The sequence below is a fragment of the Cornus florida genome, unplaced genomic scaffold, assembly GCF_030987335.1.
Source record: "Cornus florida cultivar Cherokee Brave unplaced genomic scaffold, ASM3098733v1 CherokeeBrave_3.0.0_Hap2_Chr10, whole genome shotgun sequence".
Taxonomy (NCBI): domain Eukaryota; kingdom Viridiplantae; phylum Streptophyta; class Magnoliopsida; order Cornales; family Cornaceae; genus Cornus; species Cornus florida.
Genome location: NW_026775580.1, coordinates 87,949,543 through 88,073,408, shown reverse-complemented (window position 1 = coordinate 88,073,408; position 123,866 = coordinate 87,949,543). Strand labels below are relative to the sequence as shown.

General features: G+C 36.3%; 8 protein-coding genes and 1 pseudogene across 13 annotated transcripts; 2 read left to right on the top strand and 7 right to left on the bottom strand.

The window, feature by feature from the left end:
* The first annotated feature begins 4,088 nt into the window (after nucleotides 1–4,088).
* LOC132279831 (triphosphate tunnel metalloenzyme 3) lies at nucleotides 4,089–7,726 on the top strand. Of its 4 annotated transcripts, none has more exons than XM_059781875.1 (2): nucleotides 4,089–4,824; nucleotides 7,440–7,726. In XM_059781875.1, coding segments are annotated over exons 1-2 (603 nt in total). In that variant the 5' UTR covers nucleotides 4,089–4,222; the 3' UTR covers nucleotides 7,441–7,726. The 4 variants fall into 4 exon arrangements, with proteins under 4 accessions (XP_059637858.1, XP_059637859.1, XP_059637860.1 ...); XM_059781876.1 differs by having other exon boundaries at nucleotides 7,401–7,726; XM_059781877.1 differs by lacking the exon at nucleotides 7,440–7,726 and adding an exon at nucleotides 5,845–7,391.
* Nucleotides 7,727–8,689: 963 nt separating this feature from the next.
* Nucleotides 8,690–11,475, bottom strand: LOC132279830 (uncharacterized). Of its 2 annotated transcripts, none has more exons than XM_059781874.1 (3): nucleotides 11,158–11,475; nucleotides 9,379–9,437; nucleotides 8,690–9,285 (listed from the first exon to the last, which is right to left on the bottom strand). In XM_059781874.1, exons 1-3 carry the CDS (start codon nucleotides 11,281–11,283, stop codon nucleotides 8,937–8,939), a joined length of 534 nt encoding a protein of 177 aa, XP_059637857.1. In that variant the 5' UTR covers nucleotides 11,284–11,475; the 3' UTR covers nucleotides 8,690–8,936. The 2 variants fall into 2 exon arrangements, with proteins under 2 accessions (XP_059637857.1, XP_059637856.1); XM_059781873.1 differs by having other exon boundaries at nucleotides 11,155–11,466.
* A 17,680-nt stretch (nucleotides 11,476–29,155) lies between these two features.
* Nucleotides 29,156–51,937, top strand: LOC132279828 (uncharacterized). 2 transcript variants are annotated; one of them, XM_059781871.1, is made up of 16 exons: nucleotides 29,156–29,305; nucleotides 30,705–31,019; nucleotides 31,112–31,240; nucleotides 31,393–31,600; nucleotides 32,548–32,694; nucleotides 33,193–33,267; nucleotides 34,661–34,732; nucleotides 35,622–35,693; nucleotides 36,469–36,540; nucleotides 37,142–37,213; nucleotides 39,653–39,724; nucleotides 40,984–41,055; nucleotides 43,895–44,038; nucleotides 49,926–49,997; nucleotides 50,511–50,657; nucleotides 51,497–51,937. In XM_059781871.1, the coding sequence occupies exons 2-16, from the start codon at nucleotides 30,822–30,824 to the stop codon at nucleotides 51,679–51,681; spliced, it is 1,737 nt and encodes a 578-aa protein (XP_059637854.1). In that variant the 5' UTR covers nucleotides 29,156–29,305; nucleotides 30,705–30,821; the 3' UTR covers nucleotides 51,682–51,937. The 2 variants fall into 2 exon arrangements, with proteins under 2 accessions (XP_059637854.1, XP_059637855.1); XM_059781872.1 differs by having other exon boundaries at nucleotides 29,168–29,305; nucleotides 30,711–31,019.
* Nucleotides 51,938–62,653: 10,716 nt separating this feature from the next.
* Nucleotides 62,654–66,926, bottom strand: LOC132279827 (protein PHOX1-like). The gene is made up of 3 exons (XM_059781870.1): nucleotides 64,154–66,926; nucleotides 63,824–64,060; nucleotides 62,654–63,118 (listed from the first exon to the last, which is right to left on the bottom strand). Exons 1-2 carry the CDS (start codon nucleotides 66,156–66,158, stop codon nucleotides 63,900–63,902), a joined length of 2,166 nt encoding a protein of 721 aa, XP_059637853.1. The 5' UTR covers nucleotides 66,159–66,926; the 3' UTR covers nucleotides 62,654–63,118; nucleotides 63,824–63,899.
* Nucleotides 66,927–69,313: 2,387 nt separating this feature from the next.
* Nucleotides 69,314–76,302, bottom strand: LOC132279826 (uncharacterized). Its single transcript, XM_059781869.1, has 11 exons — nucleotides 75,966–76,302; nucleotides 73,483–73,605; nucleotides 73,236–73,332; nucleotides 72,756–72,791; nucleotides 72,030–72,217; nucleotides 71,809–71,911; nucleotides 71,318–71,499; nucleotides 71,150–71,227; nucleotides 70,573–70,675; nucleotides 70,403–70,496; nucleotides 69,314–69,822 (listed from the first exon to the last, which is right to left on the bottom strand). The coding sequence occupies exons 1-11, from the start codon at nucleotides 76,265–76,267 to the stop codon at nucleotides 69,458–69,460; spliced, it is 1,671 nt and encodes a 556-aa protein (XP_059637852.1). The 5' UTR covers nucleotides 76,268–76,302; the 3' UTR covers nucleotides 69,314–69,457.
* Nucleotides 76,303–87,474: 11,172 nt separating this feature from the next.
* LOC132278083 (receptor-like protein 15) lies at nucleotides 87,475–90,948 on the bottom strand. The gene is made up of 5 exons (XM_059779909.1): nucleotides 90,624–90,948; nucleotides 90,385–90,540; nucleotides 90,221–90,286; nucleotides 89,809–89,895; nucleotides 87,475–89,726 (listed from the first exon to the last, which is right to left on the bottom strand). Exons 1-5 carry the CDS (start codon nucleotides 90,946–90,948, stop codon nucleotides 87,475–87,477), a joined length of 2,886 nt encoding a protein of 961 aa, XP_059635892.1.
* Nucleotides 90,949–92,527: 1,579 nt separating this feature from the next.
* On the bottom strand, nucleotides 92,528–100,553 carry LOC132278082 (cuscuta receptor 1-like; annotated as a pseudogene).
* On the bottom strand, nucleotides 94,869–107,574 carry LOC132279824 (receptor-like protein 14). Its single transcript, XM_059781868.1, has 6 exons — nucleotides 106,956–107,574; nucleotides 106,636–106,791; nucleotides 105,239–105,397; nucleotides 105,053–105,127; nucleotides 104,048–104,199; nucleotides 94,869–95,092 (listed from the first exon to the last, which is right to left on the bottom strand). Exons 1-5 carry the CDS (start codon nucleotides 107,290–107,292, stop codon nucleotides 104,063–104,065), a joined length of 864 nt encoding a protein of 287 aa, XP_059637851.1. The 5' UTR covers nucleotides 107,293–107,574; the 3' UTR covers nucleotides 94,869–95,092; nucleotides 104,048–104,062.
* LOC132278081 (uncharacterized) lies at nucleotides 100,560–101,711 on the bottom strand. Its single transcript, XM_059779908.1, has one exon. It carries the CDS (start codon nucleotides 101,709–101,711, stop codon nucleotides 100,560–100,562), a length of 1,152 nt encoding a protein of 383 aa, XP_059635891.1.
* Nucleotides 107,575–123,866: the final 16,292 nt, after the last annotated feature.

The following is a 123,866-nucleotide window of genomic DNA, read 5'->3' as shown; positions in this document are numbered from 1 at the left end:
TTGCCTTGATAGTGTATCAGTTTTGATCACCTAACTTCGTTTGGTCATAACTTCTTTGTTTCAAACCCAAATAGGGTCATTCTTAAGTCCATCTTCAAGAATTTTGAGTTAGCTTTCCAATGAGACCAACCTCATCCTAAAATTCTATTCATGTTGAGAGTTATGGCTGTTTTAGTGAAACAATGTCGAGATTTATCTTAAACCGTGTAAGGACACATCCAATGACCGTAGAACCTCTTCAAATGTCATGGAACGACTAGAATAATTGTTTTAAACTTTATTTGACTAGTTTGAAGGCAGATTACCTTTACATATTGTAAAATGACCATTTTACTCCTAGTATGTCCTCGGATTCGAGTAAGGACCCGATTAGCGATTTGGACCCCCGGATTCGGGTCGTTACATTGGCGATGATGAATATAGGAGGAAATGGGTCAGGGGCTGAGTTGCAGAACAAGTTATGATCATGGTCCGTTCAGTACAGTGCAATGGAGAGTTAGAAAGACTTAAAGCAATGTTAGAGGAAGACCCGAATGTGTTGGAGAGGACCATTGCCATTGCTCGTGCTTGACTCTCTACATTGTATATAGCTTCTGCAAATGGTCAGATCCAAGTTCTTTTTATGCTTTTGGATCGTAAGTCGGAGGAGCTGGCGGAGAAGAGCAGGTGAAGGAAAAGGCCGAACGACCGGTGGTGGAGGAGACGACAGAAGGGCAATCGGCCGCCTGCGGCCCTGGGATTAATATCTAGCTATCCATTAAACATCTAGAAATGGGACAATATTATCCAAAGCATGGGATTAGGGAATATTAACAATAGTGGTGATAAGCTTAATTACAAACAAGGAACAATAGGAAAGAAAGGCAAATAAAGCAAGAAAGAAGACAAAGTAGTCAGTTCCTCTTTCCACACACTTAAGACACACCAAACTTTGGATACCACTCCAGATTAACCAGTATCGGAGGACTCATAATCAACTCCTTCGTCACCGATTTTCCCTTACCTATCTTTGAAAGGCTTTGTTCTACGTATTTCTCTACAGCGACAGCGTTCTCGCCATCCTTCGCTGTAAATCGATGCTGTGAAGAGGCCGTCACTGTCCTCATCACTGCCGGACTCCTTGCATCGCTGATTCTTACCAACCGTGTCGTACCCAAAATTGGATCACCATCACCACCAAGGACGCCTCCATCAACCCGATCTCACCTCCGACGCCTTCAGAGCATTATGCCGCCGTTACTGCAGTACCGCAGTTTCAAAAGTGGCACCAACCTCACCGTCGTCGTCTGACTCGTGCCACTGCGCATAGATCTAACACGTGCACGCATCACCTTCTTCTTCAGCAATTCCCAATCTTTCTCTTCATTGTGTTGGCATGGCTGCCTCAATTTTGTGGATGAGTTTGAAAATTATCTAAAATGTTAATTTTACATGGGTTAAATGCAAAAACAACCTGATATATAGATTTTGTGCCGAATAAGTTCTTACTTTTTGAAAAAGTCCATCCACAAAATTCAAAAAAGGTGCATAATCGGTCCCTCTGACAACTTTTTACAAAAAATAAATCTTAAAACCTCATTTGACCCTTTTGTTTTCCATTTTGCCCCTCACAATTTGTGCATAAAAGTCCCTCACAATTCGTCTCTCTCTCTCCATTACAAAGTAAAGCTGGCTACAAGAAAAAACTCAAGAAACCCAAATTTCTTGACATCAGTAAGGAAAATCCACTCTTAAAGGAATTTGATTATAGAACTATCCAATACTGGCTCCAGGAATTTCAAGACATTTTCATCAAATATTGGAATGAAATTGTCAACAGTTCTGCATCCTTTGCAGCAAAATCATCATGTGGGATTATCCTTAAGCAAAGTGTGTTGTTTAGGAAAATATCGTTAGGCATTTTGATTGGATATTCTACTAGCATTAATGAAGATGGATGTGAGCTGCTGCTGCATTATGTTGTAACTGGTTCCATACTGTAGTTGACAGAAACTCAGACTGCTGGATTGAACCATCGAAAATGGATTGCTGGAGAGCAGGAAGACTTTGAAAAGTGTAATTATTGGGTAAGCGGGATGATATTCACCTTATACCATGTCAGATACACACACACACACACACACACACACACACACACATATATAAGTATAAAATGGTGCATCCTTATTGTGGTGTATTTAACTAAAGTCAGCCGCAAAAAAGAAGATGATGGCCGTCGCGGAAAGATGGTCATCGAAGAGAATGGCCGTCATAGAGGCCCTCATCGCCGCCGATCCAAGGATGGCCGTCGGTACGTTTGGAGCTCACCTGAATTGGGTCACCCAAAGCTCGCCAGAACTGTGCTCTGTACTCATCACCGGACTGATACAAAGGGAAGCTCGCCGGACTGTACACTGAAATTCTTCACTCGTTTTGGGTTTTCAGTGGTGTTCACCGGAGATAGAACTGAAACACACCAGAAAGGACCTATTCACAATGATCGCCTGAACTGATTGCTAAGCCATGGTCGCCAAAGCTCTGTAATCTCGTCGGAGTTGATCTCTAAAATTTTCTATGTTCCTACCGTCGACCTAACCAAGAAGATGTGTTAAAATTTTGAGGAACAGTTGGCTGAATATGGTTGCTACAGGCTTAAAAGTTTTCATCCAAACACAATTTGAGGTTAAATCGAACTAATGCTAGAAAGAGCTTGCAGAGAAAATCTTTACAGAGAGACAAAAATCCAATTGTCAGTTATTGTTTTCACACACATCAAACCATGATCGGATGATGTTGGGCCTCAATTTTGATTCCTTCCATCTTCCTTATAAAATCCTCACATTTCTTGTTCAATTCCTCTGCACTCAACAACCTAATTCCTTCTCCCTCTTCTTCCATATCATGAAACTCTACTTCATCTTCATCTTCATCTTATGCAGTCAAGAGCCCATTTTCATCACACTTTGCGGTAACCGAAATTCCATTTTCACTTCCATGATCTTCTTCATCTTCCACAATAACAACTTCATTAACCAATGCTTTTGGTTCAGAAAATTCAGGTACTATTGATCGCCGATCTTTGCCGTCATTCTTGATGTGTTTGCCATCAACATCACTACCCAGTTGAGGGTTAGTGATCAGGCCAGAGTTGGTGATCAGAAAAACAAGAATTCCATTGCAGAGGAGGAATATGTAGTTCCTATGAATGGTAAAGGAAACTGTTTGGATGGAAAATGGAGTAACATCATGATTGAAGGAATGGAGAAGGAAAGAAAGTGGTGGGTAGTAAGAAAACAGGAAGGAAAATAGTGAGAGTGAGAGTAGAATTGGGATGGCTTTCTTCAAGAACTGGAATTGGCTGAATTGACTCACAGCCCCAGGCGGAGGCTGAAATGATTTGCCTTAAAACCCATAGATTTGCCCTAATGATATATGGTGTCACGTATATATATATTACAAATTTATTTATATTTCAAAATATGAAAGGGCATATTTGGTTTTAGATTTAATTATATTCAGTTTTAGGTTATTCCAATTTTATACAATTTAAGGTTTATATTATCCTCCTGCCAAACAAACTTCATTTTATACAAATTTGGACAAAAAAGTCATTTTACATGACCGGTATTTATAATCATTAATTTATTCAACTGAAGTGAGGGTATTATTGTCATTTTACACCACCAGGGACCCAATCGCACCAAATTGATAGTATAGGGAAGTTTTTTTACCACAATATGCACTATATCGATAGTAGATGGAAGGTTTTTGTACTTAACCCATTTTACATTGATTGAATTTTTTAATATTATTTAATTCTATTGATAGGAGGGTATTAATGTCTTTTTATAGGGGTTTTATACTTTTTTGCACTATATAATTTATTTTTTATTTTTTATTTTTTATTTTTATTTTTTGCACTTAACACTGCAAAATAAGATGTCGTTTGGACTCCGAGAAAATCTGGAGTGAAATCTCGGAAGAGGGAGAGATGCTGAGGAGAAAACCGAGCAAGATCGAAGTGAAAGTCGAAGACAAGGAAGAACTCGAAGAAGCCCGTGCCCGATTAGCCGCCGCCGCCGCCGCCACCTCCACCTCTGCCACCAGCGGCGCCACCTCTCTCCTCCACCACTTCGACCGCACCGCCAAAGACTCCTCCTCCAAATCCCAACGCATCGGCCTCTCCTCTTAGTCTCCCTAAGTTTATCGTAGTTTAAGCTCCATACCCTAACCCTAGAAATCAATGGAGGTTGAAGTCAAGCTTCGTCTACCAGACTCCGCCTCTCTCCAGAAGCTTCTCTCTCTCCTCTCACCTTTCCACCTCAAGACCCACCGCCAATACAACACCTTCTTCGACGGCGCCGCCTCCGAGCTCTCCTCCCGGCGCGCCGTCCTCCGTCTCCGCTTCTACGACGATGACGCCAAATGCGTAGTCTCTCTCAAAGCCAAGGCCGTGCTTGTCGACGGCGTGAGCAGAGTCGAGGAAGACGAGGAGGAATTGGACCCCCTCATAGGTCGTGAATGCGTGGCGAATCCATCGAGGCTTGGCTCGATCGATTTGAGAGTGTTGAGGAGGGTGAGGGATGAGTTTGGGGTTGTTGATGGAGGGTTTGTGTGTCTGGGTGGGTTTAGGAATGTAAGGGCAGTGCATGAGTGGAATGGGTTGAAGCTGGAGGTGGATGAGACTATGTATGATTTTGGTACTTTGTACGAGATCGAGTGCGAGAGCAACGAGCCGGAAAAGGCCAAGAAGTTGCTTGAGGACTACTTGAAGGAAAATGGGATTGGTTATTCGTACTCTGAAGCTTCAAAATTTGCAATTTTCCGATCCGGGAAGTTGCCATAGTAAGTGATCGATAATTAGCTATATGATCAAATATATATTTAAGTTGATTTCTTGTTTGAATAAGAGTTATTGACCATTACATTGTCTTCTATATTGAGGGTATTTATTTTGATGATTTGTTTTTATTTCCATTATATTTTGTATGGTTTTGTTTAGAATTTTGGTTACAAGTGAAATGGCATTGGACTTGTCTTGAGATTTTACATTAATGCTACTAGTCTTACAAATTACGTGTTAAACTTCCAGCACACCACATTTGCTTTGAAGTTAGGATTGGAAAAGATGATATTTTGGTCAATAGCAGATTGCACATTACTAAAGCTCTGGAAAATGATATTTTGATCAATAGCAGATTGCATATTACTAAAGCTCTGGAAAGGAAACATAATAATTAGATTAGATTGTTGAACTCATGTTACACAAGAAGTATGGGTTGTCTGGTAACCGGACTTGTATTTGAACAGTGTATGTTTAACTTCATATCTTCCCCTAGGTAGTTTCTTCTTCAAAACTGGCTCTTTTCAAGAATTTCAAATGACTGGTAGTAGTCCTCTACTGAAAGAAAGGGTTCTTGTGCACTTCTTGATCTGTCTACAACTATTACCCTATTTTTGCAATATTATGCACACGTCAACCCAGAATTTACATTTTACCCTAACTTGAGGCCCATTGGCAACACGTTTTCATTTATGTTCAGCCTTTTCTAGATGCCAGAATTTACATTTAAATTCCCATTCGATTTTTTGGAGCCTTACGTGTAGCCCATATGATCAACTTCTGTCCATATGAGGTCCTTGTATACTTGCTCCTAGCGTAGCTATACTTGCTTGCATGTTAAAAGCCATAGGCTCATCAATAATTTAGACCCGAACTACCACTATTACTTGTGTACAGTTGCTTCAACTACTGGCTTTATGTCATCAACAATCGGATTTGTTGTCCAAGTTTTTCTATCTTATAAACAGCTCCTTCATCAAGTAGGTTACTCAATTTTTTTTTTTTTTTTTTTTGATAAGTAGGTTACTCAAACTTATTGATAGCAACATGGGATTCAGCTACTTGCTTAGTGCGATTAACATCAGATTTGTTGTCCAAGTATCTTTGTACAATAAACAGCTTTCATCAGGTACATAACTCAAACTTACCAAAAGCGACACGCTGACACCTGCCACCGTTTTGACTCACTTTGGATAATCCAGTCATTCTTCAATTGCTATCGGACCCCTGGTCTTGTTGAATAGGCACTCGGGACGTCCTGCTCACCTCTTAACAATAATTCCAAATCATTTTTGGTGTATAATGTATTCAATATTTTGGAAAATTTGAAGTAGATCAAACGATTCACAGTCTGATTCCACCTATTACTCATGGCTATAAAAATAATCAAATTTGAATTACTGAGATTGGCATAAATCTTGATGCAACTTTATATGTCTCTCTTTCCGATTTCATCATTTTTAAGAGTGTTAAACATATATTGTTGGAATTCTCAACTTGATCAAACAAAACTTAATCCCAAATACTTTATTTTCTCCATTCACCCAATCTAAACCATATTATCTGTCGTATTATATCCATGGGAATCAATGGCAGTGACAATTGATTGGAACACATGATGTTGATGGTTACAAAGATAGTGAAAGGTTGGTGAGGTGGGAGTGCATGGAGGTGGTGGTAATGGTGGTGATGACGGCTCACCTGAGTTGTACGTGACGCAGTTGGAAGCCGTAGAATTGGTGATGGAGTGGCAAGAGCTAGTTGGGTAGGTGCTGATGAAAGTATTGACAATTTAATGGATGTGATAATATTTTTGAAGTTACTGGGGATATACCGGACCATATACGAGGCGCTTTATGTGGAAATGGTGATACGGTGGTAGCTACTAGTGTGCTGGTGGTTCAAAATAGATGATGGTCATTCTGAGTGACTTGTGGTGCGTGCTACAAGTCATCATTCTGGTGGTTCAAGGCCATCAAAGCAGCAGTAAAGGTTGTGCTGGTGATGGTGTGAAAATAGTGCTTGGCCAATATGGGGAAGGGAAAACGATAATAAACTTGAAAAATAGCTTATTATTACCGACTGGTGCCATAATTAATCATAGAGTTAAACAGGGAGAGATTCTACGGGGAAGGGAAAACAATAATAAACTTGACGATAGCTTATTACTACCGACTGATGCCATAATCAATCATAGAGTTAAACAGGGACAGATTCTATTCTTTTTAAATGTTGACAAGAGTCGATGGCACACTTTTTGAAGGGAACAAGCTGTCTATCTACAAGTTGAAGCATTGAAACGTTTACGGCTTTCAAAGAGAGACCTGGTGTGTTGTGTATGTGTGTGCCAAGAGACTGCCTATTCTCCTAATTGTCGGTTAAATGTTCCATGGAATCCTTAAAGGGCTTATTAAAGATAAAACATTTGAATGTTGTCATGAAAGGATCTCAGCTCATTTATTACTGCGCGCGCGCGTGTGTGTGTGAGATTCCATATATTAATTCAGATTTTTAACTCCTACCCCGATGACAAATGTGATTGGGTGACCTGATAAGATTTAATTTTTCAATGTTGTAGGTAAAGGAAAGAATGATGATGATGATATGTTTGTTGTAGGTTGAACTGCTGGATGTTTGATTTCAGCCATTAAGACTTGGAATGGAGGTTGAACTGCTGGATGTTCGATTACAGCTATTCAAGACTTGGAATGGAGAAGATTGTAGTAATAAAGCAAGATTTATCATTGCGATTGCTTCAGCACATGCATCTACAGTTATCAGCAACAAACTCTTTAATGTTTCATCGCTCTTTATCTGAACATAAAAACTAAATATGTCGACTTCGTTATGTTATCACATTTTAATTTTTCTTAATAAACCTCAATTATATGTCGTACTGCTAAATGGTTGAGTTTCTTCTTGCATCTCCGTGTTATATGTCGTACTGCTAATGATAAGGAAAGATTTTTTGATCTGACATGCGATTATTGATACTGGAGCAAACATTATTCCAAATATTATGGTTATAAATATTTCATAATAGAACCTGAATTGAAGGTTTTATGCTCCAGTTTATTCATTGCCCTGTTGGTGTAACAATCCTAAGATGTAAGATCATTACCTTAAAACTGTGCCTTTTTTTCACAAGGAATCTTCAGTTATTAACGTGGAAATCACTAAATCAAAATCTATGTGTATGAAGCATGCAATGCTAAAGTTTGCAGGTAGTTTTAAAGAATGGGTCAATCAATTCATAATGTGCACGTGGTAAAAAAAAATGTTTCTCAGAGTTTGGGTTTTGTTTTCAAGAAAAAATGTTTCTATCACCCCAAAGAGTGAGAGCATGCCGAGAGTAAGAGTAGGTATCTGTTTAAAAGAATTGTGTGATTTAAATAGATCCTCTTTAATAGTTCTTTGAATACCTCCAGAAAAGTGAGGGTATCCGTTCAAAGAATTGTGTGATTTAAATATACTCTCGTTAGTAGTTCTTTGAATACTTCCATAATAATGAGGGTTAAATCCTTAAGTCTCGTAAACAAATAGGAATACACGGCTTGCAACAGAAAACCAATAACAAGAAAAGGAAGTATTTCCATTTATTGACTAAACATAAAATATATATGTGTGTGTGTGCAAATAAATTATTACTGCACGAACAGTCGACCACCACAATGACTCTTCTATATTTTTTTCTTCGAAAATTCAATTAAACACACACATCCACAATATTCACAATATTGATCCTATCATCCCCTTTCAAAAAGAAAAAATTATACCATCTGAACTAATACTTGAATGAAATAGTTGGTCCATTTTTGTTTTCCTTTCTGGAAATTTAGCCACTTTCTGTTACTTTTGACAGCAATGTCCCATGGAAAGTCACATAACATAAAATTCTAAAATACCAATCCATTCTACAAAATGGAACATATAACCATCTGTCACACAACAACAGGCAGAAAAGTTCATTCTGAACAGGGATGGTTAATTTCCTACTTTATGAAGACAGATAAGCTAAACCTTCCCTTTCCTACTACATACTCCTAAACCAACCAAGAACAGGAAAAAAAAATAATTAAAAAAGAAAAAGAAAGTGAATAACCATCGACGACTTTCACTTCCTCTTCTTAGCGGGTGGTTGAACATCCTCCTCTTCGTCTTCCTCCTCATCTTCGTCCTCGTCCTCGTCCTCATCGTCGTCATCCTCGTTGCCATCGTCATCATCGTCATCCTCGTCATCACTGCCACCATTACCATTTGCCTCGGGATCTTCTTCTGGATCCCCTTCATCATCATCCTCCCCACCTTCTCCACCTGAGAAATCATCATCGCCTGCATCATCTTCTGGCTCCTCTACATCATCGTCGTCGTCATCATCTTCATCATCATTATCCGAATCACTACCATCTTCATTTTCAGGGTCGACCACCTGTTTCGTTTTATGTAGTTGATCCATGGGAAACCTGCAAAATGACATTTCATTCGTCTTCTAAGTGAATTTTTTTGTTTAACCAAACCACACAGACGCAAATGACACTAAAAGTAAAACTTATTACCTTTCATCAATTCCAGTAAATTTAGGCAACATGTTGACATCCTTCAGCAGAGATCCTGTCTGAAAAGTTAGCTCATGTTGGTAAAAGAGCTCAAACAATGATAAGTGCTTATAACGAAGCAATCATCAGATGTTACCATTCTCCATCCAATTTTGCCAAAAATATAATAAATATAAACATCACTGCATGAATTGAGTTTCAAGAACAACAAATGTGAAGGTAAACATGCAAAGAAGTAAGGTAGGTTAAACAATTCAAATTCAACTCTACAAAGCCTTAGTCCCTACTACCAAACAGCAGCAGAAAGCTGCAGAAATATTTGGTTTAAAAATTAAAAAATAATTAAAAAATAAAAATAAATAAATAAATAAATAACTAAGGGAAAAAATGGAAGAGGTCTAAGGTTCTATTACAGGTTGCAATGTGTGTTGTACTTTCGGAAGTCTTCAACCACAATTCCCCTTCTTCTCGGATGAAAATTGATTAGTTACAGATCTGTTTGACTTCAGTTTTATTATGGTTGTCGGATGTCTCCTGCCACTTTTTAGGTGGAGGCGCAAGGCTCAAGTCCCAGTTGAGATGCTAATGTGTGCCTATTGTACTTATCAAACATATATCCCAATATATGATGGAAATTTGTATGGGAAGAAGTCAAAATATGAAATCTTATTTTTATTTTTTTGTATATGATACCTTGAAATGTCAAATATGCTGCTAATTTCAAATTACAACATCAAGTCCAAATTTAAAATAATTTTTTTAAAAAAATCAATTTAAGTTTAACCCTGATAGCAATTAATAAGAGCTGCACGAAAAAACAAGAAGCATTTAATAAAAAAAATTGAAATTAAAGATGTGCCGGACAAATTCAAACAGAACTTGAGAGCTCCAGGATGCAAATGCAATATATATTTTTTGTGCTTCCGAATATTTGACACGAGTACCATTAAAAGTTCAAGTATCAAATTCAATTTCCAACATTTAGCCCCTACCATTTTCACAAGTTTTGGTCTATTAGGTCATCAATTCCTGCTTCCTAAAATTCTTATACTCATACAGTATGCACCAAATAGGTCTAAAAAATGACAACTCCGTATCCAAAAACAGGAAATATAAGCAATTTCAAGCTAAAACCAACCAGGAACCAAAATATGTAGGGCCTCCTATGCAGCATAGCAAGTACTGTACCTATCATTCACAATACAAACCAGAATTGTTTTGATAAAGGTGAATGAAGAGATCTAACCCAATATCAGATTACATATGATGTTATTTTCACCAAAAACACAAACCAAAAGCTACTTGAAACCCCAAATTCTCCGATATCCTCTGAGACACGAACAACTTAGACAATCTTCTAAAGTACTAGATAGAATCAATCTGAGAAAGACCTGGGTCTTCTAACCTTGAACAAACCCTAAAGTTAATAGGGAAATACACACACACATTCATTATGAGCCCTAAAGTTAAAATATGGGAACTAGGAGCTGAACACAAAGAGGTATATGCTTACAGGGGAACACAGAAAAACCCTAACTACTTAAGTGAAGTTGGTAAAATCCAAAAATTGAAGCACTTAATGAGAACCACACTCTTAGTCTATAAGTAAACAGCTAAATAAATAAACAAGAGGCAAAACCCTAACTTTACAGAAGGGGTAACACAACAAAGAGTCGATTGTTCAAATAAGCCCTAAAAGCAAAGCAGAGCATAAAAAAGTCCCACATCACAAAAATCACAACTTTGTAACAAAAAAAGGGCAACGAAAGTATATACCACCATGAAAAGGCAAGCAAGAGATCTTTGTGCAGCCAAAACGGTGTCAACCACCACAGCTTCCACAGCAGAGCAAAACATCATCCTCTCCATGGCAACCACATCGGAGCTGAAAATACCCACCTCCATTCCCCAAATTTAAGCTCAAATAGGCTGTAAATAAATAAATGAGAGAGAGAGAGTGAACAAGGAAGAAGGTAAAGCGAACAACACAGAGAGAAGTCGGGAAAGAGACTTCTGGGTTAGGGTTGATTTGGTGTCTGGACGTGTGTGAAAAGAAAGTAATATATCAGGGGGGTTTGTTTGAGAGGTTTTAGGGTTTTGTGGATATGAATTGTAATTTTTACTTTCTTTGGGGTGTAATTCCTAAGGTAACTTTTACTTGACTCTTCGGATCTAGTGTAAGATTACCAACGATTGGATTGTTCAAATTTAAAGATAAGTTGATCGCAAGCCCACGAGCTTCAATAATGCGTCATATACCATCGAAATTACAAGTACGTGTTTTCGGTACGTGTCACATGTCTGTGTCACATGCGGCCCAACAATTGTGTGGTTTTTTTTTTTTTTTTTTTTTTTTTTTAACACAATTTTTGGGTAGGTGTGATTGAAAGCTAATCAATTTTCCTTAATCGACTTTACAAATTCCAAAATAATAGTCCTATTTTGAACCGATATTAAAGCCCAACACTTGAGCCAATCATGGTCAGTAAATTCGCGAATTATACACCAGTTTTTGAAAATACGCTTGTTTGACCTTTAGATTTAAAAAATATGATAAAATATGCAAATTTTATCAAACGTTACATACCAGTCACCATTTAATACGTTATATTCCTTAGTGATGTTCAATTAATTAACTTGGAGTATATATATACACACTTTGATTGTTATAGAACTTTGTAGATATTTTTATATATTTCTTAAAGATATTTTAAATTTTGTTTATAGTGGTAGATATTTAGATTTTTAGTTTATTTTGTTCTGTTTTTGAAAGTTTATATAAAATAATAAGTCATAAATGCATTATATGTTATTCTAATCTATTATAATTTGAAATTTTAATTTTATTAAATTATACTTATGCATTTATTACACACACAGAGGTTATCAAAAAAAAAAAAGAGAGAACAAATTTTTATTTATTTATAGATAAACATAGTTGATTATTTGAATTAGAATTTTTCAATTAACTTGTTATGAATTTATGAGGTCATAGTTAGTGATAAATTATATTTAATTAGTTTATTTCTTCATGTTTATTGTAATAGTGTAAATTTGCATAAAATGAAAATTTATATTATTAATTCTAACATTTTATTTTTTTTAATTATTTGTTACATTTTCTTTTAATGTCTTTACAAGGATATGATACATAAAAAATAAATAATGTGAGTATATATAGCCAAATTTTTAATCCATACAACGCATGATACACATACGTATTCGTGATCGAGTTTTCATGTTTCTATTTTATTCAACCAAATTTTTATAATGTATTTTAAAAAAAAAAAAAAAAAAATCAATTTATACTTGTATGAATCTAAATCCGTTTTTTTTCCCTACAATATTTTACTAACTATGGGGCCGAGAGCATTTCAACTATGGATTGATCCAACCATCGGATCACGGTTGCGACTACACTAGTTCAGTCGTTGAATCACTTAAACTTGTGTAGAACTTGTATGATTCAAGATTTGAGTTTGCACGATCAAAATTGTGCATGGCCTAATGAGTGAGTTGGCAAAGTTTAATATTTGTTCCAATTTATTATATTTCTTAAGGGATTTTAACATTTAATAAATCGTGAATTTAATATGGAGTGCATCGTTTGAAATTTCCAAGTTATCTTATAAACGATGTGTGTGTGTGTGTGTGTGCGCGCGCGTGCGTGTGTTGGTAATTGGTATCATTACATTGTTCTTGATTTCAATGATATTTTTCCTTTATTGTGATAATATATATATAATTACCAACCTAAATGCATCCAATGGAGGATACTTGGGCTCCTCCATTCAGAGCTGTTGTTTCAACTCCTTTATTATTTATTATATACATACACACGATGACGGATTCATAAAATTTGTTCAGAGGGAGCACCGTTAAAGTAGTGAAACATTTTCAAAATTTTATAAAATTTATAGGTTTATAATACAAATAAAAATTAGGGTTAAGTGTAAAAAAAAATTCTATTATATAAGATTTGTGCAAAATTAGTCTTTATTTATTAAAAATGTGCATGTTAGTCCATAAAATTAAAAAAAGATACAAATAAGTCCCTCTAAAACCTAGTCACCTTTTGACAAAAACTAAATATGAAAACTCTATTTTATTCTTTTGATTCTCACTTTACTCCCTCACCCATATCGCCCCCCCCCCCCCCCCCCGCGGGCGCGGCGGGCTCTCTCTCTCTCTCTCTCTGTTTATGATATAATTTCATTTTATGCATCTATTGAATTGATAGGAAAAATATATATATATATTAAAATTATGTCAGGGTAAACACAATGGATAGACCCAGAAATGTTTCACTTCGAAACTACTCTCCTTTTGCATAGCTGGTGTAGAGTGTTAATCTTGTAAGGCTAGGTCATCAAATCAAAATTCTACCAGTAAGACAAGAGTTTTTATCATCTGTCTAAGCGAGTCTGAATTCCATTCAGCAATAAAGAATTGGATAATTGGATAAATAAAGAAGCAAACCTTTTTTGTGTTTTTTTACTGCCACGTAATTCCAACCAGTCAAATTTACACAAGAACAACATCTGAGAGAGAGAGAGAGATTAAGAATGCCATTTCGTAGGTACAAAAAGAGAGTGAAGAAGATTGATTTACAGTGAACAAAAAATAAAAAAAAACCCAAAATATGTATTTCTATGATGAGATATATGAGCTCAAAGGGAGGTCTTAAGCTTGGAGGGACGAAATAGGAGGAGGTGGTGGCATGGGTGATTTTGGGATTTTTTTTTTTTTTTTTTGGATAAATAGTGTTAGAGTGTGTTAGGGGATTATTTGGTTTCGATTTTTATTATATCTAGTTTTAGGTTCCTTGGTTTAACTTATCCCAATTTTATACAAATTGAGGTTTATTTTATTATTGTCTCAAACAAACACAATTTTACACAAATTGGACAAAATGGTCATTTTACATGGTCTGTATTTATAATTATTAATTTATTCAATTGAAGTAAGGGTATTATCGTTATTTTATACCACACAGAGACTTATTTGCACCAAATTGATAGTATAGGGGGTTTTATACCACACAAGGACTTTTTTGCACTATATCAATAGTAGATGGGGATTTTTTGCACTTAACCCTAAAAATTATTTTCATAGGTCGTGTATGTATGTATGTATGTATATCGTAAGAAGCACGGGTATAAAATAGATACGAACACGACGATACGACAAAATTTTTAAAAAAAAATATAACATGAGTATGGTACGGATACATTAAAAAATAATAACATACTCCCTCTGTCCGGAAAAAAATGTCATGCTTTCCTTTTTGGTCAATCCCAAAATACTTGTCACTTTCTTTTTTAAAACAATATATTTTATATCTTTCCATATATGTCCTTGGAGTTTAAAATTTCAAACTTAAATATTCAAAACTTATAAGGGCAAATTAGTAACTCTTCAAGAAGACCAGGCATGTCCCACATGTTCCCTTAAAAATTCCTACTTCCCAAAAGCGACATCTAAACTGAGACAGAGGCAGTATTATATATTAGGGTTAAGTGCACTAAACCCCTCTGAACTTTTTTTTATTTCTCAAAAAAACCCCCCTAAACTATTTTGTTTGTTGCAAAAAATTAAATTCCATTAGTTGGTCATCCAATATTTAACGCCAGGTAGGGACACATGACCCATGTGCACAGGGCAAAATTTGTAATCTCAAATATACCCTTATGACCTCATCCTGCTGAACCGGCTTGTTCCATCCTTTTTCATCAAAGCCTATAACTTCCAATGATTGTAATAGTAACACCCAAAAATGCCAACCCATATCCAGAAAAATTCACCGGCGTCACGGCACTAACCATGAGAATGATTAGGAGATCACCCAAAGATCAATGTTTTAAAGTGATTCAAGACTTAGAAACGAAGATTCGAGTGTCAAAATTTTGATTTCACAAAAGGGTCAGATTTTCGAGAGGGAATGGTGATATTTGGTCGGAGAAACCTATGCCAGGGATAACAAGCTCAGTGATGATGCCAGACTGGCAGCTCACACCGGGCCAGTAGCCTCGCTGAGGATGGGTCAACCATCAACGGCAATGTGGAGAGCGAGAAGCACCGCTTTGTTAGCGACAAGGTCTGATTTTCTGGTGAGAATGAATAGGAGTGAGAAGAGAATGGTAGTGAATAAAATCACCGGCTCTTCATTTTTGAGTGGTTAGTTACTGCTGTTGGGTTTCATAAAACTTTTCTTCTTGTTCGTGTTTGATTTATCAATCATGTCCCTGTTTTGTCCCAATTAAACAAACAATTTTGTTATCAAATTTCTTTCTACTTGTCCGAAGGGTTAGACAAAGTATCATTGTAGAGAGAGAAAAATTGGGAGAAGGAAAAAGTTAAAGAAGCCTGGCTTTTATTGGTTGGACCCAAATATATATATATATATATATTTAGGCTAGGTGTCACTTCTCTATTGGCTATGTAAATTTTATTGCCAAACAAGGGCTAAATAGTAATTTGATTTTCTGTTAACGATTCTTTACGTTAAGTACTTGAATGCAACGAATTAATAGTTTAAGGGATTATTTTTAATTTAGGGGGGTTTATTGCAATCAGCCCATAGTTGAGGGGGGTTTAATGCATTTAATTTTATATATTATTATATATGTAAATAATGTATTTTTTGCCATTTTATCCATATAATCATATATAAGTACACAATAACTTAAAATTTGGAACTACATGTTTGTTATTTTTGTTTTTTAAACTATATATTATTATTTTTAATTGTATTGAATTTTTTTAAAAAAAAATAAATTACGCTATTGTATTCTGAAAATGTCTAAAACGTATTCTTGCCTTGTACATGCTTTGTCCCAACCGTATCCAGCCAGAAAATAAATATTCAATATTCATGAATATACGTGTCCGAGCCGTATTAGCGTATCTGGGAAGTGTTCGAGCCATATTTGTGTATCTGGAAAGTGTCCGAATGCAATGACCCGAACCCAAGGGTTCGAATCGCTAACCGAGTTCTTACCCGAACCCGAGGTCGTCTAAAGGCACTATGGCAAGTTCTAAGGCCGATACATAATGTACGTGTCATCCCAAAACTTATACAAAACAAATGAAATCACAAATATAAAAGATAATAAAACAGTCCATTAACCCATTCAAACCTATAGAGGAACGTCATCCGCCACTTCCTTCCCGTGACCTGAAAAATGTTAAAATGATGGGGTGAGTATAAAACTCAGTAGGAAGCGTCTAAGACATACCTCTTACGACCCCGTAAATCTATATAATGAATAGGATACGAGAGAACGGAATCATATCTCAGGAAAAACAAGCAAAGTAACGATAATAATCAACAAATACATACGCAAGTCGTCTAACCACTAAATATACAATGTATGCCAATTCAATGCCACGCCATACAATGTCGCTTCTCATTTCCGAAACAATACCGTTTCAACTTCCAAACCGTTAGTATAATCCGACCCAAGGCACCTCCAAGGTGTCACAAATGGAGGGTTGACTAACTATCCACGACCGCAAGGCACCTCCAATGCGTCGCATCCAGCCTAGTTAGCTCAACCATACTCCCTCTAGACCACACTAACACCACGGACCACTAGGCGTCTCCTGGGCGTTCGGTTTTCACAAACACTTTAAAAAACGTTTCCCAAAAATAATTTCATTGGTTGCATGAATGTTTCATGCTTCATAATTTACCATAATTTTCACATCATCAAACTTTAACAACATTTTATACTAAAGAAGAATTTTCTCATGAATTCATAGCATACTTTAAGTCAGCAAAATTTCTACAATTACACATATTAAACAAGGACATAATCACAAAAGCATGCTTTCCATATCCAATTAACAAATCATACACACATATATTATTTACACATAACATACATAGAAATACATATCATATATCTAGCATCATAACAATTTCTCAAGAAAAATTTACAATAAATCCCATACATTCCATCTACATCATGATCACATTATTAAGGGAAATCCTAACATTTATTTTCACAATTTCAACATCATTTTTCTTAACAATTAAAAATCACGAGGCATCTAAAATGTCAATACTAAGCATGTATCTTCACCACCAAGTATATAATCATAATCATTGGTTCAATTAACACTTATAATACATCCATTACTTTAATTACATACAACCACAATAACATAGGCAGAATCGCTAAAATCAACCATGCTTGGAATCAAATTAATGGGGAAAAATTCACAAAAGGTCAGAGAAAACATGAATTAGAATACCCATACCTCACTTAGATGCAAAAACCCCCAAATGGGTCCAAAAATTCGAAATCCCTAGAGTGCACCAAATGAGAAATTGCTTATATCAACGTGTAGATCTCGCCTTGCTCTCTGATTTGCCGTAAACGGCACCAAAAAATTCTAACAATTTAGTAATTGTAGAGTGAAGTTTGAGATCAAAAGAAAAAGAAAAAAAGAAAAAGAAGTGAAGGGAAGAGAGAGCTTACGGGGAGAAAGAAGAAATGAGACCAAATTGGTCTCTTAGTCACAAATTAATGTTAGTGATGGGTCTCACCACTAATGAAAAATATTTTTCTTTAATTTTTTTTTCCACCACAAATATATACATATGTAAATAAATTACAAACATTACACCGAATATCCGCTATTACCACAACACCTTCGGATTTCCGTACTTCCTAATATATCATACCATTATCTAAAAAACAAAACCAAATAAAACAATACTACACAAAGGCATAGGACAAACACTAAACAAACCCACCATAATGTAAGATATGGGCATAAAGACTTTGCAACTATAAAAGCATTCCATGTCCTAGCCTAAACTAAGACCCATAATCAATTGGTCATTTTTAATTGCAGGCCACAAATACGGGCTTAAAGCTAGACCAAACGGAACATCAGCCCCAATTAAGATACCCACTATTTCAATCAGGTACTTGACATTTTATTTATCTATAAGCTGTGGGCCCAACATTCTAGAATATACAATCCTTACGTTTTTCCCACGCAAAAAATATATATGTGTGTGTGAGTATGTGTGATAACCCTCGACTCCGAGATATGAGTTGATCAGGCCTAAGCCCAAATCTGAGGGAATATCAAACAATTAAGTAATAAACAGGCATTGAGTATAAAAAGAAAATAAAAATGAATAAATAAGTAGAAAGAAAACTAAATAATAACTCCTTAAATAAATAATTAAATAATCTCCAAATGAAACATAAAAAACCTCCAATATCATTACAACTCGGGAATCTATCTAGTGGACCCCTAATAATAACCCAACTGAAAAAAAAATTTGAACTGAAATCAAATCCAAAATTAAAACATGAAGAAGAGTCCTACGTAGTCGGAAGAGTGAATATATGTCTCTACTCAGCACGAATAATCTCTAAGATTGGAACTATTGAACACCTGAAAAATAATAGTGGATCAGGCCCACGAACAAAAACTACTCTACTACAATCCAAACAGAGACCCATACACGTATACACCCTATTCAACTCAACAATAATTAAGTAGTCCATACATATATATACTCACACTATAGGACACTCACTAAACTATAGGTCTGCCTCAACCTGAATAGAAGGCAACATACAAATCGCACATAAAGTGGGCATGAATATCTAGACCTACTAGGGAACACAAGTGTCTACTATATCTAGTTATCCATTCTAGGCAATATATGTACCATAACCATGATCCTGCGACTCAAGCTCATATCATGGCACATATCCATATGTATATAAAATCCTCCTAGCTAAAACTTTAAAATAAATATCCATTATGTCATCCAATTTATTTGGTGGCCTGACATAAAAATAAGTAGGATTTAACTTTCTAATTAATCCGTTCCCTTACAAATCCGAATAGGTAGGACTTAACCTTTTTAGTTAATTCGTCCCTAAAATGCCACCATCTCATATTGGTGTATTAATCCAAATAGTCCAATAAATGATGCAACAGATAAAGTAATACATCAAGTAATCCAGAAATAATATGATATCCATCATACAAATATGCTTTGCAATTATTTAAGCAAATACAACAATTTAAATAGCATGTAGTTAACTTACAACCCAAGTAATTAACCTACATCTCAGATAAATTATACAAGATTCATAATTATTATTTGATAATTACTTAAGTATTAATTTACATTGTTTAGATAATTAAATTAATCCATTTATCCAATGAAACAACGGGTCAAGTGTAAAAAACATCCCTATAGTATGCATATAGTGCATATTGCACCCCACCCGTGTAAAAAACACCCCTAAACTATGACATTTGTGCAAATAGGTCCTACTTAAAAAAATTGGACTAAAATGCCCTTAGCAACACATTTTATAATATATATATATATATATATATATATATATATATATATATAAAATATTTTGTGAAATGACTAAAATTTCCCTCAATTTATTGTAAATTTACAAATTATATATTTACAGATCCATATATAAATATATATATACACACACACGTCGCCGGGGAATACAGGAGATAACGGGTCTGTGAATGGGAATCGGTGATGCGCGATGTCGGTGAGCAATGGGATCAACGCTCTTCGCCTTCTTTAGCCCCTTTTTGTTAGGAATTGGAATGGGGAAGAAGCATGAAAATCCGGCGATGTCTCCGACGGACAACTGGGTTTTCTGGTGACCTTAGACAATATCACCTATTGTCTTTGAAATGCTTGCTGAACAATTCTGCCATTTTGAGAAAGTCATCAGTTTCTTTCGCATCAAATAGTGTCTTACATCAAAATGAAGAATTCCCTCATTTTTGTGTCATGCAAAGTACAAAGCATCATTAAAAAATACACCCAACATTACTCTCCATGGTTTTTCCCAATCAACGGCCATGTTTCTTCACACCACTACCAAAACATTCTCTGTTTTTGAAACGGCATAACACAAAAATTATAAATTAAAGGACATAGCAATTACGAAACCCATTTGTGCCCCTAAAAGCTCCAAATCAACTCTTGTAATTTTATATAAACCCGCCCCAAATTTCCTTGGAAGATATCAAAACCACCCAAAATGATATCTAAAGAGTTCCCAAAATTAAAAATCAGGCATGAATCCAGTAAGATGAACCACAAATTAAGAATTTCATTTATGAGGAAACATTAATGAGGAATTTCACAAATCCGGCGGTTATGAGGAAGCATTAAAACCTAATTAAAAATTCGGTTAATACCAAGTATAACCATTTATGAGGAATTTCACAAATCGATGCTCGTATAGCTCATGCAACAAAGATATTTTCAAATCAATTCATACTTAAAAATCAATTTGTAAGGTCATCTTAAGTTTGATGTACAGGCTTCATGAAAATCTGGCGGCGTCTCCGGCGGACAACTCAATCGACGTGGCAAGGGAAACCGCCGTTGGAGGTGACTGATTTGTAGCGGCGGAAGGCCATAAGGCGGTGAGGATATGGTGTGATTCCGGCGATGAGGTTGCTCGGCGAGGAACCACGGCTGATCTAAGGTCTGGTTGGTACTATCTGAAGAGCGAGTATGAAGAGCCCAGGCCGGAGTTGGGATCTAGGCATGGGTCGAGGCCGGAGTTGAAGTACCGTTCAGGGAAAGTTAGGGAGAGGTGACAACGATCCGGCGAACTGCACTTCCTGTTAAAGGAAGAGAAAGACAACGTGGAGAAGGTGGCGATTGGTGGTTATGTTCGCGGGAGAGATAGGTTTGTCGCCCATCTGTTAGAGAGAGAAAGAGAGGAGGTTAAAGGACCCGGTTCAAAGAAAAAAAAAAATTTAGGCTGCTGAGTGCTAACAGATATAATCAATATAAACACATATACATACATACATATATATATATATATATATATATATATATAGATATATATATATATATACACAGATACAGTAACTCACCTTCTGACCCACTTCCTTTCCGGCAGTTTTCCCGATCGTCTATAACATTTGTGACCTTGGCATCAAGAAGATTGGTTTGGTTGGGGTATTTTTGGAAGAGTAAAAGGGTAAAATGGATATTATATTAATTGATGGGTGTTTTCGCACAAATTGAAAAGAATAAGGGTGTTTTTTGCACACCTTTTTAAATAGGGAGTAAAAGTGCTATGAAATGTATACTTCGAGGGTGTTTCTTGCACTTACCCCATGAAACAACATATAGGTTATCTAACACCCAAATTAGTCATATCCTTAGCATATATATGTATTTTATGCATTATAGAACTTCCCGAAGTCCATTAAAACCCATTAATATTAATTAAAACAGATTTAAACACATTCTGGACATTAGAAGCCAAAAACCCAAGTTGCAACCCAACCAAGTCGACTCGGTTAAACCGAGTGTACTCGATTGCTAGTTGAGTCGACTCGGTTACCAACCGAGTTGGCTCTGTTCGTCCCGAGGCCCCAACTCAGTCGACTCGGTTTCCAACTGAATCGGCTGGGTTAGCAACTGAGTCGGTTCGGTTCGCCTGGACTTTGTTTTCTTCATTGGTTCAGCTTCTGTAAACCCTAAAAACTCCATTGTTAAAGGTCATAAGCTCCAATCTAAGTCTCATACGTCCATATTAAATTATTTTAAGTGTTTTAACATGCAAAGATTCAACTTAAACAATAGTTCATGCATAAAAAATTTAAGAATAAAGAAATAAAAAACATGTGAATAAGATATGAAAATCCCCTGTTCTAATCTAATTCAAACATGCATAATTAATCAATTATGTTGTTTAAGCCCCTGTAATTTCCTAAGCATGTATAGAAACACAGATCAAAGGGAGAGTGTTAGAGAAGAACTTGCCTCTAAGGTTTTTGGTTCAAAACCTCAAACTCTTTCTTCTCTAATTTTTCGGCGACGTAGCTACCATCAAACCTCTCTCTTGCTTAGTCCTAGCCCACGCACAGAGCCTCTTTTCTTCTCTCCTTGGGTTCGGCCTCAAGCTTCCCTTGGCTGCACCTTCCTTTCTCTCTCTAACCTCTCGGTTTTCTCTCTCTTTTATATAATACGTAATATGCGTATAGCCTTCCACAGACTTTAAGGATTATATATAGGGTTTGCTAATACCCTAATCCTAGTTAGACCCTAAGTCTGCTAAATTAAGGGAAAAGGAAAAAAATAAAAATATACTATTTATTTAATATATACATATTAAATCTATAAACAATGTGATATAAAAAAATGTATATAAACAGTATATATATATATATATATATATATATATATATATATATATATATATATATAATTCTAACTATAGTTAAAATAATATTAATTACTTTTAACAATTAATAAATATACAGCTATATAATTATAACTATAGTTAAAATAATATTAATTACTTTTAACAATTAATAAATATACAGCTATATATATGCATATATACCCATATATATATATATATATACATAACAATTCATGAGTAATATCAGTACCCATTTAATCCTTCTATCAAGTAGTCCATGTGACTCAATTGGACAGTCTATTCCTATTATCCATATCCCTTTAACATAAAATAAAATAACATTTAAACCACTTAATTCCTAGCAAATAATTACAAGCAACCAAATAAGCAATTAAAATAATTAACCAAGTAGATAATTATATATATATATATATATATATATATATATATATATATATTATACCATTAACAAGGAAATGGTAAGGTCATAAGTCATAATAACCCCAAGAAAAAAGGTTGAGGCTCGAGTTCTAATTGATTGCAGGTCCCAACACTTTCTCTCCATGGTCTCTCCATCACTTTCTCTCCAATAGCTCTTCACCCCCCCCCTTCTTTTCTTTTCGCTCCCTTCCATGGGAATGGGGAGGTGACATTTTCCTCGCCACAGATTCAATAAACTCGGTATGTTTTAATAAGTCAATTTCGTGGGTGTTTTTCACGCCTTTTTCCATTTGTTCGTTTCGATCTATCCGTGTTTTGCTTTTATTCGGCTAGATCTTCTTAGTTTGGCTAGATCTGCTCATATGTTGGCTTGTTTCAGGCTAGTATGGGTGGATCTGTTATTTTCGGCTAGATATCTGATCTATACCCTCGACTCAATCCGATCTTTTTCTTATTGATTTGATCTTGTGTGGGTTTATGGGTGGTCTTTCCCCAGTTTGCGGCGCCTTGTGGATAGGGATGGCAATTTACCCTAACCCGGTGGAGAATTGCCTCGCCCCGTTTAAAGCAAGTTTAGAGAACTGTTTATTTAAATGGGGTGGGGATGGGGGTTGGAAAAAAAAAAAAAATTGCTGGATTTGGGACGGGGGTGGGGGAGGGTTACCCCCGCCCCGCAACTGCTCCGATTACATATGGAATTACTCCTATTAGCTCTGCCATGTTATTGTACTTACCAATTTATCATATTATTTATATATATATATATATATATATATATATATAAACCCTACTCATTCCTATCTTCAAAAACTCTACTCATTCCTATCTTCAAAGGCGGGGATGGGGCGGGGGCTGTTATGGGGATTAGGGGTAAAAAAATTATTAGTTATGGAGCAGTTTTGGGGGTGCCAAATTTAAACGGGGATGGGGATGGAGAATAAGAAACCCGCCCCAACCCGCTCCATTGCCATCCCTATTTGTGGATATAGCTTTGGAGGTATTGCCTTGATGATGGCCATGCCTTTGGGTCCATTCAATTGATGCGTTACTCCTTTTGTGGTTTCCGTTGCAGAGTTTTGACTTTCTTTCTCAACAAATTTGGAGCCTATTCAACATTTTCATTGTATTACTTCAAGATTTGTATTCCTTTTTCCTGACCTTTTTGCCTTTGCAATGATAAAAAGCAAAAACAAAAGTCAAGGGAAAAAGTAAATAAAATTCATAACAACCAGCCAACTTCCAATTTTCCCTGCAACAACTTTATATTTCCAAATAGAATTTTTATATTTTCAATTGCCAACTAGACTCTTTTGCATAATTATGAATTTTTAGTGGAGTAGACAAATGGACATGTTTTAATAAAATGGAAATTAGGCTAACACTTAGATCTCTAAGTCCACAAATATTACAAGAAGGGCTTCCATTTGGTCAATAGTTTGAGTTGAAAAAATACGGTTAAGTGCAAAAAACCCTCTCTCTACTTTCGATATAGTGCAAAAAAGTTTCTGTGTGGTATAAAACCCCCATATACTATCAATTTGGTGCAAATACCCCCTGTTCGCATAAAAAGACTATAATACCCTCCTGTCAATAAAATGAGATAATATTAAAAAAAATCAGGCAACGTAAAATTACAATTTTAGATAATTTCCAAACTCAACCACAAAACTAACATCTTTATGACAAGTATACCCTTAAAAATACTCATATGACTTCTAATTTAAGGGTTAATTGAGTCATTTTACTATAATCAATATCCATCTCTCTCTCTGACAATAATCCATGGCTGCACAGACCCATCGGTGAAGCTTACACAGTTCGGCGAGCCCCTAAACAATCACAAAATCCCTTCCACTAAGCTTAAAAGTCTTGCACTAGCTTTCACCGGCAACCTAACCAAGAAGGTCACACCTAAAGGCAACGCTACAAGCGACTTCACCCCATTTCAAGAAACCCAGATCCCTCTTATTTCTTTCTCTTTTTTTTTTTTTTTTCTTTTTCTTCATTCATTTCCCTTTATACATCATATGTGTTATATGTTTTTATTTTTTATGCAAACTTTATATTGAAAAACTCTTCCTGTTGTTTGAGGGTTTACTGAAATTGAAAACTTGTTGTACTATTTTCATCCTATCCCTGGTTCTGTATTATTTGCTGATGCTATTTATGTCATATTATCAATTGGTTAGATTTGGGTATTTCTTCATTTGATTTTAATTTGTTTGCAATCTGAGATGTTTTTTTTTCTTTGATTTCTATTTTTGGCAATTTGAGATATTCTCTCTCTCTCTCTCTCTCTCTCTCTATATATATATATATATATTAATAATAAGATTTTTCTCTTCTCTCATTAATTTTCCTCAAATATGATTTTGCCTACTGATTTTCCTCAATGTATATATATATATATATATATATTTGCACATGCTTAACTGATGCCGGTGGCGGTTGGGGGCTTGGGTTCTCTGCTGATGAATACTCTGTTTCATCGATTTCGATGGCTTGGGTTCTCTGTTGATTAAACCTTTGTTCTAAATCTTCGTTATCCACTGCTTTGTCAATGCCAGCAGTGGTTGGGGGCTTGGGTTCTCTACTACCGATTGATGCTTTGTTATGGGTCTTCACCCTCTACTGTTTCGTCTATGCCAGTAGCGGTTAGGGGATAAGGAGTTGGCCGTTGAGGTGGATGATACCCGATTAAGATCAGGATTGGAGGTTGAGGAGCTCGGCTACTTAGTTTGAGTCCGACTTGGAGATGGCGGTGTTGAAGAGAATGATGAGAGTTATAAGGAGCAAGAGGAGGTGGGTTAACAACGATGGAGTCCATTATTGCTTCTGCTACTGATTGTGATTGGTTTGGTTTTAGAGAGAGAATTGGTGATAAGTTTGGGTGGTGTTGGTGGTGGAGTCCATTGTAGCTCTGCTGGGTTTGGTTTTGTGAGAGAAATGTGAGAATTTTAGAGGGAGAAGAGGGGGTGGGTGAAATGGAAGAAGACAAAATTAAAAAGGTTATTTTTGGCATCTTCGGTGGTTGTGGCGATTTTAGTTATACATTTGTTAAGGTTTTATCTAGAGGGGGGAGATAGAGAATAGGAAATGTGGTGTGGGACTTTTATGCACATTCTGTTAGGGGTAAAATAGGAATAAAAATGTTAAAATGGGGTTTTTATATTTATTTTTTGTAAAAAAATGGCAAGAGGGGTTTATTTGTACTTTTTTTTTAAATTTTATGGATTGAAATGCACATTTTAAAAAAATAGAAACTTATTTGTAGGAATGTGCAAAACCTATATTAAAGAGTTTTTTTTTTGCACTCAACCCAAAAAATTAAGAATAGAACCTTCGACTTATTTGTAGGAATGAATGGATATCTTCTTATCAGCTTCATCATGCATAACAAGAAATACTAGAAGCCCATTTATTAGTATTATTTATTTTTGTAGAGGAAACAAAAACTGCATGATACGGCATAGTTGTACATATAAAATTAATGATGAATATACAAATGACGATTTACCGTTAATAATTTAACCATACACACAACAAATAGGCTTGTCCCTTATTAAAAATAAAATTAAAATAATAAAAACTGATTGTTTTTTCTATATTTATGTCTAAGAGAGAGTCTCATCACATGGGACGTTCTAGTTTTGCAAATGTTTAAATTCTAAAAAGAAAAAAAGATTGCAGTAACAATTTATTTTATGTATTTTTTATGAACAAAAAATATATTAAAACTTAATAAAAATAATTTATTCATCAAATTTTAGCAAGCAATATTACACAATTTTAGCAAGCAATATTAAATGCCTACTCGATAGACATGAGTTTAATCTCAACCTACAACTTTGTCAAATACTGAAAAATAAAAATAAAATATTTTTCGAAACAAGAGTTTTAGAAAAAAATGCATCTTCTGGTTAATAGTGAATTGTGAGAACTACACAATTAAATAACTGACAGAGAATTAAACATTGGAAAGGGACATTAATTATTCACCAAAAAAATTTCATAATCTAAATATGAAATAGTTTTATGGGCTTATTAATGAGTATAATTGGAGTGCATAGGAACGGATACCATACTGTAGGTGAATCTAGGATTATGATCCAACACGACTATATATATCACTCTCAATCAGTATGTTCAATTTTTCAGCCCCACATATTACAACAAATTTCATCTTCCTGAATATTCTGAATCGCTTTCATGCAACCCATTTCATTAGATTTCGACAATTGTCGGTCCCACGTGAATCATGGAGTGCCATATATCACTGTGATTATCACATGCATAGTGCAAACATGAATTAATCTATTTGTAACTTAAGATTTAAAAAATAAAAAAATAAAAAAATTTAAAGAATTACAATTATTCGTGGATCGAGTCTTGAAGTTAAGAACTTTTAGATGTGTTTCTTCCTCCATTAGCATTATCATGCTTTGGTTTGACATAGACATCCCCATTCATTATTTTAAGTACAAGTTGCTCCTTCTTGGTATAACCCTAATTGCAGCTCTCTTTTTATTATTTTTTATTTGGGAATCCCTCTACTTATAATGAGGAGGAGGTAAGAATAAGTAATTATGCGCTGTGTTTACCTGATCGGTTATTATAATGAGGAGGAGGTAAGAATAAAGTAATTAGGCGCTGTGTTTACCTGATCGGTTATTATTTAATGATTTAATTGGTAAAGCACGAGTTTTCGAACAGATACTCTTATTGGTGTCTCATTTCCTTTAATTTGCCAGACAATCATTTTAGTTTAATCGAGGTTGAGTTGAGTTCAATTACCTTACAAAATGATATTTAAACAATCAATGAATCCAACAAGTTAAAGAGACGCAGCCAATCATACTAGCGATTACATGTGGGTCTATTTACTGTTTATGCGTTTCCATTATTTATGTGCGGAGATATAATGAATGGCCCACAGCTGATATACGAATTTTAAATCAATGAAAATGATTTTTAGACTTCACATAAATCTTTTAAACGAATCTCAAATGAAAAATAATACAATTTTTAGATGGATTAGTTCAAATAATTTACTCACTTTGATTAATTATGTATGCAAAATATAGAAAGTGAGGTTCTCTTATCTTGTATTTAGTAAAGATAATCAATTAAAAATGGTACGTCAAACTATTCAAATTATTTACCTTGACACTTTGATCCTAATATCACTACTCATCTAAAATTAAATAATGTGAATAACATTAATTCAATATCATTATAACTTTTGCACATACAAATAATTTATATATTTTAATTTGTAAAAAAAAAAAAAAATCATGAACATAATAATATAAATCTTGTTTGATTGACTTATAGTAAATAATTATTCTTTTACCAATATTGATTTAAAACCTGAGTTGTTTTAATTTATCTAACAAAGTTCAAAAAAGTGTATGCTTTGATGGTTTCGATTTAGAGCTTTTTTTTTTTTTTTTTTTTTTTTTTGTAAGTAAAATATAAGCATATTGTGTTGTGCCAAAGCTTGGAACTTGGGACCCTCTGAAAAGATGTCCAAACACATTACCAAAGCTGTTGATTGAATTTTACCTAAAAAAAAAAAAAGCTGTTGATTGAATTATAACTTTCTTGTTTCGTTTTTATCAAAATCTGTTTAAATAAAACAAGCAAATAATATTTTATAGTTGAAAAATAATAAAAATGTTGATCGAGTTTCAGCTATTAAGATAAATGAAAGAGTCTATTCTTATCCTTTAGAGTCCTTTATTCATTAGAATAGCAACAAAGATAAAATTTTTTATGCAAAATTCATCAAGCGGCTAAATTTTGAAAGAGAAGACCATATTAAAGAAATTAGGTGCAAGTTGTTGGTGAAACCCAACTTCTATTAGGAGGAAGATAAAGGCTTGTTTGGCAAAATAATCCAATCCAAGACGGCGTTTGTTTGTTATATGGTCGCGTGTTATCCAGTACGAAGCATCATTTTCCCGCCGGGCCCAGCTCCGAACCAAACAATGCGAAAAACTCGCCAGATGGGACCCACTCTTCAATGCTCTTTTATCTCATCAAGATATGCCACACATCACTATCTATACACGTGTCGAAGATCGGAACGCTCGGACTTTGGCTCGGTCCACCAGCTGCTGCTTGTGCACTTGTTGCCCCTCTCTATTTTTTCCCCTGCTTTCGTGCCTTTTCAGTTTCAATCCGTGTATCTTTACCCTCTCTCTCTACGTTTCAGTCTAATCATAGAGAGTTTTCCGATCGCTTCTTTGATCACATGGAATAACTGGTCTCACATCTCCTGTTTTTAGGTATATACACACATATTTATATATATGCACATATACACACTTATATAGAGTTTATCACAAGTGATCATCTTCAGCAACAATAATCTCTCTCTATCTCTTCCTTGTTTGGTACTGTTAGTTTATACTTTGAAATTCTAACTCTGTTTCTCAGTACAGTGCTTCGTAGTAATAGAATTTTTGTGTATGTTATATTCGTGTATATATATGTATATGCAAGTGAGAAATTTATGGGGTTGAAGGCTGTATCATGCTTCTGGTGAGATCATTTTCTGGTACTTTGCTATGTGTCTCTGTGATTTTTTTATTTTATTTTATTTTTTTATTTATTTAGTTCTACTGTTTGTAATTAATCTGAGACTCTAAACTAGAGAAATACATGGTTGAAATATATGATGATTGATAGGGTAGTATTTGATCTTCAAGCTAGTTCTAAATATTTTTGTCAAATTTTTGGTATAATAAATTCGGACATATAGTTGAATATAAATGTTGTTTGTATTCTTTGGTTGGTACAATTCAGTCAATTTCCTCAAATATTTGTTTTAATATTTTGATTTGAGTCCTTATATTTTGTCATTCCATAGTCTTTGGTCGGTACAATTCAATTTCCTCTAATATTTGTTTTAATCTTTTCATTTGAGTTGTTATATTACCGCAAAGATGATATAAAGCATATCTTTGCATACCATAACTAGATACATAAAAAGCTACCATCCGCATTGACCTGGCCATATTTCTTATTTTCAAACTTATTAAGAATTGGCGAATTGGCAGTTTAGAAAGTACAATTGCCCTACCATAAGGGCAAAGAGTGTGCTTGGAATTGCCATTGTATAGGAACTTGCAGTTATCTTTTTTGTACCATCTTTTCATCTTCAATTTTGTGCAGTTTCAGATTTACAAGGGAGGATAATGTTGACACCCAAGATTATCCTCCCTTGTAAAGTGACAGCCAATGTTATCCTTCTTTGTAAAAGTACTCATGAATGCTATACCACATTCTTACACAAGGCTATATAATGATATATGTTGGAGGGTGTGTGCGCGCGCGCGTAGGTTCTTTAAAGTGGGGACCCAGTTATAAATGAACAAGTTCCTATCTAATATTTCATTCTGTTGGAATTCATCTAATTGCTACACAAGCCTTAATGATGGGCATATAGATGCTTTTCCAGTGAGTTTGTTCTAATGTTTTGTCGGAGTTCGTGTTACATCACTATTATGACAACTAATGTTTGACAATGCTATCATTGAATCAATCCGTATATTTAGTCAAATAGATGTGATCAATATTACTAATTAGTTTTGTTGAAATTTTGAAACTGCATATTTTTTTGGCATTTGTGTTGAATTAATGAAACATTACAGATTCCTCATAGTGAGATTTCCGTTTTTTAAGTTCTAGGTAGAGGTAGACGTAGAGTACGCGGCTAGATCTCTCCTTATGAAATGGGATACAACACTGTTCTTCGGTGCATTTCATGCTAGCAAGTGAGTACTTTCAAAGTCATTTTCAATGGGTGGGGTTTGTTCAAGGAAGAGAGACCAATTAGGGGATGAAGATGGTGTACGGAGAGGGGTCTCCGGAAGGTATTGCAAAAGTGGAAGTTCAAAATGGCTGGGTGCCTCATTCTCTCGGCCCTGTGTTGAATGTCATCTGGGAGGAGGCAATTGCTCATCCCTTTTGGAGCTTTGCATTTACAAAATATGTGAGGTATTTTCTTTCCTTGGTCTATTTCTTTTTTCTTTATGGCCTTGTGTCTTATCTAATGGTTCCTTTTGTTTTTTTAAAATAATCTGTGACAGGATATTGACAAATATAGTTCATTTTCTATGCTGCCAAGGGATATAAGCCAACAGATATTCAATGAATTGGTGTATTGTCAGCGTCTTAGTGATGTTTCTCTCAAAGCTTTTGGAGGTTGTGCTCTCCAGGTAATTTCCCCTCAATGATTCAAAACCTTTTTTTTTATTAAGTCTACTGATGATATGAAATTTAAATTGTTGATTTGTAGTTGTGTGCTATTATCAGCACTGGTTCTTTGTAGAGCATGCTTATTTTTAAGGTTCTCTTCTTGGATTTTCAGGATATTTGTTTGGGAGATTATCCTGGAGTGGTGGACAGTTGGATGGATGTTATCTCTTCGCAGGGATCTTCTTTACTTTCCGTCGATGTTTCTGGTTCTGATGTTACAGATTCTGGATTGAGCCTACTGAAAGATTGCTCAAATCTCCAAGCATTAGCTTTCAATTGCTGTGACAGGATTTCGGAGTGTGGACTAAAGCACCTTAGTGGTAGTCTACTCGATTTCGCTAAATTCTGCGTTATACTTTTATATCTTTCAATTTAGGTTGGTAGAGATATACTTTTTGTTTTATTGAGTTTTTTCCCTGGTTGCCGACTTCATACAAACTTCTTAATGCACTTTCATGTCCTAAAATTGATATTAACGCATAATAAAGTACTTATTTATTTGTTTGTTATTATTGATGTTATTATTTGTATAGCTAATTAGTTCCTACACTGAGTGACATCCTTGGGCATTTCAATAACACTGATGGTACTACTTGGTCTGCCCAAATCAAATACGAACTATTGACCACAGTCTCAAATAAATAATACTTCACAATAATATGATAGAGAGTAAAGGTACTAAAATAAGGATTTGACCAGATTATGCATCTGTTTTCCAGAATAATGGTCGTTTTGTTGTTTTCGTTATAAATATGATAGAGAGTAAAGGTACCAAAATCTTTCTATGGTCAAGCAGGATGGACAATTGTTAAATGACATGCATTTTTTTTTATTTATAATTATATATCAAAAGAACCATTTTGAACTGGGAAGCGACACCTTTTCTGATACACATCAAGTGTTTGCCAAATGTGAGCTCACTGAGCTGGAACAAATCTCACCAATATTGAGCTGCAGCAGTATTTTGTCTGTAAATTTATGGCAATCCATATCGCCGTGTATGTGCTAGACTGCTAAGCATTGCCATGAGCATATAACTATGTGTATTAATAATGAATGATGACATCATGTTGTTTTATCTTGCTGTTCTGTTGTTTTTGCTACACTAAATAGAAATAGTGGATGCAGTAGAATGAGATATCTCATTTCCATGTTCTTTTCTCTAATTTTTTTCCTATTTTGTTCAAAATCCATTTGGATTCATGAATTTCTGACTAAGAATTCGTTCCTGGATAACATGGGCAATTTTTATTATCTGGTCATTCAGGCCTTTCAAACTTGACATCTTTGAGTTTGAAAAAGAGCAACGCTGTTACTGCTGAAGGAATGCGCGCCTTTTCCAATTTAGTTAATTTGGTAAAGTTGGACCTGGAGAGGTGTTCTGGAATTCATGGTGGATTTGTTCATCTCAAAGGTTCGTTTTGCTCAATTTTCTTTCATTGACTAAAACTTTCTGTCCTCATGTTCAAATGAAAGCTTATACGCTTTTGACCTATTAGATGCAAGCTCTCATATTACTTGGATGTTACCATATGTGGCAGTGACATACTGCCCTTTTTTACTTCTCCAAGACTTATGACTCTTGAAGAATGATCATATCCTTAAATGCTCGTCAGTTTTGTCTCTCCAATTTAAGATGCAATTTTTGTATTTCGTGTTCGTCTTCCATATGTGGAATTTTTATTTATTTATTTATAATTGTTGATGTTCTTGGTGGGGAGAGAGGGTGAATGGAGGAGGGGAACTCACCTCATGGTTGTGAGAGGCTTGAGCTACGGAGCAGACCTATAGTTATCTAAATTTAACTGCCTTCTTTATGGAGCTGCTATGTTAGCTTGCTAGTTTAATGCTAATAGACTATCATGCAATTGATTTTTCTTCTACCTTATACTATATAATTTGCATTTTGTAGGTCTAACAAAGCTAGAGTCTCTTAATATCCGATGTTGTAAGTGTGTTACAGATTCGGACATGAAGTCTCTTGCAGGTAATTCTTCATACTTATGTTTTTTCCTGGATATTGGGATATTATTTACTTATTTTAGAAACAATGAGGTACTTGCAGGACATTTTAATTGGAGTGCCACGAGTCATGCACTCTACCAATCCTGTTTTGTGTCACATCTCATTTTAATTGGAGTGCCACATGTCATTTTAATTTGGCAACTTTATCGATCTTTGGCATGCATTCTAGTAAAGATCTCAGCTAATATAGATACTAAGAGTAGTGACCTTGTCTTGTTTTGTACTTACCATCAAACTAATCTGTCATTCCCCATCAATCTAGTCATTTTTAGTGCCTTGAAAATGATCATAAACAAACTTATGGTCCCCTGTTCTTGGTTGGTGTTACCATTATGTTTTTATGCATGGTTTTATTATTAGTTTTGTCCGTTCTTGTCACTCATCCAGCAGTACATCTTGTTCTAGAGCTCAGATTGTATAAGTGTAAGAAAGCTCACATAAGAATAAGGGCAGCCACTTTGTTAAGAAATTCTTACGATTAGGTCTATACCCAATCTACCCTCGGCACTAATTCATCGGGCTAACACTGGGCAATAGCCTTTATTTTCTTCTTTGACTGTCATTTATTTTATTTTATTGGATGGTGTGGCTTTCATGAGGTTGTCTTATGTTCCATTTCAAATCACATAGCACCTATCAGGGCTTCCCAACTTCATTTGTTACTCATTGAATTTCCATTATGGTATCAATCAAGCTTCAATTTTACTGAACCTTAGTCTAAACCTTAAGCTTGATTTGTCAATTAAAGCTATATTGTGAGAAACTAGCTTACACCATTGGATTTGTTTCTTGTATGTCTGTTCAATTCATCCCTATTCTAGGGGCTCACGTTGATTCAAGCTTATCTCTTTTGGAAATGCTCATATCTCTTTTAATCAAATGCATGTGTTCACTGTCAATCATCCATGTTCTTTTATCATGTTCATTATTCTTATATGATGCTTCTTGTTTCCAAACCTTTCATATCTAGGGATCCTATTATTATTTCACCCTACCCTCTCCTTTATTTTTTCTACACACAAACAAAAACTTCCGTGCTATTCACTTGTGGGTCCCACATCAACCAAGTCTATAAAGATTTGTTGCAATGGTGGTATTTTGTTTGATTGGCTATTGTGTTGGAGTGCGTGCATATGTTGCAGATTTAATCATTACTTGCTCACATATATATGTAGTGGGATTTCAAGGTAACTTATTCTTTTTCAATATTAAAAATGAATATGCTTTTAAGTTGATGCTAGTTGTTGAAGTTTGTATGTAATTATATTTCTTGATCTTTACTTTGATCAACTTAATGGTTCCGATTGTCAGTTTTTGGTAAAAAATCAGGGGATCTCAACTGTCTCATGTTTCAGGGCTCACTAACTTGAAGGAATTACAAATATCCTCCAGCAGCATAACGGATTTTGGAGTGTCTTATTTGAAAGGTATTTCTGAGTTTGTCTATTATGATATGTGAACTATTTATTATGTGATGAATCGATGATTATAAGAACATTAACTACCACACCTATTTTATGTTGCTGTGTGCTAAATAACTTGTTTTAGTTTCTTCAATTGTTCAAAAATGTGACCTCTCTCTCTCTCTCTTACACACGCACGCACGCACGTGCATCTCTAATGTTATTTGAGCGGACGCCTGTGTTTTGAGAGTTAATTACCATGAGAACCGAGTAAGAATTGTATTCTGGTTGAATTTCTTGATGCATGTGAGGTGTTATTTAGAATTGAAAGATATTGCATTTAATTATCCAAAAAGGAAGGATAGCGCATTTGATTGGAGGTTTGCAAAGAAATCATGATATTTGTTGCAGGCAATGAAGTATCTGTATTCCATTTCTTTTCCTGGTTTGTATGATTGCAAATGGCGGTCATATTATCAGTTCTGTTCAATTTGCTGCTTGTCATCTCCTGATATTCCCCATCGATAGTCTGTAGACAACACATCCTTCATTCGTTATTTCTTTTGGTCTGCATGCTTTTAACTTCTTTTTAAATAGTTCTATGGGTCAATTATCGAACAAAGAAAAATGTCATCTATGGGCCCGTCAATTGATGGCTTTGTTACTCTCTAGTTACTGATCATGTTTGATTTTCCTTACCCCCTGGTCTTTTGTTGGATAGATGCCGTACCAAGCCCCCTATTTCTTCCCACCCTTGTAATGCTTTATTCAGACAGATGTCTGTCTTCCTGGCACAATCGAACTATCTTAGCACTTACGGTGTTTTGCATGGTTTTCATACGTGGGTTTTAATGAAAATTTGTAATTTTTCTTTGATGCTGCTGTTGCTGAGTCTACATTTTGTCCATGACAGGTTTGCGCAAGCTTATTTTGTTGAACCTGGAGGGATGCCATGTCACTACTGCATGTTTGGATTCTATTTCAGGTTTGCTTGGCCTTTCTAGTAATGCTGAAATTGCTTGTACGGTTGTACCATAGAATAACCTTGATGGTTCTTTTATAATATCTTGTAGCTGTATTGGAGTCTGTACAATGATTTCTAAAAATTTCTACGTATCTTTACATTATGTAAATTCGAGGTTGGAGGGAAAAAAAATATCATTATTATAGAGAGATTATTGGAAGCTGGAAATAGTATTAAGCTCATTTCCCCTTTTCTGTTGTCAGGAGGCAAAGTTGTTCAGTTATAGACTGTCTGGGCTTTGATTGCATTCTGAAAATTTCAGCTAAATATAAAAACCTTTTTGAAATTTAACAATCTGTAAATATCTTAGATGATCAATAATAAGGGGCTTTTTGGGAACTTTATTTCCTTTAAAAGATTTAGTAAGTTTTGTACGTGATACAGCTGAACATTCACCTACTTCTAGAAGAACCAAATATTAGACGTGTCTTGTACTGGAAGGTTGGAGCTACCAAACTTAAAACAAAAGGACCCAGGTTGGCTTTGCTCATAGTAGCCAGATTTTTGGGTTTCCCAAACAGGCAAATAATGTTTCTCTTTTGGTAAGAAAACCACTTATGAACCCTTAAAAAATATTATTTTAATCTAATTGGCGTCTTTGTGGGTGAGGAATCTAGTTTCTTGGCAGTACTATGAATTTTCACGGGATTAAATTTTAAAATTTGTTCCAGAAGCCTCATTTGCAGGTCTGGTCTGTTTTTCAATTGGTGATATATGTTTGGTTGTGTTTGTGCAGCTCTTGTTGGACTGGCATATTTAAATCTCAACAGATGTGGTCTATCTGATGGTGGATGTGACAAGTTTTCCAGTGAGTAACAGTCAAATGTTATCAACCATGTATAGAGTGAGTTTGGATTAATGGAATTGGAAAGAAAGGAAATGGAGGGAAAGATCATCTCACTTTGGTTTATAAATAAGCAAGGACAGAAAAGGAAAATGAGGGAAAGGTTGACCCCTTAGAAATATATCTGCTTTCCTCCTACAAATGGGAGGAAATGGAAGGAAAAGATTGGTCTTAATGTTCACTCACCTTACCTCTATTTCTTATAATAAGTGGAATCCTATTTTACCATATCTGATCGTTCCTTCCCCCCACCCCAATAATTTTTCATTAACAAGATGAGGGGTTACCACTATCTTTTCATTTCTTTTCCTTCTTTAGTTAACTAAACAAGAAAAGAGATGTGATATTATTCCCTCCTTTCTTTTATTTTCTCTTCCAGCTACTGCCATAATTTCCTTTCCTTTCCTTCATGCTAATCCACACAAATTGTTATGGTCTTCCTATAAGTCATCAAATACATATAAATTATAGACTTGTTCATCAATATATTTTAGTTCTTTATCACCGTCTGCAAGGTAGAATACTTGGTAATCTTGATCTTGCTGCATCACTCATAACTTTGCAGGACTAAAAAATTTGAAGGTGTTGAACTTGGGGTTCAACAATATCACAGATGCATGTTTGGTGCATCTAAAAGGTAATTTCTGACTCTTTTTTTTATATAAACACGCGCGCACACACACACCTGTTTTTCGGGGGGGTGTGTGTGTCTGTATGCATGTATATGGAATGTAATTTTATATATTTAGATTCCATTCTATATTGACCTTTTTTTCTCTCTTCTAAAAGATATTTTAAACAAATGAGTAGACTTCTCATTAGAAATTGTATTTATCAGTACAACTTTTTGAAACTGCAATGTTTATTATAAATAAAGTATAAAGATGCAAGAACTTCCTATCAGCAGATATTGGTAGTTACTAAAAGAGGCCTTCAAATCCATGCCAAGGTTCTAGCCCGAAAAGTGAGATCTTGTTTATATTTCTGTTTAGTGAGCAATCAACTTATTTTTGCTCGGAAATCACTGTTAAAATAATACTGTGCCGAGATTAAGTGCGTATAGGAGTTTTGTGCAGTATTTGACTACCCTGCTCTGTTATCTCAATCTTATTCTTTCTTAGTTGGAGCTTGTAGAACATATGATTGCCTTTTGATGGATCTAAATACGTTTTTGTGATTCATACTTGCATGGTAAGACAAGATTGGTTCATCAAGGAATTTAAACACTTTCACCTGTGAAATCGTTGAAAAAATTTTTTAAAAAAAAAGAAAAGGCAAAAGTATTCTTATGTGAAATTTTAAATTTAAAAAGTTTCTAAGGAGAGTAGTTTTAAAAGCTTTACTGGTTAGTCAAATATGAAGACAGCAGCTGTCATGCAAAATTTATTTTATTTTTGCATTAAGGTTGGTAATCCTTAATATTTATCCCAAAAAAAAAAAACCTTAATTACCTTTTATGTAAAATATATTTGTTCCATTCTTTTTTTATTTCTATTCTACTTTGAAACTTGCAATCAACATCTATTTATTAACCAATGCTTCCTAAAGTCCCCATACTTCGGGAACCCCAAGGGCAAACTTTATCTCATTCTTACCCCTTGAATTTCTTGTCAGTCAAACTACTATTGTTTTTTTTTTTTTTTTTTTTTTTTAATTAAGAAAATATCATTCATTATTTTCCGAGACTTAAGCGAACTGTGATATAACTTCTGGATGTCTTTGGTAAAAGGTATAAATCTTCTAATTTTTAGAGGGTTTTAAATTGTAGGGTAACGTGCAAAAAACCCCCTTGCTATACAAAAAATGTGCAAGAAACACCCCTATTAAATATTTAGTGCATATAAATCCCTATATTATGAACCTTTTGAGCATATTGCCCCCTTATCATTAATTTTGACCAAATTTTTAATAAAAACCCCAAAATGCCCTCGTTGCTGATGTAAGCAAGAAAAAAAAAATTATCCCTCTATCCTTTCATTCTTTCTCTAAACCGTCTCTCTCCACTCTCTCTCTCTCTCTCTACAACAGGGGGTCTCAATAACAATCCCAGTGATCTCCTTGTTGATGATTTGGACTGGTTGAGCTATAGCCTCCTTAGTGGTTGATTGCTCAACATTTTAAGGAGAAATTCCTCGGCCACTCTTGTTGCTTCACAGTAGCAGAGCAGCAGTCCCTTTGACGGACTGCTCATTTTATTTCGTCTCCTTCAACTACTGCATTGCACCCAATCATCCCAATACGACGATGAATTCGTCGTCCTCAAAATTCATGGACGACAACAACAAAAAAAAACTTACAGGAAATTGCAGCGGCAACTTGAGCCACCAAAAAACTTTCTGGAAATTGCTGGAAATTGTGCTCCATGATTGCTGCAAGATTGAATAGAAATTGCGAACCAAGAATCTGCTATTGCGAATGAACAGCAAGAACTGAGGAGCTGCGTTTGCATCGTCCAACGGGATTGTGATGGAGTTGCGGTTGAATGATGATTTTGTAGGAGCAGCAACGATTGAACTTGACTGCCAACAATTTCGTCGAAGTAGTCCTCGAATAAACCGGTGATTGTAGCGGTAACGAAAATTTAATGTGAAATTTTGGTAAATTTATTGTAGAAATTTTGGCCGCGAAGTATTCAACAGACCCATCTCCGGCCAGCACAACATCTGCTACCCAAATTGTTCTGTACACAATCGTGAACATTATGCAATGGATCCTCACCTTAGGTGCTTCGACAATAGATCGACAATTTTCGGCGTGATTGTTTGGGTTTGAGTTGGTGTTCACTGCCAGCGAGCACACCCACGCTGATGATGACAGTGAAGAAGACCAGCGGTTATATATATATATATATATATATATATATATATAAATATATACTGTGTACTGCACACACACACACACACAGTTAGGTGTGTGTATATATATATATATAAATAGTATCTATTTTATATATTTGAAAACAGTAGGGGTTTTTTTCAAACAATAGGGGGGTAATTGCACATTTTGTATATAAAGAGGGGTTTTTTTGCACTTAACCCTAAATTGTAATACAGCTAATGGTTTTGCTACCTTGTAGGTCTAATGAAATTGGAGAGCTTGAACTTGGATTCATGCAAGATTGATGATGAAGGGCTTGCTAATTTGACAGGTTAATAAGATTGTCACAACTTTTTTTTTTTCCTTTTCTTTTTTCTCTATTTCTATTGCAGTTGAAATGTTAGTTTATGCTGGTTAAAGCCTAGTATGGGCTTGCTAATTTGACAGGTTAATATTATCCATTAATGTTTATGATGGGGAGTGACTAGTAACATTGTTCCACAGGATCCCAAAGTTTCATGATTTTGTTTTTGGATCTGACTCCATTGTTATCACAAAGAGGAGAGGAAAAAGGAGAAAGATTAGAATACGCTGGGCATAGATCACGCATCATAATATTCTTGGATGTATTTTTTCATTTTCTTCATCTTAAATTTGTCTTATCTGGATACTCTTTAAAATTAATGCCTATATTGTAGAAAATTGAAGAGCCACACTAGCCATGGTTTGATCTATGGTAAGTAATATATACCAAGTAGGGACAAACAGTCTTTTGTGAAAAATAATCTGACCCTGCTGATAGGATTTGTAATTAGAAGAGGCTTTATTGTTAGAATCAACATGTTCTGTAAACCTGCTGTATATTTGCCAAATATTTGTAGGATAAGAAAAGAAGAGAAAACTTGTGTGTCATTGTAGCCCATCCATCCACAACCTGCTATACAATTCCAAATTCTTAGCAATCAACATGATAAGAGAAAACAAAGGATAATATGGAGTTAAATTGTAGATGCCAGCTACGGATGGGAAATTCGGTGGAGTAAAGTGAAGTTGTTTTGACTGTGTTAATGAACTGCTCATGGAGCCCATACTAGCATATCATCCAGTGTGGATTCCCCATTATTTGAGGAAGGGTTGGACTTAGTATATGCCTAAGTTATGACATAATTTGCACGAAATGGCATTCGACTTGGTATGGTGTCTTGACTAGTTTTTCTGAACTGGCTTTATCTTTTTACCTTTTTGCGGTGAGCAAATTAGCTTTATTTATTTTGATAATTTTAAAGAAAATATTCACTCGTGTATTTGTCATCTTCTGATACAAGATCTATATAAACGCAATGCATGAAACGTGTATTGTGAAGAGGTTTCCAAAGGTGGTCCAAAGATGAAATTAGTTGGTTGATTTACTTTGAGAGATTGAGTTGTAGTTCAGCCATGTAGTTTAAGCAGAACAATGGGTTGTGAAAGCTACCATGATACTCATTTCCCTCTATAGAAATAAGAACTGTTAAATTTTCTGTGATCTTTGTGCTTATCTTTTAGAGTTCTATTTTCTCTGTACTTAAAAGTTTTACTCTCTCTGTACAGGCCTACTGAATTTGAAAATTTTGGTGCTGTCTGATACTGAAGTTGGAAGCAATGGGTTGCGTTATCTCTCTGGTACTTTGTTTAGTTAGCATCTGCTATCTGCATTCCGTGACTGATCTCTGAATACAAAATAAGTTAATTAATGTGATGCACATCCATTTTTCATATAGATTCTCATTTTATTCTTTCCAGATTGTGTATGGCTCAGATAAGTTTTAGTGCTTATCAATCTTCTTTATTGATTGGGGTAGTTTTCTTTATTGCTTGATGTCTAGGCAATCAAATTGTCATCTAACTGACATGTTTTCAGAAGTGAAGCTTGAAATAGGAAGTGCTTGAAGTCAAGAACTAGTATATTTTCGTTTCAATTGTATTTGTTCAAGCCTTTCTTCTTGGCTTTCACTAAATTGGATTTTTGTATATTGAACATAGCAATTTTTAAGCTTATTGATACGACATAACCAGAATAAATCCTCAAGGAGGACATATTCTGCAAATCAATATTGGTTCCTTGAAACCCTTGAGTAAATGCAAATTAAATTTTGCTGGCTCTAATTGCCTATAAATGTGGCCTACTCACACATCGATATAGCTTCTTTGTAACCTTCCATTTGTTGCACATTTATATGCATCATTTAGCTAATAGATCTACATCAAGGGGTTTCTTTGATCTATTGATTGTTTGTAAACACTACTTTCTAGAGACTGAATTCTTTAAACTCTGGATATAAAACATTGCAGATTAATATTATCTAGCATTAGTTTGCTGAATTCTCGTCCCCGGCATTTGCTTTTCGATATCTGGTTTGTTAGCCCTCATAATTTTGTGGTGGGGGAGATGGGTTAAGAGAGGATCTATGAGTCTTTGAATGTACTTTTATAGGTTCTAGCCCTTTCCGTTAATTGCCATCTTATACATATTTTTGTTCCACTGTTTAGGTGAAAGTCTATCCTCTATATATTATGTATTTCGATATGCTCAACAATCCTAAGAGGGTTTAAAAGCTTTCTGTAACTTCTGTGCATTTTAAGAGCAGCCCTTTTTTAAAGACTGAAATTTGACCTAACTTTATGATTTCTGATTTAATTTTAATGGGTTATAAGCTGGAATTAGCGTGATCTTAATTAACTTCCCTTAATTAACCCTACTTCCAGTTTGAACAATATTCTGCATGATCAGCCTAAGATTGTTTTGTTTGAATATGATCAATATTGTATACCGATGGGGGAAAAAGAAAAAGAAAAAGAAGAGAACATGATGAATTTTGGATGCAACACTAAACATATATGGCACTTACATGAACATGCTGATATGTGAAATTTTCATAGTAGGAAAGGGACTTAAAGACAACTATAAGGGGAAATATATCATTTTGATTGTTCTGTTCAAATTTCTATTTTAACAATTGCATAGCATGGAAATGCTCTCTCTATCTGAATATTTTAAAGACAACAATACCCCCACTTTGTAGATATATTTCAGACCTATCTCTGTGCAATAATTTGTTAATCAGATCTTTATTCAATTAAATGTGTTAAATTTAACTACTTTTACTATCTCTCATATTATCTTGATACATTTTTTATCAACTACTGTTTTTTTTACTCAGTCAAGCTACTAACAATAGTGATTAGTGAAAGTATTTTCTCAATTAACTTTTTATTTTAATGAAATCAATTAAAATTACATACAGAAATGTAGGTCACTGTAGAATATTTGTTAAACGAAAATATTCCGAAGCTATAAACATGCACTAATCTTATCTTATGCAATACATACACCATTATAGTAATAATTTTTCAATTATATTCAACAGATTTGCTCTCATTTATGTGATACATTTACTTTATTGACTAATTCTCAAATTCCAATTTAAGGTAATAAAGATAACGGAAGTGATTTTGGGATTTTTTTGGGTTTAGTGTATGATTATTTATTTCCTTTATCTAACAATCCTAGATTAACAGCACCAGAAAATTATTAGGTAAATAAATTATTATGTGGTTGATTTTTAGTATTCTATCATAAAAAGTTACCTACAAATATTATTTTTTTCCCTTAAAGAGAATCTTAAGAGACAGAACTTCTGAAGGGTACCTTGAAAATATAAGTCATTAGAAGGAAACATTTATATTCATGCTTGAATATTAACTTGGCATACAATATACCTGCTTATATATATATATATATATATATATATATATATATATATGAACTTGAGGAGCCTGAAAATCTTTTTTATAGTCAAAGGAGAATTTAAGCACTCTAGATGTCAAAAGTGAACTTCATTTTTAGGTAACTAAACTATCTAATCTTCAGTGAGGTCCTTGTTAACTGTTGTTATAAAAGAGAGTAACATCTTTTGATGTCTATCTTACTATGTTGCTTGCGGCATTGGCTGCGGCATTGGCTTTTAAATCTTTATTATTATTATTATTTACTTTTTCTCTTTGATCCTTAAATTTTTATTCTCTCCCCATGCGCACTCCATGAAAGCTGAGGTCAGAACAATATACTAAGTTAAGCAGTTTGTGGTAGACCTTTTCTTTTAGTCCCTGAAATTTCACCACTATAAAAATAATTTTCTTTTCTGACAACAGAACCAAAAAGAAAGTGACACCAATTGATTTTTGTCGTATTAAATGTTCCATCATGTTTTCCTATTGTCAAGTTACAGTTTTTTTCCAAAGCAGAGAACTTTGATCCAATTATTTAAACTAGTTGCAAGATGAAGCATAAATCAGCATGTTTATTCTCTCTCTCTCTCTCTCTCCGACATGCTTGCTGCATTTCAGTGAAATGAAAAACTATTCCTTTGTTTATATGTCTTTTGATATGTTTGCTTAGGTTTATTTTGTTTAATGCTTGCTGTAAGCTGACTTTTCTTGTTTGCATTTTGTTTTATGTCAGGTTTGAAGAATTTGGAGGATATAAATTTATCATTCACCTTAGTGAGTGACAATAGTTTAAAAAATCTGTCTGGATTGGCACATCTTAAGTCACTTAATTTGGATGCTCGCCAAATTACTGATGCTGGCCTTGCAGCTCTTACAAGTAAGCATTTTGAAGTGTGTTCTCCCTGCAGCGGTGTGCAGGAGTTTTATTTGTTATATATTATTTTAGTATTGGAGCAAATTATTAGTTGAAATAGTTTTGCTTACGATGCAATCATGCTAAATGTTTGTGCTTGATGCTAAAGATAATAGCATTTCCTTTCTTCTGGATTGGGACCAATACTGGAATTAGTGGCTAGAGGATATGAGTATTTAAGAAATCTCTTGCGAATACATGCTATATTGTTTCGAGTCACATGCGTAGTGCTTTATATCTAAGTATCATTGATTTTTCTCAATAAGTTAGTACTACCTTCATCCCAATTCCAAAATAAATATCCCTCTTTCCTTTCTGGACGGCAAAATAACTGCCCCCTTTGACAAAATGTAAAAAGAAATTGTGGCTTTCCGGGATTATCCTTGACTTCTGAAAACATTTGTAAATTAACAAAAATTTCCTTAAAATTTTGGAGGTCAGAGTTTGAAATTTCGAAGGGGGAAAGAGTTGGAGTCCCCACTAGAGACATTTTGGATTGAGGGAATACCTGACATTTTTTTTATCTTGTCATGAAAGTATCTACTATAGCATTATATTCATGTTTTATGTAGCATTCAGAACAGTTGAACGGATTCTTTTTATATATTCCTAGGTATGTTAAATTACTCTCTTAATATTTATATAATATGATAAAACATATTGGGGTGTGCAACTCTTTGGATACCGTTCTATTATCCTCGCAATTTGAATTTTGCTACAAAATGTGTCTTTCCTTCTCTGTTGATCTTCTAAGGTAAAAACCTTCTAATAGCTATGATCCATACCCCTGTATTATACTCATAGAATATATTTATTGTTGAGGGTGAAATTCACACGGTCCGATACGACACCGTTTACCTGCAAGGGAAAGAGGAGAAGATCGATGAACCTCGACGGCACCGGTGTGGTGCCTGCCAAGAGCTCTCTGACGATCAAGTTAAGTCACCGGAGATCTAAAAAGAAAGCTGGGATTCAATAATGGTTTTTTCGTCGTACCTTATTCCCGAGTCGTCGTCTTATTTATCGTCGCTTCCTTTATTTTCGATAAGGGAATTTCATCATCCTCATCCCATGGGACTTATCCCATGGAAATCTTATCCTTGATAAGATTTGTTATCATCCCCATGGAAATCTTATCCTGCATAAGATTTGTCATCATTCTTATCCATAGAAATCGGTACCTCTAATAATAAAATATTATCGTTGATCACTGAAAAGATCTGGCGGCTGGTCAACACTTGGTTGCCTCTATCGTTAGGTCAAGATAAGTTTATTTTTCCCTATCAGTTGCCCCCCATTCCCAAGCTTGCTCGTCTAGCTTTGGGAATGTAAGATTTTTTTTTTTGGCCCCCGGCACTTTTCCCTCGGGAACAGTGCCCGCGGGTAATGTTCATTGAACAGTAGAATATATATATATATATATATATTCCTGCCCTGGGAACAGTACCCGCGGGTACTGTTCATATATACAGTAGAATATATATATATATATATATTCCTGCCCTGGGAACAGTACCCGCGGGTATACAGTAGAATATATATATATATATATATATATTCCTGCCCTGGGAACAGTACCCGCGGGTACTGTTCATATGAACAGTAACTTTTTTTCTCCTGGGTTCTATTTTTGGTACCCTTGGGTACTCTGCCCTGGGTATATATATATATATTCAACTGTATATATGAACAGTACCCGCGGGTACTGTTCCCAGGGCAGGAATATATATATATATATATGAACAGTACCCGCGGGTACTGTTCCCAGGGCAGGAATATATATATATATATATGAACAGTACCCGCGGGTACTGTTCCCAGGGCAGGAATATATATATATATATATATATATATTCCTGCCCTGGGAACAGTACCCGCGGGTACTGTTCATATGAACAGTAACTTTTTTTCTCCTGGGTTCTATTTTTGGTACCCTTGGGTACTCTGCCCTGGGTATATATATATATATTCAACTGTATATATGAACAGTACCCGCGGGTACTGTTCATATGAACAGTAACTTTTTTTCTCCTGGGTTCTATTTTTGGTACCCTTGGGTACTCTGCCCTGGGTACTATTCTTAGTACCCTTGGGTATTTTTAGTACCCTTGGGTAATCTTCCCCTGGGGTGCTCTGCCCCTGGGTACTATTTTTAGTACCCTTGGGTACTCTGCCCCTGGGTATTAGTTTTACTCAGATCGTCACTCCTTTAATTAAGGGAATTGAACTTTACGAGCTTTACTCAGTTCACCCCTCTAGTAAGGGATTTTTATTTACTATCCCTTATTGTAAAGGGCTATTAATTACGGGATTCATTCAGTCCGGGTCCTTGTAATATAAGACACTCATTTACTATCCCTTATAGTACGGGGATACGGATTACGGGATTCATTCAGCCCGGGTCCTTGTAATACATGACACTCATTTACTATCCCTTATAGTACGGGGATACGGAGTATGGGATTCACTCAACCCGGGTCCTTATAATACAGGACACTCATTTACTATCCCTTATAGTACGGGGATACGGATTACGGGATTCACTCAGCCCGGGTCCTTGTAATACAGGACACTCATTTACTATCCCTTATAGTACGGGGATACTGCACGTATAAAGATAATTGACCAAGAGTCAAGGCAACTGAAAAGAATTTTATTAAAGACCATCATTGCCTCAAGGCTTATTAAAAATAAGATAACACGTGAGGGAGCTACCCTCCATTTAAAATGATTAACTAAGATGCCCTCAGTCTTTATTATGAATGACTTGATAAGGCTAATTCCAGCCGTGAGATAATTTCTAGTTGGTATACTCATCTGAGTCCTTCTCATGATATGTGCTATCGTTCTGGCTGAAGAATGATCTCTTATATTTGGTATTATTTTCATTCCTGACGAGAGGGGCTGGCCTCTTCTTATCCTCTCCTTCCTTCCGTGCACTCATGGTGTCTTCAGCGTTGATGTGTTTTTGCGCTTTGATCAACGACTTTATCATGCTGGTGGGAGGTTCTTTTGATAAGGAGAACAAGAATCTGGAGGTTTGGAGTCCTCCTATGAGAGTGGGCAAAGCTACCTTGTCGTCCACCTCTTCTACCTATAACATCTCTGCATTGAATCGGGTGATGTATTCCACAATCGACTCTTCCTTTTGTTGCTCCACGGTAAACAGGTAGGTAGTCGGCCTCCTATGCCTCTGACCTGCAATGAAGTGGCTCACAAACTGCTTACTCAGTTCTTCAAAGGTGTTGATGGTTCTTGGCTTCAGCTTGTTGAACCAAACTCTTACTGACCCCTTAAGTGTAGTGGGAAAAGCTCGGCACATGATTTCGTCCGGCACAGCGTGTAAATGCATAAGAGCTTGAAAAGTTTCCAGGTGATCGAGGGGATCTTTGGTCTCATCGAAGCTTTCGAACGAGGGCATCCTGAACTTGCTAGGTAGTGGACATTTCATAACGGCGGGGCTGAACGGCAAGTTGGTCCTTTGTACTAGGTCATCTACGGCGGCAGGACCTTTCGCTTTCAGAGCCTGCATTACATATTCCATTTTCCTTTCGAGATCCTCGATCTGCAGGTCGAGATAGTTAACTTTCTTTGTCTTTTCCTTAAGACAGAAGGCTGTGCTTTCAGGAGGTTGGGAACTCCGTGGGAGAGATGGGTGGACCACCTCTCTATGTCGGGTTCCCACCTGGCTTTGTTCCACTTCAGTCTCATTTTGGAGGGGATGATTATCTTGCTCTTCAAGATTCCCATTCCCTCCATTTGGATTTGAGAGATCTTGTCGTGGCAAGTTTTGTTGAACCGGTGGAACAAGATGTTGCAGGAGTGCTGCATTTTGCTGGATCAACTGGTCCACACCCTGACTCAGAGTTTGGACCTGCAGTTACAACGCTGCAAGCCGTGTCTGGTCGTTTGGGACGTCCAGGTTTTCACCCGATTCTACCCTTTGACCAGATCTCTATGACGGTGTTCTTTCGGTAACTATACCGAACTGCAAACGTATATACCCAATAGAGTAATTAATTGATTCAAGGGAATCGTCGTTCCCACAGACGGCGCCAATTGTTGAGGGTGAAATTCACACGGTCCGATACGACAACGTTTACCTGCAAGGGAAAGAGGAGAAGATTGATGAACCTTGATGGCACCGGTGTGGTGCCTGCCAAGAGCTCTCCGACGATCAAGTTAGTCACCGGAGGTCTAAAAAGAAAGTAGGGATTTAATAATAGTTTTTTCGTTGTACCTTATTCCCGAGTCGTCGTCCTATTTATCGTCGCTTCCCTTATTCTCGATAAGGGAATTTCATTATCCTCATCCCGTGGGACTTATCTCATGGAAATCTTATCCTTGATAAGATTTGTCATCATCCCCATGGAAATCTTATCCTGCATAAGATTTGTCATCATTCTTATCCATGGAAATCGTTACCTCTAATAATAAAATATTATCGTTGATTACCGAAAAGATCTGGCGGCTGGTCAACACTTGGTTGCCTCTATCGTTAGGTCAAGATAAGTTTATTTTTTCCTATCATTTATTATTAGGGTAATTAAGTCTGCTTAGATGAGGCTTGAATTAACTCTTGTTAAAGACCCAGGTTTTGAGCCACATTTCCACCTAAATTGCCGAACCTGATTTGTTTGGGGATTTTTTATTTTTATTTTTATTTTTATTTTTTTTGTGAGGAATAATGAGATGTAGTTTTTTTTTAATCAAAATAATAAACATAAGAACTTGATGTTGATAGATAATATTTCCATTTATAACTCAGGCCTCATGAAGGGTCCCTCCTTGATGACTCGTGAAGCTCCCTTTTCCTAAAAAGCAATCATATAGAGATAAAGCTATGTTATTGGCAAAATAACAGGGTCCTTTAATCATATATACACGTGTGTGCGTGTGTATATATATGGATTTATATATGTATATTTATGTACATAACTATGTACTTGCATACATACCTACACACATACGTATGTACACCTATGAATATAGAGGTGTAAGTAAGCACATACATGCATAAATAAATGCAGGTGTCCAGGAGTGTTGTCATCATGGCTCTTATTCAAGTTACAGATACTGGTTTTATTTTTTTTATTTTTTTATTTTTTATAAATTCCAAATGAGTTTTCCATAACCAACTCACTAATGAGTCTATTCTCCAAACCGTAAAGAATGAATAGATCCTGCTGTATTAAGACATGGACATTGAAAACATTATACAGCTATGTATTATTGACATGCCAAAAGGTTTAAAGGTGAATTCCATATTAATTTGATAACATGCCAAATTAATTGGCTAGAATATACTTGTCTACCTTTGTCCTAGTGGCTTTGGGTCCTAATTTCCAAGCCCTAGGTCAAGGTTTCGAGACTGGTAGAGAGAAGAAAGGAACTAATTTGATAGAATATAGGATACCCTAACTCCAATTTCTGGTGGCTTTACTGTGTTTACATCATAACATGGACTAATATTTGAGTTTCATGATCTGAAGTGCAATACTGGATGATACATCAACCCAATGTGGCTTGTTGCAGAGGAATTTATTATTGTGAAATAACTAGAATTAGCTGGCATCCTGATTCAAATTTTTTAGTACAGCTCTGTCAATTTACACTGTTAACGTCGAGTAGTTTTTACTCGAGGCTTTGTTGGAAATGAGTTGTGTTGTTTGTTTTCTTCAAGCTTGTTACCACTGTCATAATTTTTATTATGTGGTTTGCTTGTCATTTCAATATTTTATTAGTCACTTTGATTTATTTGATTGCTGGCTGGCACTTGAGTATACGACTATACGTATGGTTTATGGTGGCATGAAAAAAGTCAACAGACTCTGTTGCTTTTCTGATGCAGGCTTGACTGGGTTGACTCATTTGGATCTTTTTGGGGCACGAATATCTGATGCCGGAACAAATTGCTTGCGATGTATGTTCAAAGAACTTTCCTTTGCCCCAAGTTCATGTTGCCAACTTGCGTCATACTTTAAACTTGTGACCATTTGGGTATATTCATAATGTGATGGCATTCTTTCCTAATGAGTTTTATTTTGCTGTTAAATATATGGCATGGGATTGTCTTTTATTTTACTGAAATATTCAAGTACGCATGTCCTCGGTATCTGAGTTGCTGTTAACTATTGGATAAAGATTATCAATCATTTGGTCCAGTCATGATTACAAGTCACCACACATTTTAAGCTTTCTGCCCCGGTAATGATTATTCAAATGCAATTCAAAGGTCTCTTTAACTCATATCTGCATGCTCCCAACCACAACGATATGATTCCTAAATAGGTTTGAATATTTTATTTCTCACTTTTAATGGCTCAAACTCCAGTTATCTGTTATTTGTAGTGGCCCCATATATTATTGCTGTATTTATTCGACTCTTAAAAAACCTTGCATGTTCTTATTATTAATTGTTTCTGTGCTTGATCAGACTTCAAGAACCTCCGTGTTCTAGAAATATGTGGTGGAGGATTAACAGATGCCGCTGTGAAGAATATCAAGGATCTCGGTTCATTGACATTGCTGAACCTGTCACAAAACTTGAACCTAACAGATAAAACCTTGGAATTGATTTCTGGTATCCTTTTCTTCTCTTAATAAAATATGCTCTTCTTTTTTCTAATGCTCGAGTTTACTTGAGACTCAGGATAAGGGTTCTGTTAATCATAATAGGTCTTGATAATTTCATTTACCTGTCTGCTAAAAAAAAATTGGATGCATAGTTGGTTCTTGGGACCACAAAATATATACAATGAAGGATCATTCCCATGCCAAAGTTTAACTTGGCTGGTTCTAATCCACTGTATCTGTACATTTGATATGCCAGTATGGTTGCAGCAGTTTGTAGCTGAATCATTTGTAAATACAAATATGATTATTTAAAACAGGGACTCTCACTAATGCACTAGGATCTCTTAGTTGCCATGTCACCATGGAGAGCCCTTTGTGCTTGTATTGTTGTTCCTAAAATGGATATAAAATACGTTATTGACTTTTCCACTTTGATCATTTCGCTCAACATTTCAATCAATGCCCAAAATATCTAATAGATGTATTGCTATAATATGACTACAAACTGTGTTATATTTATATGACTTCTCAGTTCTGGGTGTGCCATATCTATCACATAGCAACTCCCTTTTGACTCTGATGGAGGAAATCATAACTATGCACATAAATGGTGTGAAATGCAAGTTTTTTTTTTTTTTTTCCATAACATTCATTCTAAAAAGTTGGATAAATGATCATTCAATTTATAACTGCAAATTTGAAGGATAGGCGTGGCCATCTATTGAAGAATTCTCACTCTGCAATTTTGTCTTTATTTAAGTGTGGTCTTGCATCTCATGTTGATGTTGGTTCTTTACTTAATTCTTTAAATCATCGTTATAGAAACTTTGCACTATGAAAATGCAGGGTTGACAGCTTTGGTTTCTCTGAATGTTTCAAATTCTCGTATAACCAACGAGGGGTTGCAGCATCTGAAGCCTTTAAAAAATTTACGTTCGTTAACCTTGGAGTCTTGTGGTGTTACTGCATCTGGAATCAAGAAACTTCAGTCAACTGCTCTTCCTAATCTTGTGAGCTTTCGTCCCGAATAGTTCCAGAGCATTTCTAAAATATTCTGCAAGTTGCCTGCTATCAACATCCGATAGCTTTATGTATAGGTAAAATAAGTAGTATGTACAAAAACGTATTCCCAGAAAATTTGCCATGAAATTGTAAATATGATTGGCTTAAGACGAATCATGTAAATATATGGTCGGCTTCTGGATTTGAAGCTGCCTCTTCTGAACAAAGTTGTATATAGATGCTATGGTTGATATGAAGTTATGAACCATTAATTATATTTTGCAAGGACACGACCTTGGACACTGATACTGGATTCTGTTTCTATAATCTTATATCCAGAGTGAAAATACACACACAGAAACACACAGACGAACCATGCACCACTTCAATTATATAGAATGCAATTACAAAAGGGGGAGAGAAAATTTTGGAAGGAACATAGCTTACAAAAATAAGTTAGGCAGGTAGCTACTATACTGTTTAGAATCTTGTGAATGAAATCTATATTTTGAAAATAAATATAGGGTTAGCGGTTGTTTAATGGTACTTATAATACTTTCTCACTTTTCAAAAGGTATCCGATTTGTGCAGATGCACATATTGTTAAGGCGGTCTAATAGTACTTTCTCACTTTTCAAAAGGTATCCGATCTATGGGGATGCACATATTGTTAAGGCGGTCTAATAGTACCTAGCTGATACTATATTTTTTTTTTTTTTATTTAAAAAATTCGGCATAACTTCCCCGAAATATGGACCTACCGCAATGCAACTGATTTCTGAATTCACGGCAACAGTATATGATCATACATAGTCAAATAACACCAATAATTACTTTAACTAAAATTATCATTCCCATTCATCAACAAGGTTACATACTATCAAATTCCCATCCAAAATACTATCAAATACCTTAGTTACATTACATGACAAAGTTTTGCAATATATATATATATATATATATATACCTTTACACTTTTAGTGCTTTGCAAAAATAATGGGGAATATACAAAAGACACAAAAGTGAGCTTCTAGTATCGCTCAAGCTTGAGGTGGGTTGTCGTCCACCAGTTCTTTTCCAAGACCTGAAAAAAAAAAGTATAAATAGTAGGGTGAGCTATATGCTCAGTAGGTGACACTTAAGACATAAATCTTGTGTCCTTGTGAATTCAAGCAAAGAATAGACCAATGGGAAATAGGGATCATTCAACGTAGGGGATCTTATACAACACACAAGTCATTTCCCAATATAATCAATGCAATGCAATGAATGCAAATGCATGCCAATGTCACTCCCCATTTTCATTCTCGAAACCATCACTTTCAAATGTTAATGTAACCCCCTTTGATAACTCCGCCGCGACGAGAGAAGGATTGGCTACCGTCCCTAGGCCTTTGGTGACTCCGCAGCACCGTCGAGGGGCCTGAATAGCTCAACCACGCTAGGGTACTCTCCCTAGTTCCTTCTAGGCTACATTAACCTCCGGCCCATTGGTAACTCCGCAGCGACCGGGTTTGTCAAAACTATTTCACAAAAACTATCATCTCCCAAATCCCCCATTTTCATTTCAAGACCAATTCTTCCCTTTTCATGCATCCAAATGACATGTGCATGAATGTATAAATGATTACAATATTATGATAAAGGGGAAATTTGGCACAATCTAAATAAACATGCTCTCATACATCATTTCTAGCATATTAACACAAAGTAGACATAAAAATTCAACATTATAACATTTAGAAACTTTCCAATACATCATCACTACACATTCAGGTATATATCATGTTCAACATCCTCAATTAAATCATCAACACATTTAACACAACAAGGTCATCATCTAAACATGTTATTCACATGATACAAGTTATAATCAAAGTAATGAAATTCTCTAGACATAATTTATACATCATGGAAGCAAGTAATTTCTCAAATTAAGCATATTATCACACAATAGGATCATAATTCACAATAGAACAAGAAAGGAGTGGATTAAGATGCCCCTACCTCAAAAGTGAGCCAAACCCTAGAAATGGGTCTCTAGATTTGAACTCCAAAGGGTGCTCAAAATTGGAAATTGGTGGTATGGATGCGTAGAGCTTGACACGAGCTTCGTTTTGCCTCAAATGGCACTCAAATCCGACAAGTATTGAGTGAGTTATCAAGATCCAAAGTTTTGAAATCAAAATGAAAAAGAATAGCAAGAAGCAGTAGGGAGGGAGAGAACTTACGGGAAAAGAAAAAAATGAGAAACCAGAAAAAAAGAAAGTGGTCTCTAACCCATAATAGAGATGGTGGTGGGCCCCGCTCAATTTTTCTTTTCTTTACTCTTTTACTTTTACTTCAATTATACACCACATACACACACACATAATTACACTATACAAATGCTACATAATTCACATCAATTAAAATTTGAAAAATGCACTAGGACCCAATCATAATCCCGCGCGTAGAAGTGAAAAGATGAAAATGCCCTTGCATTAACGAATTTTTGAAAAATTCAAAAATGGCGAAAATCGGAAACACTACAATCTACCCTCCTTAAAGAGATTTCGTCCTCGAAATCTACCATCCTTAAAGAAAGAGGCTTGCAACCACCACTTCCCAAGTATACCTCATAAAACTCCAAGATTATGAACCCATTGACATTATTGTTTTTGACACCAGACGTCACAAGGCAACCACACGCCACTGCCACCAAAACCTTATGTAGGTACCCATATCTCGCCTCATCATAACATAAAACGAACTAGATTCTATGCCTGGCTCAAAACGGACATTAGTCTACTCTACACAGTCATAAAAGGTTCCAAAACCTGAGAATTTAATGGTCACCAGACCATCAAACATGACAACGTCCAACCCAATTCATCCTCTAAGGAACACACTAGACCTAAATAAAGAATCCCGTCATCTCATAATAAATCTCGACTCTAATCTACACATCCCTGACAAACCAAACACTTACTAACTAATACGAAACTACATCGACTACCAATCATACTATACGACAATCATTACACTTATTAACCTCAAGATGACTAAATGATAAATCTCCCAACAATCATAAAATCATAGGTCACCAAAGCAATAAAATGTACTACCTCATATTCTGAACACAAATCTTCAAAACGAGACTCTCAATATTCGGTGATTATGCCGTAAACCCTTTATCAAACACTCAATACTGTCTAACACTTCTCGTTGCCCAAGTTACATCATGGAAGTCCACATTGCCATACTAACACAACGTACAGTACCATACTCTCACTATCACTAATGATGAGAGCTGAAAAGTACACATTTAAACCCCTTAAGCTTGAGTATTCTAGGACCTTTATCTATCTTATTTATCCGTTTTAGTACTTATTTGTGTTTTTACCTATTTCAGGTCAATAATGTTAAAATGGGCTAAAAATGAGTTCTTAAGGCCTTTTTGGAGTCAAACTAAGTCTTAGCGATGATCCGGAGCAAAAAGAGGCTGATTTGGAGCAAAAAGAGGCTGATACTGAAAAGCTAAAAAGTTGGATGGATCGTAGAAAAAGTTGGATCGATCGAAAATAAGTTGGATCGATCAGAAAAGTTGGATCGATCGAAAAATAAGTTGGATCGATCGAATAAGTTGGATCGATCGAACTGGACATGTTGGCAGCAAGCTGTCACTTTTTCCGTGCGCGCCCAAAAGTTCACCTACCAAAAAGTTGCTGGATTAGATATTTTTGGGCATATATTCTAGACTTAGTGACTAAGAAAAAGACCTTCTATATAAAGGGAAGCAACCCATTTGTAAAAAAAGGATTTTTAGCTTTTATCATTTTATTTTCTAGATTGTAATTTTTATTTTCTCTCTCTAGAAAAGTTAGAGATTAGGGTTAGAAGAAAAGAGAGAAGTGGAGGCACATCTCAAGAACACATCTCTAAATCTACTATCTCTCCATCTCTAGAGCTTAAAAAGAAGAAGAAGAAGAAGAGGAAGAAGAAGAAGAGGAAGAAGAAGATGGAGCCATGTTTGGAGCTTGATTCCATGACTACATCCACCTCCTCCATGATTGACTAGATCTACACTTAGGGCTTGGATGAGCCCCAAGTCTTGTGTAATCTAAACCATTGTATTTCTATTTTTGGAGATTTATATATATATTGTTGTGATTAGTGTCCCAGCCTTGTGAATTTCATGAATTTTGGTATATTTCTATGATTTCCATGGTCTAATTCTTCCTATTAATTCTCTAGTTTATTTACATGTCTATGTGTGATTAAATTAGGAATTATGTCTCACATGATTCATATGGGTTAATTCTTCCATTGATTCTCTATTTTAATTACATGTTGTCTTATGTGTGATTATTTGGGGAATTGATCTCTACACTAGTTTTTCTATATTAATTGCATGTCTATGTGTGGTTAATTGAGAATCTAGTGATGGCTAGACATTAGTGCTTAATGGAATGCTCTTGTTATGTTTCTTAATGGTTCATACTTATTCCTTGATGGATTGTGCCTCTCTTTTAGTTTATTTTCATGCTAGTAGTGTAGTGTTAGATGGGGAGACAATTCATGCTTGTTCTTTGATGTTCCATGTTTTTGAATGCAAGAAGCATATGCTCTAATATTGTGGTGTAATGGAATTTTGAGCTTAATGAAGGATTAATGACTTGTTATGATATATTGTATCTTTCACATGTGTTTAGACAATATGTATCTCTCCCAATAGATATATTGTGGCCTCTCACATGATGTTTAGACAATACATGTTTAACTAAGTCATCCTTGTGAATTATTTGGACTATGAGCTTAATGAAAGGTTTAATGACTTGATTTGATATTTTGTTCTCTTCACATGTTGTCTAGACAATATATTCCTCTTCCAATAGATATATTGTAGCCTTTTACATGTTGTTTAGACATTATACAATTGTTGAGTCACCTTTGCTAGTCGAACCAATTTTGTTCACAACAATGTATTCCCCATTAATGGAAAGCAAGTGGTTAATTACACAAGCTTAGTGGTGATTCCAACACCCTAAGTCCTCTATTCTCATCTCTTAAATCCCTATCTCTACTTAGTTTTATTTTTATTGCATTTTAATTAATTCTTTTCTAGAAGTAATCAACCAACCCAACTCTTTTTTGCAATCATTTGGTACGCTAGAGTCGAAGTTGAAATTCCAACACGTATAATCCCTTGGGACGATCCCTACTCACTCTTGCTACGTTAGTAGTGGTGTTGGTAGTGGTTTTTATAAATTTAAATTTGACATAAAAGGCTTTTCTTGAACCACACATTCACTACATTTAGTTTGGCGTTTACAAACGACCTCGTCAACTAACAAGTGAAATCGATTATTGACCTTTGACCCGACATCGTGCTAAGGATGGACTGACTCAGGAGAAATGGTTGGCCATGCCATTCTCATCATCGATCCGACCTCAACACAGATATCATTCCTGTCCTCAGGTCTAAACCTCAAACACAGCCTTATACAATCCACAAAACCACCACGAAACCCACTCTCTAATCAATCTGTCACTTTACATAACCTCGACAACAATATAATCACATACTAGCTCTAAAAACTCTAATCATGCCCCAATTATAACAAGCCAAAGTAACACATCGCCAATATCCTAATCATCAATCAACCTAAAAGTCTTTCAGTCACCTCATATCGTCCACAACACGTAATCAACTTCATAACCTTATTCGATTCAATTCTGACCTCGTCAAAACACCCAATAAAATTATTTCGTGCTGAAATCCTCAAGATAAAGTCAACCATTCACATTATTCCTAAATGAAATCCCTTAATCATTCACTAGCTGTATAACACCCAGGCAATACTAATATTTGTCTTCAAGACACTACTAGAATCAATCCCTTCTGAAAATATTCAAATACATGAGTCATGCCACATCATTTAATTATCCTCAATTGCAATTCATGACACGTTCTCTAATCATCGCCAATAGTACCAATCATCAGAAACATAATCCTCATTCGGCAATCCGTGCCTCACATCGTACTAATTAAACCATTCTCAAAACAAAGATTACAAAACTAAAGGCTATACCTCCCTCCGGGGAAGTAAATAGACCCTTTCAATCAAAACCTCAATCGATGACCTTCAATGAAACAACACCTGCTCACAAATCCGTCCACCCACAAACGCGCACGACCTCTAGACAGAGACAAAACTCATAACAACTAATGTCCTAGTCAAGACTAAAACAAAGGAAAAGGGCTAATGAGCCCCGAGCTCACAAGAGACTACCATTCGCACCTAAATGCACCTGATATCCTGTCACACTCTATTCATCAATCGTCCAACCATGGACATCCACTCTTACTTAAGATGAAACGAACTCCTTATATATAAAGAGAAGGACCAACTAGGAAGCATATACAGAACTACGACTGCAACTCTAGGCGACCTTGCCACAAACAGACCGTCATACACATTTAACATGGAAACCTTGCATACGCTACCCCGCAACACCTATACATGCCAAAACCAACCAGATAAGAGCACCAACGCTCACATCACACAAACACAAGGAACAAGACTCGTGACGTCAGTCACATTAACCCACGACTCGTTAAAGAAAAAAGTGGTTATCTAGCAACACCGTTCTCACTAGCTCAAAAGACTAAACTGTCCACAATCACCTCAACTGACACATAATCCCTAATCACCTATCTAACAACACACTACAACTAACTCACAATCCTTAATCCGTTCCCGGATCATACCTAAAACCATCATGCTCATCAGCACTAAACATCATATCATGACATCCTAACATCTCCACGTTCAAACCTATCAATCCACCAGACCACTAAGCCACCACTAAACGACTTTTCCTCAAACATCCTCAAGACAATACCATTATAACTAAAAAAACAACCATTGCTCTCGATACCCCCCATAACGATCGCTATACATCACTAGAAAAGAATCTCCATACGGCAATATCATGCCGATAAATCCTCAAACAAAATGAGCACAAGATCCAGAATGCTCAACACCCACTTGTCTCCTTAGAATCATCAACAATACAATCATTCACAATGCTTAACCGACTACCTAATCCATTCCTTTTAAAGTAGTCGACATGCCTAATTAAGAAAATTTCGTGTCCTAAGTTCAACATCAATGCCACTACCATCACCATTTCCATTACTCGTTAATCCGAACACTCACTAAAAGAAAATACCAATGAAATACTATAAACAATTATAATTACATACCTTCGTCCACAGGAGGTCCCTCTAGTGACTCTCCAAGCTGAATACCAATCTGTGATACTGAAGGTTGAATCAGTTCTTGCCCTGAATTTACCCCGCCAACTGGAATTCCACTTCTTTTGGGACAATCCTTCTTCCTATGATCAGACTGGCCACACACAAAACAGACTCCAAAACTGGGCCGATCCTAAGGGCACTCTACTCTTAAATGACCTATCTGCTTACACTTATAACAAGCCTTTTTGACCTTACCGGATGTCTCCGGCGGTGAAGCAAAAGTAACTGGAGAATGAGGAGAATCACCCTTTAGCATTTTTCGTACATGACTTTTGGACAACATCTCCACCTCTTTAACCCAATTCCATAAGTCTCCATCTCCTGATCCGTTTCTAATCCCTGTCATCCTTGACTGTGTCACCGACCTCTGAGCTTCTATAACTACTGCACGCACAAAGTTTGTCATAGCCTCAACCAAATTCTTAATCAAAAGATCCCAATCAACAAGCTCATCATGTTCCTCACCATCATCTCCTTCTCTACGTCTCTTTGGAGGCATGATTCTAAAACAGAAAGAAAAAGGATCAAACACAACACAATCATACAACCCTAACTCAAAGCTTTAAACACTCAAACATAATAAGGGCATTTAGCCATGAATTAAGAACCCCGTTTTATGGTCGTGCTCTAAGCACCGCACAAAACACGATAAGAAGATTAAAATAATTGCACCTGAAATAACTCCTTCCACGAGCTAAAACCTACGCTATTAGTTTGACAAGAACCAACACCCAAACAACCCTGGAGCAACCGAGCTCCTCACCTTCTAAAGTCAAGACTCACTCGTCCCTCGATGCCATGACAAATACCCCAACATGCTAACAATCACTCTAATGCTTAACCGTATAGCTACATAGGGAAATGGACACATACACGGATGCAAAATAAATGAATCCATGATACTATACGAAATGCCTTTGCATACGCTCGTTGCTTGTCATACTGACACCAAAATCAGAACTGCACACATTGTGCCTACTACTCCTCGTTATCATAATCCTCATACAATCATTATACTTTTCTTTTCTTTCACCTTTCATTTACGCGGTTAAATTATCTATTATTCCTTATACATGATCAAGCAACATAAATCTCAGCATTTAAACACATCAGCATATAGTAATTAAGCATATTCTCAAACTGTAAACATGTAAGCATGTATTTCACGTAAACAAGAAAATATTTAAGCAAGTAAACAAGTAGGCATGCCTCTTAAAATGGTAAACACATAAACACAAATGCACATTCATCACAAGTCAACTTTCTACTTTGTCTAGGTAAGCCACCACCCGTCGTCCTAAGGTTTTTCGAACCATGGCTCTGATACCATTTCTGTAACGACCCTTAACTGATACCATTTTTTTTTTTTTTTTTTTTTTTTTTTTTTTTTTTTTAATTTTAAATTCGGCATAACCTCCCCGAAATATGGACCTACCGCAACCTGTTTAAATGCATTCTTAACCTGTCATGCAACTGATTTCTGAATTCACGGCAACAGTATATGATCATACATAGTCAAATAACACCAATAATTACTTTAACTAAAATTATCATTCCCATTCATCAACAAGGTTACATACTATCAAATTCCCATCCAAAATACCATCAAATACCTTAGTTACATTACATGACAAAGTTTTGCAATATATATATATATATATATATATATATATATATATATATATACCTTTACACTTTCAGTGCTTTGCAAAAATAATGGGGAATATACAAAAGACACAAAAGTGAGCTTCTAGTATCGCTCAAGCTTGAGGTGGGTTGTCGTCCACCAGTTCTTTTCCAAGACCTGAAAAAAAAATGTATAAATAGTAGGGTGAGCTATATGCTCAGTAGGTGACACTTAAGACACAAATCTTGTATCCTTGTGAATTCAAGCAAAGAATAGACCAATGGGAAATAGGGATCATTCAACGTAGGGGATCTTATACAACACACAAGTCATTTCCCAATATAATCAATGCAATGCAATGAATCCAAATGCATGCCAATGTCACTCCCCATTTTCATTCTCGAAACCATCACTTTCAAATGTTAATGTAACCCCCTTTGGTAACTCCGCCGCGACGAGAGAAGGATTGGCTACCGTCCCTAGGCCTTTGGTGACTCCGCAGCACCGTCGAGGGGCCCGAATAGCTCAACCACGCTAAGGTACTCTCCCTAGTTCCCTCTAGGCTACATTAACCTCCGGCCCATTGGTAACTCCGCAGCGACCGGGTTTATCAAAACCATTTCACAAAAACTATCATCTCCCAAATCCCCCATTTTCATTTCAAGACCAATTTTTCCCTTTTCATGCATCCAAATGACATGTGCATGAATGTATAAATGATTACAATATTATGATAAAGGGGAAATTTGGCACAATCTAAATAAACATGCTCTTATACATCATTTCTAGCATATTAACACAAAGTAGACATAAAAATTCAACATTATAACATTTAGAAACTTTTTAATACATCATCACTACACATTCAGGCATATATCATGTTCAACATCCTCAATTAAATCATCAACATATTTAACACAACAAGGTCATCATCTAAACATGTTATTCACATGATACAAGTTATAATCAAAGTAATGAAATTCTCTAGACATAATTTATACATCATGGAAGCAAGTAATTTCTCAAATTAAGCATATTATCACACAATAGGGTCATAATTCACAATAGAACAAGAAAGGAGTGGATTAAGATGCCCTTACCTCAAAAGTGAGCCAAACCCTAGAAATGGGTCTCTAGATTCGAACTCCAAAGGGTGCTCAAATTGGAAATTGGTGGTATGGATGCGTAGAGCTTGACACGAGCTTCGTTTTGCCTTAAATGGCACTCAAATCCGACAAGTATTGAGTGAGTTATCAAGATCCAAAGTTTTGAAATCAAAATGAAAAAGAATAGCAAGAAGCAGTAGGGAGGGAGAGAACTTACGGGAAAAGAAAAAAATGAGAAACCAGAAAAAAAAGAAAGTGGTCTCTAACCCATAATAGAGATGGTGGTGGGCCCCGTTCAATTTTCTTTTCTTTACTCTTTTACTTTTACTTCAATTATACACCACATACACACACACATAATTACACTATACAAATGCTACATAATTCACATCAATTAAAATTTGAAAAATGCACTAGGACCCAATCACAATCCCGCGCGTAGAAGTGAAAAGATAAAAATGCCCTTGCATTAACGAATTTTTGAAAAATTCAAAAATGGCGAAAATCGGAAACACTACAAGTACTTTTTCACCTTTCAAAAGGTATCCGATTTATGCGGATGCACATATTGTTAAGGCAGTTTAATTGTACTTTCTCACCTTATAAACGAAATTGTCGATCGAGTATCGTACTTTCTCACCTTATAAAACAAATGGTCGGTCGAGCATCCTATCTTTCCGAGGATATTTCCCATAGAAAGGTCAAGCGCTATCTATGTGGGTGGGGATAAAAAAAACGTGCTACCGACAGTCTTGAGAGTTGGGACTCATCTTGGTGCGGTGTTGCTTGCCCTCGAGGGGAACATAATTGTGTGAGCCTTTTGTGTTGGATAAAAAATAATACTCCCTTGTTTACAGTGTTGTATGCTTCTTTCTTGTACTTTCTTCACTACATCTAACAAAGTTATGTATTTGAATGTATAACAACTCCAATGCAAATAGTTTCAACTTTCAAGCTAAGAATTATGAAAGAAGGTTCTCTTCTTATACGATTCAATTTGCAGAATATATGACAAACAAATACAAATAAGATCCAATACAAAAATCGTTTTCAAAGACACTAATAAATTGAACATGAAATTGTGTAAAAAGTTACAAAACAGAGAGCTTAAATCAAATGGTATAAACTATAAAGTACAAGTAAATTCTCCTGCTAACTGTCCGAAACTAGTAAAAATGGGAAAGTGATGTGGGTAAAAGCAGAAACGAACAAAAAAGGGAATTCCTGCTCTTCATCTTGTCCCCAGGTGGAAAGAAATGGTAGAACTTGTTTTGTCAGCATATAATTTACAAACACCACAATTGCAAAACCAGCAACTCTAATTTTTTTTTTTTCTTTTTCTTTATTCTTTTTCTTTTTAAATTTTTTTCCCCTTCTGCAAGTAGAACTCCAAAGCTATAAACTAAGAGCTGAATCAGCATGAAAACCTGCAGAACAGACAAATCAATGTTTCAATTACCGAGGCTATAGATTCAAAAAGGAAATTGAAATTCAGCTCAGTAAATATCAAATAATTGGAACAAGAACAAGACCAGTTGCAATTTCAATGGTCTTAAGAACAGACTACAGTGCCATGGTGTCTACAACTTAGCTTGATGTATAAAACTCTCTGGGTTGGAAGGAATCAAACCACAAGGTGCACCCTTCCCAAGTACAGACCAATAGTTGCATATTTTCAAATGCAATAACATAACAAGTTATGAACCACTCGTGAACATTTTCAAATACTATGCTTTGTAGAGCCACATATAAAAACAATGTTAACTTCTCCTAGTCACTCTACTTGCCAATTTTAAGAGATACCACTTCACCAAAGAAAAAAACCACATACCGAGTAGCAATATAAAGCAATAAGACCATTCAAGAGAAAATCTGGAAGAACTTGACTACAAAATACAGTAACTGTCCAAGGTAGGACATGTTAGTTGAATGGAGAAGCTACTGAAGAAATGTCCCAACTAAATTCCTAGCGAAGTGTGAGCACGACGGTCTTCAAGGTTATTCAACATTTTGATGCATCTTAGAATGAACTATTTTACTGCAGCTTTTAGCATCACATGTGACAGAACTTTCAGTATAGTTAGATTTGCAAATAAACTAAGAGAAAATGATACCAGTATGTCGTCACTTACGTGGTATAAATGGATATATGAGTCCCGGGTAATGCAGCACCTATAGTAATTGTTTTCCCTTTTACTATAAGTACAATCAACAAGCGACTCCCACATGCTCCAGGACATTATAGAGTTTTGAACCGCGGCGGCGAAGCAGTGGTTCTAATCGGAAAGAGGGCACACCACTCTGCAACCTTTTTGCTTCACCCATCTCGTTCCACGCCTGTACTATTTCATCAATATTGAACCCTAAGCCTGTTATCATAATAAGTGGTTAGAATCATAACCAAACTTCTAATAGATATTCAGAAAAAATTATGGAGCAAGAATTGAGCAATACTATTTCACCTTCCAGTGCAGTATCATTGGAACAATGGTTTTTAATCATAACAGCTATATCCGTTGGAGAAGCTCCAGCAAGTTCAAACTTTTCAACTGCGACCTCCAAACATTCTTGCCAGACTGGTAACTCTAGTTTATATTCCATTATTGACCGTTCATAGAGCATGGTACCCCACAAAACGTTTATCTGAGACCTCATGTTTGCAGCCTGCTCTGCTGCTTCATTTGCAGATATATCGCTAAATAATCCATCCAAACCCAATTTCTGCAACAAGGTTTTGACCTTATTTGGCTTAGAGAGTTCATTCAGACGCTTTTCTTCTGATTCCTCCCACATCTGCATGCCTTTTTCCATGTTGTCCTCTGCATCATTATAAAGCTGTAGAACCTCAGTAGAAGACCATGTTTCCATATCAACGTTGCTGCTGATTGCATAGTACCACTGGAGTTTTGCCTGCTCGAACTGCAGCTGCCCTAGAGCTAGATGGCCTTCGTAGAAATCTGGTTTAATTTTCAGTGCTTCTTCATATCTTCTTCCTGCTGTCAAATATTCCTTTAGTGCCCAGTCATATGCGGTTTTGATCTGTGCAAGAACAGATTCTCTTGAAGCATCTTCTGTGAGGTACACCCTCTTCCTTGCCCTGGACATATGAACGTTTCCCCAATTGAACAGGGCCAAAGCTGCCATCTCCTGGAACTTTTCTGCTGCCGTGTTCAAAAGGTCTTGTGCTTCTTCACTTGTAATTGTCTCCTCCAGAGCCTCAGAGTAAAGCTTCATCCCGAGTTCATGAATATCCAAATATGCATCAGAATTGAACCCGACATAGTTTTTGAACAACTGAGCAAACTGGATAATCCAGTCATCGATGCAAGCTGGCCCCTTCTCCGTTTCCTTATCTTTTCCTACATTCCCATTCTCCATAACATGATTTTGCTTTAAATGAAGCTTGTGCACTTCGTCTTCTCTTTTAACCTTCTCAAAGAATGGATCTTGCTCTGGACTAACTTCAACTATATATAGCCTGACAGAACCCTGTTGTTCAGATGGAGCTTCAGCCAACCTCAATTCTTCATTCGTAGTGATTGTGACCAAATCCCCTTCTTGGTCCCTGTATTTAACAAGAACAGCTTTTGAGCTTGGAAACCGATCACGTATAACCTCCCTCAGTTTTAAAATGCCGCAATTAACAGGCAACTGGGTGCACCTTATATCCTCCCCAAACACCAATTTGACTGTCCTCTTAGGCTCTTCCTCCTTAACGTCACTTATTTCCTCCTCCACAACCAATTTATCCTCAGCTTGCTTCTTTTCTATTTCTTCCTCAGCTATATTCTTCTCTATTTCATCATCCATCTCCACAATAATTTCCTTGTCTTTTTTCTCCTCTATTTTGTTGCTCTTCTTCTTTCGAGGCTTCTCGTTTGATACTTTGGGAGGAGATGCAGCATTTGATGGTTCAGCACATTCCGGAATCAAATCAATCACTTTATCACTTGCACCATCGCCATTTTTCTCAATTGTTGTTTTCACCCTTTCCACAATCTCGGTTGCCATGAGATTATTTGGCTCCATTTTCAATACTGTATTGACATCTCTCAGTGCCAAATCCAGCCTATTTAAAGCCTCATAACACCTAGCTCTCTTCAAGAGCGCTTTACTATACTTCGGTGTGACTTCAAGAGCCAAATTGCACTCATGAATAGCCCGGGGGTACTCACTGAGACCCATCTGCATATAACACGCAGCCATATTACTCCGGAGATGGGATACATCAATGTGGTTTCTCGGAAGCAATTTGATACCTTTCTCATATTTCAACATGGCTCCTTCATGGTCTCTCCTCTGAAACAACTTATTGCCCTCCTCCTTCAATTCCCGCGACATAGCCATGAACACTGCTGTGTCATTGTCATATAATTTTACGCCATTATCCCCAAATTTGGTTTGCTTTACACTTGAATCGCCCGATTTCGCTCCCACCCGCTTCTTTTTCCCAGCTTGTTTCCCCATCTTCAGCGCCAACAATATGATCGAACACAAAACCTCAACCAAAATCACTAACAATATAACTTCACTTCAAATCTAAACCCTCACAATACAAACATAAAACCTGATATTGAAACTCAAGGAGTTACACAACAAAACCCATCCACACCCATAAACCAATTCAACATAAAACCTTAAAAAAGAGTGAATTAAGAGGAAAAGAGATTCAAACTCCTACTTTACCATACCCAATCCAATCCAATTAAACAGAACTATCAACCAGAACCCAGTGATCTATTCTGATTGAAGCTCCAACCAGGAGTGAATTATGGGGGAATGACCTACAAAACCCTAATTTGACTCCAGAACTCAAATGAGTTGTCTCCAACAATAGATATAGTAAGAACAGGAATCACCCATGAATTAAAAAGCACAAAGAAATAAAAAATTGTCTTCCCTCCAAATCAGGATTTGTTGCTTCTAATCCAGGATAAGAGCAAATCCCAATTCAGAGAGAGGGAGAGAAACTAATCCTAAACCAGCTACAAACAACTCTTTTACAAACCAAAGTTCTTACTTGTGTTAAGAATAACAAATCAGAGAATTTGGTGAGAAGACCTATCTGGGAACTTGCTTTCTTCAAAAACCTTCAGACTTCCAGCTGACTTTCCGGGATAATCAAGAGAGAAACTGAGAGAAAATTGTTGCTTTTTTGTTTTCCTGGAATGAATATGTGTTTGGATGTGCTGAAAGTGGAAGAAGAACCGACCAAGAATCTTACAGCTGCACGTAAGCACCACAAATAAAAAAGCCGCAAAAAATCCCATTAAATATGTTTTTTTTAATAATTTCACACGACAAAGAAGGTGGGACCCGCATTTCCGTGAACTCCAAGATAGTGGGGAACGGTTTTTATCAGCTAACGGCAAACGTCCGTTTGACTATTGCCCGTCTAACGTGTTACTTTGTACAAGCAACAACAATTTCTAGAAAGTAATATTGAATTTAAACGAATAATTTAAGGCTATGTAACCCTTTTCTTGCTCGTTAAGCGAGAAGCCACATTTCATTCAATATCTTAGCCTTGTGTGCAATGTCTTTATTAAGGCAATAGTATTTTGTTTTCATAAATTTTATTAAGAAAATATTAGTAATGTTTAACTTGGACTATTCAATCTAATTTTGATTTTAGAGAAATGTCAGATTAGGATGAAAATGATAAAAAGTAATATAGTTAAAAAAAATTTATTCGTTGAATCATTATAATTGAACATATCAAGTACTAGAATCACACACTTTGTACAAAATTTAGATTATTTGAATTTTTTGGTGAGAGTAAAATTATATGTATATATTTAAAATTATTTATTTGCATCTGTATTGTATGTCAAATTTCATTGAGTCATTAAAAAAACAGAACAGATGAATCATTGTATGTGTGTGTGTGTGTGTATATATATATATATATATATATAGTAGTTTTTTTTTTTCTAAATTAGTTAATTAGTTTTTCTTTTCTTTATTTTAAAAACTTATACTTTCTTAAAAGGGATCTAATCCTACCCAATTAGTTAATTAGTTTTTTTTTCTTCTTCATTTTAAAAAACTTATTCTTTCTTTCTTTACCATTAAAGATAATTTATTAAAGGAAACAAGAATAAATAGTATGAAAAGAAAGTGTAAGTTTCTTAAAAAAAAAAAAAAAACTAATTAACTAATTATCATATGATTAGATTTTAAGATTATAATTAAAAATGAGTATATAATTTTTTTTTTTTTTGTTTTTAAAGAATTTGTGTGTGTGTGTGTGTATATATATATATATATATATATATATATTTTTTTTTTGTAAACCAATGAAGTAGCCATTAGTTAGAGCTCTGGCAAATAGTGTTTCCAATAGCATAGTTGTATAAAAAATCAGCATAAGGGATTGGAAGGGTTGTGTTAGCTTGTCAGTGACCTGAGGCATATACCTCCCTGTTGGGGGCAAACTTGAAAATTGGTCTGGGACATATCTGCCACTAGAGGCCCATCACATTATCACAGAGCATGTGAAAAAAGTAAGGAACTCTACGTGGGACCCCACTCAGCAACTAAAGCAGCAGTTCCCATCTATTGCAAGGCAGGCAGCAGCAGGTGTTGAGATGACAGCCTTTCAGTATCCAAAAACACGTGTCACACATTCCTTCAATGAAGGATATGTCCATTACACACATTCCTTCAATGAAAAGGTCAAATTTGGTTTTGGGAATTGTAACCTTAGTTGGAATAAAATAATAGGGATAAAATATTTGTGTTGATTTCTCAAAAAATTTTTGGGTTATTAATAAATAATTTTTTTGTGACAATCACTTCATAAAAGAATTGATCTTATTTGGGTAATTAAAGAAAATAGTGATTTTATGTTTTCTAATTTGAATGGAGAAAGTAAAAACAAAATTTACTCGTTGAAGGATGACAAACCCCATTTCTCACTTTATTCCCCTAGTTTCCCTTTTCACTTTTGAACCAAACATGAGAATACTTTTTCCTCCCCACTCTGATTCCTTATATAATTTTTTTTTTTTCCCCTTCCAAGTTGGGGTTAGTCCTTCCTAGCACGTAAACAGACATAATTTCTTTCTTTTCAGCAAATATAACATACATCATGGTCAGAAAACCTACATGCATTCTACACATCCACATTGCTCAAGGGAGCTGCTTCTATCTTAGTCAAACTGCAAACGAATCCAAATCCTTGAATTTATCTCCAATTGGAATTGTAACACAACAATTCCATTTTATGCAAGGTAAACTAATGTGAAGGATGTAAAACCATGAAAAGGTAGAACCTCTATATGAAGGATCAAGGAAGAAAGGAAAAGGGAATTGAGCGACTTAGCCGTTTTACCTGCAAATAGTAGAACAACTACGTGGAAGCCGCCTGCGATTCCCTTCCCCTTTTTCATGCCTTTTTAAAGAAGTTAAAGGTGCATTGAGGGGGAGGAACCTTCTCCATCTTCCCCTCCTCTCCCTTACCAAATACCATCTGAGAAAGAGAAGAAAAGAAAATTCAACTTCATCTGTATTCACCTGTACGGGGCACCTGATTTAGTTTCTGCAATGCTAGTTGTCTCTTAATTCAGCATAAAACTGATATTTTTCCTTCATATGAAAACTTACCACTCTCCAAGACATTAGCAAACAGTTACATAAATTACTGATATGAGACGAAAACCCTGTACACAGAAGTGTATGTTAAACGTTCATTTAGATCTATTACATGAAAGCCCTGTACACAAGAAGTGTAAGTTAATTGTTCCTTTAGATTTATTATCTTCTCAGTGAGAAGACGGAGCGCTCTCAGCATTCTCTGCAGAAGCCAACAGAGCCAAGTACTCATTTATAGCTTCGCCTTCCTTTGTAACCTCAATGTCATAGTCAGAAAAAGCATCTCCTCTTCGTAGTTCTTCCGCAAGTTCATCTTCCATCTCTATGTCTCGTTCTTCTACTTTGTTGGTACCTGATGGACCTCCAACGCTATCCTCACCTGATGGAGCTCCAACACCACCCTCAGTATTCAAAACATCCGTGCCAAGAATGTTTGCATTGCCATCCGATGCAACTGCAGGATCAGGGTTTGGTTGTTCAAGTAGATGACTCAATGCTTGCTCTTTTGAGCCAAATGCCCGTACAGCTGCAACCACTACAATACCCAACCACAAGGGGAAAAAAAAATGTGTCAGAAACTGCTACACACTTAAATACAGGATTTCTCAAAACTTCACTGCATATTTTACATTTTCAGTAATCAGAATATGTTCTTTTTGTGCCTACCTCTACTTAAATCTCCATAGATTCCACTATGTTATTCTAATCATGTTTTAACTTTTCCTTTATTAGAATTTAAATTTGCAAAACTGTCAGTGTGCAGAACTAGTAAGAGTAGAAAGTAGTTTAATCATTTCTTTATCGGACAGGGCAGTGCAACAATTTTCCAGTAATAAGAATCAAACAGCCAACACATGCACAAATGTGCTACAGCAGCTTTGGAAGGACAGTCAATGGCAGGCAAAATATGGTCAAGAGAAATAATGAAGACAACCAGTCATTTTGATTCAAAATATTATTTTTGATAAGGAGACACTTCAAAGTTTCAGGAAGGTACCATCTTTTAACAGCAAGGGTACAAAGTAGTAGTTTAGATGACACAGCAGATAAATGAAGGAGTGAATAGAAAGACACAAATATTGTGGCACCGCAACATCTTCTTGTGTTCTAGGTACCTGTTTCTCTTGGGAAACCCATAGACACAAGTTCTTCAATTGCTGCATCAGCTGCTTGATGCAGTCTTTTCCTTTTCCTTGATTCAATATAAAGCTGCAAATCAAACAGAATAATGATTGGGGTTGCAATAAACTCGAGCCAAAAATAACCCTACAAGAAAACGACTCACCTGAATGGCAGAATTGGATTCTGGGTTTGTCAATTCATCCAAAGCCTTCTGATTGTCATTTTCATTTCTTCGAAGGGCTTCGGCAGCAAGCTCTTTCTCAAACCTAAAAAAAAGTTAAATATACGTCAGCTTAATTAGTGACCAAGAACCAACTTGCTACTCATGAATAGTTAGGAGTTAGGACAATATGTCAAAAATGTTGGAGAGTTGCAAGTCCTATGCAAAAGTGGACCTAAAACAAAACTGATTTAGGAGTCGGATCCAAGTGCTCCACAATGAACTACCTTGGTTCACCACTATTTTCTTTAAGATCCAATAAACAAAAAAAGACGATTTCTTATCACAAAATAGATAATTGCAACGATAACCATTGACTTCCTATCAAGAAAAACATAACAAATTTTTTAAAAAGTGACTTTCACGGCTTACAAACTTAGCTTCCGTGTATGTTGACATCCTTAAGTTCTTCCCAATTAGAGTTTATCTCCTCACCTTCCCATTGTACAAGGAAAGAAATTAAACTTTTATTAGATGAAAGCTGTATTATAGTTTCCCTATATTTGTTGGGCCTCCTTACCCAATGGATACCAATTCATTCAATCTCTGGAGATCCACGGCTTTCCCAAGCTGTGTCTTTCCATAACGCTTCTGCTCCCTGCAATTTTTGGTATATAAAAGTAAGTGATGGTGAAGTTATACTGAATAGAGCAAAGTTATTTTTAATTTAGATTAGCATGACACCCACATGATCTCATTCCTCCGCCGAATGTCATCCTCCCTCTTCTGTGCCTTTTTTGTTTTCTCCTCAACAAGAAAATCAATGGCACTCTCAACATCCTGATTGCTGATGCGCATGGCCTTTTTTGCATCATGTTCTTTATAGCCCATGCTCATAAGTAGTGATAGGGCTTCATCTGGAACCTGAAGCTGAATTGAGAAACAGGTAGTTTCGTAGAGAGGAAATGGAAATCAGAAAAAAATTACGCTAGTCAGAATAATTTTAAGGGAAAGATAAAAGTGATGGGATGGAATATGAAGTAGGTGACAAATAAAAAATAACAAGAATCCAAAATAAGCTGGCAAGAATTTGGCACAGGTCCAATGTGAATGCCACAGACAAATAACCACTGAGAGAGTGTTTCGTAAAACTTGAAGTGGACTGTAACAACCACCTTACACTGATCTGATTAATTTTCTTTAACAACCACATCATCCGCTGAAAATAAATAAACTAACCTGGAAATATTTAATTTGTGCAGAGGTCAAGGCCTTCCTAGTTTTTTCAATATGACCACTGTGATATGACACTACTCCTTCCAACAGCTCCAGCCTCAAGTGTCTACGAAAAACAAAGAATGATCAAATAGCTTCAAATAGCGTATAATGATATTTTTCACCTTCAATTCTTCAATACGGTAAGATGCAGATGACTTATCCTTTTAAAGAAGAAAACTCACAATGCAAGCTCTGGATGGCGCCCTCCTTGAAGGAGTCTAACACGACTGGATTCCTTCCCATAAGCACGTTCAAGTCCTTCTCTTGCCTTTGCAAGGCGTATTCCTGCCACTGAGAGCCAACTAATGTCTCGGAGCATGAAATAGCACCACACCATATCTATTTGCAGTATCGGGACGTTGTCAATCATCTAGAAGCCAAATAAAAAAAGACCAAAAAGCACAAGATATAAATGTGAAATGATTATATTAGGAAAGAAAGTTGAAACCATTTTTGTGACTGTAAAATTCATATCACATTGCACAGTGTCGTGATGCTCATGGTTGCTTAATATATTTACAGCACACTCTTAAAACATAGTAGTTTTAGTCATCTTCAGGGTTTCAATTCAATAACAGCTTAATGCCTACAGTTTCAAACAAATTTCTTTTAAAAGTTATAGGAGTTCATAAATTCCAAAACTCTTTTCATGGAAGGAAAGAAAAAGAAGCCAACAGAACATACTTTCTCTTCGTATACAGATTTCCCAAGATGCAACTCTTCCTATAATGTTCCAGATGTTAATCATTACAGAATGCATGTCTTATGGCAAAATCTAAAAGCATCTTTCACCTTCAGTAAATGACAAAAACAGAATGTGGGGCATCATGAATGGCTCAATGATTTGTTCCTAGTAAATTAGATAATCTTTTAGAATACAAACTCCTCAAAAGAAAAAAATGACTCACCTCAATGACCTTGGGGTTGCAGAGAGAAAAAGCCTCCTATAAAAAAGAAATTGAGCACATTAGGGTTAATTTCCTTTTGCAATTATAGGAAAAGCATGATTGGACAATTTAAATTACCAACTTCCTGGACAAAGAATGTTTTCACATGGCTCAGTTTCATTTTGCTAAAATTAGAGAGAGAGAGTCCTAAAAGTTTCAAAGGGATAAAGAAACTATAACAGTAAACAAGAAAAAATGATAACATATATTAATTCACAGGTAGACTGTGAGAATAGTTTAACTATGTTGCACTAGAATAAAAGCCTTAAATTGTAGTATTCTTGCAAGTTTTATCTAAACCACAAAATTAAAATCAGGGGCACAAATTGGATTGATTTGATGATCCTTTGAACAATTACACCATAATTATGCAATCCTTCTGCAAACTCTTCCGAATACCCAATCAAACATTTTCTTGCATGAAAGACAGCAATAACTAACCTCTCCCATGGTGAGCACTTCCAATGCATCTTTATAGTTTTGCCTTCTAATAAGCTGTTTTGCGTTTGCATGAAGCATGAGACCCATCATTACTGCCCTGTCAAATGACCATTATAATTGCTTTTAGTAAAAAAAGCAATTTAAAAAAAAACGAAAAAAAAAAAAAAAAAAACTGACAGGTCCTAAACCGCTGCCAAATGTAAGTTAGTAATAAACTATATTCAATATCCAAGTATGTACATCATACCTTTGATCAGTCTCAGATCCCAATTGCACTGTCTCTCCACTCTGATTTTCCAGCTCCAAGTTGAAGTCCTCAATGGGTAACGAACCATCTGCATGTCTCTTGGAGAGTGAAATGGCAGCAGCCCTGTCAATTTCATGGTGTCATAAAAGAGCTACTTACAAAAAAAGAAGAGCAGTTAGTCTGCTCAAACAAGAAAAAGCACAAGATTGAATACACTACATGGTCTCAATTTTGGGTCATATTACTTGGACAAGCAAGGTCTATTCGTTAAAAACCTCTCCACACACACAAATATATTAGGCACCATTAGCAATTAACAAGTCAATGGTTTCCTCTTGAGATTGTATGTAGTCATATATTACTAATTGTTTGATAGTATTAGACTTGCACTGGAGATGTTCCTCTCAAATTGTGATATACTCACCAACCCTATCACTGTTTTCTAATTGTTTATTGATATTCAGTTGCTTCTAATTCGTAAAATCAACAGAGACCAGGGAACTTATCATTGATACATTTTTCTGGTTGATGGAGAGTAGAGAGACAACTTTCCCTTGGTTCAATCATTAAGAAATTCTTTCTCTCCAGTATGTGGATTAAGATTGCTTTAAATTAAAAATTATTTCATGCACCTTATGTGTTCACAGCATTGTATCACGTAAAAGGCTGAAACTATGCAACCACTACACAAACACAGTTTTCTGAAAGAGAAAACTACACGTCTTAACCTTATACATAAATTTTCAAAGAAAAAGAATGGCCATGTGAGCAGCTTTTGAAAAGTTTCCGAGGCACATGCAAATGTGTCAAAAACTGCAGCACTTAGTAGATGTTTCAGTTGTTCCTTAACACGTGAAGGTAATAGTATTACTATGACTTCAATCCAAACAAGAAGTAATCTCAAGGCTGAATTAAAATTGATGAAATTCAGGTATCTAAAATAAAATGAAGAGGGGAAAAAGTTGGATTTCAATAGTCAACACTATATAATGTCTTATATCTCTAACTCCTAATGCAGGGCTCTTTGCAAGTTAGGAAAGAGAAAAAAATTCCTCAAATCAATTAATCGTGAAACCAAGTAGATTGTTCCTTTATGAAAAACTCATAAAAGTAGGACAGAAGACAGAACTCTTCAAAAGCTTATTGAACATGGTTAACTGCTAGAGAATGCCACTCCATAAACTTTTCAGTGGGCCAACTAAATCAAATATAATAGTTTTATTCCTCTTTGAACTTTCTTCATTACATAAAGTTGCTATCATTTCAAAGTTCTCAATGGTTACACTTTGAGATTGCCCACATGAAGGTACCATACTCCTCTACCTTCTATTTCTTCATTATTTTACTTATGTTGCGTTTGGGCACGCCGAATTGGCATCTTGGATTTGGAATTGGAGAAAAAATAGTAGAATGTTTAAACTAAATTTCCCCCAATTTCAAATCCAAGCCGCAGATTCAATGATCCCAAACATAGCTTTAATGATATTATGACTGTGAGGACAACCCAAATTTCACATTTGAATTATAAATAAAAGGGTAATGCTCATGGGCAAGCTTAAGCACAAAGTAAGATGCTCCAGTGTAGGTTTTAACTATATTATTATGATAAAAGGAAGATATTCACAATCCTCTAAATTAATACAATTCAAGGACAATTCTTCTAAAAATGAAGAGTCAAGTAGATTTTGCCTTGGATCACACAATTAACTAAATAGGCATTTCAAACAATAAATCTTGGAAGACTTACATGACATGGCACTGCATGAAAATGAGAAGGCACTTCCATCATGGCTTCTAAAATCACAGCTTGTTTACTATTTGAGTTTTATTAAGTAACTAAGTTGAGCAAGAAAAGAAACAAGTTTTCGAAAGTTTTCAATTGTTATGAGGCTGCAATTGGATAATGGAATTGGGTCCAGAATCAGGAGCAGGAATTGAACCTTTCTATATTCATGTAAATAAAATTGCTCTAGTCCTAATTAGATGGAAACCAAAGCATATACAAGTTGGACCGTCCGAAATTTTAAGTATTGGGTCGAGTATTGAAATTTCAAGAATTGGAATTGAAACAATGAAAGCCGAGTCTCTCTCCCAACATCTGAATAATTCTTTTTGCTTAACTTCTTCTCCCAAGGACTTTTAGACTCGAAAAATTCTCTTTCTAGGGTTCTTTTAGTTTGATATTTTGATTCAAAATTTCCAAAAAATCTTAAAAAATAGTAGAAATTGAAGTACTCAAAGAAGCCAAAGATGTTAAATTGGCTCTAAAACGATCCAACACTAATCTCACATTCTTGATATTCCAAACAACAACCACGCCAAGAAAGAACAAAAATTCCCCAATTTTGTTCCATATCTCACACACATAACGAAATATATAAATTTTCTATGCTTATTCAATTCAACATACAGTTCACATAATCAATTGAAGACACAAAAAAGTATGTTTATATGAAGGGAGAGAGAAAGAGAGAGAGACTGACTTGAGTCGAGACAGTCTAGAAGAGCGTTCTTCCTCAGCCATTAACTCTTGTTTGAGGGACTTGCCCTGATCAGCGGAGACACGGCTTGCTAGGATCTTAGCATTGTTCTTGACGCCCAATTCGCTAAGCTTCTGAGTACCATCACCATCTTTCAAGACCTTCCCTGCGCATATCAGGTTGATCGATTCTGGACCACAGTCTGATCGCTTCGCAACCTCTTGTCTCAACATGGGGATCGTCCATTCCTCCAATTGCACCTCCAACACCCCAGACCATGCCCCTGCTATCTTCAGTTTCGCCATGTCCGTCTGTCTTTTCTTGGGAAAATATGACGGAGTAATAATGTGTCATATATATATATATAGAGAGAGAGAAGGTTTTCTTGGGGATTAAGACTTGATACTTGATATTCTATTGTTTTTATTAGTATTTTTTTTAAAAGAGTTTTAATAATTTATTGGAAAGTACAGTATTAGGGAGTATATAATTTTATATGTGCGCATATTATATACAGTACATATTTAAATGGAAGTTTTTTTTTGTTTTTATTTTTAAATTTTTACAAAGAAAAATATTTAACTCATACACCCACTTTATTACATGAAAGATGAAAACGTAACACTGGTAGATTATTGCATAGCAAGTATGTTTAACAATGTCTCTTTGGTTGAATTTTTTTGAAATTGTTTTTATGTTTTCAAAAATTAAAGGTTAGAAAATTGTATAAAAATTTGGGTGTAGTTTTCTAAAAATTAGTTTAAGAAAACTCATTTTAGAGTGTCTTTTATAATTTTCTAAAAAGTTTTTTTTAGTACTTAAAAAGTTTTTTTAGAATATTGAATTTATTAATAAATGAAAATTTTAATATCCTTAAAAAGAACAAATTACTTCAAAATCATACTCACCGCGCTGATTTGAACAAATAATAAATGAACATATTATATTTTAAAAATCAAATCATAAATGTTAATCAAATTACCATCTCTGATTTGATAAGTGGGTATTTATCCACTATATTGAATTTGATAATTAAAGATAACATGTCTATTTATTATTAATTCACGTTAATAGTGAGAATGGTGAAGATCTAACAAGCATCTTCAATATATATATATATATTTTGTGTAAATCTAATGTATCATAATAGATTTACACAAAAATTTTGAATTATTAATTTTTAGTTCCAGTGGCTGTTTTATACATTTTGTGTAAAAATATATTTCTAATAACAACCAACTAGTGTCATACCTGGATCACATAATTTTTACAAACTTATTTAATATAAGGTTGATTCGTTAATGAAATGAGAAAGAGGAAATATGCTGATGTGGTTATATAAAAAGGTTGTGTAAAATACACAACAATTTTACACATTAGTGACCTGGGTATCTTAATAAACCGTTGGACATAAAAACAAATTACACATCTTACGTGACCGTATATATTTTACACAAAAGATTATTCTAACAGATTGTTAGAGATGTTCTAATAATATTGTTCTTTTAAAAATATCATATTGTTTTTATAGGGAGGTAAGTATGTCACCTCGGGGAGAAATTATTACATGATCTAGGATTATATGGTCCAAGCATCATTCAGAATTACATGATCCTGCCAATGGTAACTCCACAAGCAAGGTTTTTTTTTTTTTTTTTTTTTGGGCCCTTTTTGCGAAAAAGAGAGGTGATATTCATGGTCCTCTTTTGGATAAATGTATATATTTTTTATTTTTAAAATGGTGTGCACTTAATCGACATTTAAAGTAGATATGCATACAATATCTTCTTTTTCCTCCGCTTCCAACTTCATTTTCTGAGGATTTCTAGCTTGGTCAACCTGTTATAAGCCACTGTAGAAGTCATGCTGTGATCAACCTAGAATACAAGTTCCCATAAGCGAAACCTAATGCTCATATTTAAATCAAAGAATGAGTGACAAACTACAGTAAGAAGATTCACATTTGTACAAAGAGAATTAGAAAGAGTTCTACTGGAACAACGCTCATACAATGGTTTGAGTCCTAGTAAATTGCCCTTACACACACATTTTACACCACCACCAAACATAACATTTGAGGTATCTATAATTATCATATTGCTTTGACAATAATATTATAACAATAGTTACAGTGGCGATTTCACACGCTTTCTAGAATCAGCTTTGGCTTTAGTGGAAGCATATCTTATTTGATTATAAAATCAACAGAAAACGAACATGAAAATCTTTTAGGAGCTGAATTAATTATAATTATAAAAAAAATTTAGAAACATCTCATCATGATGAAGTAGAATTTGTCTTTGAGTATGAATATCAAATCTAACTTATAACTTTTAACTATTCAACTGATGGTGTGACTGTCATCTGCTTTATGCCATTTTGACTTTGCCTCAACAGAGTTTGCACCACCCTTCTAAGGTTCCTGAAGATGGCATTTTACATCTAACCTAAAAGGAACACTGATCTTCAGTTGAGCTTAGTTTTACAAATTGAGTTCTACACCATACTATCTTATTAGAAATACAAATTAAACTCAAAGTTTATTAGTCAACTAACCTACTAAATAATTTCTTCCAAGGTTGTAATACCCTCGTATTTTTTTCTACATAATAGTATGAATTTGAATTGATTTTTCAGGTTTTGTTTGTTTCTTGTGACACAACTTGTGTTTCTGGGTTTGCTTTCGCTCATTTATTAAATACTCGTGATGTTCTAAACATGGTGATGCAATTAAATAATCCAAGAGACAGTTTAGGCTTTCAAGTTTCGACCCTCCTTTGAAATCTGAAGTCTTCTCTGTTGGGATTTATATGCCCTGGCATAGCGAATTCCTATCTGGATTGTATTGACATATGTTCCTGACATATCTGAAATATTTATGATTTATATAATTGGTGAATTCAATGTATTATGTTTCAATTCACTATGAAATTGATACTGTCCAGTTAATTACAAGAAATATTTATATATATGTATGTGATGACAATCAATGCATGATATATAAATAGTAATTATAAATTGTTCATAGTCGGTAATTATGGATGGACTCATAATTAATTAAGACTTGAACTGGATCCGCGTTAGGTTGAGATATATTGCGAGAGCCGTCGTATGCAATTACTCCCTATCACCGTCATGGCATTTGACTCTTAAGCATGAGAAAAGTATAGACTCTTTTATTAATTAATAATTACTTTGATTTGTTCGGCGGATTCTTCGGGATCCTTAGACCGACACTTTGGGTAGTTATGTAATTAATAGTTAGAGGGTTATATTTTCAATATTTGCATCATTGCTACTTGTATTTATTTTGTATTGATTATGGTTGATCACAAAGTAAATTCGAAGGCCTTCGTGTGTTTTTAGACAAAATGATTTATTATATATTTATTTATTTAAATTATTATTTTTGTCAAACAAATGTTTTATTGTGATCGAGCCAGAAATAATCAAAGGTACCAAAATAAATATATTAATTAAAGAGTCGGATTGATGGCTATATTTATCCGATAACTAATTATGCATAGAGGGGTCAAAGTGCAATATTGACTTAGAGGTTATTTATTATTTAATTGGAGTTCAATTAATTTCTTTTAGTGGAGTAGAAATTAATTTATGAATTAATTGAATTGGGTCCATGGACCGGGCCAATTATTAATTCATTGTAGCCAATAAAATAATAGGCCCAATGGATTCTCACTCATAGCCCAACTTGATATTGGAATCATATTAGATTTGAGACATATGAATTAGAGATGGAGAAGGATTTGTTGTTTCCTTTTCTTTATTTTTATGTTGCCTATAAATATACATGGTCTATGTATATTTTAGGGGGTGATTTTTATGAGAAGGAAAAAGGAATAAATTTTCTCTCTCTAGAAAATTAGGGTTTATGTTCTCATCTAATGGAGGCTCCCACAAGCCTAGTTTTCCAAGGTCATTCATGGAGGCATATGAGTGATTCCTAAAGGCAAAACAATTACCAAGAAGATGGAGATCCAAGGAGAATGCATCTAGCAAAAGGGATCTACAATAAGTGAGAACATTCACTTTAGAGGAGAGATCTGAGGTTTACTCAAACCTTGATGTAAGTATTCAATCTTTTAGTTGAATAATATATCATATTTTATTTTATTTTTTGCATAAAACTTGTCTCCATGTGATGAATCAAGATCTATGAATTTAAATCCCTCGAAAAGTTTTTAAAACTAGCACGTTTCCCAACAGTGGTATCAGAGCATGGTTTGATTCATTATTAGAGATCATGATTTTATGAAAATCATCATTCATGGATCCAAAATTATATTCATATATATTTTTATTGATGTATGTTGATGTATGATTTAATATGTTGATATATATTGATACATAATGATGTATGAATGATTGTGAATGAATGATGATGTATGGTTGGGCCATGGATGAAGCTTATAGGTTAAATTAATGTAATTTTATCTTTGGATGAATGTAATTAAGGCTTTGATTTAGCCGTTTGAAAGTTCAATGATGTAATTTAATTTTTTCCATTGTATTTCAAATTGTAAATATTTTTAAAGCCATGTAATCTTCGTCAAAGGATGCTATGAAACTTCAAGAAGGTCCAAGAGGGTTAAATTAGGCTTCAGAAATTTTCTGGGATTTTTTAGCAATTTTCCGGAATTTTTCTGGAATTTTTTAAGGCCTAATTTAATTTCTGGAAATTTTTATTAATTTTTTTGGATTTTTCGGCGTTTTTCCGGTGGCCGGAGCATCACCGGCGGCGAGAAGAGACGTCGGAGGAGGCTAAAATCAAGTGTAGTGCATCTGGGGTGAGCCTGGCGCGTGAGGAACACGCGCCAGGAGGTGACATCTGCTGGCGCGTGCATTGCACGCGCCAGCCAAATGTGTATGGCCTCCACGCGCGTGCAGGCGCGTGGAGGCGCGTCCCACGCGCCCCATGCGCGTGCCAGCGCGTGGGGGCGCGTCCCACGCGCCCCAGGCGCGTGCCAGCGCGTGGGGGCGCGTGGTTTCACCTGCAGCATGCCCCAGGCGCGTGTGAGCGCGTGTGGGGCCCTCCAGTCGCGTTCCAAGCCGTGTTTTGCTTCTCCTGGTGCGTACCAACCTTATGTGGGTGTTTGCAAGCTGATGGAAGATCTTCGCGCAGTGATTAGAGCAATTAAATGTTAAAAGCTGATTCCATTGGCCATTTTATTTGCTTTATCTGTCATTTATTGTTGTATGAGATGCATGAAATAATTAATTGCTAATTATTATTGTTCATGCATTGGATCCATGATATTTATTTAAATGGCTTGATTTATATTAGTTAAATTATGAAAATTAATTGGATTTGATTACTAATTAATTAGAGGGCACTTATTGGGAAACGAAAAATTATTTTTATAAATTATTTTTGAAGTGTGCCTCAAGTTAAATATTAGTGAGTCGTTTAAAGTCCAAATATTTTCTAAATTTAATGGGATTAAAATCAAGACGTTTTGCATGCATTATATCATGTAAATTGAAAACCCTAATTATTAATGACTAAAAATTGAGTGGGAGCGGGGATTTTTGATACATTACCCCATGGCCTTCGTTATTAAAACCATTGTAATTAGATCTTCAAAAATAAGGCCCCACGCATGATTTGAAGAGTCTTAATATTACAAGAATGGTTGTCTCGTGAAAATACAAATATTAAATGTTCATTGTAATTAGATCTTTAAAAATAAGGCCCTACGCATGATTTAAAGAGTCTAGATTATAATGACAACATATTTAATGTTTTATTTTTCATTAGAGCATTAATAATGTTATACACTCAATCTAAAATCAATCGTGTTAGCTCCCCAACGGAGTGGTCTACACTAGGTGATTTTAGAAAGGCTAAACATAATCGGGAGTCATTTCATATAGATAGACAAGGCATTGTCTTAAGAGATATGGAGATGATGGGATTTGCCCGCCAATAGCAATAATGAACTTCGCCAACCGAATAAGTTATTGGTGTATTGGTTATCCGATTTTTCATGCTGTGGTTAAGGGACCCACATACTATTTTAATGGAAGTGCTCACCTTATAGTAAATGAATCTCAACAATAGTAATAATGAACTCCTCCAACAGGATAAGTTGTTGACATATTGATTGGTTGATTTATTATGCTACAGAGTTGAGGGACCCGCATTAATTAAAAGGGATTATTCACCAATAATGATAATGATCTCTTGTTCGATTGAGATTTATTATATTATGTGGTTAACAAACTCATTTTAATTTTAAATATGCATGACAGAATTAATAATTCACCTTGCATATTGTATGAATGCATTTATATTCAGATTAATTATGTCTAATCCAGTTTATCTACTTGCTTACATATTCTATGATATTGGACCTTATTTATAATGACTGGAAAATGAACTTAGATATTTTATTCACAACGTAAGGGTACAAAATGTGTTTATTACTCCTATACCTATCTCTTTTACTTTGAGATACCAAATTTGACATTAATGCTTTTAATAAATTAGATAAGGCAAATGATATGACTTGGTGCAATATTCTAGAGTTTAGCTCGAATATACTCCAAAGCTAACATTTGTATTATTTTATTTTCTTCAAGCATCATATTAAATGTCAATGAGATATTTTGGTGAGATTAGATAGAGCATATGCCTAAGTACTGTGTCAAATTTAAATACCATCAAGATAGCCTGATGAACTCCAGTTTGGAATCAAATTTTGGAAAATGATTGTTTATTATTTAAAAATTAGCTGGAGATCAATAAGGCTGACTTGGGTGGTAAGTTTCAAGTTGACATGATTATTGCCTTGTTACCAAACTCATTCGACTCTGTTAGAGTGAACTAAATAAGGAATCAGTTTGAGTTCACACTCGCTGATATTCTTATAGAATTGGTAACAGAAGAAGGGATAATCAAGAGTATGGGCGTTCCTATCAATCTAACCTAGTCTATACCATCTTCTTCTAGGCCCAAGTGGATGGGCAAAGCAAAGAAGAAGGATGATAATAGGACTAGGCTAGCACAAAACATAGGTATCTAAAAGGTTAAAGGGAATAAGGCAGTGTATGTTGAGGGTGAATGAAACTGTTTCTTTTGCCGTTAACTAAGACACTAAAGGACAAACTGTCTAAGCAATGACGTGGCATAGGAAAATATATATTTAATCATTGAGCCATGTTATGTGGTTGTATCTATTGATTCCTGATGGATAGATTCTGGAGCCACTAAACATGTTTGCAATTTATTGTAAGGATTTCAGGAATCCAGAAGCCTTGATGATATGGGTATATATTTATCTTTTGACCTGATGCCAAGGTTGTAGTTAAGTCAGTGGGAGTATTACATCTGAAATTAGAGAGTATGAGGATATTAGTATTAGAGAATCATCTTTATGCACAGTGGTTAGACGCTATCTAATTTTTGTTTCACTTGTGGTTTATAAAAACTAGATCGTTATTTTGTAAAACTGGTTTTATAAAATTGAATAGATATGCGATTGCTTCTAGTGCATTGAAAGATGGTTAATATACTATAATCACAAGCTCTTAAGATTTGCAGGATGTAGAAACTAATGTTGCATCTTCTAGATTAAATGTTAAGAGAAAATTTGTTATTCCTGACTCATTGTATTTTTGGTGTCTATTTTTGGGTTATAATCAATCAAAATGAGATTTAAAGATTGGTTAAAGAAGGTTTATTACCTAGTGAGGCAGAGGAGCCTAAACCAAACTTGTGAATCTTGTTTTGAAGGATAGATAACTCTAAGGGCTTAATCAGCCAAATGAAATAGACATAAAGAACAATTGGAGTCGGTACACACGTACACGTGTAGTCTTATGAACATCCAATCAAGATTACTCACGTTTTGGATAAATTTACCTGTTGCGACACAAGTCTTATACTTTTGGTATATTCCGAAAGGGTCAAGACTGATGTGGAGCACAAATTAGGTAAACTTATCAAGACACTTCGATCTGATCGAGTATTTGAGTATTTCTTGGGATAGTGCAAAGACTATATGGTCAATGAGGGTGTTGTGTACCAGTTTTCCGCAATTGACGCTAAATTAATTTAGGTGTCAAATAGGAATAACAGAATTCCACTTAACATGGTTAGATCTATGATCAGCTATGCTACATTATCTCTTTCATTTAAGAGTTTAGCGTTAATAACATCGATGCGCATTATGAACTGCATTCCATCTTAGTCTGTCTCAAGGATACCGTTGAGCTGTGTTTTTGACTAAATCTTAGTTTGAATCACATGCACATATGGGGTAGTCTTGCACATGTGCGCTTGATATGGACAACTAAGTTGGAAACAGATCATATGCATGATAGATTTGATAGCTACTCTAAAATGTCACTAGGACTGATTATTTTATGATCTCAATGATAAAAGTTGATTGTTTACACTCACTGTTTATCTATAGGAGAATCATATTATGAATCACATACCTAGTAGCATAGTGTTAGAGAATATGGTAAGAGTACCAGATGTACCACAAGTGAACACACTTATTATAGAGATTGAGAATAATATATGAATTCCCTATTGATGCGTTAGCATCATCTACAACACAGATTCTTGCATCGGTACATTGATGTAGTGGGAGGATTATCATCCAATTCGACAGAATCATGTTTTTAGGTGAGACCATTATGGACATCCCTGTTAAACATGAGTTGGACCCAGTAAGCTACACGGAAGCGTGAACCGATGTGGATACAGATCGTTTTGGTGAGTTACTATGAAATCAGAGTTGGAATCTATGTATTCTAATAAATTCTGGGATCTTGTAGAACTTTCTAGTAGGGTGATTCCTATGGAAGGCAAGTTAATCTACAAAAAGATACCAGAAGATTTCTTAGTGAATAAATCATGAGTGTACAAGGGAATGTCATTATTTTTCTTAATTCTATATATTGATGACATCCTACTCATTTATAATGACGTGGAAGTTTTGTCATCAATTAAAAGGTAGTTGTTCAATTACTTTTAAATGAAGGAATTTCAAGATGTAAGCTATATTCCTAAGATCAAGCTTTTGCAAGATCAGGTTAAAAGTTTTGACCAGGTTTGGTATGCATAACTCAAAGAATGAGTTCTTGCTTTATTGATATGGATCGCTCTCTCTAGTAAGTAGTTTTTCAAGACTAGCAGAGGAGATTGAGCAAATGAGACTGGAACAATATGTTTCGGCATATGAGAGTCTCATATACGCCATGGTCTATACCAAACAGGACATCCGCTACATGGTAGGGATAGTCAGTAGAGATCAGTCCAATACTGGACTTGACAACTGGTCTATTGTGAAAAATATCATTAAGTACCTAAGGAGAATCAATGATATCATACCCATTTATGGATGTGATGATATGGTCCTAGTCAGGTATGCTAGTTCTGATTTTCAATCAGAAGTAGATACTATGAGGTTCATGACTTAGTGTATGTTCACTTAATGGAAGGGAAATCAGTTGGTAGATTGTCAAACAGATTTCAACTGTTGACTCAAACCTGCAGGTGGAACATATTGCAGCCTTAAAGGTGGCAATATAAGCCTATTGGTTTGATCTCACTGATTTAGAGGTTGTGGAGCATACTAGCCTGCCATCGAGATATATTGTGACAATAGTGCAGAAGTAGTCCAAACCAATGACACAAGGTTCCATAGAGGAACAAGATACACTGAGAGGAAGTATCATGTTCGACATGATATTGTCCGGCAAGAAAATGCACTTGTAGTTAAAACATTGCATTGGAACACAACTTTGTTGATCCATTATCAAAGGTGTGATTGATCAATAATTTTGATCATCATCTGGATAACATTGGAGTTAGGTGCAATTTGAATTGGCTATGAGGGCAAGTGGGAGCTGTTGGGATTTATATGCCCTGGCATAGTGAATTCCTATCTGGATTGTATTGACATATGTTCCTGACATATCTGAAATATTTATGATTTATATAATTGGTGAATTCAATGTATTATGTTTCAATTCACTATGAAATTGATACTGTCCAGTTAATTACAAGAAATATTTATATATATGTATGTGATGACAATCAATGCATGATATATAAATAGTAATTATAAATTGTTCATAGTCGGTAATTATGGATGGACTCATAATTAATTAAGACTTGAACTGGATCCGCGTTAGGTTGAGATATATTGCGAGAGCCGTCGTATGCAATTACTCCTTATCACCGTCATGGCATTTGACTCTTAAGCATGAGAAAAGTATAGACTCTTTTATTAATTAATAATTACTTTGATTTGTTCGGCGGATTCTTCGGGATCCTTAGACCGACACTTTGGGTAGTTATGTAATTAATAGTTAGAGGGTTATATTTTCAATATTTGCATCATTGCTACTTGTATTTATTTTGTATTGATTATGGTTGATCACAAAGTAAATTCGAAGGCCTTCGTGTGTTTTTAGACAAAATGATTTATTATATATTTATTTATTTAAATTATTATTTTTGTCAAACAAATGTTTTATTGTGATCGAGCCAGAAATAATCAAAGGTACCAAAATAAATATATTAATTAAAGAGTCGGATTGATGGCTATATTTATCCGATAACTAATTATGCATAGAGGGGTCAAAGTGCAATATTGACTTAGAGGTTATTTATTATTTAATTGGAGTTCAATTAATTTCTTTTAGTGGAGTAGAAATTAATTTATGAATTAATTGAATTGGGTCCATGGACCGGGCCAATTATTAATTCATTGTAGCCAATAAAATAATAGGCCCAATGGATTCTCACTCATAGCCCAACTTGATATTGGAATCATATTAGATTTGAGACATATGAATTAGAGATGGAGAAGGATTTGTTGTTTCCTTTTCTTTATTTTTATGTTGCCTATAAATATACATGGTCTATGTATATTTTAGGGGGTGATTTTTATGAGAAGGAAAAAGGAATAAATTTTCTCTCTCTAGAAAATTAGGGTTTATGTTCTCATCTAATGGAGGCTCCCACAAGCCTAGTTTTCCAAGGTCATTCATGGAGGCATATGAGTGATTCCTAAAGGCAAAACAATTACCAAGAAGATGGAGATCCAAGGAGAATGCATCTAGCAAAAGGGATCTACAATAAGTGAGAACATTCACTTTAGAGGAGAGATCTGAGGTTTACTCAAACCTTGATGTAAGTATTCAATCTTTTAGTTGAATAATATATCATATTTTATTTTATTTTTTTGCATAAAACTTGTCTCTATGTGATGAATCAAGATCTATGAATTTAAATCCCTCGAAAAGTTTTTAAAACTAGCACGTTTCCCAACATTCTCTTCATGTCTTCTAGAAATAAAACAGAGGACGAACCTGAACAATAATAAAAAAAGAAGACATATGGGAAAACCATGATTTTCATAATCTTTCAATTTGCCATTTGATTTTCCCTCTTTATGAACTCCAATGCAGCTTTGAAAAGGAAAAGAACAGAAAGGGTTACATTTAACAACCTTGAGACACGCACGTCTAATTATCTCTGAAAAAATACTTTTCGAAAATTGTCCACAACAAAGTAGTAGCAAGAGGTGACGCACACCTCAACTAGATGAATCCATGCCTTTCTCCAGTAGGGATTGATGTAAAAAACAGCTGCAATCCCTAAGAACAGAGTTACATAGGACACTGCAAAGCTCACATAGAAAGATTCCATGTCCATGAAGCCATAATCCACTTCACTGCTATTCATGACGACTCTTGGTGGCTCAATGGCGTTGCAAGTTGTTGAAAGTGGTGGTCCACAAAGTAATGGATTTCCCATGTAGCTACTGTTATCAAATGTATCAAATTGGACAGATCTTTGACCTTGAGGTATGCTACCGGATAAGTAATTGTACGATAAATTGAGCTTGTTCAGAGAGTATAACTCAGTGAGCTGTGAAGGTATTTTTCCGCTCAAATTGTTAAAGGAGAGGTCTAAGCTCTCTATCTTGTGTAGGTTTGAGAAGGTCGTTGGGATGGTTCCACTTAGGCCATTGTGAGACAGGTTGAGCTCTCTGATTTGGTCTAAATTTCCAACTTCTTGTGGGATGTGGCCGGTCAACTTGTTGCAGGAAAAATCAATTGCCGAGAAAAGATCAAGATTGATTCCCTTGTAAGGGCGAGACATTCCTTTTGTTGTGAAAGCTACTTGAACTTGTGGGCTAAAACCACGTGAATCCTCCTCAAAAAAGTCATTCTTTGTTTTTGACAACATTTTCATGTCCTCTATAATTGACGTGTAAAAGGCAAATGGACCTATTCCAATATTTATCACAAAAGTTCTACTAGGTATTCCTTCAAAAGTGATGTTAGCCAAGCAAGGAGGAATGTAGCCAGAAAAGTAGTTATAAGAGAGATCAATCAAGCTTAATTGGGACAGCTGGCATAAACTGATTGGAATCCCACCTTCGAAATGATTATTTTTCAAGAGAAGAATGCTCAGACTAGAAAGGGTTCCAATCCAGCTTGGAATACGACCTGTTAAGTTATTATGGGAAAGATCTATGGTCACTGTTGAACTGCTGTTAAAAAATGCGTGCGGCAATGGTCCTTGTAGCCTATTTTTAGAGAGATGGACATGTCTTATATGTGGGGGGCTGGAGCAAGAAGGAATAGTCCCGGTAATATTATTTCCAGAGAGGTCAAACACCTCAAGAACCTCATCAAGACTACCAAGCTGACAAAATTCAGTTGGAATTGGACCTTCGAAATGATTATTGGACATATCAATCACCATTGGATTTTGTAACACACTTGCTATCCACCCAGGTAGCTTCCCTGACAAATGATTCTGACTCATATTCAAAGTAAACAAATAAGGAGAGTTGGACAAGCTACCTGAGATCTCTGTGAAGCGATTGCGGTCCAGACACAAAAAACTAAGTAATGTCAGGTTATTTTTTGATGGCAATATTGGGCCTTGCAAATTGTTATTCGATAGTTTCAACAATGACAGGGAGACGCAACCCGTGGTCAAGTGCTCCGGTATCCCCTGAGACAGTTGATTATTGGATAAGTCGAGAGTTTCCAATGAAGACAAATCACCTAATGAAGAGGGAATGCTACCTCCAAAGCCATTTCCAGACACGTTTAAGTATTTTAAACTTGGAAAAACCATAGAAATGTTGTCTGGAATGTGGCCATGAAAGTGATTGTTGGAGATATCTAATGCTAGAAGCCCAGTCTTAGGATGGAAGGGCGGCAATTGAAAATGTCCAGTGAGTGAATTATCTGGTAGAAGAAGTACGGCTAATCCCGTATTATTCTCTAACAACCAACTTGGAAACTTACCGCCTTTGAAGTTAATTCGAGAGAGTTGAACACCTTGGAGGTTCTTCTGGTTGTAGAGGAAGTTGGGAAAGGCTCCAGTAGTACTACTAACATTGCCGAATGCATGGTCAGATAAACGAATTCCAGTAAGTTGGAAACTGGGTGCCATGGTCTCAAAATTCGTTTCATCTTCCAACAATTCATTGTGTAGGCTTTCAATGAACTTGAGTTTTGAGTGGTTGAAGAATGGTGAAAACGAGATTGGGACTTGGAAGTCGTTTCTTGAGAGGGCAAGGTATTCAAGAGATGTCAAATGCACAAGTGGAGATGACTTGTTAATATTTCCTGTAAAGCGATTGGAAGAGATATCCAAAAGCCGAAGGGACGTCAAGTTTGCCAAGCAACCAGGCAAGGGACCCTCCAATCTGTTACTCATGAGGTCAAGCTCTTGAAGACTTCTCAATTCACACAGCCCTGAAGAACATTAAATTGATCAGCAGTTAGGCTTAAAATTTAATTTTCATGGCGGGGTTCGAAACTTTTATTTTGCTTTTACCTTGAGCAGACCAGATGTTATTGTCGAATTCATTATAGCTCATATCAAGGACCTCTAAGCTGTTCAAATTTTGAGCTCCCTCAAGACCTGTAAAATGAACAAATCATAACACAAGTGTCTACTTTTGAGTGCATCAAATTTAAAAATCGTCCAAACATTCATATTCTTTAGCTTCTAATATATGTATGAAATGTTGATCGTCTGACATAAACCCATAAAGAACAGACCGGAGCTATAAGCCCAATGTCAACTTTAGTAAATGAACCCCATTTCTGAAGGATTAAGATCAGTAGTACTCTCTCAGTCAACATGCATGCCAAGTTAGTGGAGGATCAATTTCATTGTTGTTAAGAGTGTTGAATTAATTGACATAAAACATTGAGTAATACTATGTTTTCTTCATCATACGTACCTTGATTGCTGATGATACCATCCAGCTTGTTTCCATTTATGTATAGCTCCTTGATGTTGTTCAAACCTAGGTTAGGGAAAATAGTAATCATTACAATAAATAGGAATTATATTCCGTCTTCTAGATGTAGAATTGAGATTAAAGAAAAGTTAGTTTACATTCACCTTGAATATGAATTGTGCCATCTAATTTGTTGTTGCTTAGATCCAGGGTCTTCAGAGTCGAAAGCTGATACAGAGATGACAGAATGCTATTATTGAATCCATTACTATTCAGGCCAAGGAATTGTAGATTTTTCAACGTGGATAGTTTTTCGAAACCTGCAAAAGAACACCTCCATTCTCAAAACAAAAAGAAGGAACGGAAATGGAAAAGCAAATGAATATGGAGAGAGATGACATACCTTGGTTCTCAACACATCCATGCAAAGAGTTCACACTCAAGTCTAGACTTGTGAGTGATTCGAAGGGAAGAAACAAGGAGGTGTTTAGATAGGACCAATCTGTCAAGGACATATATTGAAGCCCAAGTTTGAGTACGCGACGTGTGGTGTTGTGGCACTCAACACGATCCCAGTCACAACAGTCAGTGATTCCTTCGTCCTCCCAGTCCAGGAAGGGATCATTGTCTATATTATAGTCACTCCTATTTTGGAGGTTGAAAGAAGCTTTAAATTGAAGCAGAGCAATTCTCTCTTGCTCCAAACAACCATCACACCCATTTTCCATAACCAACATCATCAACCATAATAACAGAAATAATAATCTTGGCGTAAACTCCATAATAATAATAATAACAATAATAATAATAATTTTTGGCACTCTTACCAGTTGAATGGCTTTGGGTTTAAATAGGAAAATAGATCTAAGGCAGACTCAACAAAAAATAGGAATTGTGGGGGAAGTTGCTGGTTTTTCATTACATGCATGGATATTTCTCCATGTTACTGTGTGGTGTATGACCTAATTATCAAAGTTACCAGCGTATGTGTCACGGCGCACCATTTCTTGTAAATGGTCCAAACAGTATCATCTTTTGGGATAAAAATTCAGTTTTCTTTTGGGATAAATTTAGATATGATTTCAATTGAAAAAACAGAGAGAGAGAAAGAAAAAGATGTAAAAAAAAAAGTAATGGCACACCAAAGACGACATAATGTACAAAAATTCACTAGATTCAACACTTTAAATAATAAGCATTTTATTACAGTGAAAAAGATTACTAAATAAAAACTTTAAGAGTTCAAGTTTATAAATATGGACCTAAATCATTTTCGCATGTATTTTTATAGCCATTCTAGAGAAGTGCTGGATATCTTGATATTTCAAAGCCCTAACACAATCTCGACCTATTATGGAAAACGTTGATTTGGAATCTACTTTAATTATATAAAGAGACTTGGACTTGGATAAACCCAAGAAAATTCTTCCCATCATAATATGTTATTTCAGTTTGATTTTTTCTTGTATTTAATATTTTGTTGATATTAAAATTTGTTAAAAAAAAATTTCCACAAGAAAGAACGAGAGTAATTGAACTCCGGATAATTTGATGTATTATTTTTTAAAACCATTTTCTGAAAACAGAGTTAAAAAAAAAAAAAAAAAAACGGAGGAAACATTAATTTTAAGATACATTAATTACCATCATAGATTCAAAAAAATTATTTAAAGGCTGAGTCTATTACAATTGCATATCTGCTTTTCAATCCACGCCTATCAAAATTTGAGCTCCATTTCTCTACAGAACATGGCATTGGCTTAAACACGGAATCCATTGACTTGGAATCTACTTTAATCATTTGAGGAGACTAGATTAATGTTCTCTCTCAGTAGTCTCATAGTTAGGCCTAGAAGCTGCTTGTTGCGTGAGGTTTTGGTTCTCTTTAAAGAAATCGCATTTCAGTTTGAAGAAGATATTAACAACTTCTAGTAACACAACAATTTTCAATGGTACAAGTCTATTCCAAACAGCTCAGATTTTTTTAACTTACCAGGTACTAAACTCTAATCCTAGACGTACAGGGCTGCAACAAGAAGAACAAGTACATGAGAGTATCTTCCTTGATTTCAAACAGCCAACCTCCCAATCCCTAATCCTTCCAACACTGACCCCACATAATGGACACCTTCTCCTAATAAATCCTATAGAAAAAAAAAAAAAAAAATTCTCATATAGCATGAGAGAGAAGTCGATAGATTTACAAGCCTCTATGTACTCCAAAGCTTTTGGCTTTCATAGAAATTATTTAGTTCACATGAATAGATGAGAATCATCAGAAATATTCTAATAGCAAAACCCAAATGGTGAACCAAACATATATAGTGTGAATACAGCTTCTATGGAACTAGAAATTTTGAATCACTAAACCATCAAACTTTATTTATAATGAACCAAACATGGTATGGTTTGGGGACAACTACAAGATCGAGATTTATTTAGCTTGATTTCCAAAGCCACAAAAGAAAAGGACCTTAATGCATTAAATTGTCCACAACAAAGTAGTAGCAAGAGGTGATGCACACTTCAACCAGATAGAACCATGCCCGTCTCCAGTAAGGATTGATGTGCAGAACTGCTGCAATTGCTAACAACACAGTTACATAAGATGCTGCAAAACTTGCATAGAAGGTGCCCATGTCAATGAAACCATGACCAGGTTCACTGCCATTTGTTGACATTGAAGGTTGGGTGGCAGTGCACTTTCTTGGTAGGGGCTCTCCACAAAGAAGTGGATTTCCTGCATAACTGTCTTCTCCGAAAGTTCCAAACTGAGAGATTCTCGGAGGTGTTCTACCAGATAAGTGGTTGTATGACACATTGAAGACTTCCAAATTTGTTAGCACAGTAAGCTGAGAAGGGATTTCCCCGTTCAAGTTATTGTTGGAAAGATCCAAGCTCTCTATGCTCTTTAAGTTCCAAAAGGTTGTAGGAATCGCTCCGCTTAGGCTATTGTGGGATAGGTTCAGAAATTGAATTCGGCTTAGGTTCCCCATTTGAAATGGTTTGTGGCCAAATAATTTGTTGGCAGAAAGATCAATTCCTGAGATGAGGTCCAGATTGAGTCCCTTGTAAGCGAGTAAAATTCCTTTTGTTCTGAACACTGCTTGTGTTTGTGGAGGGGGAAGCATGAATGGATCCTCTCTCTTGACTGTTGACATCATATTTAGTTCATTCAATAATGTTGAAAACCATAAATATGACGTGAAGTCAACCAACGCATTATCTTTATAACCTTCCTCAAATGAGAGGTGATTCAGGCAAGGAGGAATGTGGCCAGAAAGATCAGTATCAGAAAGATCAATTAACCTTAATTGGGACAAGCGGCATAAAGAAATTGGAATCTTACTTTCAAAATGATTACTTTTTAATTGAAGGATGCGCAGCTCATAATTGCTTCCAATCCAGTCTGGGATACTGCCAGTTAAGTGGTTATTGCTAAGATCCAACACCTCTAGATAACCGCTATCGTATAGTGCACGCGGCAGTGTTCCCTGTAGCCTATTTTTAGACAACTGAACAACTTCTAATGATGGGAAGCAATAAGGTATAGTCCCAGTAATATTGTTCTCCGAAAGCTCCAAAACATAAAGATAACCAATATGACAAATCTCTGTTGGAATGGGACCTTCAAGATGATTATTGGACATGGCAAGTACACCTAAATAACTCATATTCCCCATCCACCCAGGAATTCTGCCGACACATGGTTATGACTCATATACAAATATTCCAAATCCGAGCAGTTAGAAAAGCTACCTGGGATTTCTGTCAAGTGATTATAATCCAACTGTATGGAAAGCAGTCGAGTTAGGTTGTGATGTGTTGGTAATATTGGGTCTCGCAAATTGTTATTTGATAGTTTTAAGATTGTCAAGGAGAAGCAATCCATGGCCAAATGCTCCGGTATTCCACCAGATAGTTGATTATTGGACAAGTCAAGAATCTCTAGAGAAGACATCTCACCTAATGAAGAGGGAATACTACCTCCAAAAGTATTTCCAGACATGTTTAAGAATTCCAAACCTGAAAAAGCTTTACCAATGCTGGCTGGGATATGGCCACTGAGGAAATTGTTGGAGATATCCAAAGCCAAAAGCTCATGGTTAAGATGTGATGGCAAATATAGAGGTTCAGTGAGAGAATTATTTGGAAGAAGTAGTGTCACCAATCTTGTATTATTCTCCAACAACCAACTTGGAAACTTCCCCTTAAAGTTTATTCTAGAGAGCTCTACTTTTTGGAGATCCTTTTGGTAATAGAGGAAGTTGGGAAAGCCTCCAGTAGTAGGACTGACATTGCCAAATTCATGATCAGATAAACGGATGCCAATTAATTGAAAACTTGGGGCCAAGCTTTGAAACTCTGCTTCTATCAACAATTTGTTGTTAAGGCTGTCAATGACTAAAATTGAGTGGTTGAAAAATGACACAAAGGAGATAGGGATCTCGAACTAGTTGTGTGAAAGGGCAAGGTATTCAAGAGAGGTAAGATGGATCAGTGGAGATGAAGCAATATTCCCAGTAAAATGATTGGAAGAGATGTCCAAAAACCGAAGGGATGTCAAGTTTGACATGCATCGAGGCAGCTCACCCTCGGTTTCATTATCTTGGACCCTAAAAAAAGATTGAATTAATTGATTGGAATTAACTTGGCAGAATTAAATTTTCACCAGGCAACACAGAAAGAACATATAAATGCGTGTGGTGTGTGTGAGAGATTTACCTGGAACAGGTAAGGTGCCGGTTAGTCCACAATGTGATAGGGATAATACTTTAAGTGAAGTCATCACTTGAATGCTTGAAAGAAAGTCATTATTGAGAAGAGTCATATCCAAGAACAAGTTTTCCATATTTGTAAGGTTTTGTAAGTCTGTAAACATGGAGCATAAGTGTAACGACTCGAAAAGATACCAAAATAATAATAATAAAATCTATAAAAATTTTGGTATGACCTCCGCAAAAAAAGTCCCTCTACAACCTGTTGAAATACATAAATAGATGCAATAGCCTCACTGGGCCTCAAAAATAACATATCCTGTTCTAACGCACAATACAGATATTATATCACATTTTTAAAATGACTACATACATACAAAAATCCCGTTCCTCCATCTCATCCGAATGTGGAACCCACTTAAGTTACATCAAATTACAGTCCATAAATTGTAGTTAGAATTAAAAGTCCATAGCTTACAACATTATACTAATTAAACTAAAATTTTACGAGTTAGTTAATATTACATTTATAAAATATTAGAGAGTTTTAATACAAAAGATAGCAAAAATAAAATAGGTCTCCATGCTCGTCTAAAATCGTGGTAGATCGTCTTTCGCCATCTCTTTTCCATATCTTGAAAAATGTTAAAAATAATGGGGTGAGCATAAACTCAGTAGGAAGTGTCTAAGATACATTTCTTATGACCCCGTGAATTCACATAAGGAAGAGGTAAAAAGAAATGGAGTCATACCATGAGGAATACATATTCTCAACCACAACAATAAATATGTAGCAAATGTCAACCAATCACCGTTTTACTAAAATGACATGAAGTGCAATGTTATGCATATGTCGCTCCCCATTTCCGAAACAATTCCGTTTCAACAAACAAACCGTTAGTGTAATCCGACCCAAGGCACCTCCAAGGCGTCACGAATGGAGGGTTGGCTAACTATCCACGACCACAAGGCACCTCCAAGGCGTGGCATCCGGCCTAGTTAGCTCAACCATACTCCATTCTAGACTACACTAACAACACGGACCACTAGGCGCCTCCTAGGAGTCCGGTTTTTCGCAAACTCCTTAAAATTTTTTTTTTTTCCAAGAACAATTCATTTATTTTAAAACATTTTTCCCCTTATTTCTTTCCCAATGGATGCATGAATGCTCCATGCTTTATTTCATCAATTTCACTATAATGCTCCCACATACTTGTTCAAATAAATTAATAAATTACTAAAAGTACACAATTCATTTTCTCATCCCACATTTTGATAGCAATTTAAATATACAATTCACAAATTTATTTCCATAATTGTATCATAATTTTCTTTTTTTATTTTTTTATTTTATTATTATTATTTTTTTATAGCAATTGAGATCATGAAAACAAACCAACATTAAGTATATTTCTTTACAAGTTAAAAATTATCATACTAATAAGCCATTTAACACACAACGCACATTTATCACCATCAACATAAATAACCTTAACAAATGTAATCACAAAAAATTAAAATTAATCATGCTTAAAGTCAATTTAAAGGGGAAATTCACAAGAAATCTAAGAATTAGTGGATTAGAGCACCCCTATCTCAAATTGATAAAAACCCCCAATTTGATCCCAAGAACCCTAGAATTTCGAACTCCCTAGAGAGCACTAAAGTTGAAATTGCTGGTGCCCACGCGTAGATCTCGCCGTGCTCTCCGACTTTGCTTTACAAGGTTTTATCAAATTCCAATTGAGTGAAGCTAGATCAAGTCTTGAACTTGCAAAAAGAAAAAAAAGAAGAAACTGCCGAGGTGAGAATGATACAGCAGAGAGAGATAGAGAAGCTAATGATATGCGAAATGGCCTTACGGCCTTTGTTATGTTTTAATTTATTGGTGGGGCCCACCAACTTTTGAAAAAAAACTTTTAACTTTAATATATATATATAAACATTACATTCTCCCAAACTTTAAAAGATTTCGTCCCCGAAATTAGGCCATACCTGAGGGAGAAAACAACTCTGGATACTTGGAGCGAACCTCCTGTTCGAGCTTCCAAGTAGCCTCCTCAACTCCATGATGCCTTCAAAGAACCTTTACCAACGGTATCGTCTTTTTCCTCAACACCTTCTGTTGTGTGTCAAGGATCTGAATTGGTCCTTCCTCGTAGGAAACATCCTCATTAATGTCCACATCAATCCAACTCAAAATGTGAGACGGATCTGGCTCGTACTTCCGTAGCATCGACATATGAATGACATTATGAACCCTGTCCATCTGTGGTGACAAATGCTAGTCTGTAGGCAACCTCTCCTACACGGTCCAAGATCTCAAAAGGTCCAATAAATCGTGGCGACAACTTGCCACTCTTTCCGAACCTTATCAACCCCTTCCTTGGAGAAACCTGAAGAAAAACGTGGTCTTCCACCTCAAAGGATAGCGGTCGTCTCCGCCTATCTGCATAACTCTTCTGTCGACTCTGAGCTGTAAGCAATCTTTGTCTGATCAGTTTAATCTTCTCGGTAGTCTCGAGTACAATGTCGGGTCCTAAGGCGGCTGTCTCGCCCACCTCAGTCCAACAGACAGGAGACCTATAAGGTCTACCATACAACGCTTCAAATGGAGCCATCTGAATACTCGTCTGATAACTGTTGTTGTAGGCAAACTCAATAAGTGGAAGGTGATCCTCCCAACTACCACCCAAGTCAAGTACACAAGCTCGAAGCATATCCTCCAAGATTTGGATGGTACGCTCCGACTGGCCATCCGTTTGTGGATGGAATGCAGTACTAAGGTGCAACAATGAGCCAAATGCTGCTTGAAGTCCTTTCCAGAACTTCGAGGTGAACTTAGCATCCCTATCCGACACAATAACCACTAGAACTCCATGCAATCTCACAATTTCTTTCACATAAAGTACACCGAGTGCCTCTGCGTCATCTGTTGCTTTAATAGGCAAAAAATGAGCCATCTTGGTCAATCTATCGATAATGACCCATACGGCTTCATTTCCCCTCCGTGACCTAGGAAGACTTGTCACAAAATCCATTGCTATCTCCTCCCATTTCCACTGCGCTATCGGCAATGGCTGCAATAAACCAGCTGGTCTCTGGTGCTCGGCCTTCACCTGCTGACAGGTAAGACACTTAGCTACAAACTGTGCAACATCCTTCTTCATTCCATTCCACCAATACTGACGTCTCAAATTGTAATACATTTTGGTACCACCCGGATGAACTGCAAAGCGGGAAGTGTGAAACTCCCGTAAGACGTCCTCACGACAAACTGTGGGAACAACCAACAAACTCCTAAACCGTAGACCTCCATCTGCATGTAAGGTCCAATCCTTCACGGTCTCGCCACTGGAAATTAGAGTGTAAATGATATCCAAATCTGAATCATGTCTCTGTGACTCAATCACCCGTCTAACAAGAGTGGGTTGAGCCACGAGACTAAACAAGAATGTTGACTCACTGCTATCATCATCATCATCATCAAAGCAATATAATCCCATTTCAGCCAAATCTTCCAACATCTTCCATTTCTGAATGGCTAAATTAGCCAAAGTCCCACGAGATTTCCGGCTTAAAGCATCAGCTACCACATTTGCCTTGCCAGGATGATACTGCAAATCAAAGTTGTAGTCTTCTAAGAATTCAACCCATCGCCTCTATCTATTGTTCAAGTCCTTTTGGGAGAAAAGGTACTTGAGACTCTTGTGGTCCGAGGACACCTCAAATCTCTCACCATACAAATAGTGTCTTCAACACTTCAAAGCAAATACAACTGCCGCTAACTCTAAATCATGAGTAGGGTAATTAAGCTCGTGAGTCTTCAACTGTCGAGACCCATAAGCCACTACTCTATCATCTTACATCAGTACACAACCCAAACCATCACGTGAGGCGTCACAATAGATCACATAACCCAAGCCACGTTTAGGTATCACCAACACCGGAGCCGTAGTCAACCTTGTTTTAAACTCTTGAAAGGATGACTCACAGGCCTCATTCCATGCAAACTTGATCCCTTTCCTGGTCAATCTGGTCATAGGAGCTGCCAAACGGAAAAAATCCTTCACAAATCTCCGACAATAACCTGCTAGGCCAAGGAAACTCCGGATTTCAAAGACATTCTTGGGTTGCTCCCAACTCAAAACTTCCTCTATTTTTAAAGGATCAACTGAAACCCCACCTTCCGAGACAACACGTCCCAAAAATTTCACCTCTTGTAGCCAAAACTCACACTTTTCATACTTGGTGTACAAACGGTGCTCCTGTAGAAACTGCAACACTATACTCAAATGGACCTCGTACTCCTCCCGAGTCCGTGAATACATAAGAATATCATCCACGAAAACTACCACAAACTGATCCAAGTAATCGTGGAAGATACGGTTCATTAAATCCATGAATGCTGCCGGCACATTAGTTAAACCAAAAGGCATAACAAGAAACTCATAGTGTCCATACCGCGTACGAAAAACAGTTTTTGGAATATCCTCCTCTCTAACCCGCAACTGATAATAACCTGACCTCAAGTCAATCTTCGAAAAACAACTGGCTCCCTTCAACTGATCAAATAAATCATCTATCCTTGGCAAAGGATATTTGTTCTTGATGGTGGCATGATTCAACTTTCGGTAATCAATGTACAACCTCAAAGAACCATCTTTCTTTTTAGCGAACAAGACCGGTGCACCCCACGGTGACACACTCGGCCGGATAAAGTCTTTCATCCTCAAATCATCAAGTTGCTTCTTCAATTCTTCTAATTCAATCGGTGCCATACGATACGGTGCCATAGAGATTGGCGCAGTACCAGGCATAGAATCAATAGCAAATTCCACCTCTCGGTGTAGAGGCAACTCAGTCAAGTCCTTCGGAAACACATCCAGAAAATCACGCACAACCACTGGATAATCAACCCCATAAAACTCAACGTCATCATCGGCGAAAAGGCTAGCCAAGAAGAACGTTTGCCGATCCTGACCCCTAACACCATAGAATGAATGAGTGAGAGGATCACACCGATCTCCCACAAAATAGAAACAATCCCCATCCGGGGTACACATTGAAACTCTGCTCCTGAAACAATCAATAACAGCTCTGAAGGACGATAACCGGTCCACCCCAAGAATGACGTCAAATCCTGTCATCTTGAGAAGGATGAAATCGAACTCAAGAACACGTCCGGCAATTGTGATGGAACAACTCCTACAAACTCTACTAAGAACAACTGAACCCCCGATAGGCGTGTCAACACAAAACAGTCCGTCTAACTGACTGACCTCCAAACCCAATGCCCGTGCAAATGATAAAGCAATGAATGAATAAGAAGCACAAGCACCGGAATCAAACAATACACGAGCCCAAGAATGGGACACAAGAAACATACTCCTGACAACTGAAGGACTGGATGGTGACTCGGCTGGAGTGAGTGCAAACATGCGACCCTGGGTCCTCTGCCCCTGAGAACTGCCTGCCTGATAGTCAGACTGTTGAATGGGTGCACTCGAAGAAGCTCCCCTACCAGGTCGAGAACTCTGGGCTGACATAGCTGGCTGAAACGGCTGAGGTGGTGGTGGTGGTCGAAACCCTGACTGAACTGTGGCAGACTGCATTTGCCTCTACTGTGAACCTCCACCTCTGCCCAAACCACTGCCCCGCTGTGGACAATCTTTCACCCTATGGCCCTGCTGGCCACACCCGAAATATCCACCAGATGCCACCTGAATCTGAGTATACTGAGACTTGTGATGCCCTGGCTGCCCACACTTGAAACAAATCATTTGAGCTACCTGTGTCTGAGTGCATTGGGATTTGTAATGTCCCAGCTGTCCGCATCTAAAACAAGTAACATTCGGTGTAGTAGACCCCATGGACACTGAAGCTGTGGGGGCGGATCTGACTGGCTGCTGTCCTTCGAACCCTGATTGCTCATGCTTCTGCTTCTTACTTGATTGACCCTCGGAGAAAGCACTCATACCCCTGTTGTGCTTGTAGGATTCCCTGATAGCCTTACTGTCCCTGCTTTCAGCCTCAACTACTAAGGCCTTTCGCACTGCTTTTGCATACTCTGTCGGTTCTGAGGTAGCTACAATTGGCCTGATGGTGGGATTAAGACCATCAACAAACTTCTCTATCTTTCCTTCCTCATCATTAGTAATCCCCGGTGCAAACCTCAAAAGCGATGTAAACTTATTCTCATACTCTGTAACTGTCATGCTTCCTTGCTTCAACTCATCAAACTCCTTCTTTAGTTCCCTCCGCTTAGGCCCCGGAAAGTACTTCTCATAGTACAACTTCTTAAAAGTAGCATATGTCATAGTATCCAGATTATGGGTGTGAGAAACGGTCTTCCACCAAATCTCAGCATCGCCCACAAAATTGTAAGTAGCCACTGTAATCTTCAACTTGTCCGTTGCCAAATTCATGGCATTAATATGCTTCTCCACCCTATCCATGAAACTATCCACAACAAGCGGATCTGGACCACCCTCAAACAGAGTTGGCATCAACTTCACAAATTTTGCAATGTGGTAAAGAGTATCATCTAACTCATTTTTCTTTGGAGGTGGTGGTGGTGCCGGTGGTGGCACAAACTGTGTCGATGACGCACCTGTCGGTCGATATGCATTAAAAATAGCCTCCTGAACGGCTAACCTCAACTGCTCCCTATTTATCTGAAAAGGTGGGTCAACGGTCCCCCTCGCTTGTCCCTCTCTTAGTGGGACCAAATCACGCAATAAGATATCTTCCTCAACTTGCTCCTGATCCATTTCCACGGGATTGGAGCTAGAACTTTTCCCCGGGATCCCTTCGTGTTGCCATGACGCTATAAAAAAAAAGGAAACGGATCAATAACGATGACACTAAAATATGCACGAGAACGGAATCCTCATATAAATGACTTGACAAAAATGGAAACACATAAACACCTTCCTTGCTCCCAGAATACCCAACTAATGAGAAAAATGATCATGCTAATAATATGTAACAATACTAAGCACTTAGCATGTACTCATCTAAGCAATTAACAATTAAGTGTGCCTTTCAAATAATTAAGTACCTTAACACAGGCATATAAGCATGCAATCACGTAAGCAATTAAGCAAGTAAGCAAATAAGTCAACTCCCCATGCAATCCTAGGTAGGCCTCTACCCTTCGTCCTAATGGTATTCGAACCATCGCTCTAATACCAAATTTGTAATGACCCGAAAAGATACCAAAATAATAATAATAAAATCTATAAAAATTTCGGTATGACCTCCGCAGAAAAAGTTCATCTACAACCTGTTGAATTACATAAATAGATGCAATAGCCTCACTGGGCCTCAAAAATAACATATCCTGTCCCAACGCACAATACAGATATTATATCACATTTTTAAAATGACTACATACATACAAAAATCTCGTTCCTCCATCTCATCCGAACGTGGAACCCACTTAATTTACATCAAATTACAGTCCATAAAATGTAGCTAGAATTAAAAGTCCATAACTTACAACATTATACTAATTAAACTAAAGTTTTATGAGTTAGTTAATATTACATTTATAAAATATTACAGATTTTTAATACAAAAGATAGCAAAAATAAAATAGGTCTCCGTGCTCGTCTAAAATCGTGGTGGATCGTCGTCCGCCACCTTTTTTCCATGTCCTGAAAGATGTTGAAAATAATGGGGTGAGCATAAGCTCAGTAGGAAGTGTCTAAGACACACTTCTTATGACCCCGTGAATTCACATAAGGAAGAGGTAAAAAGAAATGGAGTCATACCATGAGGAATACATATTCTCAACCACAACAATAAATATGTAGCAAATGTCAACCAATCACCGTTTTACTAAAATGACATGAAGTGCAATGTTATGCATATGTCGTTCTCCATTTCCGAAACAATTCCATTTCAACAAACAAACCGTTGGTGTAATCCGACCCAAGGCACCTCCAAGGCGTCACGAATGGAGGGTTAGCTAACTATCCACAACCACAAGGCACCTCCAAGGCGTCGCATCCGGCCTAGTTAGCTCAACCATACTCCATTATAGACTACACTAACAACACGGACCACTAGGGGCCTCCTAGGCGTCTTATTTTTCGCAAACTCCTTTAAAAAATATTTTTTTCCAAGAACAATTCATTTATTTTAAAACATTTTTCCCCTTATTTCTTTCCCAATGGATGCATGAATGCTCCATGCTTCATTTCATCAATTTCACTATAATGCTCCCACATACTTGTTCAAATAAATTAATAAATTATTAAAAGTACACAATTCATTTTCTCATCCCACATTTTGATAGCAATTTAAATATACAATTCACAAATTTATTTCCATAATTGTACCATAATTTTTATTTTTTTTATTTTTATTTTTTATAGCAATTGAGATCATGAAAACAAACCAACACTAAGCGTACTTCTTTACAAGTTAAAAATTATCATACTAATAAGCCATTTAACACACAGCGCACATTTATCACCATCAACATAAATAACCCTAACAAATATAATCACAAAAAATTAAAATTAATCATGCTTAAAGTCAATTTAAAGGGGAAATTCACAAGAAATCCAAGAATTAGTGGATTAGAGTACCCCTACCTTAAATTGATGAAAACCCCCAATTTGATCCCAAGAACCCTAGAATTTCTAACTCCTTAGAGAGCACTAAAGTTGAAATTGCTGGTACCTACGCGTAGATCTCGCCGTGCTCTCCGACTTTGCTTCACATGGTTCTATCAAATTCTAATTGAGTGAAGCTAGATCAAGTCTTGAACTTGTAAAAAGAAAAAAAAAAGAAGAAATTGCCGAGGTGAGAATGATGCAGCAGAAAGGATAGAGAAGCTAATGATATGCGAAATGGCCTCCTTTGTTATGTTTTAATTTATTGGTGGAGCCCACCAACTTTTGAAGAAAAACTTTTAACTTTAATATATATATATATATAAACATTACAATAAGAAGACGCATTGGAGTGAAAGAAACTCAAATATCTCAAGTTCTAAACAAAAGAAAATGTTGTGATGAGGACATCCTCAGTGAGTTTGTTCCCTCATTATCATTGGATTGTCCAAGTCGTGCAAATTCTGAAATTATGGGCTTACCTATACTGGGAATTGTTACATTCCATATTCCTTTATATAGAGTGTCTTGAGTGATGGAAGTCCTTGCAGAAATGACCATATGCCATTGTTGAAGTGATTATAGCTCAAATCAAGGACCTCTAAGCTGTTCAAACTTGGAGGTCTCTCTAAACCTGTAAAATTAGCAAATGATAATGCAAGTTAGAACTTATATGGAACCCTTTGTAGGAAAAAAATCATTTATTGGTGCTAGATTATTTTAGAGGCCAGTGCAGCTTATCTTGCTCTATTGTACCCCTAATATATTGGTTTATTTGAGATTGTTTGGAAAGGAGACTATTTCTACTATATGTTAATGCTGTCAGAAGAAATTAAGAGGTGCCTTAGTGTGGATCATCTTGGATTAAGAGGCCACTATTCGGATTCAGAGTAAGTTACATTTTGTGTGTGTGTGTAAAGAGGTCAGCTAACTCTGCTTCTGTTGCTTTTTCTCTTGCCCGTGTTCCAATTTAGTTGAGGATTTATGGAGTGAGTATTTCCATTTTGTCCTTAATAAAAATAATTTTGATTATCACAATGTGTGTGTATATATATATATATACATATTATACGGGTTATTCTTTGTAGGAGACAAGAAGGCAAACATCAAATATGAATAGTGGTTTGAAGGTGATGCTTCAATTTTTTTCCTAGTGGATACTCACACGTTCCAAGGAATTATTTGCACCTAAGAGGAGTCAAACCTTAGACCTAGTGCTTCATGAAGCACTAGGACCAATTGACTTACCCACTTGAGCCAACCCCTTGCGGTTTCTTGATACTTCAATTCACAAACTACTTTTTGGTAGAAGTCCCTTCATGCAATAGAAGTTTCAGTTTTTATATTATTTTATTTTTTCTTGTACCTAAAACAGTGTGTGATCATATCAAAGACCCAACAAATTCATGACGGAGGATAATATGGTACTTAATTCAATAGGTTAATTGACATAAAGCAGTGTCTAATACCGTGTTTCTTCTTCATACCTTCTCTCATTACGATACCATCAAGGCTGTTCGAACTTATGTCTAGCTCCTTTAAGCTGTTCAAACCATCAAAGTCTAGACAAAGAATGAAAAAATAGAGAATTAAAGTTCAATAATCAAAATAAACTGATCATCAAGGAAACTTACAGCTAAGATCAGAAAGAAATTTTAGATTAATAAATTCACCTTGAATATAAACTAGCCTAGTCAAGTCATTTGACTGTAGTTTTAGAGTCCTGAGGGATGAAAATCCATTTAGAGATGACAAGATGCTGTTGTTATTGAAGTTATTATAACTCAAATGAAGGATTTGTAGATTGCTCAACATTGATAGTTTCCCAAAACCTGCAAGGGAATAAAAAGTAATTTGGCATCTCAACACTAACAGAATTTTGTTTTAAAAAACAAAAACAAAACAAAAAAAGTAAAAGGAAAAGAAAATGAAAAAACCGAGGAAACAATCCTTAAAGCAATCCTTTAAATAAATACATGAAGTGAGAAGCTAGGCAAATTGTCATTCTCAATACATCCCTGTAAATTATTGTTGTTAACAATCATCTATTCTAAAAGCTTAAGCTTAAGCGGTTAGACAGGGTCTAACTTAAATATTTAAATCCTTCAACATGTTCCCTCACGTGTTGTCTTCTTTCGGTCCAACACGTGTTTCAATTTTAATTATTAGGATGACGGTGATATTTGAACTCGAAACCTTATGACTCTGATACCATGTAAACAATCATCTAATCTAAAAGCTTAAGCTGAAACTGTTAGAGAGGATGTAACTTAAATATTTAAATTCTTCATTAATTGTTAATGATGTTAGAAGCAGTGAAGAGGTGCCTTAGTGTGTGAATCATCATGGATTAAAAGGGGACTATTGGGATTCAGAGCATGTCACTTTTCTTCTGTAAAGAGGTCAGCTAACTCTGTATAACTTGTTTAGGATTTTTGGAGTAAGTACTTCATTTTATTTATTTATTTATTTATTTTTTCAACAAGAACTTACATTTTAATCTTAATAAATATAACTTTTTTTTATCAAATATATATATATATCTCATAGAGAAATGAGTTACTCTTCAAATCTCAGAGCCAATCATCACTCCATTTCATAATATTCCTTTTTATTTTCTTTGGTGACAAGCAGAAAAACATGAAATATAAATATTGTTGTAAAGGTGATCATTTGAAGCATCTTAATTTTGTCTTGATACTTCAATATATAAGTACTTTTTTTTTATTGAAGTCCCTTCATGCAAAACTTTTTCCTTTTCTTTTCTTTGATTATTTTATGTACATATAATAATGCGCTATCATACCAAAGACCCAAACAAAAACTAATTATGGAGGATAACGTAGTAATCCTTTGTTTCCTTTTTCATACCTTCTCTGGTTACAATACTATCAAACTGGTTCCTACTTATGTCCAGCTCCTTCAAATTGTTCAAACCAACAAAGTCTAAACAGGGAATGAAAAGTTAGAGATTTGAAGTACACGAATCACAATAAACTGATCACCAAGGAAACATGAGGTGGGTTGTCCCTTATAATTAAGATTGAAAAGAAATTTACATTAAATCTACCTTGAAAATAAAGTAGCCCAACCAAGTAGTTTTGGCGTAGTTTTAGAGTCTTGAGGGATGAAAGTCCATTTAAAGATGCCAGGATGTTGTTATCAAAGTAATTTTCACTTAAATCAAGGATTTGTAGATTGTTCAACCTTGATAACTTTTCAAAACCTGCAAGGGAATAAAAAGTAATTTGGCATCTCAACAATAACAGAATTTTGTTCTCAAATAATAAAAATAAAAAAAGGAAAAGAAAAAGGAAATGGAAATGGAAAAAAAGAGAAGAAAAGGAAACAATCCCTGCAAGCAATCCTTCAGAGAGAATCTAGACATACCTTCGTTCTTAATACAAAGTAAATGATTGTGAACTAAATCTAGACTTAAGAGCGATTCGAAGGGAAGAAACACTGAAGTGTTTAAATACCAATCTCCGAGCCCATCCTCCCTTGTAGAATTAAGTGAAAGTTTGATGACACGACGTGTGGTAGCATTGCACTCAAAGTTTGATGACACGACGTGTGGTAGCATTGCACTCAACACGTTCCCATTCACAGCAATCGATTGTTCCTTCACCCTCCTATGATGGCAAGGAAGAGCCATTTGGATGGTTGATAGAAGCTTTGAGCTGCAAAAGAGCGGTTCTCTCTTGCTCCCAACACCCATAACACCCATTCGCCAAAACCGACATCAACAATAATAATAACCTCAATACTCGCTCTAAGTACTCCATTAGTGAATCAGTACACGACCTACAGCTGCTATAAATATATGGCCTGGCCTCTTTAATTTGCATATATGTTTTTTATCCAGGCCTATCAAATGGCAAGCTCCCTATCTTTACAGAAGCAGTAAACATGAGATGGCATTGGCTTAAACATTGAAGACATTGACTTGAAATCTACTTTAATAATTCGAGGAGACTTGACTTGGATCAACCCATAGATAATTCTTCCTTTGTAGTCTCATAGTTATTGGAGGAGACTTGACTTAGAATTATTGATAATATATCCTTGACTTGGGGTCAAGCCATATACAGTCTTTCTGCACCAAAAGTGAAGGGATAAGACAGTGAAGGGATAAAAGTTTTAGACAAGTAAATTTGTGACCATGGCAACCACTAAGAGGGACAATTCAATACCATCAAAGAAGGGAATCAATATAAGTGTGGGTCAATTCATGTTTTCTTTTTCTCCCTTTCAAGATATACGATGCATTTAATCAACTGTTAAATTCTGGAGGTTAGGCCTATTCTGGCTCAGATTTTTTTTTTTTTTTTTGACATTCTATTTTGAAAAATAAAAAATGTACGGACATTTATTTGATTTATTATTTTCTAAAAACCATTTTCTGAAAATAAAGTTTTAAAAAGGAGACAATATTAAATAATTTTTGAGGGTATTTGAAAATTGTTGAGTTATTAAAAGTTTCTTAATAACATTTCCAAACTGAAATGTGATTTCTTTTTTAAAAAAGAAAAAACCTCACACAACTGTAGAGGATAGGCTGAGGCTGAAAGAAGAAGCCAAACCAACATAACACAAGCCAACTTCAAGCCTCTTAAATGATCAAAAGGATTTTGATCACATTTGGAGGAACACCATAGAGACATTTACTATGACAGAAAATGTTCCACATATGCCACATTATTTCTCACTTAGGTTGGTTAGTTTCATAAATCATAGGCACTATTACAACAATTTATAGGCCAAAGGCACCATTACCTGATGCATAAGGCCTGTTAAAACTACCCAAGACAATACTTGGGTCCTTTTGGGTTACCCACCCAAACAGGAGGATCTTTAATGAAGAACATGCAGAAACAAAATACTTATATCCTAAATGTTATCATTGATAAATAATCTCATTTGGATGTGCAAATATAAAATATAAATTAAGAATAAGCGGAAGATGGAAAACACGGAGATTTACATGGTTCAACACTGACGCCTACAACCATGGACAAATAGCCACTAAGGGCTACATTTCTATCATTCAGATGTATATCTTGTTTGAGTACAAAGAACCTAAATAAAGGCATGGTAAAGATAAGAGAATATGGAAGGTGTACAATAGTCAAAAGAAGCACCGTGATTGGTGGAGGATTTTGTTCCACCGTTGTATAAAAACATTTATATTTCAATACTCCCCCTCAAATTGGAGCATGAATATCATGAATGCCCAATGTGCCAAATAAATGCCTCGAAAGATGATGGGAAGGTGTTCGGAACAAAGCTAGGAAATTTACCGGACCTTCCATAGGAAAATGACCGGATCTTGCCGGGGAAAATAAATCGGAACTCGTCGGGAAGAAATGACCGGAACTCGCCGGGGAAATTGGACTAGAACTATGTCGTGGTCGGATCTATACCAGGAATTGACCGGAACTATGCCGGGAAATAGCTGGAACTCACCAGGAAATGGGCTGGAAATATGCCGGGAAATGGTCGGAACAACGTCGGAAAATAACCGGAACTAAGTCGGAAAATAACCGGAACTAAGCCGGGAAATGGCAAAAACTAAGCCATGAAAATGGGCCAGAGCATGAGGATTACGGAAGCGGAGCAAAGGAGCGCTTGTGGCGGAAGCGCGTGGTGATGGTTGTCGGAACTAAAGTGGTTTTAATTGGGTGGTGCGTAAGAGAAACTGAATACAGATTTGATAGCAGGTCTAAAAACGCGCCAAAGACCTTAACAAGCCCGGCGCGTGAGCGCACGTGAACGACGACGATAGCAGAGAGTATCGCGTCTGGGAAGATGACGATGGGTTGAATACCGCGTAAAAGCGATGAAGCACACTGTGAATGTGCGTAGCAAGCGTGTGAATGGGACGCGATCTGGAGGTAGAAGACGACATTGCAGCGTGAGGCGCATGCACTGCACGCGATTTGCAGGTGGCCTGCAAGTGGACAGAGCGTGGATGTTCCTAACGGCGCGTGTGCGCACGTCCGGAAGCCAAAATTTTTGTAAAAAATTGAGGCGAGCAAAATGGACAGAACCACTGAGGGGAATAGATCGCCGGCGAAGTAGATACTGGTCTTCTTCATTGCTCTATGTGATTAGTAAAGGAAAGAAAAAAAATGGAAGAGACCCAAAATGATTAACAGAGAAGACAACACATGTATGCTTCTACGTGATGATCGATCTAGGATCGACGCTCTGATACCATGTTAAATTTGGATGTGCAAATACATAATGTAAATCAAGAATAATCGGAAGATGGAAAATAAAGAGATTTACATGGTTCGGCACTAAGGCCTACATCCATGAACAAAGAGCCACTAAGGGCTACATTTCTATTATTCAAATGTATATCTCTTATTTTTGGATAACCTGGGGTATCCGAGGCTTCGCCCCAACTAATCCCCGAGGACCCAGGAAGGGCGCCTCCCCACCCCGGGCCGGGTAGGTTGCTGAGTATAGCAGCGGAGGCGTGGCCCCAGGTTGTCGTAAGCTCCTTGTAGGAATCGAACCCCACACCTTGGTGCTAGTAAGCACCCAAGCCTAGGTGATTTTACCACTAGGCCAACCCCTTGGGGTTTTCAAATGTATATCTTGCTTGAGTACAAAGAGCTTATATATGGGCATGGTAAAGATAATAGAATATGAAAAGTGTACAATAGTTAAAGGAGGCATCGTGATTGGTGGAGGATTTTGCTCCACCGTTATATAGAAAATTTTATATTTCAATACTCACCCTCAAGTTAGAGCATGAATATCATGAATGCCCAACTTGCCAAAGAAACGCCTCGAAAGATCATGGGAAGGTGTCCAGAACAAAGCCAGGAAATTGACTGAATCTTGCGGGAAACTGGACTAGAACTATGCCAGGAATTGACCGGAACTACGCTGGGAAATAACCAAAACTAGCCAGGAAATGGGCTGGAACTATGCTGGGAAATGGCCGAAACAACGTTGGGAAATGACCGGAACTAAGCTGGGAAAAATAGGCTGGAACAACACCGGTGAATAGAACATATTATCAATACTCACCCTCAAATTCTAGATGGGATTATAAGACCATCTAGGATTTGACAAGAGAGAAATAGATCTGTGAAGATCCACATAACAATACCAAAGAACTTAACATATATATATAAATATTGGCGGCAGACATTTACGTGCCAATTCACCAACTTAAATTTTATTTTCCCAACAAAACAATAGTCAGATATCAGGACAAAATAAGTTTGGGATAGCCCAAACTAGTTGTAACGACCCTAAACTAAAACCATTTATACAAAAATTTCGGCATGACCTCCCCTAAAAGTGGTCCTTCAACAACCTGTCCCAATACACAAAACAAAAAAAATATACTCCAGCATCCCATTCATCCGTTCATTATACCTCAACGTGGCTCATCTCATGGTGGAACATCTACATACCGTTTAATCCAAATTATCATAATTACAGTCCCAAAATATAGTTACAATAACAAGAGTTCACGAATCTCTATACCAAATATAACAAACTAAGATTTTACAAAAATATGGGACTTAATACAAAAATAGCAAAAGAAGTCTTCTAATTCAGATTAGGCCTGTGGTGGAAAGTCATCCGCCATTTCTTTCCCGTTTCCTGAAAAAAATTATTAAATAATAAGGTGAGCATAAAGCTCAGTAGGTAGCACTTAAGACACGCATCTTGTGTCCTTGTGAATCCATACAAAGAATAGATCAATAGGAATGGGGATCATACAGTGTCGGGATAATACAACATTTCAACCAAACTCAAGTGCAAACAATGCAATGCCATGGAATGCAAATGCATGCCGATGTCGCTCCCTATTTTCATAATCCAAACATCATTTCCAAACCGTTAATACAGCCCGCCCTTTGGTAGCCCCGCCACGACACGAGAGGAGGATTGGCTAGTGTCCTTGACCCTTGGTAACCCCGCGGCGTCATTATGGGGCCCAGCTAGCTCAACCACGCTAGGGCGACTCCCTAGTCCCCTCTAGGCTATATTAACCTCTGGCTCGTTGGTAACCCTGCAACGACCGGGTTTCGCATAAAACCATTTCAGCAAAAACACTTCCCTGAAATTCTCCATATTTATTTCAAGAACAATTTCTCCCATTTCATGCAAACCCAATGGTATATACATGTATATATATATCCCATGCTTGCAATATTATGGCATTTATAATTTTACACCACATAATTAAGCATACATCATATTTAACATCTCTAAATGAATTATCAACACATAAAACACGACAAGACAACACAAAATTTTACACCACAAAATTAAGCATACATCATGTTCAACATCTCCAAATGAATTATCAAAACATTAAACACAACAAGACAACCTCTAAGCATGCTTTTCTACTCATATTCATAATCATGAATTTTCCTAAACATCATTTATATAATCATTGAAACAATTAACTTCCAAATTAAACATGCTTGTCACAACAAGAGAGATATAATTCACAATGGAGCAAGAAAAACATGGATTAAGAGCCCCCACCTCTAAATTGAACAAAACCCTTGAAATTGGGTCTCTAAACTCGAATGCACAAATGAGCACCAAAACTAAAATTGTTAGTATGGATGCGTAGAGCTCGTCGTGGGCTTCGTTTTGCCTCAAACGGCACCTAAATCCGCCAAGAAATGAGGGAGAAATCAAGCTTAATTGTGTAGAAGAAAAAGAAAAAGAAAAAGAAAAAAGAAAAGCAAGCGGGCAGAGAGCTGCGAGACAGAAGACAGAGAACAAAAAAAAAAGGAAAAAAAAGTGTGGTCTTATGACAACTTAAACTTGTGGGTCCCAAACATTTTTTTTTTCTTTTCTTTTATTTTTTTCTTTTGCCTTTTAAATTGCAGACATTACACTAGTAACCAAACAAGTAAAGGAGTGTTGTCTCCTTCACAAACCTTAATTCAAAGAGAAGCCACCACTGTGATAGTGGCTGTAGAACAACAGCAACAACCATAAATGTAAGAGGAAGGTACGATTGCAGAATACTGACCAAGGAAGAGGAGAGAAAGATGGAAGATCGCCGGAGACAACAAACAACATTTCTGTCTCCAGCATGAGATGTGTCGCCGACGGCAATTATAAGTAGAGCAGAGGAAGCCTCTACAAACAACAGCGGATTCAGAGATTTACCAAGAAAAGAGGAGATCGGCGTCATGGGGATTGCGAAAGCGGAGAAAAGGAGCGATTGTGGTGGAAGTGCGTGGTGATGGATGTCGGAACTGAAGTGGTCTTAGTTAGGGGGCGCGTAAGAGAAACTGAATACAGATCTGATAGCAGGTCTGAAATTAACACAAAAGTAGCTAAAAAAATCTTCTAATCCAAATTAAGCCTGTGGTGGAAAGTCATCTGCCACTTCTTTCCCGTTTCCTGAAAAAAATTTATTAAATAATAGGGTGAGCATAAAGCTCAGTAAGTAGCATTTAAGACACGCCTCTTGTATCCCAGTGAATTCAACCAAAGAATAGAGCAATGGGAATGGCAGTCATACTATGCCGGGATCATATCACTTAACAATTAACTCAAATATAAACAATATAACGTAATGGGAATGCAATGCATATCGATGTCGCTCCCCATTTTCACATCTCAAAAATCATCATTTTCAAATTGTTAATATAACCCACCCTTTGGTGACCCCGCAGCGACACGAGAGAAGGATTGGCTAGTGTCCCTGACCCTTGGTACCCCCGCGGCGTTATTATAGGGCCCAGCTAGCTCAACCACGTTAGGGCGACTCCCTAGTTCCCTCTAGGCTATATTAACACTCCGGCCTTTTGGTACCCCTGCGGTGATCGGGTTTTCATAAAACACTTTTCATCAAACACTTTCCCAAAATCCCCCTTTTTCATTTCAAAACAATCTTCCCAATCATGACCCATGGTATGCATGTCTATCTTGCTTTCACAATGCCATAGAATTAAGGGATTTTATATTTCATATTTAAACATACTCTACAAATATTGAGGAAAATTACACATGCCATCACATATCATTTTAAACAAATTTTTACAACAATACAGGCATGCTATATCAACTATTAGACAAGAACTTAACCAAATAAACACGTTCACGTACAATTCACATACCCATTTAATCACAACTTCTCATATAACTTCTACATCATCCTCAAGACAATTAATTCATAATCAAGCATGCTTTACAACAATTTAGGAGATGTAATTCACATAGGAGCAAGAAAAACGGGAATTAAGAGCCCCTACCTCACTTATATGCAAAACCCCTAATTCTCAAGCCCTAGATTCGAAAATTCAAGGATGCTCTAAACTAGAAATTGCTCCTATCAACTTGTTGATCTCATCGTGGGCTTCAATTTGCCACAAATGGCTCTTAAAAACACCAAGAAATGAGGGAGGAATCAACAATGGAAGCTTTGAAGTAAGAAAAAAAGAAAAAAGAAGAAGAGAGAAGCCGAGAGGAAGAGTCTGGCAGCGAGAGAGAGAGAGAGTGATTACAGAGAACTAAAAAAAAACAAGGTCTTATGACCACTTTTAATAAATAAATAAAAATGTGGGCCCCTCCACTAAATATATATATATATATATATATATATATGTATGTATATATATATAAACTTAAACATTACATTCTCCCTAACTTTAAAAGATTTCGTCCCCGAAATCAAGCCATATCTGAAGGAGAAAACAACTCTGGATACTTGGAACGAACCTCTTGTTCAAGCTCCCAAGTAGCCTCCTCGACTTCGTGGTGTCTCCAAAGGACTTTCACCATTGGTATCGTCTTGTTCCTTAACACCTTCTATTGTGTGTTAAGAATCTGAACTGGTCCTTCCTCGTAGGAAACATCCTCATTAATGTCTACATCAACCCAACTCAAAATGTGAGATGGATTCAGCTTGTACTTCCGTAACATTGATATATTGAAAACATTGTGGACCCTATCCAACTGTGATGGCAAAGCAAGTTTGTAGGCAACCTCTCCTACACGGTCCAAAATTTCAAAAGGTCCAATGAATCGTGGCGACAACTTGCCACTTTTCCCAAATCTCATCAATCCTTTCCGTGGAGAAACCCGAAGGAAAACGTGGTCTCCCACCTCAAAGGATAACGGCCGTCTCCGCTTATCCGCATAGCTCTTCTGTCGACTCTGAGCTGTAAGTAACCTCTGTCTTATTAACTTAATCTTCTCAGTAGTCTCGATTACAATGTCGGGTTCTAAAGCGGCTGTCTCGCCCACCTCAGTCCAACAGACAGGAGACCTACAAGGTCTACCATACAACGCCTCAAATGGAGCCATCTAAATACTCGCCTGATAACTGTTGTTGTAGGCAAACTCAATAAGTGGAAGGTGATCCTCCCAACTACCACCCAAGTCAAGTACACATACCCGAAGCATATCCTCCAAGATCTGGATGGTACGCTCCGACTGGCCGTCCGTCTGTTGATGGAATGCAGTACTAAGGTGCAATGCTGAACCAAATGCTGCTTGAAGTCCTTCTCAGAACTTCGAAGTGAACTTGGCATCCCTATCTGAAATAATGGTTACTGGAACTCCATGCAACCTTACAATTTCCTTCACATAAAGAACATCAAGCTTCTCTGCATCATCTGTTGCCTTAATAGACAAAAAGTGAGCCATCTTGGTCAACCTATCAATGATGACCCATACGGCCTCATTGCCCTTCCGTGACCTTGGAAAACCTGTTACAAAATCCATAGCAATTTGTTCCCATTTCCACTGCGCTACAGGTAATGGTTGCAACAACCCTGCCGGTTTATGATGTTCGGCCTTCACCTGTTGACAGGTAAGGCACTTAGCCGCAAACTGTGCAACATCTTTCTTCATCCCGTTCCACCAACACTGGCGTTTCAAATTGTGAACATCTTGGTACCACCTGGGTGAACTACAAAGCGGGAAGTATGAAACTCCCTTAAGACGTCTTCACGACAACCTGTGGGAACCACCAACAAACCCTTGAATCGTAAACCTCCATCTTCATGCAAGGTCCAATCTTTCACTGTTTCACCACTGGAGATCAAAACGTGAACAACATCTAAATCTGGATCCTGTCGCTGTGACTCAATCACTCGTACAACAAGAGTAGGCTGAGCCACAAGACTAAATAAAAATGCCGACTCACTGCCAACATAATCATCAAAACACTGCAATCCCATTTCTGCCAAATCATTAAGCATCTTCCACTTCCGAATGGCTAAACTTGCCAAAGTTCCACGAGATTTCCTGCTTAAGGCATCAACTACCACATTTGCCTTACCCGAATGATACTGCATATCAAAATTATAATCCTCCAAGTACTCAACCCATCATCTCTGCCTATTGTTCAAGTCCTTTTGAGAGAAAAGGTGCTTGAGACTCTTATGATCCGAGAACACCTCGAATCTCTCACCATACAAGTAGTGTCTCCAACACTTCAAAGCAAGCACGATTACCGCTAATTCCAGATCATGAGTAGGGTAGTTGTACTCGTGAGTCTTTAACTGCCGAGATCCATAAGCCACTACCCTACTACCCTGCATCAACACACATCCCAAGCCATCGCGTGAAGCATCATAATAAATCATATAACTCAAGCCACGTTCAGGTAACACCAACACTGGAGCCGTAGTTATCCTTGCCTTCAATTCCTGGAAAGATGACTCATAGGCTTCATTCCATGCAAACTTAATCCCTTTCCGGGTTAAACGGGTCATAGACGCTGCTAAACGGGAGAAATCTTTCACAAATCTCCGGTAGTAACCCGCTAGACCAAGAAAACTACGGATCTCAAACACATTCTTGGGTTGCTCCCAATTCAAAACAGCTTCAATCTTTGATGGATCAACTGACACTCCGCCTTCTGAAACAACATGTCCCAAAAACTTCACCTATTGTAGCCAAAACTCACATTTCTCATATTTGGCATACAACCGGTGCTCCCGCAAAATCTGTAAAACAATACTTAAATGGATCTCGTGCTCCTCCCGAGATCGTGAATACACAAGAATGTCATCCACGAAAAGTACCACAAACTGGTCCAAGTAATCGTGAAAGACGTGATTCATTAAGTCCATAAATGCCGCTGGAGCATTAGCCAAGCCAAAAGGCATAATAAGGAACTCATAGTGTCTGTACCGTGTACGGAATGCTGTCTTCGGGATATCCTCATCCCTAACTCGTAACTGATAATAGCCAGACCTCAAGTCAATCTTCGAGAAATAACTGGCTCCCTTCAACTGATTAAATAAATCATCTATCCTTGGCAAATGATACTTGTTCTTGATGGTGGCACGATTCAACTTCCGGTAATCAATGCACAACCTCAAAGAACCATCTTTCTTCTTAGCAAACAAGACCGGTGCGCCCCATGGTGACACACTCGGTCGGATGAAACCTTTCATCCTCAAATCATTAAGCTGCCTTTTTAATTCTTCCAATTCAACTGGTGCCATACGATACGGTGCCATAGAAATTGGTGCGGTACTAGGCATCAAATCAATAGTAAACTCCACCTCTCGGTGTGGAGGCAACTCTGTCAAATCCTCTGGAAACACATCTAGAAAATCGCGAACAACTATAGGGTAACCCTCTTTCACAACATCATCTTCTTCGGTTAGAAGACTAGCCAAGAAATAATCACCACGACTCCGTCCACGAACTCCATAAAATGATGAAATGTGGGAATTACTCCGATCTCCCACGAAAAAGAAACAGTCTCCCTCAGATGTGCAAACTGTGACTCTACCTCTAAAACAGTCAATCGTGGCATGAAAGGAAGCTAACCAATCCATCCCGAGAATGACATCAAAGCTAGTTATCTCTAGGAGGATAAGGTCAAACACAAAAGTCTGTCCGGCTATTACAATGGAACAATCCCACAGAACTCAGCTCAATGACACTGAAACCCCAACTGGCGTATCAACACACAACGCCCGATCTATGAAACTGACCTCTAACCCCGATGCAAGTGCAAATGATAATGATATAAAGGAATGAGATGCACCAGAGTCAAACAAAACATGGGCCCAACAACCAAACACTGGAAATATACATCGGAGAACTGAAGATCTAGGAGATGTATCAGTTGGTGCAAGTGCAAAGACACGTCCCTGCGGTGCCTATGCCTGTGAACTACTAATCTGAACACCAGACTGTTATACCGACACAGTAGGAGTATCCTTCCTTGCTGGTCGTGAACCCTGAGAAGACACGGCAGGCTGTGGTGGTGGCGGTCTGAAACCTGACTGAACTGTAGCCGATTGTGATGACCTCTACTGTGACCCTCTACCACTACCGGTGCCTGCTCCTCGAGTAGGACAATCCCGGATCAGATTGCCCTGCTGGCCACACCCATATCAAGCTCTCGATGGCGCAGAAACTGTGGTCGAGTTCATAGGGCATCTGGACTTGTAATGTCCAGGCTGCTGGCACTGAAAACAAACGACTCAACTCCTATCAGACCCAGCTGGCAAAGGAGTGGTAGGAATGGATTGTGCAGACTGCTGCCCCTGAAACTGAAATGAACCACTCTTGTTCCTCTTCCAAGAAGATCCCTCTGAAGATGGCCCTACACCCCTCTTTTGCTTCAACTGCTCTCTTCTTGCATCATTTTCTTTATTATCAGCCTCCAGCATCAAAGCCCTTTCCACTGCTTCAGAATAAACCTTAATGAACTGTGCTGTGATCAACGGCCTCATCCGATCATTAAGACCAGAAACAAACTTCCGAGTCTTGTTAACTTCATCTGTCACCATTTCTGGAGCAAAGCGAGAAAGTGAAGTGAACTTGTTCTCATATTTCGCCACTGACATGCTCCATTGAATAAGGTTATGAAACTGGTCTTGTAACTCCCATCTTTTGGAAAGCGGAAAGTACTTTTCATAAAACAATTCCTTGAACTTGTCCCAACTCATTTCCTCCGCCTTGTACCGGCTCGTAACTGACTTCTACCATAGTTTGGCATCCTTAGCAAACTTATAAGTAGCTAGGATGATTTTCAAATGATCCTCCGTCACATTCATTAAAATTAGTTGAGTCTCAACTTGATCCAAGTAGTCATCTGCTGCCATTGGATCCGTACCGCCCTCAAACATAACCGGCATCAGCTAAGAAAACCCCTTAATGATCTCGAGACGCTTCTGAGCTGGCGTCTCCTCAACTTGAACTGTAAGTTGTGGTGCCGACTGCGACTGAGCAGCAATCGTTGCCCTCACGACATTTTGCAACAAACGATTCAACTCTAGTGCCACAGAACCTTCACCCACTTCTACGGGTGCTTCAACATTATCCTTTCTTGTGGGGACAACTCTCGGGGGAATCAAGTCCCTAAGAAGTGTGTCCTCATTTTTTAGCTCCTCCGGATTGGAGCTGGAGCTCTCGCCAACATCACCCCTAGTCGGTCTAGCGCCAACTTCCCTGGTTTCCTCATGTCGTGACATCGTTCTATAAAATAAAGAAAACAATTCAATAACGATAACACTAAGGTCCAATCGTGAACAACCCAACGAAAAAGATACTGTACAAACATTTAGCATGTAATACTATGCAATGAACACATTAATATAAGCATATAAGTACATAAGCACATAAGTAAGTAAGCAATTAAGCATGCTTTTTCACATAGCAAAACACTTTTGCAAATAAGGAAATAACAATGCAAATGACTTCCTAGACAACCCTAGGTAAGCCTCTACCCGTCGTCCTAATGGTATTCGAACTATCGCTCTAATACCAAATTTGTAACAACCCTAAACTGATACCATGTAAAAAAAAAAAAAAATCGGCATGACCTCTCCTAAAAAATGGGCCTACCACAACCTGTTTAAATGCATTTTAAATTAGTTCCAGCACAATAAACATATAATACATTCCAACATCCCTTTCATCCATTCATCATGCCTTAATTTAGTTCATTCCATAGTGGTACAACCACATAAGATATCATCCAGATAACATAATTACAGTCCCAAAATACAAGATTAATATCAAATGTCTATAAATATAATTACAATAATAAGAGTTCACAAATCTCTATACCAAATATAACAAATTAAGATTTTACAAAAAAATATGGGACTTAATACAAAAATAGCAAAAAAATCTTCTAATCTAAATTAAGCCTGTGGTGGAAAGTCATCCACCACTTCTTTCCCGTTTCCTGAATTTTTTTTATTAAATAATAGGGTGAGTATAAAACTTAGTAGGTAGCACTTAAGACACGCCTCTTGTGTCCCAGTGAATTCAACCAAAAAATAGAGCAATGGGAATGGGGGTCATACTATGCAGGGATCATATCACTTAACAATCAACTCAAATATAAACAATATAATGTAATGGGAATGCAATGCACGTCGATGTCGCTCCCCATTTTCACATCTCAAAAATCATCACTTTCAAACTGTTAATATAACCTGCCCTTTGGTGACCCCGCAGCGACACGAGAGAATGATTGGCTAGTGTCCCGACCCTTGGTACCCCCGCGGCGTCATTATGGGCCCAGCTAGCTCAACCACGCTAGGGCGACTCCCTAGTTCCCTCTAGGCTATATTAACACTCCGGCCCTTTGTTACCCCCGCGGCGACCGGATTTTCATAAAACATTTTTCATTAAACACTTTCCCAAAATCCCCTTTTTTCATTTCAAAACAATCTTCCCAATCATGACCCATGGTATGCATGTCTGTCTTGCTTTCACAATGCTATAGAATTAAGGGATTTTATATTTCATATTTAAACATACTCTACAAATATTGAGGAAAAATTACACATGCCATCACATATCATTTCTAACAAATTTTACAACAATATAGGTATGCTATATCAACTATTAGACAAGAACTTAACCAAATAAACACGTTCACATACAATTCACATACCCATTTAATCACAACTTCTCATATAACATCTACACCATCCTCAAGACAATTAATTCATAATCAAGCATGCTTTACAACAATTTAGGAGATGTAATTCACATAGGAGCAAGAAAAACGAGAATTAAGATCCCCTACCTCACTAGGAAATGTAATTCACATAAGAGCAAGAAAAACGGGAATTAAGAGCCCCTACCTCACTTATATGCAAAACCCCCAATTCACAAGCCCTAGATTCGAAAATTCAAGGATGCTCCAAACTAGAAATTGCTCCTATCAACTTGTTGATCTCATCGTGGGCTTTAATTTGCCACAAACGGCTCTTAAAAACACCAAGAAATGAGGGAGGAATCAACAATGGAAGCTTTGAAGTGAGAAAAAAAGAAAAAAAGAAAGAGAGAGAAGCCGAGAGGAAGAGTCTGGCAGCGAGAGAGAGAGAGAGTGATTACAGAGAACTAAAAAAAAACATGGTCTTATGACCACTTTTAATTATAAAAAAAAATGTGGGCCCCTCCACTAAAAAGAATCTCACCACTTATTATGCCTATATATATATATATATTTATAAACTTAAACATTACATGATGCATAACGCGCGTGCAGTGCACGTGATTTGCAGGTGGCCAATGGATGTACGGAGCGTGGATGTTCCTAACGGCGCGTGTTTGCGCGTCTGGAGGCCAAAATTTTTGCAGAAAATTGAGGCGAGCAAAATGGACAGAACCACCGAAGGGAACATATCGCCGGCGAAGTAGATACTGGTCTTCTTCACTGCTCCATGTGATGAGTAAAGGAAAGAAAACAAATGGCAGAGACCCAAAAAGAGCAACAGAGAAGACAACACATGTATGCTTCTATGTGATGATCGATGCTTTAATACCATGTAAATTTGGATGTGCAAATATAAATGTAAATCAAGAATACGCGGAAGATGGAAAACACAGAGATTTACATGGTTTGGCACTAAGGCCTACATCTATGGACAAAGAGCCACTAAGGACTACATTTCTATTATTCAGATGTATATATTGCTCGAGTACAAAGAGCCTATATATTGAATGGTAAAGATAAGAGAATATGGAAGGTGTACAATAGTCAAAGGAGGCACCGTGATTGGTGGAGAATTTTGCTCCACCGTTATATAGAAATATTTATATTTCAATACTCCCCCTCAAATTAGAGCATGAATATCATGAATGCCCAACATGCCAAAGAAACGCCTTAAAAGATTGCGTCATCAGTGCAGGAAAGGAAATAGAACAAACGAGTATAATGCAACAAACCAGACAGAGACCACATTCCATAGCATTTCGAATGATAGCTTTGTGATTAAAATAATGAACAATATAAAGGAAACCAAAAGGAAGATGATAAAAGAAAGGGAGGAACAAATAAATCATAATGTTTGAGGTAAATTGATGTAAACAGCATTTTAGCAACGAAGGGAACAACCTCCACAACGCATGGCTTCCTAGATGTTGACAATAAAATACAGGTTCAGCTCATATGTATCTCTATATATCACAATGAAGTACCAAATGTTTGTTTACTTGTTAGATGTCAACAAAACAAAAACAAAAACAAAAACAAAACATAAAAATATAAATAAATAAATAAAAACTTTCTAGATTTCCAATGGGAAACCAGAAGTCTAGTGATTTTCCAAAAACCTGCAGTTTAGTATACTTAAAACAGTCCATAACACACTTGTCCTCGAGGTAGCGGGGATTGTCCTCAACGCTAGATCCTTCCTTCTTACTCTCGTGCTATAATCAAAGGAAAACCAAAAGAAAAGTCGGTTTTAAATTAGAAACTCAAGGGGGTACACACACACACACACACACACACACACAGCCTCCAAAAATAGAGTTTAAAAACATTTTAAAAATAGTTTTCTTTAAAAAAAATTTAAGAACTGTCCTCAGCTTATGGTTCCTTAAGAGTAATTAAAATCAGTTTTCAAATAATACTATCAAAAGAACAGCAATTTTTTTTGTCAATTCTAAAAAATGTTAGAAATTTAGTGGCATTAATATTTGCAACTTAAATTTCAGAAGTAAAACCGGTAAATCATTAGATCTGAGCGCTCTAACCATCTTTGAGCTTCTGATATTAAAATGGTGTTTAACATGTAGGGAAATTTGTTTAAATAATGCGAAGTACAATACATAAAATGCGAAACAACAATAAAAAAACTAACATTAGCTTCGTTCAGGAAAAACATAATTACATGGACCTCCCTTATTGGTTCATATACTACTCTGACCATTAATAACATTTCCGTTAGAAATTGAGAAGTGTAGTTTTACATTTTTGCCCTCAATAGTTATTATAATTTTGAAGTCTGCCAAAAGTAGGAAAGTACCAACAATAGGGGAAACAAAGTAATTTTTAAATCAATGGGAGAAGCCATTGTAAATATGTTATGCTTCAGGAAAGGTGGGGCAATTACCAAATACGAAAATATATATATATATACACAAAATAAAAAATAATATTAGACTAAAAGACATGGTAGAATAAAAATTCCGCATAATAATATAGGAAGAGAACAGATGATTAGCATAAATACTGCATACACTCATTTGTACACATGTAAAATAATTATAAATTTTAATGTAATACATTGATCCAGTATATCTCAACAATCAATCAATTTCAATCCTTCCATTTCTAGTCCTTAATACACAAGTAAAATTTAATCAAAGTACTTTCAATTATCTATGAAAATCAATTCAATTCAAAACTATATAAAAAATTAGAGTAGATGTACCAAAAAAAGCCATTCATAACCCACCACCTTATACAAATATTTAAATTATTAATCACTGTGAAAATGAGTTAAATGCATTGGATTTATGAATATTACCCCCAAAACGTACACAGAATAGAACATCTCCAAGCTTGTCTCCAAGCATTTACTAGCCAAATCCAACAGTTAAAAACATGTCATGTCATAACTTGTTGATCACCCACAATGCTTTAATACAATGATATGTTATCATGCACAATTTTACTGTGTTGTCTAACAGTTGGGTGTGGGCTCATATACTTGGAGATAGAAAGGCTTGAAGCCGATCCGTGACCAATAAAAATGCACATTAACAAGGGGGGGATAAAATCAATAATATTAAAAAAATAAATAAATAAATTTGCCGTATAAAATAGTATACTCCAATTTTCCCTCTTCTTATTCCCATCTTCCTGTGATAAAAAATAAAATAAGGATGCAAAATGTACGTTTTCACACCCTCCCAATAATCAATTGAAATTAGTCAAACTCATTACAGGATTAACTACCAGAAAGGATCCTGCATCACCTGTGGCTGGTTAAATAAATTACTAATAGTCTCAACACAAGCATCTGGCATCCATTCCTTTAAGCTTACTTATAATTAAACCGTTGCCTCTTCAAAAAG

What these genes read in the sequence shown, in the direction of transcription:
- LOC132279831 (XM_059781875.1), top strand. Translation starts at nt 4,223, where the DNA reads ATGGAGGTTGAAGTCAAGCTTCGTCTACCAGACTCCGCCTCTCTCCAG.
- LOC132279830 (XM_059781873.1), bottom strand. Translation starts at nt 11,283, where the DNA reads ATGGAGGTGGGTATTTTCAGCTCCGATGTGGTTGCCATGGAGAGGATG. An exon ending in TTGCTTGCCTTTTCATGGTG is followed by an intron (nt 9,438 to 11,154) that starts GTATATACTTTC and finishes CTAACTTTTCAG; the next exon opens with ACAGGATCTCTGCTGAAGGA. An exon ending in TTTACTGGAATTGATGAAAG is followed by an intron (nt 9,286 to 9,378) that starts GTAATAAGTTTT and finishes GTCATTTTGCAG; the next exon opens with GTTTCCCATGGATCAACTAC.
- LOC132279828 (XM_059781871.1), top strand. Translation starts at nt 30,822, where the DNA reads ATGGGTGGGGTTTGTTCAAGGAAGAGAGACCAATTAGGGGATGAAGAT. An exon ending in TGGATGTGACAAGTTTTCCA is followed by an intron (nt 36,541 to 37,141) that starts GTGAGTAACAGT and finishes ATAACTTTGCAG; the next exon opens with GACTAAAAAATTTGAAGGTG. An exon ending in ATGTTTGGTGCATCTAAAAG is followed by an intron (nt 37,214 to 39,652) that starts GTAATTTCTGAC and finishes GCTACCTTGTAG; the next exon opens with GTCTAATGAAATTGGAGAGC.
- LOC132279827 (XM_059781870.1), bottom strand. Translation starts at nt 66,158, where the DNA reads ATGGGGAAACAAGCTGGGAAAAAGAAGCGGGTGGGAGCGAAATCGGGC. An exon ending in CAATGATACTGCACTGGAAG is followed by an intron (nt 64,061 to 64,153) that starts GTGAAATAGTAT and finishes TTATGATAACAG; the next exon opens with GCTTAGGGTTCAATATTGAT.
- LOC132279826 (XM_059781869.1), bottom strand. Translation starts at nt 76,267, where the DNA reads ATGGCGAAACTGAAGATAGCAGGGGCATGGTCTGGGGTGTTGGAGGTG. An exon ending in CACAAATTAAATATTTCCAG is followed by an intron (nt 71,500 to 71,808) that starts GTTAGTTTATTT and finishes TTCTCAATTCAG; the next exon opens with CTTCAGGTTCCAGATGAAGC. An exon ending in AATGAATTGGTATCCATTGG is followed by an intron (nt 70,676 to 71,149) that starts GTAAGGAGGCCC and finishes ACTTTTTTTTAG; the next exon opens with GTTTGAGAAAGAGCTTGCTG.
- LOC132278083 (XM_059779909.1), bottom strand. Translation starts at nt 90,948, where the DNA reads ATGGAAAATGGGTGTGATGGTTGTTTGGAGCAAGAGAGAATTGCTCTG. An exon ending in TGGTATCATCAGCAATCAAG is followed by an intron (nt 89,896 to 90,220) that starts GTACGTATGATG and finishes TTCATTTTACAG; the next exon opens with GTCTTGAGGGAGCTCAAAAT. An exon ending in TAACATCTGGTCTGCTCAAG is followed by an intron (nt 89,727 to 89,808) that starts GTAAAAGCAAAA and finishes AATGTTCTTCAG; the next exon opens with GGCTGTGTGAATTGAGAAGT.
- LOC132278081 (XM_059779908.1), bottom strand. Translation starts at nt 101,711, where the DNA reads ATGGATCAGGAGCAAGTTGAGGAAGATATCTTATTGCGTGATTTGGTC.
- LOC132279824 (XM_059781868.1), bottom strand. Translation starts at nt 107,292, where the DNA reads ATGGGTGTTATGGGTGTTGGGAGCAAGAGAGAACCGCTCTTTTGCAGC. An exon ending in ACTTTGTATTAAGAACGAAG is followed by an intron (nt 106,792 to 106,955) that starts GTATGTCTAGAT and finishes ATTCCCTTGCAG; the next exon opens with GTTTTGAAAAGTTATCAAGG. An exon ending in TAGGCTAGTTTATATTCAAG is followed by an intron (nt 105,128 to 105,238) that starts GTGAATTTATTA and finishes TTCTTTGTCTAG; the next exon opens with ACTTTGATGGTTTGAACAGC.